The sequence below is a fragment of the Lepus europaeus genome, chromosome 10 (assembly GCF_033115175.1).
Source record: "Lepus europaeus isolate LE1 chromosome 10, mLepTim1.pri, whole genome shotgun sequence".
In the NCBI taxonomy this organism is placed as follows: domain Eukaryota; kingdom Metazoa; phylum Chordata; class Mammalia; order Lagomorpha; family Leporidae; genus Lepus; species Lepus europaeus.
Window position 1 is genome coordinate 15,001,488 of NC_084836.1, and position 141,423 is coordinate 15,142,910.

Below are 141,423 nucleotides of genomic sequence, written 5' to 3' on the forward strand. Positions count from 1 at the left end.
GGCTTACACTGAGTATGTCATTGGCACACACACTTAAAAACAAAAAATCACCCATAGTGTTCCGGTTCAAATCCCAGCTCCGGCCCCTGTTTGCTTCACAGTCTCATCTCTTTCTTCATCTCCCGTAAAATCCTTCCCTTTGGCCAGCTTCACCCCCCAGAAGTCCAGAGATGCTTAGGTTAGAGATTCTGAAAACAATTAAGACACGCCAAAACAGGGTTAGGAAAACCCTGGTCTATTCCAAACGTCTTGTTTTACTCTGCTACCACAGGCATAGGCTGTGTTCATGGATTCTCATTACATGATTGGGGCCCAGGGCCTGAATCTGGGCCACCTAATGCCATGGTGACCAGGCCGAAGTGGATTTGTAGCCACGCTCTCCACCCACTCGCTTCCTCCTGCAGAGCGGGCTCTCCAGAGCCTCACCCACAGTGACGGTCTGCACAGCACCCGCTTTCCCTTGGCCTGGAATGCCTGGCCTTTCCTCTGCCTGGCTGAATTCACGCCCTTAAACTCGAGCAACCAGTCGTACAAAATTCTGCACCTGCTCCCCTTAGTCCAGGGGCCATTACTCAACTAATACCTTGGATCCCATTGAGGGGAAAAATGAATTAGCGATGTAGTAATAGACGTGCTTGTTTAGCGATGCATTAAGGAACGATATGCAACAGCAGATCTAATAACTACCTTGGTTTTGGTGGCATCATGCACACAAATGTTATTTCAGGGTTTCTGCCACAAACGAAATGTGATACGAGAATATCTGTGATAACAATTTGTGGCAAAGTCACGGGTACAGCTAATACCACTGTGGCCTGTTGTCTACATTCATAACAGAGCTGTATGCTTCATTTCAGTTAGTGAAAATTGAGATGCGATGTTTTTTTCTCGTCCAAGTTCAAGGAGCTGCTCGATTGGCTCTAGAGACTGCAGTTAATAACCCTGCTCTAGTCTGATTTAGATGTCTCTGACCTGGGACCGGGGAGCATTTTGTATCAGGACTCTCCCACTCTACTCTCTCAAAGATGCCCCGAGCCAGGGTATAACCTACCCTTCCTCCTAATATTTCCGGGAGGTGTGGGGGATGGGGAGACAGAGAGGAGGCGCTGGCGACCTTGGCCCCTGCTGCACTCTCCTGGATCCACCCTCCTCAGAGAGCAATCTGGTGTTTCCAGTGAGATCCCTGGAGGGCTGCTACTGGAGGAAGGGCCGGAAGCTTCTCACTTCCAAGGCAATTTCCACTTCCGGAGCATCCGTAAATTCTTAGAGGCCCAATGCCCGCTTTTCCTTCTACATGAGATGGGCAGTAGGGAGGCGAGAATACGTTTCAAAGGCCAGTGGGCTTATTCTTTTCTCTTGTTTTTGCTGTTATAAATATTTTATTATCTACCGTATCTGCTTAGCTGGGCCTCTTCCTTAGTCTGCAACTATAAGTACCAATATGTAACTAGCTCTTCTCTGGTTGACTGTAAGTTCCCTGAGGATAGATCCCAGGGCACACATCCAGTGCTCAATCGTTTTGGAAGCAAACTCTCCATGGAAAAACGATCGTTTGAGACCGGCATTGTGGCGCAGAGTTAAGCTGACATTTGCTTCACTGGCATCCCACATCAGAGTTCCTTGGCTTCTGATCCAGCTCCCTGCTAATGCACCTGGGAGGCAGTGGTAGAGGGCCCAATGGCTCGGGCCCCTTGCACTCATGCGGGAGATCAGGTTGGAGTTTCTGGCTCCTGGTTTTAGCCTGGCCCAGCCCGCAGCTGTTGTAGCCATTCTCTCCCCGAATCTTTCTCTCTCTCTGTCTCTCTGCCTTTCAAATACGTAAGCATATCTTAGCTCCACAAAGGCAATGCTTCGTGAAGGTGAAAATCTGAAGAATGAGAACCTGAAATTCTGAATTCTTGCTCAGTACCAAGTCTTTCATTCAAGTGGTTTTTATTCACCAAATAGGTCTTCTGACTTCTCCTGCTCTCCTCCTCAATCCGTGTCCTAATTAAGTGGTTTTGTTTTGTAACGTGGCACTGGACAATGACGGGAACCCCAGCCTCTTAAAGGAACACCTGGTACAGCGTTCTGTGGGTGAAAGGATTGATAGAGTCTTTGGAGGGACTGAGCATAGGGTCATTTAACAACCTCAGTGAGGGGACTATCAGTTTCTTTTTACCACTCATAGGTTCAAAGGTAAAAATAGGAAATACTCAGGCACGGGGGTGGGGGGTTGGATGGTGGGTGGGAGGGAGCCACCACGTGGCTCGGATTTATTTTGGCAACTCTTCTGATGCTCTGTTCTGTCCCAGGCAATGTTTTGGTTTCTTTCAGTACCACCTGCTTCATCTGGTGGTATGACTTGAGTTATAGATTTTGGTTTATTGAGCTCTCTAGGGAGTGGTGGCGGTAAACCAGATGTCCTAGCAGGTGACTGGTTTGTTCCTTGAGATATTTAAACATCTGGGAAGAAGGGGCCTACTTAAAAACATGAGGAAACTTTTACATTAAAAAAAAAATCTGGATCTCCAGCCTTTTGAAAAACCAGAAGGCCTGGTGATGGTGGGTCCACTGTGACGCTTGCCCGTGCCTGGCTGGTGTTGAGTGGAGTGTTTAGATGGGCCACAGTCCTCCCTCAGCTGTGGTCTCCTTTGCCCTCATGCGTACAACACTTCAGCCTTCCCCGGGTTCTTACCGTGAGACCAGCACTGTTCCCACGGCCCGCGAAGCTCCTGCGCACCACTCTGACCTCACAGTCCATGCTCAACACGGGCTGGGTGCTTTCGGGCTGCAGAACAGCCGGTGGGGGAGGCACTGCTGTAATCCTCACTTACGGGGGCAGGAAAGCACAGAGAAGCCCAGGGGCTTGTCCAAGGGCGCACAGCCAGCAGGGGCTGGGGCCAGGACTCAGCAGGCAGCCAGCCCGCCCCTCAGAGACACCGTCTTTAGCCACTCTATACCCTCTCTCTTCATTCCAGGGAGATGGTTCCCTCCCACCAGTTTTTTTTTTTTTTTTTTTAAGATTTATTTATTAATTTGAAAGGTAGAGTGACAGAAAGGCAGAGATGTTTCATCTGCTGATTCACTCCCCAAATGGCTGAAACAGCCAAGGATGGGCCGGGCTGAAACCCCAGGACCCGGGAACACCATCCAGGTTTCCACAGTGGGTGGCAGGGACTTGAGCACTTGGGCCATCTTTTCCCGCTTAGCAGGCATACTGGCAGGGAGCTGGGTCAGAGATGGCGTTGCTAGGACCGAACAGGCACTCTGGTATGGGATGCCAGCATTCCCAGGGCAGCTTAACCTGCTGCGCCACAGCACCTGCCCCTAAGCACGGTTCTGTATGGTCGCTGTTCCTGCCACCTGTCCTGCTTTCCTGCCCTGCCCCAACCTTCTTATTTATTTATTTGACAGGTAGAGTTATAGACAGTGAGAGAGAGAGAGAGAGAGAGAGAGAAAGGGCTTCCTTCCATTGGTTCACTCCCCAAATGGCTGCTACGGCCGGCGCTGCACCCATCCGAAGCCAGGAGCCAGGTGCTTCCTCCCAGTCTCCCATGCAGGTGCAGGGGCCCAAACACTTAGGTCATCCTCTACTGCCCTACTGGGCCACAGCAGAGAGGAGCAACCGGGACTAGAGCCTTTCACTCGCATTTCCTCCTTCACTTGTGGCTCAGGGAAGTCTGAGCTGCTGAGCTGATCGTGTGGGCTCTTGTCCGGCAGAGCGGCAGCCCCAGGGGAAGCGTCCGTGGTGCCGGCAGTGCTGTCTACCAGTGCTGGCCGCTGGCCACACTTGCTTGTGAGGCTCCGGGCTTGTGTGACTGAATGACAGAACTGTTGTCTTTGTTACATTTTAAGGACCTCAGAGCTGGATCCCAGTGGCCGCCATTCTGGGTGCTGCGGCTTTGGCTTGTTTGCCTCATCCTGGAGCCACCCTCTGGCTCCTGTTGGTTTGATCTGTGACCGTCTCAGCCATAGCCCATGAGCCACGTGAGGCAGAGGTGGCATCCATGGCTCCTCGCGGTACCCCTGACCCCTTTGTCCGAGCTGGGCACTTCCCAGATCCTCTCGTGTCCAGCAGAGACAAATGTGCTGGGGCGGGGCCGTCTGAGCTCCCACGGAAGGGGGTGAGGCGGCAGCAGCATGGACCTTGGAGCCGGAGCTATATCTCAACCCTGGCTCCCAAACTTACAAGCCCTGTGAGCCTCAGTTTCTTCGCCAGGAAAATGGGCCATTATATTGTGAGGAATAAAGGACTAATGGGTGGTACTGGTACAAAGAGCTGAGGTTTCTTGTGGTCTGACCACATTGCCTAACATTCTTTGATTCAATCCTCAGGGTAAGTGGGGACCTGAGGGGACACAGGGACACAGGGACACAGAGGGTGGCACAGTGGGGGAGTCCAGTTTGAACCCAAGTCCCCCTTCCCCAGCCCTTGCTCTTCATCTTGGTGCAGGGTCTGTCTCATGGCAGAAATCCCGTGATGTCAGCCAGTGCCCTGTGTCTTTGCTCCCATCTCCACCCACTAGCTCTTCTCTGAGTCCAAGGCCAGTGTGGCGCCCCCTGTTGATGTGAGCTTGCTGTGAGCCCCTTGTAGGGGCGACTCTGAGCAGCCAGGGCCGGCCTTTGTGGGGCCCCAGGGGACTTAGGCCAGCAGAGCAGGATGCCCCCTCACAATAGCCGCAGAGGCCCTGAGGCTGGGGACAGGCAGCATCCCAGGTGTCCCTGAATGGGCTGGTGCCCTGGCCAATCTCTCCTGTGACCCTGCCACTGACCTTGACCTTGCACAGCTCAATCGGTCACTGAGAGCTACATCCAGCTGGGCGGGGTCGGCCTGGCTGCCCTAGGTAGGGCAACTTCTATTGACACTCTCTGCAGAGTCCTTAAGGGCCTCAGACTCTGAGGCTGGGAAAAGGGGAGAAGCCGAGGGAGGGGGCGAAGTGAGGGGAGGGAGAGAGCTTTGCGGGTTAAAGGTCATTCAGCTGTGCAGTTGGGGCATTTGTGGATTTGCAGCGGCTTGGGTAGCGCTTTGCAACAAGGCTGATGCTAACCATCCTGGTAAATAGCATCTCTCAGGCGTTTGGGGTGTGCCGGGCACTGTTGCAATCACGGGACCCTCCAAAGCAGGGTCTACGCTTTACCCTCTGTTGGCAGCTGAGGGGACTGAGGAAGAGAGAGCACAAGAACCTGCCAAGGTCGCACAGCGCCTAGCAGAACTGGGGTCCCGATCCACACAGCTGAACCCTAGTCCCTGTGAAACAGTGACCTCAGCTCATGGGATCCACTTAGTGCCCACTGGGAACCCCAAGACCAGCTCTCTGGTGTACCCCGCTCATTTCCATGGCGGCACATACGAACACTGGTGAGAAGGAGTCTTGAGGGTTTGCTCCAGGAGGTCTTGGTGATTGGAGAGGGGACGGGGTCAGAGCGTGGTCCCCAGCTCCTACTCCAGCGGCAGTGAGGAGATCTCAGGACATGGGTCTGCTAAGGCCTCCAGAGCGTGCCCTCCTGGGACCCCAGGGAAGAGACCCCAGGGAAGCACTGTCAGAAGATCCTCCGTGGTGCTCTGTGCTCTGCGAGAGAAGGGTGGGCGAGGGGAGTTGGACCATGCCCTGGAGAGACTCCCGGATGCATATTTGCTGACTATGGTGTAGCTTCTATGTCAGCGTCATCACGGAGTCTTTGTCAAATGTGTTTTTGTTTTATTGTGTTTCTTTAATTTTTATTCATTTGAGACACAGGGGGAGAGAGAGAAGTGCAGAAGGATTGTGTGTGTGTGTGAGTGTGTGTGTGTGTGAGAGAGAGAGAGCGAGAGAGAGAGAGAGAGAGAGAGAGGGAGAGAATATCTTTCCTCTCTGGTTCAGTCTTCCGATGCCAGATTCATCCAGGAATGGGCCAGGCTAACGCCCAGAGCCAGGGTCTCCGTCCAGATCTCCCAAGTGAGTCGTCCCCTGCTGCCTCCCAGGACGTGCTGACTCCAGGAAGCTGGAATCAGAAGCAGCAACCAAGACTCAAACCCAGGCACTCAGATATGGGATATGGGCACTGCAAGTGGCATTGGAACCACTGCGCCAAACGCCCACCTCTGGTCAAATGTGTAATTGACCCAGTGCTGGCTGCAGTTCAGTTCTGAAAGGAGGGGGCGGACGTCAGATCTGATCAGGAGGGAGAATGACATGGTCCCGCAGAGCTGGTCACCCCGGGTACGGTCTCTGCCGCCGTCCTGCCTGTGTGACGTCCCACTGCTCCTCTGAGGTCTCTTCATGAGGGCCTCACATACGCCCACGTGTGAGCCCAGGCCAGGCTGGTGATTATCCAAGATGGGGGTCATCTCGACAAGAGGTGTTAGTACTTTCAACACAGCTAACAACGGTTCCCAGTGTGTCTGAGGGCATGTGGAGTTTTGGGGAATTAATGAGTACTACTGGACAAAAGTTTCCGTGGTCAGATAAGTTTGGAGGGCACTTGGTTAAGCACAGGGACCCAGACTTCTTTGTGCAGTGCTTCTCAGCACCTTTTGGTTCTGGGTTCTTATCCTGCCCAATCCACCTCCAGTCCTATTTCTTCAGGTTACCAGTTTTGGTGTTTTTAGAGAGAACACGTTACTTTTCTATTTATGTTCTTGGGAACTTGTTCCCCTTTATGCTCTCTATGTCTCACATTGCATGTTAGCTAGGAAGGAATTCCTGTGGTGGAATGAGAAGGCCATGCCAACATGGCCGCTGGCAACAGAAACTGCCTGGCAACAGGCTGTGATTGGATGGCTTCAGAAACCACATGACAATGGAGCCTGCCTGGCAACAGGCTGTGATTGGATGGCTTCGGAAACTGCCTGGCAACAGGCTGTGATTGGTTAGGGCAGAGACTACCCCTTGACCAGATTGGCTGCCTTGGTTATTTAAGCTGCTATATCAACTGAAATAAATGAGTCTGCGGGCTGCTCGCCTCTGGCCTGCTTTCACCCGGCTCCCGGGGTCTGTGTGGTGACTCCGCGCCTCTTGACCCCACCATGTTCCCCTTCTCAGAACGAATCCACCTCAACAAATTCCAAGCTAAAGCAATGACACATGTGTCACCCTAGGAGTCCTGGGGCCAGACAACCCACATACGTGGGGCTGGTGCTTATTTTGTGTTGGTTACTTTATTAACTGTTTCCATAAAAACCATGTCTAATTTTGTCACCCCCCATTTTATAGACTGAGAAACTAAGGGCCCAAGAGCCAAGGCAATCTGAAGTAGCTTCTGACCCCACTGGACTTAAATCCAGACTGTAGCCTGGCTTCGAAGGCCACATGCCTGGGGTGCTGGGTGGAGCCTGGAAAGTAGCCAAATGGAGTAAAGTAGAGACTAGAGTAGGTCTTTGGCTCATGAATGCAGGAGGACCCCGGGGCGGGGGTGGGGGGGAGATGAGTCCTTGGGCCATGTGCTTTCCTCTGGCCAGAGAGCTGGGCCCCGAGTCACTGATGCACGTGAAACAGGGTCAAGTTTTCTCAAGGTTGGCTAGCCAGCACGACAGCCTGCACATAGGTTAGGGGATGGAAAACGGGGGTAACTGAACAAGACTGGCTATGTGTGTCTCCTCTGGCTAACCCCCGAATCTTCCATGTGTGCACTTTGGATCAATTGTGATTTTCCTGCCCTGGGTCTGTCTGTCTTTTTTCCTGATTTCTGAAAAAAAAAAAAAAAAAAATGGCTTTGAAGCCAGTTTCTACAAAATGACTTCTTCATTTTAACACAGGACTGTTTTAATGACTTAATATGAATTACTATTATTCGCAATGATCCCTTGAATATTGGAAATAAAAGCTTGCCTTTGATTCCACTTCAGGCTAATGGTTTTTTTTTTTTTTAAAGATTTATTTATTTACTTGAAAGGATGAGTTACAGAGAGGCAGAGGCAGAGCGAGAGAGAACGAGAGTGAGCGAGATTCTCCATCTGCTGGTTCACTCCCCAAATGGTCGCTGATCTGAAGCCAGGAGTCAGGAGCTTCTTCCAGGTCTCCCATGCGGGTGCAGGGGCCCAAGCGCTTGAGCCATTTTCTACTGCTTCCCAGACCATAGCAGAGAGCTGTTTTCAACTTGAAGATAAAGTTATCTTTTCTCTTCATTCTCAATTCACTTCCCCCTGCTTCCTGCCGCACCTTCCTACCACAGGCACTCATCTGCTTTGTACACTTGACAATGTTGTTTTGAACAACAAAGTGAAAAAAGGAAAATAATTTTATTTCTCTAAACCCAATTTCTGTTCTGTTAGACACCAGAATGAGAGGCCGGAAATGTCAGTAAGGGACAAGGGTCTTTCAGAAGGCACCACTAGGAAGAGTGTGGCCCGCAGACCTAGGAGGTGGGGTTGTAAGTCCGGTGGGATCACGCACGGTGAGTGCCGCCGGAGAAACGGCAGCTCGCTGGCTTCTGCATCTTCGGGTACCACACCCTTGGGGTTAGCCAACTGCTGACCGCCTGTCGCACTGTGCCATTTTACACAAGGGGCTTGGGCATCAGGGAGTTTGCTATCCAGGGGGCTCCTGGAGCCAATCTCGTGAGGATGCCGAGGTATGACTGCATTTTCAAACCTTACTACATCATGGGCACCTTATTATTTTAAAATAGATTTATTTACTTATTTATTTGAAGCAGAGTGACAGAGAGAGAGAGAGAGAGAGAGAGAGAGAGGTTTTCCATCTGCTGCTTCACTCCCCAAATGCCCGCAGCAGCAGGGGCAGACCAGGCTGAACCCTGGATCCTGGCATTCCATTTGGGTCCCCCGCATGGGTGGCAGGGGCCCAAGAACTTAGGCCAACACGTGCTGTCTTCCCAGGCTCATTGACAGGGAGGTGGATCAGATGTGGAGCAGCCGGGACTTGAACCTGTGTTCCAGGATCAGACACGGGCAGCTCAACCCGCCGTGCCACAGCAGTGGATCTCACAGGCACTTTAAGTTCAGAACCTCATCCAATCTTTCCAGAAGCCGGTGTGGAAAGTATTTCACCCCCATTTCACAGATGAGGAAACTGGAACTTGGAGAGGGGAGGTGGCGCTCAAGATGCAGCCAATATCAAGCCCAGCTGGATTTGAACCTAGGTCTGTTGGACTCCAGTGCTTGAGAGGAGAGAGAGAGAGAGAGAGAGAGAAAGAGAGAGAGAGGCATGGCTGAGGGAGACACACTATGAATGGACTCAGGCATGCTGGCCAAAGTTCTTGTTCTCATTAAACAGGACTTCTCTTTGGTACTGTTTTGTTTCACTCACTCATAATTTTTCTGAAAATTTCTCTCCTTAGGGCAACATTTTCCATCGCAAAAGGTGGTTTGTTTTGGAAAAGTTTGAGTAAAAACAGCTCCATAGTTCTTGATTTCCAGAGAATGGAAAAATACATGCTCTTCAGTTGTAGTCCTAATAGCTCACTTCAGCAACAACACACAGTCACTCGTAAATCACTTCTTCTTTGTTAGTCACCCCTAGTGCCATCTGAGAGCGTTTCCAAAGAATAATGGGCCCGGGGCCAGCGCCATAACTCACTTGGCTAATCCTCTGCCTGAGGCGCCGGCATCCCATAAGGGCGCCGGGTTCTAGTCCCGGTTGCTCCTCTTCCAGGCCAGCTCTCTGCTGTGGCCCGGGAGTGCAGTGGAGGATGGCCTAAGTGCTTGGGCCCTGCACCTGTGTGGGAGACCAGGAGGAAGCACCTGGCTCCTGGCTTTGGATTGGCGCAGAGTGCCGGCTGTTGCAGCCATTTGGGGGGTGAACCAACGGAAGGAAGACCTTTCTCTCTGTCTCTCTTACTGTCTAACTCTGTCAAATAAATTAAAAAATAAAATAAAATAACGGGCCTGCAAGGGAAGCAAGTGACGAATGTCTGAATGGACATGTTTTCCATGTGCAATCTGCTTTAGAAATGTGCTTGCCACTTCTTAACCAGGTGCTTTGGGGTGGGGGGGCATCTGTGTGGACACACTCCCATCTACATGCTCTTCAATTTCTAAATCTTGAAGGCCTTCAAGGACACACAAAGTCATGGGCATGGCTGATGGCCGGCATCTGCACAGTACTTTGCAGTTTAGAAAGCCTGTGAACACTTACTATTTAGTCCAAGGACGGGGTGGGGACCTTACGGTTCCCATTTCCCTTAAGGAACAGGCAAGCAAGGTGCTCAGGGATCAGGTGACCACAGGAGGTCACCTGGCTGGTGAGTGGCAGAGCGGCCCCTCCAGCTGAGGTCTTCTGAATCCTGGATCCGCGCTCACGCCACAGGGAGGCAGACTGATTGGGGTTCAAATCCCGGCTCCGGAGCTGACCAGCCACGTGCCCTGTAGGAGGAGCAACGAGGATGCTCCTGTGAGAACAATCAGTGATCTTAGAAGAGAATTGAAAGAACAGGTGTCTGAGATGGGGCTTAGCCAGAAGGGGGATCAACGGGAGGGCCGTGGGGTGTCACATGAACACCAGGTGTGCCCTGCCACCCCCCACTCTCTCTCCTCTCTCATTCCTTCAGTCGTCCCCAGACCCCATGGCCTCTCTATCTCCTTCTCACTGTTTTCTTCCTTCCTTCTTCCCCCAGGAAGTGTAACAGGTGCCTCGGCTCTTACCAGCCATGTTGGTTCAGGGGCCACCAGGGAAGACCCAGCTTTCCGGAATCTCAGTCACAAATTTTAAAGATGAAATGCTATGGACCCAGAGTGGGACAGGGTTTTTGGAGACGGACCCATGTGACTGTAGGTCCAGTGGCCAACAAGCATTTAATAAGCCCGTAAGTACAAGGTGGTGTGCGAGCTGCTGTCGATCCACTGTTTGCAAGTCAGGCGCTGCGCCCGGCATCCGTGGTTTCATTTCATCCTTGCGGCAACCTTGGGGGGAAGCATTGGAGAAACCCCATTTTTATGTACGAGGCAGTGGAGGCTCAGAGATGAAACCATTTGTCCAAGACAAATGTAGCTAATAAGAGTCAAGACCTGAGCCCAGGTCTGACTTCAGAGCCAGCCCAGGCAGGAATGTTGAGACATCTACTGAGCACTCAGGGACACATGAAGGAACGAGTGACCCGGTTAGGATTATTGGCGCGACAGCACAGAGGAGCACAGGTCCTCCGTGGGCTCTCCTGCACACAGCCTGCTCTGATGGATGAAGGGTCTCTTGGGTCCTAGCTTCAAGCCTGTTTATCTCCTAGGCAAGCCCCAGTGCAAGTCACTGAGAGCCAGGCTCCCCCTCCCATAGACGCCTGGCCCTCCAAGGGCACATCTTGCCTGTTTGTTCCCCATCCCACAGGGCAATGAGGAAAAGAGGACTTCATCACAGTGGAACCTCTTTTCAGGCCGTTCCGCGAAGGGCAGCCTGGGAGGGTGAGGTGAGTGGCCCGTTCGCTGAGCGCCAGGTGGGCTAAAGGGGCCGTGAGGGCCGTGGGGTCAGTGCTGCCCTGTCCCTGGGCCCTTTAGGGAGCCCCGCTTGGGCTGTGGAGTCGGGAGAGAGTGATGTGGCTCCCCCCCGCCCCACCTCTCCCAGCCAGACTTTTCACTTGCTTAGGAGATGGGCGAAGGGTTTTAGATCCACGTGGACTGTAGGATGGGCCAGGACAGCTCAGGGAGCCCAGCACCCTGATGAAGACCGCGAGGGAATGAGTTCCCGGGGAACGATCACGCGTGGACTGGACGTGCGCCCTCTGGCGGGGTGTGTGCCCTCCCAGGGCAACCCTGTGTAGATCTCAGATGTGAGGGACCTGTTTGCCACTGGGTAGGAAATACAACCTTTACTTGGAATGAGATCCAGCTTATGCCTCTTCTCTGCCCCCTTTTAAAAAATTCCTATATACAGATTCAGGAACATAGTGATACTTCCCCCCCCCCCCCTTTCCTTCTCTCTCTCCTATCCCTACTCTTAATTTTTACAAAGACCTATTTTCAGTTTACTCTATGCTCATAAGATTAACCCTACAGTAAGTAAAGGGTTCAACCAACAGTGTGAAGAAAACACCGTGTCTCAACAGTAGAGACGAGGGCTGTGCACATCATCAGATCTAAATGTGTGTCTTCTCTGCCTGTGACCCATCGCGGGACCTTGGCCAAGGAGGAATCTGTCAAAACGACAGCCCCTCCCCTTCCTCCGTGAGGTGGAGCCGAGAATGGCTGCACCAAAGGGACTTTGTGAGGACAAAAGCAGGTCTCAGGCTCCACCCCTGCTTCTCTGGCCCTCAGGGTCTAGTTCCCGTGTTGCCGCCTCCAGGAAGCCCGCCCAGCTCTCAGGCAGAGGAAGGCTACGTTGCTTCTGTGTTCCCATAGTCTCCCCCCAACCCCTTCTCTTTCTTGGGGGCCTCCTGGGAGATTTCCTATGCAAAGTCTTTGGCTTTATGTCTGCTCCCCCCCCCCCCCCCCTTCACTGGAGCTCCCTGAGAGGTACCGACTTACTTTATTTTTTATTTTTTATTTTATTTTGACAGGCAGAGTGGACAGTGTGAGAGAGAGACAGAGAGAAAGTTCTTCCTTTTCCGTTGGTTCACCCCCCAATGGCCGCTGTGGCTGGCGCGCTGAGGCCGGCGCACCGCACCAATCCTAAGCCAGGAGCCAGGTGCTTCTCCTGGTCTCCCATGCAGGTGCAGGGCCCAAGGACTTGGGCCATCCTCCACTGCACTCCCGGGCCACAGCAGAGAGCTGAACTGACTTACTTTAGAGTGGAATTTGGACCTGGGCATTTGGCTGTGTAGAATAAAGACTGCATTGCCCGGTCGCCCTTGCTTGCCCATAGTACAGCCGTGTGACCAAGTTATCGTGTGAGCAGAAGCAATAAGAGAAACTTCCAGACCCTCAGCGCAAGGGGTCTGTCGGCTTCCCCGCCTCCCCCAACCAGATGGACTGCACACACATGGTATAATCGCCTTGGACCACACAGAGGGGGGCAGCTCCTCTGAATCCGATCGCTGACACCACGGAGATGAGGTTCCGGCTTGGCCGGCGGCTTAAGCAACAGGCGTGTATCATCTCCCAGTTCTGGAGGCTGGAAGTCCAAGGGGTGAGGGCTGGCTGGGAGCACTGCTCTGATCTTTACGTGTGTGCCTCAGTGGGCCCAGATTTCCCCTTCGGAAAAGGCCCCAGCTGTATTGGGCTAAGAGCCCACCTGCTCCCAACCTCATCGTCACCAGTTGCATCTCCAAGGACCGTATCTCCAGATGAGGTCGCATTCCGAGGCCCTGGGGTGAGGACTCCCACGTGTGAAGTGTCAGGGAGACCAGTTCAGTCCATCCAAGCCCCAGAGTAGAAGCTGCTGCAGCCAGAGGCCTTGCAGGTTGGAGGGACACATTCCCGCAGCGGCCACCTTGCAGCTCGCAGCCCTCGCTGAAAGCTGCTCCAGCTGAAGAGAGCCCTCTGGTTCAAGGTCACACCCCTTCCAGGGGCAGCCTGTACCCAGGGACCAGTCTCTCCCTGCTCCCTCACCTTCGCCCCTAGGACCCCCCAGGGACCACCACGGCTTCAGGGCTCCTGCGTGGGTGGCTGAGGCGTTGCTGGTGGCACCGCAGACCACGTCCTCCCTCTGCTCGGCCTGGCCCCGTGCTCTTTTCTGCAGGAGTTAATCCTGGGAGCTGTCATCCGTGAACATCTTTCCTGCAGGTCTCCATCCCAGCGTCTTCTTCCTGGGGAGCCCGAACTGCAGCACGTGCTGTTGAGAACCCAAAGCAGAGAAGGAGCCTGTGACCCTGATGCCATGGGGCTGCCATGCCAGCCCTGGGCTGCTGGCACTCACATTGCCACGAGAGAAGGCAGAAACTCCCCCTGTATTCGAGTCTGTGCTGTTTTCCCACCATCTCTGCAGTGAGCCTGGGCTATACGCACTTGTTCAAGGATGGCCCTGGAGGACCGTTCCCAGCAGGTGGCTACAATGGATGAACTGTAATGGCCATCTCGCCTGTATTTTCCAGGATTCCCAGATTCTGTGAACACAGCAGAGTGAGGCAGGGGTCCCCAAATGTGTGTGAGCATCACTAAAAATACTTCTTTTGTTTTCATTTTTTTTTTTCCCTCTCGAGACTTTTCTGGTCTTTATGGGAGGCCCAGATGGCTGTGGTGTGATGTGCGAGCTGTCTATAGGCAGGATTTGGAATGCGTTGGTGTGTGTGTGTGTGTGTGTACGGGGAAGGGACACACATGGAATTCTGATGAGGGGACTTAGTTCCAGCTCTGAATGTATCTCTCCCCACCTCTTTCATTTTTCCAAGCTTCAGTTCCGCTCATCTCTAAACCAGAACCAAGTTGTTGGAACGTCTCTCACTCTGCCTACGTCAGAGAGTTGAGCCCAGAAGAGGGGCTGTCAAAGGTCGGTGGTGCTGCCCAAATACACGCGGTGCCAGTGTCGTTATTGGGACTGACATTGAAAGGCTGTTTTGGTCTCAGGGTGTGGGAACTGCTGCCTGACAGGTGGTGCTCCCCAAACATTCCCAGGGGCCTTGCTCCCGGGGGGATTTGCCAGTGAATGCAGGCTTCTTTCAAAGTTTTGTTTTGTTTTGAAACCAGAGAGCCAGTGAGGAGCCTTGGTTAATCCTGGATGCAGGCTGAGCAGCTCAAGTGGCTGAGCGTGGGGCAGGCCTTTTATCTCGGCCTGACCCTACGGCTGACCTGGGAGAAGCTCTTTCAGTCCCTAGCACAGCTGGCCACGATGTGAGCTTCAGTTCCGAGAAGTGTCTGGACTGAGTTGACTATACCTTGCTTTAGCGTTTTTTTGAGGTGGGGGTGGGGTAGAGATGTATTTATTTGAAAGGCAGAGTAAGAGAGAGAGACAGTGAGACAGAGATAGAGAGAGAAATCTTCCGTCCCACTGGTTCATTCCCAATATGATGGCAACAGCTAGGTCTGGGCGAGGCTGAAGCCAGGAGCCAGAAACTCCATCCGGGTCTCCTGTGTGCGTGGCTGGGGTCTGAGTACCTGGATTATCTTCTGATGCCCCAGGCACGTTAGCAGGGAGCTGAGCAGGAAGCCGAGGGACTCAAGCTGGCACTCGCGGAATGCTGGCATCGCAAGCAGTGTCTTAACCTGTTGCACCACAATGCTGCCCCCCCCCCCCGACCTTTGTCACGGTAAACTTTCTTTGGGGGCCTGGTGGAGTGGTGAGAGGAGAGGGAGAAGAAGAGGGGATCATAGCATCTTGGGGTTGGAAGGATCCTGGAGCCCTATTACCCGACCTCTTCATATTGCTAATCATGACACAAGACACAGAGGGTTTCGTCTCTGGCCTACTGTCACACAGAAAATGAGATGACAGCTGGGAGCAGAACACAGGACTTCTAACCTGCAGGCTGGAGGGCTGTTTACAGACAGGCTGTTGGCTCCATCAGCCCTGGGGTCTCAGCAGAGCTGCGGACTGGGCTGGAGAAGTTAGGCCTGCAGTCACATCTCAGTAACTGGTTCCTGCTTCCTGTGCAGCCAGCTCCCGGACCCATGAGCTCCTCCTCCGGGCTGCAGCTCTGCAGTGACCTGCCCAGCGCCGGCCCTGGCTGAGCCTCCTTTGGCTCTGCTCTTGGACTCTGCCTCCTGATAGACGACTGCCCCGATCCCCACCTGAACTCTCTCCCTTAAAGCCCCTCTAGGGTTTCTATGCCTTTCCAGGATTCCTCCACTGAAAAGGTGGGTAGAAACCCCCCAGGGAGCAGCAACCCTTTCCCACCTGCCCTTCCTAAGGGTCTCAAAGTCTCAGAGCAGGTCCTGAAAAAGAATTAAGTTGAACACATTTGGGGGTGCAGTGGGGGTGGGGTGAGTCTGGAAACAAGGGTCTGGCTTCTCCCACCCAGCACTGAGGGCCTTGCCCTTGCCTGGCAGAGGGGGCATTTGCCCTTCTTGCCCCATGACCTTGACCTGACTCCTCTCCCTTTCTGGAAAGTCCAGGCTCAGAATTTGACCTACCTCTGGCTCCTCCCACAGTCATGGGGCAGGGGACTTGGCGGGGGCTTTGCACCTGCGAGCAGAGGTGCTGGGAGACCAGGGCCCAGGCAGAGGCTAGCTGCTCCCCTCTGGCCATTTCAGGGCCCCTCTTAGGCTTGAAGCCTCAATCAAGGTGGCCCTGGAGGAACAGAAGGGGGCTCAGTGGCCATGATGGCCGTGGACAGATTGGGGGAGGGGTCTTTGCAAGGACAGCTGAGGTCATCTGTTCATTGTGTGATTTTAGTGGAAAAGGGAAGAAGCACCTCCTGACCCCCTAAACTCACCCCCCTTCCCACCATCAGCTCTGCCTTCTCACCAATGGATTGACACTTCTATGAAAAAAGAAAAAATGTCTAAAAGCACTTTAAACACATGGATATTATTGAAAAGAAAGAAATCTAAATGCATAAAAACAATCACCTATAGTCTTGTTGCCCAGAAAGAAAACCACTAAGATTCTGGATTATGGCCTCTCCGTACTGAGCACACGTGCGTGCTTGAGGGTAGTGGGCTGGGGAAAACCAGCCCTCGTCTTGGCTGACTTTTGGCCCTCCTGAGAGAGCTGGCAGGGAAGATCCACATGAGGAGAGGGGGGCATTGCAGGGGTCTGGGCAGGATTAAGGAAGACGCAAGCAATGCTGGCCCCGAGGACTAGCGGGGGCGGGAGGACTTACCTCGCTAAGATGCAAGGAAAGTAGACAGACTGAACTTGGAGAGGTGTAGACATGGGGTGGGCGACAGGGCGGGATCTGTGACCATGGAAGGACACAGAAAACTCCAAGGATAGGGCACCACTCACTCTCGGATCCTCATGGGAGCTCCCCATTGGCTATACCCAGCTGAAAACCGGGAATCAAGAGAAGCCAGAAGATGCAGCCAACAGGGGTCACCCTCCAAAGCCAGAGAAGAACCCAGAATGCATCAGGGGCTGGGAGTAGTGAACTAAGAGATAACGTGTTGTTCACCTGCTGGGGAGGAAGGAGGAGCCCGGCAGACGAGTGACAAACGACAAACACAGAGCTGCTCCACAGGGAGTGAAAGTCAGGAGTACAGAGAAGTCTCTCCTCCTGCTCTCCCCAGCTGTCTCCCCCTTTCCCTTTGTATTATCAGTCAGTCAATCAATTGATGCATCTGTATATTCTGTCCTAGCCACCTAATATCTATCAATATGTTTCTCATCTGTCCATCTGTCTCACTCCTCTCCCCTATCATCTATCTATCTATCTATCTATCTATCATTTTTCTACCTACCTACCTACCTACCTATCTACCTACCTATCTATCTATCTCTGTCTTCCTATTAATCATCCATTTATCATCCATCTATTATGTTTGAGCACACTTCATAAAGTCCATGGGACTGGGATGGAAGATCAGTTTATTTTGATGCAAAACTTTTTGAAATCCAAGCATATGAGGGGTCTTCAAACAGTTCATGGAAAATGTGTGTGATGAAGAAACTGTAGCGATTTCAGAATGTTTTTGCACTACTATAAGCATCTTTAAATTCCATTTTCCCGCATACTTTTTGGAATATCCTCGTCTGTCTGTGTGTGAGCTCTTCTAGAAGAGAGTCAGAGGCAGGGTAGAACAGCAGCTAAGCACGGGCTCTGGAGGCAGCTGCGTGAGCAGTCTGTCTTTTACCTCTCTGAGACTCTGTTTCTGCCCCTTCCAGTGGGACCAGTGCTGGTTGGCGCTTGGTGTGCGTAGTAGGTAGCTAGGTCAACAATTCATTTGGGGGTGGGGGGAGGGCTGTTTGCCCTAGCGGTTAACATGTTCCTTGGGATGCCTACATCCCTTATTGGAGTGGGGGTTGGAGTTCTGGCTCTACTCTCAATTCCAATTTGCTGCTAATGCACCTCTGGGGAGGAAATGACATTGGTCAAGTAGTGGGGTCTCTGCCATCCATGTGAGCGACTCCAATGGAGTGCCTGCCTCCTGACTTTGCTGTGGCCCAGGCACAGGGCCACCTCTTGCAGGCCTTTGGGGGTTGGACCAGCAGATGGGAGATTTCTCCACTTCTCTGTCTCCTGTAAATAAATAAGTACATACATAAATAAATAATTAAAAAAATTTCTTTTTGTTAGGAACTATGAACAGTTGGGTAATACTCTTCCTGGTTAAAAATAAAAAGGAGCCAGTCACCGGTCCTGGAGTGGATCTGGGGGTCTGCCTGTCTCTCTTAGGGCCGCGGTGGGGGTGGTGACTTACTCCAGGTTTCCAGTCGGGGTGGCTCTTCAGAGGGTCTTTCAGGGGATTTTCTTTCCATGCCTTTGAAAGTGACAATCCCCCTGGGGAGGGAGTGGTTCTCACCGAGGTGCTAACAGTGGATCAGACCTGGACAGGAAGGAAGGAGGCATTCACTTAGCCCAGACCCAGAAAGGAGAGAAAGGGGGAGAGAAGGAAGAATGGGAAAGGGCAGCCAAAGGCTCCCAAGGGAATATTCCAGCACAAAGAGCAGTTGGCTGGGGGCCGGGTGTGCGCTGGGTTTCCCCACCCCCTCCAGGAGGGGCTCCAGTGCCAGAGCTGCCCTGTGGCCTGCTGGGTCAGCCAGGCCTGCCTCCCCTCCCCCTGCCCTTTCTTAGGTTTGTCCTGGGGCAGGTCACCGAAACAGCCTCAGTTTCCCTAGCTGGGAAGGGGGAACAATAACTTCCCATCTGCTGCTGGTGAGGGTAAATAAAGTGTCTATGGAGCTTGTTAGAGTGAAAACATGTGAAAAGCAAAATATCAAAGACCTTGAGATATCTCCTTAGATAAGTTTGTGGGACATTGACACCAAAAATAATTTCATTTTAGTGCAAAAATTTTGAAATATATGCATATGAGGGACCTTCAAAAAGTTCATGGAGCCTACATATTATAAAAAACTATGCATGACTTTCAAATTTTTTCAACAAAACAAACAAGCTTATCTTTTACTTGTATTTTCCACTTTTTTTCTTTTTAATGTTTGTTTATTTTTCATTTACTTGAAAGAGAGAGATTGATTTTCCATTCTTTAGCTCCCTTGCCAAATGCCCTCAACAGCCAGGGCTGGACCAAGCCACGGCCTAGAGCCAGGAACTAAAACAGCATCTCCCACAAAGATGGCACGGACCCAGATACTCGAGCCATCATCTGCTCCCTCCCAGTACACATTAGTGGGAAGCTGGATGGGAAGAGGAGGAGCCCAGACTGGAACCAGCACTCCAGTATGGAATGCAGGCGACCCTGGTGGGGACTGAACCCACTGTAGCACCAGGCGTAACCCTTTTCAGGAACTTTTTGAAGTCCCTTCAGACAAATGGCCGGTAAGGGCATGGAAAGGTGTCCAACAATCATTCCTCATTGGAGAAATGAAAATCAGAACCATAATGTGATATCACTTCACACTCCTGAAGATAGCTCTTGTTAAAAAAGCAGAAACTAGGTGTAGACATTGTGGCGCAGCAGTTCAAGCCACCTCGTGGGATGCTCACATCCCATATGGCAGCCCTGACTACCCTGGCTTCCAATCTGTCTTCCCGCTAACGCGCTCCTGCGAGACAGCAGGTAATGGCTCGAGTGGGGGAAGATCTGGACCGAGTATCAGCCTCTTGGCTTCAGCACTGGCTGTTGTGAGCATCAGGGGAGCGATTCAGTGGATGAAAGATCTCTCTCTCTCTCTCCCGTTCAAATACAAATAAATAAGTAAACAAACTTTTTAAAAAGCAGAAAATAATGTGTTGGCAAAGATGTGGATCCACTTGGACCTTGTGCACGTTTGGTAGGAACGTGAAATGCTACAGCCGTGCTGGTTCCTCCCAAAGAGAAACACAGCATCACTGTGTAATGCAGCAATCTCACCTCTCAGGGTCTACTCAAAATAAATAAGAGCAGGAACTCAAAGAGATAATTGCACAGGCATGTTCCTAGCGGCGTTATTCGCGGTAACCACAAGGTGGAAGCAACCCCAGTGTCTGGGATGAACACGTGGAATAAGCAGAATTCGGTGCAGCTGTACAATGAGCGTATTATTATTCAGCCTTAAAGAGGAAGGGGATTTGGATGCACACTGTAACATGGGTCAGCCTTGAAGACATCATGTGAAGTGAAATAAGCAAAAGGACAAGCACTCATCCCCCGTGATTCCACTGGTACGAGGCCCTGTGTAGTCAGATTCGTAGAGACGGGAAGTAGCGTGGTGGTTGCCCAAGGCTGGGACGGGGAGCCAGGGAGATTTTGTGTGAAGGGGACTTAGACTTTGGGTTGGGGAACATGAAAGGGTTGTGGAGAAGGGTGGTGGGGATGGTTGCACCACACTGTGAATGTACTGGCTGCCACCGGCTGCACACTTCAAAAGGAGTCAGGACGCCAGATTTTATGTTATGTCTACTCTACCACAAAAAAGTAAGAGCAAACAGAAACAGAACAAAACCAAAGAAGTCGTAGGCACAGCATTATTATAAACATCAAGTACTATTATCTCTCTGAAAATGAATTCTGTTTATTAACAGTCATTCCTTCCCTAAGCCCAGCACAGTGCCAGGCTCCCACTACGTAAAAGCTTAAGACAAAACCAAGCCAAACTACTCACTGAAGACGCAAAGGCTCATGGTAGTCACAAGTGTCTTGTCTTCTTCCTTCTGTGTCCCCCTACAGGTTCCTGTGTGTCTTGTCACTGCACTGTTTGATTTTCTGCTCCTCCCACTGTGCAAGGTCCCTAGAATTTTTCTCAATGAGTGAATGGCTAACTGAATAAATGAATACATGGATGTATAAACGGACGTAGGGGCTTTTCCCCAGACAAGTCTTGTTGGTATCCTCCTACTTATACCGCAAGCAACGTGCTTGGAGCCTTTGACTCGAGTTGCATACACACAGCAGGTGATGGGGAAGCTAATGAAACAGACAGCTTTTCTGTCCGGGAGGATCAGAAGCCACGTTAAGTTTGTTGAGACACAGCCCATTGGGTGAGAGTCAGAAGCTTAGAGTGGGGGAGCTGGGACTTGCGGGGCTGGTGGGGGAAGAGCAAGGTTTGTATCCCTTTCCGAAAATGCTGAATCCCCAGCCTCACCCCAGACAAACGTGCTCTCCAAGACCTGTGTCCCTTCCAAAGCAACCAGCTTCGTTCTCTTCGAGTTACATAAGAGGCTTTCCTGGCAGTGTGTTCTTCACTGAACATTCCTTTGAACTGTTCTAATTCTGGGACACACAATAGCCGCTTCCTGGTAGAGCAAGATTGCTCTCAGGGGTTGAGAGCTGCTGAGCTAAAGCCCTTGGAGGCTGGCACGAGAGACCTGTTGGCCTGCTCGGCTTATCTTCAGCATCTGGAGCCGGCCATGCTTCCCTCACATCTTGCAGACCATGTGAATAGTCTTTGGACTGAAGGCAAACGGGAAGAGGCGGAACTGGAGTCTTGGGTTTAACTGACAGGGGTCGCATGTGGGCTGGCTGCTGCCTCACTTCGTTTTAAAGAGAGCTTGTCATGGTCACTACATCTCTCATTACCATTCTTGGGCAAAAGCAGGCTGGCAGTTGTATTAGTTAATTTCTCTAGTGAAATAAATGACTCTCAAACTTTAGTGGCTGAACACATCAGCCATTTATTTAGCTCACGGGACTATGTATGAAATGGCTACTTTTCTTCTCTGGACCAGGCGGGACTTATATGTGCTGGGCTCACGCAACTGCAGGCAGGTGCAGAGGACCCATTCTAGGTTGGCTGTCCATTTCTGTGGCCATCAGGTCAAGGTCATGGAAGACAAACTTAATTATTTGTGGGTGAAATAGGAGGTCAAGAGCATTGCTGTCATCTGGTGGTTACCCAGGAATTTGTGATGGAATATCTTAGAACAGAAGTGCACTAGTTAAATGGAGACCACCAACACAGTGGTTTCAGTGAGATGTTGATTCTTCAAGTAGCAGTCCAGTTATTAGAAGTGTAGGGCTGAGTGGGCGAAGCCACAACATCAGTACTGACACTGGTCTCTTATCTTGATGTTCGCCATCCCTGGAATTTTACCCTCATTCCTGGGTTTCACTGTGGTTCACCATTGGATTCATCTTCTTGGTAGGAAGACAGAGAAAAAGCGAGAGGGAGTATCACTCTCCTTAAGGGCATGACTCAAAAGTTGCTCAGGTCTTTTTTGCTGAGATCCTATTGGCCAGCACTTAATGGCGTGGTCAGTTGGGCTGCAAGGCAGGCTGGGAAGTGTGGGCTTTATTCTGGGTGGCCATGTCCCCAGTTAAAAATCAGGAGTTCTATGACCACAGGAGGAGAGAAGGATACCAGTGGGGGACAACGTCACCCCAGCTACAGGGTAATATTTTTTGCAAGCTGCTTTGGGGACCAAAGCTGTGGCACGTGAGAAGCTGTTGCTAGTCACAGACTGGGTCTTAGGGGGCACGGTCAGAAGCCCTGGTGTGATTTGATGTTGGTCTGATGGTGGTGGAAAGAGGCTTCCCTGGGGAGGCAGGCAGACCGCCTTGTGTGCCTGGCGTGAGAAATCTGACCTTTGTGGGCTTCGGTTTCTTCAAAGATAAAATGATTCCACCCATAGTGGCAAGGTTACGAGGGTTGAAACAGTGCATGCCAAGTGCTCATGACAAATCTGGCAGAGAGGTGCCGTCCAGCGTGTTGATATTATTTATGGCCCCACTGTGGGATTAATTACCGGGTTTCCTAGGTCAGACTTGAATGTTCACTTCAAACAGAAATCAGAATTCTGGGAATCTCTCTTGGCTCCCTCCCCAGTGAATATCCCACTTCTCCACCACCTCCTAGGTAGAGCCCGCATTTGCCAATACCCCGTCTGCTGAGCAGCTGAGGACAACAAGGTGACCAAGTTCTGGTTTATGGGGTGTGCTGGGAGGTGTCTTTGCCTCTTATACAAAGAGAGAGAAAGACACCTAAATGGAGTTACCTTTTCCCCGTGGCTGGTACTCAACCCTACTCTTCCTACTTCTTTTAAAACCAGTGGCATGCGAATGTGATGTCTGGAACTATGGCAGCCATCCATGCCCAAGAGTTGTAATAACCTAAGGGATTAAAAAAGGCATGAGAGGAATCAAAAGAGCCTGTGTCCTTGATGTCTTTGTTGAGCTGCTGAGCCAACTCAGAAACTATTCACCCCCAGGCTTCTTGTCATATGAGGTAATAACATGTCTTCATTGTTTAAGGTACTTTTACTTGGTTGTTTCTTTCCTTGTCACTAAAAGCATTCTCATATACCTGTAAATCCTGTGAGAGGAAGGTGTACTATCCCTAAGGCTATTCCAGAAAATGTGCCACACACTGAACAGGCTTTTTCCCAAAGGGCCCAGCAAGTGCACACCCTCTTATGATGACAGCTCTGAAGGGGTCACTCTTCCTTTTGGATGTATGCGTGCAGGGCTATTTATTTTTTAAAAATATCATTCTCTTTCCTTTATGACCAATCTTCTGGGCATCAAGTCAACCAAACGCAGTATTCCCTTAGTGTGGCTTGTGTCGGGGACAGTTAATAGCACCAGTGAAGTACCAGAGAGAGAACCAGACTTGTCTTTTATTAATTAATTTTATTTTTTTAAGATTTATTTATTCATTTGAAAGGGAGAAAGGGAAATGGAAAGAGAGAGAGATCTTTCATCTGCTGCTTCAATCGCCAAATGGCCACAGTGGCCAGAGCTGGGCCAGGCTGCAGCCAGGAGCCCAGAGCTGTTTCTGGCTTCCTCACATGGGTGCAGAGGCCCAAACAATTGCTCTGTCTTCTGCTGCTGTCCCAGGCACATTAACAGGGAGCTGGATTGGAAGTGGAGCAGCTGGGACTTGAACTGATGCTCATATGGAATACCTATGTTGTAGGAGACAGTTTTACCCATTACGCTGGCTCCCAGACTTGTCTTCCAAGAACTCATTGTCAGGGTGAGGGTGGGGAGAACAAGGAGACAGATAATTCCAAGAACATATGGGAAGAGAAATGACATCTGAAAGTGCCAAGGAGAGGAATCCAGACAAAGGGCAGGGCATGACATGGAGCAAATGAAACCAGGAAGAATGTTTATTGAACACCTAATTTGGCATGAGTGGAGTTATGAATATATGACTTAATTTTTCAGTTCTGGGACCAATAGGGGGTATTTCAAAAAATGTGATGGAAAAATGAATTCAAAAATAAGTTTATTCTGGTGGAAAAACATGAAATCATATATATGAGTGGTCTTCAAAAAATTCATAGAAAATAAGTATTAGGAAAAAACTATGGTTTCAATTTTTTTTTTTACACTGAAATTATCGTATCTTTTAATTATATTTTCTCATGGAATAAAAAAGCATTTGAAATCTTTTTAACTGACTGATGTGGATTGTGCAGATGGATGGGGTACCATGTAATATCTCTCAACACCGTGTGATGTGCAGGTGGGTGAAACATGCCCATGTCCTCCAACATTTTGTGAAGTCCCCTCTATTAGCACATGAGGGCTGCCAGAAAAGACCCCACAACTTATCAGTATCAACATATTGTGCACCTCCATCGAGACAAAGAGGTGAGTGGGGAAGCAGAGGCAGCATGGGTACCAATCAGCATACCCAGCATTGGCATATTAGGGTTTGCTTATTTGCATGTAGCCAATCAAAGCAAGAGAGTGAACGGCATCACCCCAGGGAAACCAATCACAGGAAAGGAATTCTGCCCGACAGAGCCCAAGAACCCTAATGGCAGATGGTTAGAGGGCAAGGGCTATATACTGAGTCCTCCTTCTCTTTCCCCTACTTTCTTAAGTAACCCTTAAAGTTCTGTGATCGGAGGCTCGGGTCACACCCTAATAAGAGCTCATCTGTTGGCTTCAACCCTTGGTGGAGGCAAGAGAGAGCACTCATTGCTACAGGTGTGCCATTCCTGCAGGTGCCTTCCTGGACAGTAAGGCATCGATAAAGCCCATTCTCCCAGAGGGATACTCATCTGTGTGTGTCTTAACAGGACGGGTTCGCCTAAGTAGTTTATATAGTTTTTTATTGGATGATCCTTCCAGTGTTAAATAATCCTAATTGTGTGTGTGTGTGTGTGTGTGTGGTCTGAGAAGCCTTCCTCTGCTGGCTTGCTACTTTGAGACACCAGTGCAGCCTCAGGACCTTGTAGTTTTCACAGTGTGCTCAACAACAAGGGCTCTGAAGATACTTTTGCTAAAGTAACAAGGATGCACTTTGTGAACCCCATGGCTGTCTCTGCAGCTCTACTGACCCTAGAGTTCCCTCCAGAGGCCAGTGCCACCATGAAGTTGGACTCTACAAATCCAGGAGCACAGCCTCAGTGGACAGGGTCACCCCTAGCCAGCGGCTGCTCCATGCTGCTTATTTGCAAAGGTAATAGAAGGTCTCCTTGCACCTGCAGCACCTGAGGTTTTATAATTAGAGTTTTATTCCTTTGGCTAAAGCAAAACAGGGAAACTCTCTGAGTCTTAAAAAGTGCATTCTTGGCTGGTGCCGTGGCTCACTAGGCTAATGCTCCGCCTGCGGCGCTGGTATCCCAGATTCTAGTCCTGATTGGGGCACCGGATTCTGTCCCAGTGCTCCTCTTCCAGTCCAGCTCTCTGCTGTGGCCCAGGAAGGCAGTGGAGGATGGCCCTTCCTGCACCCGCATAGGAGACCAGGAGGAGGCACCTGGCTCCTGGCTTTGGATTGGCGCAGCACGCTGGTCGTAGCGGCCATTTGGGGGGGGTGAACCAACGGAAGGAAGACTTTTCTCTCTGTCTCTCTCTCTCTCTGTCTAACTCTGCCTGTCAAAAAAAAAAAAGTGCATTCCTAGTTGGGGAGTGAAACTTTACAAAACTGATTCTCCTGACAACCCCGCCAGATGGGTTTGCTGATTACAACTGTTTACTCGATGAAGAAGCAGGCCCAAACAGAAGCCAGAACTTAAGCCCTTGGCTTGGGTTCCCGATACCTATGCACAAAGTAGCCTCTTGGGGCTCCCGTTGCTCGGCTATAAATTGGACACGAGGATGCAATGGCAAGGACTTTATACGGTAGGACAGAATGACGCACGCTGCTCTTACTTAGTAGTTCATTCATTCATTCATTCATTCACTGCCAGGTAGCAAGTGCTTCTTTCCAGACCTGATCTGAGGAGCAAAGAGCTACTAAGATAATTAAAGAGACACGGCCATGCCATCAATTAAAAAATCACAGTACTATGCTTACATTAAGCCAGCCGTCAGGTTTTGTTGGGTTCACACTTCGTAGATGCAGAAACCGAGGCCTAGGGAGTTCAGCAATTTGCCCAAGGTCACACAGGAGGAAATGGAGGGGGCTGGGGTCTGACTCAGGTTCGACCGAGGCTGGAGCTTTCCTTCTCAGTCTCACACGGCCTCTTCTACGCTGGAATCCGTCTGTGCAGGGTTGCCACGGGGCCACACAAGCCTGTGGCAGGTAGGCCAGTGACCCAAGAACTCGGGTGAGAGCCACTGCGACATTCAGGTGAAAGTATGAGGCTACTTCCGGAAGTTCATGGGAAAATGGGATGAGAAGCTAAGTTTATTGATGCCAACGATTTTTTGGAATCCATGTCTTTTGGAATCATGCCTGATTTTTTTTATCGTATGCATTTTTCCCATGAGCTATTTGAATGATCCAGACTTTCTGGATCATGGTTAAATCATGGTTGGACTGGGCTGGACAGGGGTGGACTGAGAGGGCTGCTCACCTGCTCCTACCTCAGCAGCACTTCTGAGCCCTGATTCATGAACTACCCAGGGTGCCTCTGTTAATTTCCCTAAATGCCCGCCCTGCATAAGGAAGACATCCAGAATCCTATCAGTTGCCCTTTTAAGAAAACACGGAGGCAGCTACTCATTTATTTACTTCCTCATTTGTTTATTTATTTATGAGGCAAAGGGGGTGAGAGGAGAGTGCTCCTATCCTCTGGTTCACTCCCCAAATGCCTGCAGCAGCCAGAAACTCAATCTGGGTCTCCCACGTGGGTGTCAGGGATACAGGCGCTTGAGGCATCGCCTCCTTCCTCCCAGGATCTGCATTAGCTAGAGGCTAGAGTCAGGAGTGGAGCAACTGAACCCAGCTACTGTGAAATGGGATGTGTGAGCCTTGACTTGATCCTACGCCCCAGGCCAAATGCCCGTCCCCTTCATATATATATTTATATTTATTAGGCAGGACACAAGACACACACACACAAACACGTGCACACACACACAATGTGGGTTTTTAAAAAAGATTAATTTATTTGAAAGTCATACATAGAGGAGTGGCAGAGAGAGAGAGAGAGAGAGAGAGAGAGAAAGAGAGAGGTCTTCCATCTGCTGGTTCACTCTCCAGTTGGCCCCAATGGCTGGAGCTGTGCCGATCCAAAGCCAGAAGCCAGGAGCTTCTTCCGGGTCACCCATGTGGCTGCAGGGGCCCAAAAGCTTGGGCCATCTTGTACTGCTTTCCCAGGCCATAGCAGGGAGCTAGATTGGAAGTGGAGCAGCCGGGACTAGAACTGGCTCCCATATGGGATGCCTCAGGCCAGGGTGTTAATCCGCTGTGCCACAGCGCTGGCCACACACAATGTGATTCTTCGAAAAGAGCAAGAAATGACGCTGAAGCCGGGCTGGGTTTCTGTCCTGCCTTCTTTCTGGCTCACTGAATTCTAACCCAGAGGCAGAAGGCTCACTGCATTGTTTCGTTTTAGAAGTGACATGGACACTTTGAGATTCAATGATTGTTTACAGCCCTTGTCTCCACTGTTGAGGGACAGTTTATTTTTTCTTCATACTATTCATTGAATTATTTACTTCGTGTAGGGTTAATCTTATGAGTATAAAGTAAACTGAAAGTGGATCATTGTAAGAATTAAGAGAGGGAATAAGAGAGGAAGGAGGAGGAGGGTGGGGTGAGAGGCATCCCTGTTTCTCAATCTGTATATATGAAATACATGAAAAAAAAAAAAAAGACAGGCTGTGATGTCACCACAAAAAAGATAACTATATGAGGTCATAGATTTTTAAAAAAGACTTATTTATTTATTTGAAAGTCAGAATTACACAGAGAGAGGAGAGGCAGACAGAGAGGTCCTCCATCCACTGGTTCACTCCCCAATTGGCCACAATGGCCAGAGCTGCACCGATCCAAGGCCAGGAGCCAGGAGTCCCCTCTGGCTCCTCCCAAGCAGGTGGGGGGGGGCCCAAGGACTTGCACTATCTTCTGCTGCTTTCCCAGGCCATAGCAGAGAACTGAATTGGAAGTGGAGCAGCCGGGTCTTGAACCGGTGCCCATATGGGATGCTGGCACAGCAGGCGGCAGCTTTACCTGCTATGCCACAGTGCCGGCCCCTATTAACTAGATTTAATACTTCCACAATGTATATAGACATCAAAACATCATGCTCTACGTGGTAAATACATATGATTTTATCTGTCAGCTTAAAAATAAAATTAAAACAAACTGATTTTTCAGAGATAATATTTACTATGCTCATAAATATATTTTCTATTTGTTGACTTTGTTTCTTGCTCCTCAGTTGATGGGTAAATAAACTATGGTTTACTTATCAGTAGGAGTGATTTGATAATAAAGAGGCATTGAATTCTGGAGGGAAAAGAAGGCAGCTGGAGACCCTGAAAAGCAACATCCACTTTAACAAGTGGCTTCAGAAACATGTCCTGGTTTTCTCATTTCTTCAATGATCCTATGATGGGGGCATCATCACCTCCCTCGTATAGATGGACAAACCAGGGCCCGGGAGACCGTGTGATAGGTGGGCAGTGTTGGCAGACTGAGACTGTAACCTTATAACAGCAGACACGTGTCACCTTTTATAGCTGACAAGGATTTGAGTTACCTGTCTAACCTCTCAACCCGTTCGCCCAACAAACCTGGTAGGGCACACCTACTCTTTAGCTATTTTGCACTGTGGCTGGCGATTGAACTAGAATTCTTCTGCTTGCTTTTTGGAGAATTTTCTAGTGGGCAGAGACTCGGCCACTTGGTGGTGCTGTGGGAAGATGTTTCTCCTAAGAACTTGCGTTTGAAAGGTGCAAACACCATAGACCGCGCTTGGAGGGAGAGAGGGGTCCATGTGTGTGTGTGTGTGTGTGTCCATGTGTGTGTGTGTGTGTGCAAGCTTGCAGCATCTGGCCACATCCTGCTAACTTTGGGCAGGTGGGACTCTGAGTTCAGAGATTTTAGGAATCCAAGGGGCGTGCCTGTCTTGGGGACAGGGAAACACAGAGTGAGTGAGGTTCTCAGTTAATCCCCAGTCCTGCGGGTTTCCCCGGTGCCCCAGCTGTCCTGGAAGAAATCGGTGGCTCTTCCCATCACGTGTAACACGCAGCTTCTTTCAGGAGTCGTTAGCTGTCCAGCCCAGTGGCTTTCCTCCTTCTGTGCGCTGACTTGTGGTGCCTTCTGCGGTCTTTTGCGAGATGTGACAGCCTGTGCACGCTGCCGCCCTGAGTCCTGTCTGCTCACGTGCAGGCGGGGAGACCTCACCTTTGGTCTCTCAGCCTCTTAGCACACAGGGAAAATAGACGGATCTGGTGCCAAGCAAAATATCCCCGTGAGGACTGAAAGAGCTCACCCCTGGGGCAACACTTTGTAAAGTGCAAAGCACGGTGCGGGTGGGAGGGACTGGGAGCTCCCTGAGAGCTGAGGGGAGTCTCTACATTAGCTTTTATCCCTCCCCCACGCAATTGCATCGTCACAGGTGCTGAACTCGCATGTGTCCAGTGAACGAACGGCCAGGTGGACGCAGAGCGTCACGAGTGGGTGGGCACACTGGAAATGTGGCCGTTGACCTAAGGACTTCAGGGGTTGAGGCTGGGCCAGGGAATTGGAGAAGCATCTGGGACACGCACCTCCTCTGCCAGAAGCGGCCAGTAGACGTCTCACTGGCTGGCCATGCGGGCAGCCTGGCTGCACTTGGCCTGAGCGGGCGGACCAAGGGCTTCTGCCGTGACAGGCTGGTGACCTGCCTGGAACGCCCTCCCTCCCGTGCCTGCTCTTGGAGCCCAAGTCCCTGGTGACAGTAAACAGAACGTACTCCAGGCCTGATACTAATCTGCCTTGGATCTTGGCAGGGTGGGGCTGGGGGACCTGTCTCCCATGGTTAAGAAAATACAAATAAAAACAGCACAGGTAAATATAGGCAATCATGGAGGAAACCCAGGTCTCGAGCCTATTTTCCTTGGCGTAGCATTTTTTTTTTGTGGGGGGGGGGGAGGGCAGTTTGGGATTGAGTTACTTGGGACATTGTAATTGCTTGACGTAGTTACTATAAAGTTGGTGGAATAAATCTAATGATAAAGTTAGTATTTGAGTAGCAGGCATAGCTGGTGCTGTTTAGCTGTGCTTTCCATAGGCCGCACAGGTATGATGCTAAGTTCTGCATAGGTGCTGCCTTCATTCATCCTCCAAGGTAAGTATCAACCCTGTAGGATTATATCATCCCGACCCTAATGGTAGGTAATACTACTACACCTATTTTACAGATGACAAAATTGAGGTTTACTCACTTCCTGAGACTCGAGAGCTAGCAGGTGGGAGAGCTACAACTCAAACCATTCGTCTATCCATTCATTCACTCCACACTCACTCACTGAGCACCTACTTCTGTTTCTTTTTACTTGTTTTGAATGTGGCTGCTGGAAAAGTTGGAAATGTATGAGGGAGGGGCCAGCGCTGTAGTGCAGTGGGTTAATGCCCTGGCCTGAAGCACCGGCATCCCATGTGGGCGCCGGTTTGAGACCCGGCTGCTCCACTTCCTGTCCAGTTCTCTGCTATGGCCTGGGATAGCAGTGGAAGATGGCCCAAGTCCTTGGGCCCCTGCACCCGTGTGGGAGCTCCGGAAGAAGCTCCTGGCTCCTGGCTTCAGATTGGTGCAGCTCCAGCTGTTGCGGCCAACTGGGGAGTGAACCAGCGGATGGAAGACCTCTCTCTCTCTCTCTCTCTCTCTCTCTCTCTGCCTCTCCTCTCTCTGTGTAACTCTGACTTTCAAATAAATAAATAAATCTTTAAAAAAATTGCATGAGGGCAGCACTTCCAAAACTTCACAGAAAGGTAAAATTAAAAGACATGTTGATTTTGGTGCAGAAACGCTAAAATCCCTGCGTAGATTTTCCGTCACATGCAATTTCCATGAACTTTTGGAAGAGTGCGTGTCCTTGTGGCTCATATCGTCTTTCTGTCGGACACAGCTGCTTCAGACCTGGCCATCCTGTGCTCAAGGGCAGCTGGGAGGAGCCGGGTGAGCCACTGAGTCATTGCAATGCCATGAGGTAAGTGCTGTCATCGACCTGGGAACGGAGTGCCCTGGGGACGGAGAACTGAACCTTCAGTTCTGCCCAGCGCAGGGTCAGAGGAGAGGTAAATGTCCTGAGATGAGCACCCTAGATGAGTAGGAGTTGGCTGTCTGAGGACAGCAGAGGGGGCATCCCAAACAATGGGCACAGCAGGTGCACAGGCTCAGAGGCATGGAGCAGTGCGAAGGGCACCTGGAATGCGAGGTGCATCGGGGAGGGTGTGGCTATGAGTCAAGGGCGTCCTATGGGGTGTGACCATGCAGGAAAAGGGAAGGCAGCACTACCAAGCCAGAAGAAGGAGCACGGGTGGTGCCAGCTTCCATGCCCCGTGTTTGCTCCTGCAGAGGTCAGCTCGTTGACTCCAGGCCTGTTTGTTGAGTTTCTGCTGTGTGCTAGGCATTGTCTCGGGACCACAAGGCAGGGAACGAGACAGAGGGAAGCCACTGCTGACAGGCAGCGCCCAATATCCAGGCCAAGGAGGAATGAGAACAAATGGGTCAGAGAGGTGGAGTGACTGGGATGAAGTCACACAGCTGGGAACCAGTAAGACCAGGATTCTAATGAGTCCCTGTGGAACGAATGCCAGCACTCTGCCTGCTTTGCCTGGACCTTGTCCTGAAGGCCACGGTGGATCAGCAGAGTTTTGGAGGAGGCAGCCCAGTGGCAGATGGGTGTTTCAGGGAGAACTACGGTGGTCACACGGAGGAGGAAAAGCCCTGTGATAGTGACTCAGAGTGGTCAGACTCGTGCTTTGCAGTTCTCGGCATCCGTCATGGCCACCTCCTCGGCCGCCCTGTGGCCCCCCTGCCTCCCCATGTCTGTTTTCAATACCGTGGCTAGAGGGAGTGGGTCCAAACCTGAGTCTGACTATGTCACTGCCTTAAGCAAATTTGGCCAATAGTTTTGTGCCTGGCCCGAGATGAAATTCACACCTCCAGCATCACTCCATGACGTCCTGCACGGTTTGGTCCTCCCTTAACTCTCTGGACTCAACTCCTAGTACCCTGCCTTCTTCACTCCACCCACAGGGGCTTTCTGCCCGCGGGCCTTTGCATAGTCCCCCTGGATATCCTGAGTGTCCCACTGGTATGTACCCTCCCTTGCTTCCTTGGGGCCCGTGCTCACATGTCACGTGACCAGAAAGTCCTCCACTGGTCACCCTCTCCATTCTCACTCCCTGGCCCCTCCCACTATCTGCCATGTCACACACTTTCCTGTCCAGGGCTCACTGTCAGTCAACGTAATGAAGTCAGGAACTATATTTCCTTTATTTTTTTCTTATTTGTATCCCTAACACCTAGCGTCATGAGTGTCATGAGTCAGCACTTAGTTAATACCACTGAGTGCATGAGCCTATTCAGGGAGCACCCTGCAAGGAAAAGCTCTGTAGTCCAAGCTGATGCTCCCAGAACCCTCCGCGGGACCTCAATGGAACCCTGCGAGACTCCCGCACACCCTGCCTGCGACACAGCCACTGTCTCCACCTGCTGGCACCCACCCCTTCCCGGGTGGCGCACCGCGTCTTCTGCTCTACAGTCCTGCCAGTGCCTTCCCCGTCGACAGGAATTCATCTCGTTTCAGTTTCTTTTTTTGCTACTGGAACCTTCCACCGAGTCTCTGCTCTGTGATTCTCGCAGGAAGAAGCTATCTCATTTTCCAGCATGAAGTTAGAACAGAGAAAACAAAGCCAGAGGGACTGCTGCCAACCGCCACGTGCCCCAGGCCCTTCACCTGTGCGTGAGGAGCGAGGAGGGGAAGATTCTCCTGCAGGAGGCAGGCAGGTCAGTGCCGGGGCCACCGCCTGTTCCGCTCACTGTCCCCACGCTGCAGTGGACGCTCTGCCCTCTCGGTCTGCAGACAGGAGAGATTGAAAGCAAAACCTCACCCTGGGTTGTTTTGATGGTGTCCCCGGCATGGATTCTATTTGTGCCTTGTTTCCTGATGTCACCTATCAATGCCCGTGAAAAGACCTTGCCTTACATTCTTTTATACACAAAACGTGGGAGGATGGATCCGACCGCTCACCTCCTGCTGTTTGCAGTGCTGTTTTGTTTTGTACTAACTCACTCAGTCCTCACCAAAAATCTTCTATGATAGGTTAAAAAACATTGAATGAAAAAATTTTGTTTGAAACAGGGGTGGGGTGGGGTGGTTCATCTCCCATTCAGTGGTTTTCTCCTCAAATGTCTGCAACAGCTGGGACTGTGCCAGTCTGAAGCCAGAAGGATGAAATTGAATCCAGGTCCCCAACATGGGTGGCACAGGCCACGCACTAGTGCTGCCTCCCGAGATGGACATTAACAGGAAGCTGGAATGGAGGTAGCTGGGGCTCAAACCCTGGCCCTTTGATATCGGATACAACATTCCACACAGGGTCTTAATGGCTGTGCCAAACACCCGCCCTTAACATTCTCATTTGAAAAATGAGAAACCAAAAACAAACAGGAAGTTGCCCAAGATCACACAGCTAGAAAGTGGTAGAGCCAGGACTTGCACTTGGCAGGTCTGGGTTGCCGAGTCCATGTTCCAAGTCCCCATTGCCTATGATTTTGCTGTTCCCACCAGAAGTCATGTTGAAGTCAAACCCCATTGGAGAGCTAATTAGAAGGGGGGGGCACCTGCAATGTTGGTATCCCATATGGGCGCTGGTTCGAGTCCCGGCTGCTCCACTTCCAATCCAGCTCTCTGCTGTGGCCTGGGAAAGCAGTAGAAGATGGCCCAAATCCTTGGGCCCTTGTACCTACATAGGAGACCTGGAAGAAGCTCCTGGCTCCTGGCTTCGGATCAGCTCAACTCCAGCTGTTGCAGCCATCTGGGGAATGAATCAGCGGATGGAAGACCCCCCCCCCCCCCCGGTCTCTGCCGCTCTGTAACTGCCTTTCAAATAAATAAATAAATAAATAAATCTTTTTTTTTTTTTTAAAGGAAGTGGGATGGGGTGGGGAGCTTTATGAGGTGGTGCCCTCTTGAGGCTCTGCTCTTGATGGGTGGACCTGTGATGGGTGGACCTGTGATGGGTGGGCCTGTGATGGGTGGACCTATGATGGGTGGGCCTGTGATGGGTTATGGATGCTGGGGCTGTCTCCACAGTGTCTTTCTCTTGTGTGCATCCCTCTTCTCTCACGACTGAGTCTCTTGTCACCGGATGCCCTCTGCCGTGTCACAGTGCAGCAAGACAGCCCTCGGCAGGGGCTGAGCGTGGGGCCAGGCTTTGGGACATCCCAGCCCCCAAACCTCTGAGGAGCAAATTTCTTTACAAATTACCTAGATATAGCACCAGAAAACTGAGTTAAGACATCATGTTTACAGTCTAGCTTTCAGGCTCATGTGTCAATTTGAGTTATTTAGCCCACATTCAAACAGCTTGGGTCTAGCCAGCAGGTGAGGTGGCTGGGGTCAGCTGAATGCCCTCCCTGGTGCCTGCTACTCCGAGACTGGATGGAAGCTGCCCGAAGGTAGCCGAGCCTGGCCTGACTTGCCCTAGCACATCCCCAGCCCCAGATACATGAAATGCGTCAACTTGGGTTTCTTAACTATTGAATATTTACTCCTCAATGTATGTAGGTGTAGAGACCCAGGCTTCCTTAGCGTCTCGCTTCACCATCCCCTGGGGTCTTAGAGGCCTGCTTCCAGCTTGGCAAAGTGGGACGGGCACACCTACTTTTTAAACTCCCTGGCCAGCAAGCACCGAGCATCACTCGCGCTTCTGTTCCTTTACAGCGATTTGGTTGCCAGGGCTGGGAAACGCGTCCCAGGCTGAGTAGCTGCCCAGCAGTTCCCCATGATGGACGAAGGAGCATTGAGTTTTTGGTGGGCGGTGAGACTTCTGCCTCACTGCAGGGTAAGTATGCTTTTCGGGTGCTGTTTAGTAAAACTTGTCCGTTAGGCAGCATTCAAATCAGAATTGTCACCATCTTAGGTAAAACCTCGTTTAGACGAATGGGAAAACAGTGTCGACCAAAGTGTGCCCATGAACGGATGTCATTACTAGAGGTCCAAGCCGGTGAGAGTTTAGGGAGCTGGCTTCAAGCCCGGACGTGGGCAACTGCTGCTTGATCACAGGCAACTTCTTTAACCTCTTAGAGACTCCGTTTTCTTGGCAGTGGAATGGGGATTCTAACACCCACCAAGCAGTTTTACGAAGGTTCGATGGAATATATACACAAAATAGAGGACCAGCGAGAGGGTGGTAAAGAGTGCTACCTGTCATTTATGGATCGGTACATAAATATATATAATATCTACTAAATAAAATAAATATAAACATATAAATGTTCTATATATAGTAGATATGCGACTACTGATATTACTGTTTTCTGAACAAGATTTCTCGTGACCCAGAATGGATCTTCTTCCTGTTGAATTGCGTCAACAATACAAAGTGTAATACAGGACAACCATCGAGGAATGTGTGAGATGTAGGCCAGTGAGGTGTCAAGGTTCCGAGTGCGCATGTTACAACACCTGTCCTGTGTCAGCACGAAACCAGAAAGCAGCCTCTAATCAGGCAGTACGATCGAACTGCTTTCTATCCCTGCCCAGAATTCTAGTGGGAGACACGAAGAGGACGGGTGGGAAGGGTGCTCCTAAAAGCCATGATGTGTTGCGTGTGTGTCTCTTAATCCTCACCTGACCTGTGAACCACGCCGTTATCACTGCCAATGCCACGTGTACGGTCACCATCACCCCCTCCCAGGTGAGAGGACAGAGGCACTGTGGGGGAAAATAATGGCCCAGGATGGCTACAGCAGGGTGGCCCCGTGGATGTGGCCAGTCTGACTCCAGAGCTCAGGCGGTTACTGCAGGAGCCTGGCTGTGGTTGGAGGAGGTGCTTCATGTACGTGAACCCGCCCTTGTGCACGGTGCACGCTAGCACTGTGCCGCGTGGAGCCCTTTACAAATGCTGTAGGGATTCCGCGTGCAGCCGAACTCTCAGCGCATGCCAGGGACCTCCCTCCAGCACCGGTGCCTTCCTGCCTCTGGTTCAATGACAGGCAGCACGGCAGAGAGCAGGAGCTCAGGGAGGCACACGTAGGGTTGCAGTCCTGCTGCAGCTGTTTGTGCTGGGTAACCTGAGGTGAATTACCTAACCTTTCTGATCCGATGTCCTCAGCCCACGGCAGGTGCTGTTCATTCAACAGATAGGGGTGAAATCCGTAACACTGTCAGCCAGCATGACCCAGGCCGTGCTGCTCTAACACCCAGCACCCCACATCTCACCGGGTTAACCCAACAGCACCTTCATAGTCACCCAGTGCGGGCTGGCTGCGGCTCTCCTAGAATCTCTGCACGGGGCCCGGGCTTGGGGAGGTTCCAACTCTGTCCCCATGATTGCTAAGGCATGGATAAAGAAGCCCTGGGGATCTGCTCGCTTATCCCTTGAGGTTCCCACTTGGAAGCAACCCGACCATCCCAGTCTCGCGCCACTGGCCTCAGCAAGTGGGAATGGTCAGAAGGTTCCCATCCAGCTCAGGGGAGGGAAAGAACCAAAAAAACTATTGGGTGAGTTTTCACGGCCACTGTGGACACAATCACAGATCCTCCAATCAGAACTTTCCAAAGAGGAAAAACGGAGCCTTGGGAGGTAAACAGTTCAAGGCACTGGGAAGCCAGGACTCCATGGCGGGCCGCTCGCTCTCTTAAACCTGCAGGTAGACTGATGGGGGCTGGGAGACCCCGCCAGTGTGGTGGACCCGACAGGTGTGAACAAATGCACCCTTTGTGTGTGCCACGGCTCCTGGGGCGGCAGGATTATCAAGCATGGGTGCAAGGTACATCAAAGAGTTCCTGGAAAAGCAAATGCAACATGTGTGTTTATTGCTGAAATCCATGCTTGCCAGGAGAGGAACTGAACCCGAGAACAAGAGTGTAGCCCAGCCAGGTACAGCAAGGACGGGACCACTGCAGCAGGGGCGGGGCGCAGAGGCCTCGGGGGAGTCCAGGTGAGGCGCCAGACAGAAGGGAGGGCGACAAGGAGTGCCCGCGGCAAGGATGGAACCAGGCAGCGGCAGGCAGGGAGGCAGGGGTCGCGTGCCGGGTGCAGAAGCCAAGAGCGGCCAGGGCCGGTCCCAACACACCGCACCCGGCCTCCGCGGCCCAGCACCTCGCACCACTTCCAACTGCCCCACGGCCATGTCCTCGGGCTTCCTTCTTCTTCCTCGCCTGCTGAGGAGGTCGGGGGCAGCGTCCCGCGTGTGGCACCCTTCCCGGCTGACCCGCACCTGTGGGCCCCAGTGGCCGCTCCCAGCTCCAGGACCCGGCCTGCCTCCCCAGGTTAAGAGAGGTGCAATGAAGCCAGGAGGCCTGCAGGGCGCGGCGGCCGGGGGTCCCTGGTGTGCCCACCTCGGACGGCGGTCTCCGCGGGCAGACCCGGCGCGGTCCCGGGCGCGGTGGGAAGGCCGGCGGGCCCCGGGCTCGGCCTCCGAGGCCCTCTCCCGGGCTGTCGCGGCCCGGCGCGGCGGCCGGGGCGCGCAGGAGCTGGTGCGCTGCCGCGGGAGCGCGGCCGTGACTCCGGACCCCGCCCTGGCGCCCCTCCCCGGGCCCCGCCGCCACACCGACCGGAAAACGAACGGGCCCCGGCGGCCCCCGCAAGCCGCCGCCGCCGCCCGGGCGCGAGCAGGAACGGAGGCCGAGCGGCCCGAGCCGGAGGCGGCGCCGGGCACCGCGGCGCCCGGGCGGAGAGCCCCTCCCCCGCCCGGCGAGGACAAAGCCCCGGAGCCGGCCCGCGCCGCACAAAGGGCGAGCGGCGACACGCACCCCAGCCCCCTCCCGGCTCGGGTGGCCCCGGCGGCGGAGGCGGCGGCGGGGGAAGCCCCACGGCCGCGCCGCCCCCCCGCGCCCCTCCCCCGGGGCCGCTTGCGCGCCGCTCCGCCCCCGGCCGTCTGCGCGGCCTGCCGGGGAGGGGCTGGGGGCGCGGCGCCCCACTTAACACTCCCCCTCCGGCGCGCGGAGCCACCCCGCTCCCTCCTCCCGCCGCCGCCGCCGCCACCTCGCCCGACGCTCCGCAGCTCGCCGCGGCCGGGGGGCGGTGCGCGGACCGTGCGCGCCCGGGGCGCCAGTGACCGAGCCGCAGCCCGGGCGGCATCGGGCCGCCTCGCCCATGCTGCGGGGGCGACCTTAAGCGCACCCCGGCTTCCCTCGCCTGGGACCCCGGCACCCTTCCTCCTCCTCCTCCTCTCCCCCCGATCGCTGTGCCCGGTTCTGCCCGCGCCAGCCCGGCTCGCCTTCCCCGTCTGGACATGGACGCGGCCGCTGCGCCCGCGGCGAGGGACGGCCCGGACTGGAGGCCGGGGGCTCCGGGCTCTCCCCCGGAGGCGGGGGCGGCGGCGGCCGCGGCCCCCGAGCCCAGGAAGCCGCACGGCGTGAAGCGACATCACCATAAACACAACTTGAAGCACCGCTATGAGCTGCAGGAGACCCTGGGCAAAGGCACCTACGGCAAAGTCAAGCGGGCCACCGAGAGGTTTTCGGGCCGAGTGGTGAGTGAGGGGCGTCCCGGGGTGGGGAGAGGGGGCGCCGGCGCGCCGTGCGGGGCGGGGGTCCGTGAGCGCCGGGACCGAGCGGGAACCCCTCCGCCCCAAGCACCCGGTGCGTGTCTCCCCCAAACACTTGTTACATCCTGTCTGCACATATTTGGGGGGCTTTTAATCCTCTTTGATCCCGGCAGCCTAGCGCTGTGTAGGATTTGCAGGTTATGTTGCAACTTTAGGACTCTGGGGGTCTCCCTGGAGGGCCCGCGTGCGCGCCGTGCCCGGGAATGTCCCCTCAGTCCCCTGTCCCTGCGTTGTCCCCCGTCACCCCCACAGAGCCCCTCTCTGCATCGTCTCGAAACTCCCGGCTCGCATCGCCCTGACGCTGCTGTCCCTGGAAGGGAGGGCGGACTTCTGCCCTCCCCCCCCATCACCTTTTTTTTTTTTTAAGAGAAGGGTAGGGAGCAAAAATAAACCCAGCCACTGCATGCCTGAGAATTGTGACAGTTGGCATCGTGGCTTCTGGAACTGCCCAGGGCATGGTGTCCAGGCAGGCGCTGCTCGGGGCACCGGGGGAGCGGTTCAGACACAGACGCTGCAGGGCTGAGATGCGGCAGAGAGTCAGCTGCCATGCACGGCAGGTCCTGGCTGCGCCGCTACCAGATTGTCGGAGGGGTCTTGCCCAGCTGCCCCAGAGACAGCTGAGACCCTGCTGGGGTCCCAGCTCCCGTGGCACAGGCGCCCCCTTGCATCTCCCCAGCCCGGGGGGTCCTGTTCTGCAGAGGAGGGCCTTGCGATGGCACCCTGCTAGTGGCTGGGGAGTTGGACTGTTGCAGACCGATTGTGTGTGGTGTGTGGCAGAAAATTCACATGGTTCTTTGGTTGGAAGCAGATCAGATGTATTTTCATCGATTTCGGGCCAACGTCAGAAACGAATTGTGGGAATCCCCATAGGCACTTCTGGGGGGGGGATGTTTGGGGGCCCGGGGTTGCTCATAAACTTGACAAATGACCGCAGGGGCTGGGGGGTGGGGGAGCAGAGTGAGCTGTCACATAAAGGGTTGGTGTTGACGTTTTTTTCCCTTGTGCATTTGTGCAGGGGTCAGTTCTGTGGGCAGAGTGGGCACCAGTCAGCTAAGTTGAGCCCCCAGATGCTTGGATACCTGGATAACCTCATTTCTCAGATTTGGGGCTGATACAGCTTTAGCCTATAACTTTTAGAAAAGAAGCCTGTTATGGATTAGTCGGAGATTCGGGGTGGTGTATTTGTTTTTGAAGGCTGCCTCCGGAAGGGTTGGCTAATTCTTTAGCGAGCAAGTAGCTGAGAATTCACGCTGGGCAGGTGTGGCCGCTGCAGATGGAGTGTTCCGAGGAGGAGAAGGGCTGTAAGAATGCGCTCTGGGGTCCGTAGAAGGGGCCCAGGACTTCATTCATGCTCCTCTGGCTGAGTGTTGAAGACGCAGAAACCAAGCTTAGCTCCCTCCTCGCGCCTGTTGTCTTAGTAGCTGTTGAAGAATCGCGCTGGGAAGTTGGAAAGCACAATAATGAAAAGCAGACGGGGCTCGCGCTGCAGGTTGAGGATGTGAATGTGAGGCGGGAGGGGTGGAGCAGTAAGGGTGTGTCTGGGGTCTGTGGAAGGGACCCTGCCGCCTACATGCTGTGTGTAGGAGTGGGCCCTCCTCTTTTGGTAGACGCCTTTCTGAGCTGCTTTGGCGTTTGCTGGCAGTGGTTCGCCTAGCTCCCTGATTCAAACCAGGTTAAAAATGAAAGGGACTTGCATTAGTGGGCAGGAGCCTGCCTTTATCTGCAGAAAACTGTGAACATTCCATCAGGATTTCACCAGATGACCACTAGGGGGCGCCCGGAGAACGGTGGAGGCGCCACCTCTCCGCTGCGAAGCTTTCAATCTGCTCTGTTATTGTCCACCCCTAGTTCAGTTTCCCATTGTGCTATGAATTTCAGCTAAATCTCTTGTTTTACTCAAAAATTATGTAGAGATTTCGAAGCTGGCAGCAGATCCAGGCCCAGATACTGGCAATCCCCAAAACTGCTTCGTTTCTTCAGGGAGCTGTTTTCTATTTGGTAGTTCTGCTGGCCTGATCCCCTAGTGAAATCCTTGCATCGAACAGATGGGAAGACTGAGGTTTGGCCCTGGGTCCTCCCCCTGCTGAGCGCAGTGCTCACAGATGGCATAAGAACGTAAGGAACTGTCAGGTGGCAAATGCCCCGTGCTTGGCTGAACAGAAGAAAAACCACACAAAAACAACCCAAAAAGTGGTCAGCAGATTGCTCTTGCCCGTGCAGTGCCTGGTGACTCGGAAGCTGTCCAGAGCAGCAGGGATAGTCATCGACAGGATGGAGTTGGCGTTGTCTTCTGCTTTCCGTGATGCGCTGAGCATCCACACGGTTGCTTTTAAGGCACAGTGGAGAGAATCAGCCTTTCTGACCCAGGGGTGGCATGGGTGAGCGATGCTGGGTGTTTGCATCTGTACCTGCGCCTTTCACCACATCTCTCATGGAGAGGGGCGGTTCTCACCTGCTTTGTCAGTGGCCGAAGTTGGGTGCTGGGTGTTAGGCTGCGGAGATGCAATCTAGCATTCCTGTTGCAAGCGGGGCCCCGGCTCAGAAGAAAGTCTATAAAGAAACGACAATATCACGGCTTAGAATTGCCTCCTGAATCAAACAGAAACACAGCACAGCATCATCTTCAGCGCTCGGTGAAAGGCATCGAGGAGGCCAGCTGCCGAGTCCGCTGGCTCAGCTGCTCCAGGCCCCTGCGTGGTGCTGCCGAGTCTGGAGCCTGGGGTCGGCTGCCCTGGGCCCCTGCGTGGTCCAGGCATCTCCTGCCTATGGCCTTGCAGGCTCCTTGAGCGCGTGCACAGGACAAGGCCCCCGAGTGACCGGGAGCAGAGAGTACCATGCCCAGCAGTGATGCTGTGTGGCAGCAAAGCTAAGCGCCTGGCTTCCATTCAAACCCTCCACCTGTCCCTCACCAGCCTTTTGACTTCGTGCCTGCCGTGGAACTTCCTGACCTGGAAAATGGGCTTCTCACAGTACCAACTTTTGGGGCTGGAATAAAGCAGGCTGTATAGAATCTCAAAAGGGACAGTAGCTGGTTGATTCTTCCTTTTTTTTTTTTTTTCCCCTCTCATCTCATTTAGAATTGCCTTTCGATTTGAAGAGTCCCAGAGAGGCAGATGCACTGGGCTAATAGCCTCCCGTCAGGCAGAGAGAGGGCGGGAAGTCATCAAGTTTTTAGGGCCATTAAATGAACATGCTAGGTTAATTAGGGAGCTGTGCGAAGGAAGGTGAGACCATCACCCAGGTTCAGATAGGATCTGAATGCGTTTCTGGAGTCTTGAACTGGGGCCTCGCTGATTGCACAACTTCTGTTTTGATCCAGTTTTGGGCAGGGCTGTTGGGTGAGCTTCTGGGTTATAACACGGCCTGCGTTTTCTCTCAGCCAGACTCCCCAGACCTTGGGGCCACCCAAAGCCTTGGCAGCACACCCCCAATCCCAAACACTCAATTTCTGGGAGAGAGATGTATTGAAATCACCTCCATGGCGGAGGCCAAGTTCAGCGTTGTGTACCAGGCTATTCCTTGTTAGCAGAATAGGGTGTGGTGGGGGCTCTGGGAAGGTCTCTGGGAAGGGCCTGGGGTGGCGGGGACAGGATGGGTAGGCAGAGTGTGGGCCCTGGCCTGCCACGGCGGCCGGCTCCAGCCACAGGAGCGGGAGTGACGGGACATCACTTAGGAAGCCAAGCGATTCGACCAAGTATGGGTGTTTTTAGCATGGGCCCAGAGTCACTCGTAGCTTCTGGGGGGGAATACTGCACCTGAGGGGGGCCGACCAGCAGGCTGATGCCTAGCCGGAGGGTGTGGGTTGTACGTGGCGGTGGCTCAGGTGCTGTGTTGCAGCTGAGATGCAAGTCCGGTTTCAGAGTGCGAAGGACCTTGGCAAACATGTAGCCCAAGCTTCTCATCCCCGACTTGGGAGAAGCAAGACCAGAAGTGCCAAGTGACCTTTCTGCGGTTGCACAGGTCCGTGACCGAGCTGGGTCTCAGCAGCCTGCTTCTGGGGTTGCTCTTTTTCCCATCGCTCATTTAATGAGTCTCTCCCGGAACAAGAGGTAGAGCGCACTTTGAAGGAGCGTAGAATTGAGGGATGCAATGCGCTTCCAAACATCGGACCCCTCATTCTGCTCATTTCCACCAAGATTTATTACTGTCTGCCATACACTGCTCACCAGGTTCAGTGGGGAGACAGAGAGGGGGCCACAAGCTCAGAGCCTGGTGGGAGAGACAGAGTAGGAGGCCAGCAGGCCGGGAGTAACCCTCCCGTTGGTGATTTGGTTGTCTCGAGGTTTTGGAGCTGGGATACGGTTGGTTGAAGCTTTGTTCTTTAAACCGAGTTCGATTCTGGGCGGGACCCCTCCTCCCTGGATTGTCGCGGCCGCCATGATTGTTACCAGCTGCTATGCTTAGGAGCCTGGGCTGTGTCATGCTGCCCTAGAGCTTCAGGCCTTTCCCCCTGTGTACTGTGCTTCCTGGGTAGACCCATTTTACAGATGGGAAAAGTGACCCCCAGGGAGGTTGAGTATCGTGCTGAGGGTCTGACGGCTGCGTGGTGTCAGACATGTGTGTCCCTTCGCAAACTGGCGACTGCTGGAGAAATGGAGGTGCTTCCTGGTGTTGCGTGGCTGGTGGGCTCTGGACTTGGATGAGGTCCTTTGCTGGTGGGATCAGAAGGGCAGTAGGAGAGCTGGTTCTCTTCCCAGCGTGGTTTCTTGTTCAGGAGGGGATGCAGAGAGGGGACCGTGCCCATCTGTGGGATGGGGGGACGGGTGCACTCCTCCAGCTCGTGGTGAGTGCTGGTGAAAGGTCCCCTGATCTGGGTTTCAGATTGAAATGGGGCGGCTGGCGCTGCAGCACGGTAGGCTAAGCCTCCGCCTGTGGCACCGGCGTCCCTTATGGGTGCCAGCTCAAGTCCCAGCTGTTCCTCTTCCAAGCCGGTTCCCTGTTAATGGCCTGGGAAAGCAGTGGAAGATGGCCCAAGTGCTTGGGCCCCTGCACCTGTGTGGGACACCTGGCGGATGCTCCTGGCTCCTGCCTTCGGAACAGCTCAGCTCTGGCTGTTGCAGCCATTTGGGGAGTGAACCAGCAGATAGAAAACCTCTCTGTCTGTAACTCTGCCTCTCAAATAAATAAATAAATCTTAAAAAAAAAAAAAAAAGAAGTGCAGGACATTGTAGGCAGGACACAGATTCCAGGGCATTCATTCATGTGTGTCTGGGAAAGGTGGGCAGCCCGTGAGAGGCAAGATTGGTCCGGTAGGAAGGGAACAGTGGTAACCGATGATGGTAACTTCGGCAGGGGTGAGGATTTGGCCCAGAGGTTAGGGTGTGGCTTAGGACACCTGCATCCCACATTGGTGTCCTGGGTTCAAGTCCCGCCTCCACTCCTAGTTGCAGTTTCCTGCTGGCGGCAGTAGGTGGCTCACGTACCTGGGTCCCTGCCACCGTGCAGGCCACCTGGATTGAGTTCCCAGTTCCTGGCTTTGGTGTGGCTCAGCCCTGGCCATGGTGGGCACTTGGGGAGTGATTCCGTGGATGGGAGCTCGTCTGTCTATGTCTCTGCCCCTGAACCAGAATCCAATGATAATATAAACTGCAGGTAGTTCTGTGTGGGAATCTGGGGTGTTCCATGTTACGCTCAGTGCCTTCCAGGCTTTCTCTCTCCTTGGCTTCCCAGAGTGCTGGTGGCACGTCAGGTGCCTACAACTGATTCAGTCCTCCTGACGGTCCTGGTATCAACCCGCCTTCCAGACGAGGAAACTGAGTCCCAGAGAGGCGATGCCTCTTCTCCAAGGTCACAGGCGGCCGTAGAGCCAGGGTTTGGATCTGGGCATGTGGGTGCAGAGACCTTGACCTTGACCGCCCCGCTCGAGGTGGGCCGAGCTGGGTTCTGATTGCAGCGGGGCTCCAGGGGCTTTGGAAGGACTTTGGTGTGCTGGCCCCAAGCGAGGAGGTTTTCGCAAGAGTTGAGGTTTGTGAAGATAAGGATCGGGACCGCGTCGGGGGAGAGAGACATGTCTGCTTCTGGTGAGCTGTCTGCCTGTCGGATCCCGAGTGTGTTCCATGGGGTCAGGTCAGGGTGCTAGCCTCCTGGACCCAGACCGCCTCACACCCTGGAATCCCTGGGGGTTCAGCAGGGGTGAGCAGGCTCACTGCTCTCTCTGCAGATGGAAACTCACCTGAAACACACAGGGATGATCGCACTTCCTCCTGGGAAGCAGCAGCAGGAGGCAAGGAAGGGGTTGAGTCAGGGTATCTTGGCAGCGTGCCCCGTCGAACCATCTGGACTCCATCCCATGTTGCTAACAACCGTCAGCGTCTTACAGAGGGCCAGGCACACAGTAGGTCCTCCACACAGGCTAGTGGGCTGGAATGGAAGTGAAAGCATTGAGCAAGAGTCCATCTTGGGAGGTGTAGCGACTGTAGGTTATCGTCCCTGACCCCAAGGAACTCTGGGTCGGCTGGAAATGACCGCAGCTGAGAATGCAAAGGCAGGCAGGGCCTTCCCCGCGCGGACTCCTGTTCCGTTCGCTCCCGCGTTCCTCGGGGGAGCGACGTCTCTCCAGGCCTTGCGGGGTCCTGGCCGTGGCTTCCTGTCCTCAGCGGCTCCGGAGTCAGACAGCAGAAGTCCCATTTGTCTTTCCCACATGAAAGCCTCGGCGCATCTGTGAGTTATGATTTGTGAAGTCTCTGCTTTAAAGCCGAATGCATTTATCATCGAGCTGGCCCAGCCGACCCTGCGGAGTGCAGGAATGAGACGCTCCCAGGCCCCGGCGCGGGCGGGGCTGCGCCAGATGACCCACCCGTGAGCGGAGGCTGGCCACGTCGATCACATTCCCTGGAAACAGCCCAGGAGCAGCCAGCTGTGGGCTCCACGGCCGGGCTCTCCGGTGAGCTCTTAACTGTGTGTTCACACCAGGGCCGGGCAGTCCCAGGCCCAGGTCTCCCAGGAGAAATGCAAGCATGTCCACATGGAAACTCGGACACACATGTTCATAGCAGCAGTATTGCTAAGGGGCCCAAGGTGGAAACCCCTCTTCCCTCCCCACCCCAAATGTCCATCAGCCCGTGAATGGGTACCTACAATGCGGTGCGTCAGTTTTACGTGTAGCATCTTATTTACAGCCTATTGCATAATTTCACTGATAGGATATTTATGGAATACTATTCAGCAGTAAAAGGAAACGAAATTAGGGCCAACGGTGTGGTGTAGCGGGTAAAGCCGTCGCCTGCAGTGCCGGCCTCCTATATGGGCACTGATTTGAGTTCCGGCTTCTCCACCTCCGATCTAGTGCTCTGCTATGGCCTGGGAAAGCAGTAGAAGATGGCCCTAGTCCTTGGGCCCCTGCACCCACGTGGGAGACCCAGAAGAAGCTCGTGGTTCCTGACTTTGGATGAGCACAGCTCCGGCCATTGTAGCCATCTGGGAAGTGAACCAGCGGATGGAAAACACCTCTCTCTCTCTCTCGCTCTCGCTCTCTCTCTTTGCCTCTGCCTCTCTGTAACTCTGCCTTTCAGATTAGTACATGAATCTTTTTTTTAAAGAAATGAATTACTGAATACATGCTACAGTGTGGATAAACCTTGAAAACTGTATGCAGAGTGAAAGAAGCCACTCATGAAATCCCATAGCCCAGGGGACTTCATTTCTCTGAAACCTCCAGACTGGGGAACCTGGAGGGCCGGGGAGTAGACCGGGGGTGGTGGTGGGTGAGAGGTAGGGTTGGGAGTACCAGCAGGGTTGGTGCAAAGGGTGCATGGGGTTTCTTTCTGGTGTGAGGAAGGTGTTCTGAAATAGAGGGTGATGATAGGGGCACAATGCGAGATGCTGCAGGCCCCTGGACCGTGCACCTCCTGGGGGTGACTCCTATGCCATGTGAGTTGGAGCTGCCATTCATGAGGTGTAGGGTTTGGGGTGGGGAATGGGGACAGAGTAGAGGTCCTTTCCTGCCCCCCAGGCCCCAGGATGCTGGGCCGCAGTTGCACAGGACTCTCATGCTCATTGTGTGGCAGCAGCAGGAGGCAGCACCCCACGTGCTGTGGGCAGCATTGGGCCCTGGAACAGGCCTCCTTCCGTCCCACCCATGCCAGCTGGGCCCATCAGTAACACTGAACCTGTGTTTGCCCATCAGGGCCTGTAACGATTCTGACTTCACGTGTTGGGAGGATTCAGTGAGATGATGGAGCCAAGCCTTTCACCCCATGCCTGGCACTTAGTAGGTACAGTAAATGCAGCAGGGTCATTGCTAGTCCAAAAGGCTGTTTTGCCTGAATTATGCAAAGATATTTCTAGGTGGATGTATTTCGAAAAGCTCCCGTCCTGGTCTGAGGCAGGCTACCCCCAGACTAGTGTCTCCGTGAGAACAGAGAGGACTAGGGACCATTCACGCGCCCCTCGGTCGGGTGCCCGGTACATGGACAGCCTGTGGCTCCCTGTTTGGCACACCTGGGGTAGCTTTCTTCCTTCTTCTTAGCTTCCACTCATTTCTGCACTGGCTGAAGATTCACTGTAAGAAAGACGCAGTATACCTAGGGGCTCAGCCCGCCTTCTCTCCCTCCCAGTCTGACAGTGAACCAGAGCCATTTAATGATGCCTGCCAACGTGCCCAACACTGTGGGCCGTTCCAGAGGACAGTGACAAGCGCTGCTATTGTGACGCCTAGAATTCTGCCAGGGCTCCGGGATGAATACATCCGGGGTCGGCTGAGAGCCGAGCCATAAGCTGAGTAGTAGATACAGCGTTGAGGAAGAAACCGTGGCTGTAGCATCAGACAGACCCGGGTTCAGATTCCGCCCGGCCGCTCAGTCGTGCCAACAATCCTGGGCAGGTTGCACGTGTCCTCAGAGCGTTTTTTTCTCATCTGGAAAATGCACCTGCTAGAATCCTGCCGAGTGGGCTTGCCATCCAGAACAGCATTTGGCGCTTCCAGCACGGGGCCTGGTGCGCTGCAGGCTCTGGAAAACCAGAGCTCGGGTCGTGGTTTAGAGGAGGAGGCGTGATGTGGGGGACTGGGTCCCCTTACCTGGGCTCAGGGCCCTTCGTGCGTGAGCAAGCGTGCAGCCCCCTGGTGAAGTCTGCGGGCCCCATCAGAGCACCTGTGTTCGTTCCTGGCCCTGGCTCTGGCTCCCAGCTCTCTGCTCATGCACACCCTAGGAGGCAGTAGGCGATGGCTCAAGTCGCTGAGGCCCTGCCACCCACGTGGTCTGACTTCCCAGCTCTTGACCTTGGTCTAACACAGCCTTGGTCATCGTGGGCACTTGGGGGGTGAAACATCCTGTGGGAGCTCCCTATCTGTCTGTCTGCCTCTCAAACAATTAAAAAAAAAATCCTCCCAAGGGCTGCCCAGAGGCTGAAGTCTGAATTTGCCTCCTGCATCTCCTAATGCTCTCCCCTCCTTATTTCTCTGGCCCAGCCCCGAGCCCCTTTCCTGCTGAGCAGGTGAACAGGGTGGCAGCCTCTCTCTGTCCTCCCCCATGAGACAGGAGGCAGGGGAGCCATCTGCCTGACTCATCACTGTCACCCGGCCCATAGCCCGGTGCTCAGGCACAGAGTGGGTGCCCAGCAAGAATGGGTGAGTGAGTGATCAAGAGACAACTACAGGAAGTGCGTACCAGCAGCCCTGAGAAGGGAGAACTCTGTGAAGGTGGTGGTGGTGGGGCAGCGGGGACAGCCCCCTGGGGCCCCATCTCTGTCCTCCACGAGGTCACCCCCTTCTCTGTGCCGTGTGCACAGCCGCAGAGGGCCCGGCACTGCCAGATGCCTCTCCCCAGCAGCTCTGCACCGCGGCTGGAGAGGGAGGAGGATGTTCGAAACCATCTCCAGCCCGAGCTCTGCAGCCTCCTCGCTGCTCCTACACTTGCCCGTCTTCCTCCGGAGATTCCAGCTCCCGCTCTGAGACACCCCAGCCAGCGGCTCTGCAGAGAGCAGGAGCTTTCCATGCAAAGATGCACCTGCCGGGTTTGCAAAGCGTTCCTCCCGGGCTGTCAAGCAGGGACTTTAAGAACTGTGCAGCAGCCGGCGGTGGACCACACTGGCATCCCAGCTTCCGTGGGATCAAGGAAGCAAGTGGATGATCCCATCAATGATTTGCAAAGGAGCCCCTGGACCCAGAATGCCTAGGGGCAGGAGCCCACCGCGAGTCTCCTGGGTAAGCTTGAGATGGTCGGCGGTGACCCAGGTTCTTCACGTGTGAAATGGAAGTGGCTGTGAGGGTAAGCTACTCATGAGTGAGGTTCTTATGGCCGGCGCTGTGGTGTAGCAGGTAAAGCCGCCTGCGGTGCCAGCATCCCAGTTGGATGCCAGTTCGAGTCCCGGCTGCTCCACTTGCAGTCCAGCTCCTGGCTAACGCTCCTGGGAAAGCAGCAGAAGATGGCCCAAGTGCTTGGGCCCCTGCACCCACGTGGGCGAACCAGAAGAAGCTCCAGGCTCTTGGCTTCAGAAGGGCCCAGCTCTGGCCATTGGCGGCCATTTAGAGAGTAGACCAGCTGATGGAAGACCTTTATGTCTCTCCTTTTCTCTCTGTAACTCTGCCTTTCAAATAAATAAATCTTTAAAGGAAAAAAAAAGTGTGTGGTCCACCGTGAATGGCAGCTGAATGTTCTCGCCAGGGGTCCTCCTGGGAAGGGCAAGGTCGGGTCTCGAAGCTTGTGCCTCCAGCAGCCTGGACACAGTGGGTGGCCGGCAGTAGGTGCCCTTGTGTTGACACCTTGGTGTCACCAGGAAAGAGAGAGGCTGAGAGGAAAGGTCCCAGAGCTTGTTGGGATGAGAGAGCATCCTAGGGTTTTCTGTGTGGAATTGGTGAAATGCAGCAGGCTTCATTTCTGCTTCCTGGTTTGTCGCAGGAGAAGGACTGCTTTCTGGGGAGCAGGGGATGCATCCTCAGCTCTCAGAACTGCTTTCCAAGTGCCAGGAGAGTGTCCCCTGTCGCCTGTCCACCCACACCGAGCGGCCTCTGGAAGCCGCCCCTGCTGACTGGTCCATGAGATGCAGATACGCTGCCTTTTGGCTCAGGGCAGCCCTGGCTTCTTAAGCACATCAAGCGGGTGTGTGAGATGGAAACTGCTCACGAGTCTGCGAGATGGGATGGTGACAGGCCTCGGTCCCCGCCCCATTCCTCCCCAGCGCTGCAGCTCCTCATACGGACTCAGGGAGGGAGGAGGTGCTGAGAAGAGGGGGAGCCAGTCCCCGGTAAGTGTGGGCTGCAGTGGTTGGAGATTCCCAGGGAGCTTCACCCATTCCTTATATCTTGGGGCTCCAGGGGGCTCTGAGTGTGGTCCCCATGAGGCTGGAGGCCACCCTCACGTGTGCATCTCCCCGTGGCTACATTGATTCTCCCCATGGCTTGAACACTGATAGGGGCAGGGAGCACTCGGCCCTCAGGGAGAGCCCAGTACTTTGAACCCAGTGACAGCTGGGTCTGAGGCCATACTCCAGGGGTGATTAAAAGACCTGGGAGAGACCTCTGCAGGGCAGGGATGTTTCTGGGCATCTCAGGTTAAGAGAGGACTTGATTCTTGTGTTTACTGCTCTCTCATTCGTAAAGGTGGTCACACGGAGGCTGGTGGTGTGGTGCAGCCAATTAAGCCACTGCCTGTGACACCAGCATCCCAATATCAGAGCGCCAGTTCGAGTCCTGGCTGCTCCACTTCTGAGCCAGCTCCCTGCTAGTTTGCCTGGGAAGACAGCAGCAGACAGTCCAAGTACTTGGGTCCCTACCACCCACATGGGAGACTGGCTGGAGTTCCAGGCTCCTGGCTTCATCCTGGCCCAGCCCTGGCCATTGCAGCCGTTTGGGAAGTGGTGACCAGAATCAACCCACATCTGTCTGAGCTCTTAACCGCTTCTCACGAAGGTGTACAGATGGCTCTGTCATTGTTTCTTGCGGCAGATGCTCCTTGTGCCTTTCCTTTGGGCTCCTTCTGTGTATCAGGCACTGTGCTAGGCACTGGGCAGGGGAGGGGGAGGGAGACAGGGGAGAAGATGCAGCCGCTGGTCCAGAGTACACAGGACACCTCTTGACACTGTGATGTGTGTCTGACCCTCCGTCTTTGCAGACCACGTATATTCTTAGCCTGTTTAAGAAGGCTGTTTCCAGGGTATATGCGTTTATTTATTTACTTATTCATTTGTTTTAATCTTTCAGAATTTTGTCACTTTGCATCAAATATATCCGTCATGTAGCCTTAGCTTTCTTGACCTCCGTTCAGAGAGATAGGCCAGCGAGACGTTGAGAGGCTTCCCGTGGTCCTCGGCGCAGCGTAATCACCTCACGTGGTTCTTAGTAGACTCGAGAGGGAGGGTCTTCAGCCTGAAGAGCCTCACAGTGCAGTTCCGTAGCGAGCTCAGGGCCCAGGGCTGGCACGCGTTTGGATGGGAAGACCGGGCAGCAGCACGCGCACTCCAGGAAGAGCCCCGTGCTGCGTCATTCCCGTGGCTCGTGTAGTCTGTTCCCCAGGCAGAAGCAAATGCAGTGCTCCGAGGAGCATGTGGGCATGCAGGCAGCTGTATGCAGCTGTATGCCATCCAGTAGCAGGGCCGCTTCCTGAGCGTGGGCTGCCCACTGCCCCCACTGCCCCTCGGGCTTTCTCTTCCAGCCTTCGCCTTTCTAGTCTTAGAACATTCATTTTGCCAGCGAGGAAGCAGAGGCCTGGTCCCGAGGAGCTCTCTGGGGCTGGGCTGCCTGACTTCAGGTTCATGGTTGTGACCCATGGGCTTCGTGGCGTCTCCTATGGTCAGAACCATAGACGCTCCCGCAGCTCCCTGCTTTGCTGCTTCCCCGACTCGCAGGCTGACCGGCACCTGTTGAACCCAGGCTCAGAGTCGCCAGGAGCTGCCTTCAAGCTTGCGAAGACAGCAATTGGAGGAGCTTAGTTCCATGGTCCCAGTCATTCTCTGTCTAACTGGTTTATGTCCTGCCCTGGCACACAGTAGGAATGCAATACCTGGGAGTGTTGTCAGGAGACTTGGGTGCAGGTCCCATGGTTGCCACAATGTAAGCTGTGTGTTCTTTTTTTTTTTTTTTTTTTTTTGACAGGCAGAGTGGATAGTGAGAGAGAGAGACAGATAGAAAGGTCTTCCTTTTTGCCGTTGGTTCACCCTCCAATGGCCGCCGCGGCCGGCGCATCTCGCTGATCCAAAGCCAGGAGCCAGGTGCTTCTCCTGGTCTCCCATGGGGTGCAGGACCCAACCACTTAGGCCATCCTCCACTGCACTCCCGGGCCACAGCAGAGAGCTGGCCTGGAAGAGGGGCAACCGGGACAGAATCTGGCGCCCCAACCGGGACTAGAACCCGGTGTGCCGGCGCCGCAAGGTGGAGGATTAGCCTGTTAAGCCATGGCACCGGCCAGCTGTGTGTTCTTTGGGCAAGATATGTCCCTTCTGTGGCTTCAGCTAAGTTATGTGTAAGGTCAGAGCTCTGGACAGACTTAGCATTCATTATTTACTCAACAAACGCAGATACTCTTTGCATACAGGGGATTTTATCCGATGAATCCACTGTAAATGGAAAATGGGAGCCAGGAGTCATTGAACACTCCCTCACCCACCCAGCAGTGTGGCTGGGCCACACAGCCCTCTGTAGCACCTCCAGTGTTCCCCAGAGGGCCATGGGGCTGCCCGGGAGCTGTGCCCATTGCTGTTGCCCAACATCGCCCGAGGGCACGGGGCTGCGTCGCCCTAGAATTCAAAGTCGGGTTTGTGTCGCATGTGCATGGTTTCCGCACTGCCGTGAAGTTGAGAAGTTGATGAAGTGGGGCCCCTCGGTGTGTATGAGGGCCTGCCCTGCCGCCTTCACCGCCCAGCCGTGGAGAGGCAGCGATGATGAGGAAGACACTCCTGCTCCCTTACGGCGTACGTTCCAGCCCCTTCCAGAAGCTCCAGCTGCCGTCTCCATGTCTTGTCCCCGAGCCGCTTCAGAGCGGCGGTGGCCGACCCCTCCTCCGTCTTCTTCCCCTGGAAGGCAGACCCCACCAGGACACGGGGTTCATTTGCTGATGCATCCCAAGAGCCTAGGACTGTGCCTGGCACACGCAGGCCTCCCGGTGAGCGGCACTCATGCACCATTGCTTGCAGCTCGTCTCCTGCCCAAGCCGATGCAGGACCTGAAAGTGCTGGGCCGAAGCCTGAGAAGAATGTTAAAGGGCAAAGGTCTCCTTTTTCAGGAAGAGGACTTTTTTCCCGAAGGCAAGAAGCGGCCGAGGTTGGAAGGGTTGTGAGTCCTCCTAGCTGAGGATTAGGCATGCAGCAGGATCCCTCGCTTTCTCGTCTGGGGATGCTTTTTTTGCAAACCGCAGAGAAAACAAAACAAAAACAATAACTGCTTCCCAACCCTCCCCTCCCCCCTTGCTTCCAGCAAGGAAAAAAAAAAAAAACACTTGCTGCTTAAAACAGCTCATGAAGGAAAAAATCCTAACAAATATTTTGCATTTCTCTGGTGGCGGCACAGTCTGAATTCCTTTCAGCCCCACAATGAGTTCTAATTTTATGAAATGTTTGGATTAGCCACCAATTTTCCGGTGGAATTTAGGAGGCTTGTGCTCGTACTTTCCGCTTGAAACAGAGCCGTCTCGTAGAATCCGTGCAGTGTCCCTGGGCCCAGTGGGACGTTCCAGCCAAGGACAGAGTGGCCACGCACAGAGTGATGGGGGAAGAAGGCCATCTTCCCGACAGCTGTGGCCAAGCCTTGCAGACAGACCGTGCCGTGTTCTCTGGGCCCCGGCTGGGCTGCATACCACTTCCAGCTGATCGCGGGCACAGTGCCTTGCACCTGACCGTGTTCTTTCACTTCTCAGAGCCAGAGAACATGAGGGAGTCTGGCAGTTGGCTGAGAGGCATTTGATGGCACTTGGTGCTCTCTATGCCACCACCTCCTCATAGCACAGATGGCCTTGGATCATAATTCCCAGTTCATCTCTCTCTCTCTCTGCCTCTTGACCTGCACAGTCTAGAGCATGGGCCCGTGTGGCCAGTGGCTACCCTTGGGCAGCACAGAACCCATCGTTTGCATCCTTGTAGAAAGTTCTGTTGGGCAGAACTAGCGCAACTATTCCTGCCATGCTCTGCCCCTTATGTTTGATCAGCTCCGTGGCACTTGTTGCTACCTGCGAGTGTTTCCACGCAACCTCGTCCATTGTGTTGTGGTTCTCTCCAGTGGCTAGAATGGTGCCTGGTGTGTGTGAGTGCACCGTCAAGATTTTTAAAATGAATGGGTGGGAGCTGGTGCTGTGGCGTAGCGGGTAAAGCTGCCGCCTGCAGTGCCGGCATCCCATATGGACGCCGGTTCGAGTCCCAGCTGCTCCACTTTCAATCCGGCTCTCTGCTGTGGCCTGGGAATGCAGTAGAAGATGGCCCAAGTCCCTGGACCCCTGCACCCTCGTGGGAGACCAGGAAGAAGCTCCTGGCTCCTGGCTTAGGATCAGCGCAGCTCCGGCTGTTGTGGCCATTTAGGAAGTAATCCAGCAGATGGAAGACGTCTCTCTCTTTCTGTACCTCTGTGTCTCTGTAACTCTGCCTTTCAAATAAATAAATACATTTAAAAAAACAAAACATGTCTGGGCAGAACATGAGGCTGTTCTGCCATGGGGCCCAGGCAACAGTATTTTTAAGCAGATGCCCATCTTCCCACCTAGTCCTTATGGTGCATGGCTGGGGGTGAGCGTCCCTGGCTGGGACATGCAGATGGCAGCCCTTGGGTTCTGCGCTCCTGAAGGTGGCCCCGTCCATGCCTGGCCAAGCTGGGGCCTAGCGCCCACGAAGGTGAGCCTCCCCCTACTTTGTCCCCATCATACTTCCTCCATGGAGGGCTGCTGTGCCCAGAGCCACCCACTGGGCCTGGCCCAGGACCTTTTGCTCTGTTGCATCATGGGCTGCCCGTAAATCGGCAGCCGGCTTGTTTTCCTTTTAGGCCCCAGTTGTAGTGACCTTTGTCTGTCTGTTTATTTTGGGGAAATCGATTCCCTGGGGGGCTACCAAAGTACGTTTGGAGGGACTTCTTCCAGTGGGGTGACCTGAGCTGGTCTCTCGGTGGCTTCCTGTCTCCCAGCCCCCTCTCACTCTGCCCTGTGACACTGTCCTCCCAAACCTCGCATTCTTGAAGGCCTCGCTGCCGTGTTCTGACTTAGCCATGTCTCTTCCCGGTTTCCGGTTTTGGAACCTGTGTGGTGCTGTGTGCTGGGCACGCTGTAGGGCATTTTCTGTAGGATGTGTCTGTACAGTTTGCCTTTCCTTGACAGTGACGAGAGTAAACCGAAGTCTGAAATTGGGCTCTTCATCCTCAGAGGGCAGGCAATTAGCATCACACCGCCATTTGGAGGGCGAGATGGGGCCTGGCCCGTAGAGGCCGCCATATTGGAGGTGGTTGACTTGGCTGGAATGGAGTGGAAGCAGCAGTTCCCCGGTTTTCAACCTGGCATGAGTCTCAGGCAAGGGGTTGAAGAATACAGGTGAACCGGATGTGTTTTGGTTAAGTGGAAACACTCATAACTTTAATATACAGCTCTATGTGTATCTTCCCAGAGAATTGAGGCTCGCCCATTTGAGAGCCAGGCTCACTGAAAATGGTTGGTACTTCTTAAAGAAATGTCCCAGTGGCTGCACACTTTCTTGCCCTCTTAGAGCACCTTGAAGGTAGTTGAAGCTTTCCTTGATGTCTTTGGGTAACTTCTCCCAAGTGGTCCTCGGAACAAGGTTTTGACTCCTCACGGCTGTTCTGCAGTTTGCCCGTCTTCTCCTTTGTCCATTTGTGATTCCTTCCTGTGGCCTTTGAGACAGATAAAAAAAGTCGTTTCCCTGTGGCAAAAATAGCGTGCGCTCAATATCTGATAACCCACAAGACACAGAGAAGGTCCAGTCAGTCGACTCGTCGCGTGTGCTGGTTCCGTCAGAGGCTGGTTCTCGCAGCTTTCCGGTTCTGTTTCGCTGGCTTCCATGTGGCTCTGCTGGGAGGAGGCTCATTAGAGCTGCATTAGTAGGAAAATTAAGCGTGGCCACGTGCAGGGGCTTGGGGCAAGCAGTCGGTGGCGTTTCTTTGGATGGTTTTCCAAGGGCTGCTTTTCCTTCCTCACGCGCTCTTCAGAGCTGCATGGGCCCTGAGCGTGGACTTGGTGAGTTCTGTTTTCCTGTGTTGACAGATGAGCTGCCTTGTGGGGGCAATGGGACTGGTCAGGGTCACCCAGATAGTATGTGGCTGAGCTCAGCCTCTTGACTCAAGGTCAAATGCATTTCCTCTGTCGCTCCCTCTTACCTGTGTTTTACATTACGGGTTAAGGGATAAGTGGTTTTGGAATAAAGGAGCTATTGTTGCCTTTGGGTAACTGAAACCAGGAAAAACCTCCCCTTACCTCAGCTATCTCGGTTGCTCAAGTGACAGAGATTTCAGCCTCTTTCTTGAGGGAGTCAGAAGCAGAGTTAGCCCCGCTCTGAGCCTGCCAGGCCCAGTCTCTCCGTTGGAACATCAGGCTTCGATTAGTCCCGAGATGGATTCCGAAACACACTTGAAAGCCACTCGCGTTATTATCTGTGCATAGCTTACATTTTATGACCTGCTTAAAGATGCAGGGAGCATAATTCTTGGGAAGGGCTGTCTTACGTACTTGTTCGTCTCTTCTGCAGATGCGATGTTTGCACTGGAGCCAGTCTGGCTTCAGATGTCAGCTCCGGGATGTTTGAGCTGAGCTGTATGAGTCCATTAGACAATGTAAGAGTTTTTCAAAGGGAGAAGAGTTGTGTCTCAAACCAAATGTTTTATATGCAGAACATCTGGGGAGTATTGGTATTTGTGTGTACCGGACATCAGAAAGCAGTGTGCGGGGTGGGGCGGGGCGGGGTGGGGGAGGGGATCCGTGGGGATGCTTCTGGCCCATGGTTGCTGGGTTTGACAGCTTGGTTGTCAGAGAATGGTGCTTGTGAAGTGTTGCTATGAGGGCGATGCTCGAGCCAGGAAGGAGTGTCCCTGTTCCGCCGCACACACCATTTGTTCTGATGAGCGCCCATTGGAACAGGGGGAGTGTCTGGGCTTGTTTTCTCCAAGGCTTCAACTCCAGGGAGAGGAAACCTCACCATGCCAGGCTAGGAGTGTTTCTTCTCTGTTGTCACTTGGTCCCATGGATGTGACAAAATGCAGAGACAGGTGTGGCCTGGCAGAAGCAGCCCCGGCCACAGAGTCCAAGTCCTGGGTGGACACTTGGTTATCATCTCTGTCACCCGTGGGAATGTGGGGAGTTCCTCTTCTCGGTTTCAGTTTTCCTCTCTTGCCAAATAAGTAGCCTGTCTCCTGGCAGGGCGCGGGGTGAGGACGGGGTGTAAAACACAGTGGGATCGCATATGGAGGAGGAGGGTCATTGCTTCCAGGGCCGTGTGGGCTTGTGCACTGGAGTGGAATCTGGGTAGAGAACTCGTAGATCCTGGATTGGGTTGGTGGTGGTGGCTGGGTGGGTAAGAAAGGGGTAATTCTTACAAAGATTAAGACAGGATATTCAGCCCGTTTGATTCAGCTCAGCTGAGCAACATGGATGGAAAGTTCATATTAATAGTGCCAGATTCTCTCCTCGACGTTGAGAATGTGGGCAGGAGCAAGGCGGTTCTGCTTCTGTCCTGGAGCCCCTACCTGCTACGCCTGGGATGGTGACCACGAGTGTCTGTCCCTGTGTATTGACTGGGATTAGGTAGCAGGGACAGAGGCTGGTAAATATTTTGTCTGATGTCAACAATGCTTGGCCGAGAACGTGGCCAGACTTCTTGCACTTTTGTGCAAAGCATGGCAAAATGATTCTTACTGGATCACCCCCCCCCTCCAAAACCCGGAGAGAAATCTCACAGTAATTCAGTGTGGTGACACTGTAGCATGGGAGGGAGTCAGAGAGATGACAGCCGACGGGGCCCTGAGCACAGCCTTTCAACGTACTAGCACTGCTCACACGAAACCATCGTAGTCCCGTTTGGTGGCGGGATGGCCAAGTATAAGACACAGGGTGTGGGGAAGGGGCATGGAGACACTGCTTGGCTCTTTTGGGAGTGGGAACGTGAGTAACTGAGCCAGGTGAGACTCAGTTCTGGTGTGAGCTGATTCGTACTTGGGAACGTCTCTGAGACACAGGTGGAAATGGGGGGCGAGGCATGGGAGGCCTGCCCGGGAGACCCCACCTCTGCACACACGCAGTGGTTTGCAGGGTCCTAGAACCTTAGGAAGAGCATCTTCCTGGCTTGCTCCAGAGTTATGGGCCCCCATTGGCGTGGGGGAGGGTGAAGTATAGTCTGCTGGGAACTGTGCCTGATGGGCGAGGACTAGAACCCAGCGAGGTCAGGATGTCCCTTCCAGCAGGAGGTGGTAGGTGCTGGCAGGGAGGGGCCCTGTGTCCTCTGCTCTTTCCAGTTGGCCTGTAGGTGACTTGAAGGGCGGGTCCAGGTCATGGCCTTCAGATTGGATTGATGCCTTATCCAGAGCAGATTCTCCCAAGATTGCTGGCTGGGGCACTGACTCATTACCACATCACTGTAGGGCGAGCCTCCCAGACGCTGCTGCCTAGCTCTGCCTTTACCCAGCAGCACTGGCTGGCCCCTCCGAGAGCCGCAGGAGACACTAGTGGATGTGCTTTTGAAGAGAGAAGTGGTTTAAATCGAAAGTTTAGATCAGGGGGCTGGTGCTGTGGTGTAGCAGGTAAAGCCGCCACCTGCAGGACCGGCATCCCTTATGGGTGCCAGTTCAAGTCCCAGCTGCTCCACTTCTAGTACAGCTCTCTGCTATGGCCTGGGAAAGCAGTAGAAGATGGCCCAAGTCCCTGGGCCCCTGCACCCATGTGGGAGACCCGGAGGAAGCTCCTGGCTCCTGGCTTCGGATCGGCGCAGCTCTTGCTATTGTAGCCAGCTGGGGAGAGAACCAGTGGATGGAGGATCTCTCTCTCTTTCTCTCTCTGCCTCTCCTTTTCTCTCTGTGTAACTCTTTCAAATAAATGAATAAATAAACCTTTAAAAAAAGTTTAGATAAAAAGAAGTGGTTTTAATAAAAAGATTTATTTTATTTACTTGAAAGACAGAGTTACACAGTGCGTGGTGGGGAGTGGGGGTCGGGGGAGATGCTCCATCAGCTGGCCCACTCCTCAGACGACAGCCAACGGCCAGAGCTGGGCTGATCTGAAGCCAGGAGCCAGGAGCATCTTCCGAGTCTCCCATGTGGGTGCAGAGGCCCAAGCACTTGGGCCATCTTCTGCTGCTTTCCCAGGTGCATTAGCAGGGAGCTGGATCAGAAGTGGAGCAGCTGGGACTGGAGCCGGCGCCTATATGGGATGCTGGCATGCAGATGGTGTTTAATCCGTTACGCCGTCAACGCTGGCCCTGTGGTATCAAGTTTCACTGAGGAAAAGACTGTGGCTGGGGACACAGCAGTGTGGCCTGGGAGGGCCTTCCGGTGCAGAGTCTGACCAGTTCCTGCTCAGCATACACCTGCTGTGTGCCGGGTGCTGGGGCTCGCCTCTTTGTCAGCGTGGACAGGGGTCTGGAGTAGTGTCTTCGGGTTGGGTGAGACCCAGCTCTCCTGTTTATTAGTTGTGGGCCCTCGGGCACAGTTCTTAGCCTCCCTCACACTCCATTTATGTTCATTGAGAAAGCAGAAATCATCATGTTTTTGCAAGAATTTAATAAAAGTGAAAGAGAGGTTGGGAGGCTTTAATAGAATGGAACCCAGGGCCTGGCGCAGAGTAAAGGTTTTATAACTGGCAATTATGATAGTTGCTGTGATCCAGGATTCTGAGTCATCCCCGCTTCTCTGGAGTGGGCACTGCTATTATCTCCACTTTTATTTTTTTAAGAAAAAAACTTACTGATTTATTTGAAAGGTAGAGTTAGAGAGAGAGAGAAAGAGAGAGAGAGAGAGATGGATCTTCCATCCAGTGGTTCACTCCCCAAATGGCCACAACAGCCGGGGCTGGACCAGGCCAAAGCCAGGAGCCAGGAGCTTCTTCTGGGTCTACCATGTGATTGCAGAGGCCCAAGGACTTGGACCATCTTCCACTGCTTTCTGAGATCATTAGCAGGGAGCTGGGTCAGAAGCGGAGCAGCCAGGACTGGAACCAACACCCACTGTGCCACAGTGCCACCTCCCTATTATCTCCATTTGAAAAGGGAGTTGGGGCTCAGTGATTTGGGGACAGAAGAGATTTAACACTTGAGACACCAGCAAGCAACAGAAGACCAAAGGGCAGCAGGTGGCTGGCGCTTACACTGAGCGGAGATGTTCCATTGTGGCGTTATGATCTGTAGCCGTCCCTTTTAACACCCAGGTCTGTTTGAGTAACAGGGTGTTTTTGGTGTGTGTGTATCCCATACATACAGCAGTCACCTACAGAGTCCTTGAGATGTCTATGTAATTCCAGAAGGTCATAGAAAAATGGACTTCAAAGCTAAGTTTAATTTGAGGCGAAAAAGAAAAAAAAATGGAAATCCATGCTTCGTTTTGTATAATATTGAACTTTTGGAAGACCCCCTCATATGTGTGGACTTCAGACTTTTTTTTTTTTTTTTGTAACAAAATAAACTTGGCTCCAAATTCCATTTTTCATGAACTTTTGGAAGCACCTGCTGACTGTTGTGATCCAATCGGAAATGGCCTCTATGGGTGGAGCTTGCAAGCCTAGGTGTGTGTTGAGGGGTTGGATCGTTGCCGGGGCTGGGCTGTGTCTGCAGTGGAGGAGTTGTCAGCTGATGGGCTGTGCAGGGCTCAGGGCGGAGACGACAACAGACACAGAGGTCCCGAGGCATGAGCACCTCTCCGACTTGGGCCACTCCTTGGGTCCCTGGGATGACCACAGACCCCTGCCCCGTCTCCTCAGGGACAGGAGTGCTGAGCACCGGGTGAGGCTCACGCACCTGACTGGGGGCTGGAGATGCCCGCTGGGCCTGAGCACACTCTTGCGGGGTCAGGCTGTGTGTAGCTGGAGGTGCGGCTGCGCTAAGCATCCCTGGCCGATTTGTGGAGGGCTCGTGGGGGAGCTGACCGGCATCCAGAGGGACTCCGAGATGGGCTGGGACCAGCCTCTTAACCCTCTGAGTACTGGGCTACGAGAGTGTCCCTGGGAGGGAGAAAAATGTTGTCAGCAGATGATGCACGTGGCCTCCGTGGTCCCCCAGGTGCTCAGGCCGTGGGGGACCAACTGCAGCTGCCTCCATTGTCCCCAGCTGGGTAGCCTTTGCTCGCTCTAGCCACTATAAATCAGATTTCTGAATAAAAAGGAATTCTGTCAAGATAAAAATAACTTCTGACGAATCTTCCCTTTCACCTCCCTATAAAATCATCCATGGCTAAAATATGAAACACAAAACCACGCCCCTTTGGTGCCTGTGATATTTTACTGTCTCTGGGAATGAAAAACCCATAGTTTCTTTGTTCCGCTCGGCTGTACCAGCCAGACACCGTGGACAGATTTCCTTTACCTTTGAAACTCATTTCACCTCTCGGGTCTTTTGTGTCCCTTGCTCATTGTTTCCGGGGTCAGTGATTCAGTGGCAGCCTGAAGTTAATATTTAAAAGCAATATTTGCTGTGAATTAAGAAATAATGGGATAAAACCCTCTCGAGTCTGCCTATTCATGTGCCATAGGAAACCAGGCTTTAGGAACTGGAACAAGATGTGGACTGGAGTGGACCGAACACAGTGTCACCAGCATCGCTCCGTGAGTGGCATCTCCATAGTCCATGCCAGACTATGAAACATCGCAATTTGTCACTGCGCTCAGGAGTGTCTGTCCCTCCCTGTCTCAGCTTGTTAATAATGCATCAGATCTGGGGACTGTGCCTTGGCCGGGGCCTGCCCCGCGTATAAACTGTTTGCCTTTTTGTGGCAGCGTGGGTCCGGCTGCCGGCTGTGGCTCAGCATTGGGGGAGGGCTGCTTGCTCAGAGTGGTGATTCCTTCTGGAGTGGCCGCGAGACTCCGGTTACATTCCGGAGCTGTGAACCTCCCTGCGACTCCATCTCCTCATCTGTCAAATGGGAGGTTGGCATAGATCATTCTAAAGTCCTCACACTAAGGCCAGTGGCGCTTATGATGGCTTCTTCCATGGTTCCTGTTGGTCTTCCCCCGCCCCCATCGCACGTTGCACACAGTCTGGTGCGGTCCCCACACCAGCCTACAAGGAGATATCAAAAAACCTCGTGGAAAATGGAATGAAAATTTTTTTGGTGCAAAAAATTTTTGACAACCGTCAATAATATGCGTGTTCTGTGACCTTTGTGACGTTCCTGTGTAATTCCGTCCTGATGTGCAGTGGGGGAAACTGAGCCCGTGGCTCGAGGACCTGGGGACTTCTCTCTGCTGGAGGTGCCTCGACCCTGTTGCCGGGAGTGATGACAAGGCCCAGGTGCTGCCGCAGGGTCTCCGAGCAGTTCTGGCGGGGGCGCTGCTGGGGCTGGAGGCTGATGGGCTTCCCTAAGCTGTGCTACCGACAGTGTCCCGCTGAGCCGGCGCCACCCCGGGGAGGCTGTCCAGCTAAGCGGCACCCTCGGCCTCTGGTGCATCCCCTTCCCTTCCTTATCCAGTTGCAACCTGGAGGAAAAGCAAAGGGTTGGGAGTTGGGATTGGTGTTGCAATTGACTTTTTGGAAGCATGCAAGTCTAAAAATAAACAGCCTGCTTAGCAGTTGCGGTCCCGGCCCACCAGCCTTGCATTGTCAGTCTTTTTGTGAATGTGACGCTGCCTGCGTTAGAGGCTTTTTCCTAGCCCCGGGTGTGCAAAGTTAGCATCAGCAGGCAGCTTCCCTGGGCTGGCGCCAGGGACATCCCAGTTGGGAGCACGCTCTCTGTTTTGCTAGGGGACATTATGTGGGGTCCCCAAGCCTCGTCAGGGAGGCCTTGTTGATGACCCCCCCGTATGTGGACGGGCACTTCATCCATTTCATCAGTCATCTAGTGTGTCATGTGACCCTGTCAGGTGTAAGTTACAGCATCCTGGGGGCCATTGGGGCCACCTTGACCCTGCTTTAACATGGCCATTCTCAAGCCTCACATCGCCCAGGAAGTGGTAGAAACTGCTGGTGCCGGGCCTCCCCCGACACCCCCAGCTCACTGGGTCGAGGGCCATCGAGGGCTCTGCAACATGGTTTCCCCCGACCCGAGGATCTGATGCAGGAGATCTGCTACCCCCGCTTCTACCTTGACAACTCGCTTAGAGGATTTAATGGTCCTTTTCGGGCTGCCTTGTGGCTTGGTTTTGGCGTGGCCACTCGGCTCTGAGTTCCCGCTGGCCCTCTTTTTGCTGCTCCTTTGATTCCTGCCCGGCCAGCCACGGTCACGGTCTTGTGATTACAAACCCCAGTGCCCTATAGGGAGTGCAGATCTGCCCCAAGATGTCTGTCATTAGTTCCACTTCTGTTGCCGCATTGCCACTGTGATCAAGACCTTCCCAGCTCATCCTTGCAGTGGGCTGGGTGTCAGAGAGTGAGGAACGACCGTCCCAGCCCTCCCTGAAGCCCTCCCGAGCAGGCCCTGGCCTAGTCCAAGGCAGATCTGCTCTGCTGTTGAGATTCTGGAAACAGACCTCAATTTTCATGGCAGCAGAAAAATTGGTATCATCTGAGGAGTCCTTGTCTCTTATGGGGGCCTTTGGGAAGTGGAGGACTGGGAACTGCATTACCCCAGGATTATATTTCTTGAACCCCTTACCAGGCTCAACGGTTGCTGGTGGCGAGTGGCGGATGCCATGCTTGGCCAAAAAGCTTGTCCTTGTACCTGCCACGTTCCCTGGCATCAGGCGCCTCTCTCAGCCTGTTGACACAACTCTTGGCTCCCAGCGTGCTTCTGTCTGAAAAAAAACATCCATGTGGGAACATGAATCTACAGGCCAGGGAGGAAAGGAAGAGGAGCCCACAGGTCCCGGGGCGGAGCTGGCATGGATTCCTGCGGGGCCTGTTGCATCGTGCAGCTTGCTGTAGCGCTGTCCTGACTTGGCCAGGCTCCTGCACCAACAGCTGGGGGTCATCTCATTCATTAGGGGCTTTGCTTGCAAGGTGGTCGTCAACGTCAGCTAGGGCCTCTCTGACGCGAGTTGATTGATGGTCTCGAGGTGGCCCACGTGGAGCCACGCTATGCCCCAGACTCTGTCCCAGAGCAGTTGCAGGAAAACCCCGTGTGCTGGCCTCCGGCTTGACATAGCTGCTTGCTCCCTGCGGGCCCCTGCTAAGAAAGACTCTGCTGCCCCTCCTCCCTCCCAGTTACCTCTGCCTCAGTGCCCTGTGGCTCCCGTGGAATGTGGTCGTGGCCAGGGTGAGATCACACCCTGCGAATGGCACGGAAGTTGCCAGCTCCTCGTGCTGCTGGGATTAGAAGGCAAGCCTGTTCTCACTGAGGGATGCTAATGCCGTGTTTATGAGCGTGTTTCTCCCCTGCTGCTCTGTCCCCAGCCCTGCCTTCCGGGACCTCACGAGGAACCTGGACACCTTCATCTGCTTGGAGGTGGTCCATCTCTCCAGCCGTCAGAGACCCTTGGGGATCTTTCCAGAGATCCTGCCACTTGGAATATTTGGTCCTAGTTTCCAGGATTGGCTTGCATGGTGGCGAATGGCTCAAGTTCTAGCTCTCAGTGTTTTTCCTCTGTAGAATGGGGTTGCAGTTAAGGTTGAAGGGAGTCAGGTCTGCTGGTCCATGGCTAACACTACCAATACTGCTGTTGGTTTTTAAAAAATGCCGATGTGTCAGGGGCAAAGACAAAGCCCAGACTTAGCTGCTCAAGGTCTGGTCCCCAGATCAGCATCGGTGGTGTCACCTGGAGGCTTGCTAGAGAAGCGAGGTCCTGCCCCAGGCGTGTGGATTCAGAATCTGCATGTCTACAAGGTGCCGGGTGAGTCCTATTCTAGAGTCCAGCCTACAGCTGGCCTGTGTCCCTGAGTGAGCGCCCAGGGGAGGTGGCTGGGGAGCCAGGGGGCTGTGACTGTCCCGGTTAGAGCCTCAGGTACACACGGCCCGCCACCGCTCCCCTCCACTCCCCGCCGCAGGGCCTACCACTCATGATATAGCTGCTTGGAGTTTGGCTCTAACCTGCTGTTGCCACCTACACAGGTGGGGACAGGAAGGATGTCCGTGTAGGTGGTCAGGAGGAGAGGGGCCTGTGACGTGACTCGTGGTGGGCCCGTTATCCCTGAAGGGTGGCCTGGGACCTTGTGGCACTCACACAGTCCTTGTTTATGGTCACCGCCTACAGTGGACAGCGACTGTATACCCGGGGCTTTGTTAACTTTCAAGGGTATGTCAGAAAGTTCATGGAAAATGGAATTAAAAGTTAGAGTTTATTTTGGTATCAAACTTTAAAAAAAAAATAACATGTGGAAAATGGGTATTATGAAAAAACTATGCATGGAGTTCAAAACTGTGTTGGTACCAAAATAAACTTGAAGGTGCTTCATATTTCCACTCATAACAACCGCCAAGAGGTAGGACTCGCTAAGTCCATTGTAAAGACGGAGACACAGTGACTTGTGAGGTCTGGGCTAGCCTGGGTCGCCACCCAGCTGGGGAACCTGGGCGTGTCCCCGACACGCAGTGGCCCCTGTGGAGGCAGGCTGCAGAACAGGTGGTTTTTGGTGACTGCCCCCCCCCCCAAAAAAAAACAACCAAAAAAACCTCCCCCATAACTGGCAACCACAGAGAGGAGGCCAGGCCTCTGAGATTTAGCAAGACGTGGGAATTGGCTGGGCTGAGCGTGCCTCTTAAACAGGCAGGCACCACAGCGCAGGATTCGCAGGTCGGCGGCCAAGCCCGCTGCCCAGTAAGTTTTAAACATTAAACTGTAGGGTGGCCTTATTGAAAAGCAGACGGTTTTATAAGGCACACAGTGCCGTCTAGACTTGGGAACATTATGAAAGTGGCTGAGCGCCGTGTCGGGCTCAGACACCTGAGTCCTGCGTGTTCCGATGTGCACAGGAAGGAATTCCGGGGATTGGGGGGCGGGGGGGCAGGAGGCTGTGTGACTCAGACATGTGGTCATCTTCCTGCTGGGCTCTGTCCTTAGCTCTGCTTTTGCTGCTCGCTGTGTGGATTGAGAGAATCTGGGCAGGAGGCATCCTCTGTAATGCCGGGCATGTCTGTGCCTTCTTTGGTAGCCCCTGGCCATAAGGGTAATTATATAATAATTGGGGTAATTTCAGTTTATTGCTTAAGCTCCCCCTCTTCCCCCCTCCCCTCCTGTCCTCTTTTAAGGTTGGGGCAGAGTCTTGTGTGGCCCCAGCATTGGGCCTGGGACATGGTAGGCAAGTCAGGATTCATAAAAAGACTGAATTTTCAACATTTTAGCACGCTCTGTTCTGTTGAATGGGCAGTGCTAAGGAGATGGGGGGAGAGGCTGGTCTGGGGGTTGCTTTTCTGGGTCCCAGTCTTGCATCCCGCCGCCTGCCCTTGGACGTGGTCGTGGTGGTAGGCCCGGCTGTCAGAGCATCAAGATGTTTCCGAAGCGATTAGGACTTACAGACCCGGGGTGGATATTCCTTTAGGCTTTGTGTACTTTGAGAACAAACGTGATCTTCCATCTCAAGACCCCCACTTGCTGTGCCTTAGGGGAGCCAGAGGGGGCTCAAGTTTGTCTCCAAGGAAGAAAGGCGGAGCAAGGTTCTACCCATGGGATGCTCTGGGTTCCAAATGGCTGACAGTTACTGAACAGCTACCCTGGCCCAGGTGTAACCTTCCCAGAGACCCACAAGGCAGCTCCTATGATTTCTCTCCTCGCAAAATGTGGAGACTGGTGCACAGGTGTGACGGAACCTGTCCAAGGCTCACACAGCTGGAGAATAGCTTTAGCCAGGCCTCAAAGCCAGGCTCCCAACCACTGTGCAATGCTGCCTCTCTGTGCACGGGCTCAGTTTATCTCGGGAAGCACACGGTCATACAGGAGCTACCTTTGCAAAGCTCCATGATTTCTTAGCAGCCTTTCATTATGTGACAACAGCCCTGAGCTCACTGCATCCTGCACACGCAGGCTGAATGTGCAGTAGATGCTTCGAGAAGAAAGATCATCGCAGCTACTGCAGAAGATGAGATGGGAAGGGGGTAGGAGGGGAGTGGCTGGGTCTGTCTTAGGAGGTGTGAGGAAGTGGAAGTGCTGATGGAGAGAAAGGTGCAAAGAGCCAGGGTGTGTAACACACTTAGTGTGGGACTGCAATGAAGGGCTTGGTGGATGCTGCCTGTTAGGGTTACCCTGGTGGATATTTTCTTGACCATGACCTCGGAGCAGGGCTGTCATCCCTCCGGCCTTGACAGCGGCTTAGTTCTGCAGGAGGTCTGGTGTTGTCTCCTCACGAGCTGAGCTGTCTTTCACACTGTCAGGGGCACACGCGGTGTAGGAAGTGGGCAGTTTTTGTGGAGGGCCAGCTGCCGAGGTTGTCCTCCTGGATGGAGCCCTGCGAGGTCGCCGGCACCCAGTGGGGTTTCATTAGGATCTGGGCACTTTCCCTTCTCAGCCTGGGCTGCCAGCGTGCCCTGGCAGGTGTCCCTGGGACCCTCCATCTCTCGCAGAGGAACCGGCTGCTTTTCTCCCCTGCCCACCCAGAGAATGTCACCACCCCAACGGTGAAAAGATTTTATTCTTACTGCAGTCTGACAATGGGGCCTTCCTGAGGCCAAGTTGAGCTTGCTGCATAATCAGAGGGGAGGCTTCCACCCTTGGCCCGTCTTGAGTTTATGGAGGAATGCAGGAGTGGGTCCAACAGCCACCCACATCCTCCCCGGCCTGTGTGTGTTCGCTGTCTGCTTCCGCCAAGAAGCAGCTCCCGGGACTGCAGGCTTTCCGCAGACGACAGACAGCCTCCCGCTCAGATCTGTCACGTTTGACGTCAGCCGAGAGCAGCGGCTCTCCGTGTGCAACCCGCACGGCGCTGTCGGGAGGTCCTGGGGCAGCTCTGAGCCTGGCAGCGGGCTGCTCGCAAAGGGGCCGTGAAGCTGCAAGGATCAGGCGACTCCTGCCTTGTCTGCGTGCCCGCCCACGGTCTGAGGAAGGGCGGGGCCTGCCGGAGGGCCTGTGTGTTCCACATCCACTGCTCTCTCCATTCCTGAATTATGCACGGAGCTAGGATGTCCAAGAGACCTGAAATCCTCTTAAAATCATCCTTTCTTGGCAGGGTTTCTTAACTTGGTGGTCTCTCTCTTCCCGACCCAATTCCACTCCCACTTCTGTGGTCTGGTTCCTGTCACCTGCAAGGGCACTTCAGAAAGTTTGTGGAAAAATGAAATTAAAAAGTTAGCTGCTTTGGGTGCAAAATTTTTGAAGTTCATGCATATGAGGGTGTCTTCAAAACGGTCACAGAAAATGGACATTATAAAAAAAATATAGATACATCTCAGATTTTCCTGTACACAAATAAACTTACCATTCAGTTCCATTTCCCACAAAGTGTTTGTAGTCCCCTTGTGTTTCAGATGCTTTTGTCTGCCAGCTCAATGGAGAGCTGGCACAGTTAGGAGTTGTGGATGCTGTCTGGTGAGACTCCATTCCGGCTGCGGTTGACCAGTTGACCGTGTGATGGTCAAGGTGTGGCCATGGGCTGCTGATAGGAAGGGTATGTTTCTCTCCAGATAGCCTTGTGCCTTTATAATCCAAGGGATGGATTTAGCTGCCTTTCATCTAGAAAAGCGTGATACAGGTGAGAGTTGAGGTCACAAGAGGACCAGGCAGGGAGGGGACAAAGCAGGTTGTCTGAGCAAAAACCCCTGCCCCAAGGGGTTTTTGCCCCCCTTAGAGCCAAGGTGGATTAAATTAGCAACCAACTTGTTTATGAGCAAAGACGACTCCATGGGCCAACATATTTTTCCTTATTGGATTCCTGTTGTCGCTTGATGCCTTGATTTATGTGTGTCTTTGGAATCATGGCTCTGTGTGCTGGCCCCGGCAATTCTCTACGGTTCGGATCCACAGACAGCAGTTGGCATGGAGTTTTGGAATGTATGGGGGCCGGGCGGGGGGACTGGCTGTGTCACTGCCTCGTTTGACCCTGGTTGCCTCTGGAAGAGCCTTCTTCTTGTCACATCGCGCGCCATCGAAGTGGAGGTGTGCAGGAGGGATCCGGCTGCCGAGCAGTTGTGTAAAGGCGTTGAGGGCTGGGGTCTTCAAGCGCGAGGTTGGAGGCAGCGCTGGCGTTGGCACTGGCCACATGGGCGCGTCGATCGGAGAGTCAGGGCTGCACCGATCGGAGAGTCAGGGCTGCACCGTGGGGCCGAGAAGTGCAAACTCCACCTGACCTCGTTGAATCATCAACACCCTGAAAACCAAGCTCCCCTTTTGTCTTTCCTCAAAGGATCCGATTCTTAGAATCTGGCCGTGTTAAGCAGCCTGTGTCTTATTGACAACAAATAAACAAACAAGCAAAAACAAAACCAAACCGAAGGCCAGGCTGCTAAACCCTGATGTTTTCTGTTGCTAGGAGCAGGGTGTTTCTGCTGTAAATGAAAGACATGACAGGGGGCATTTCGAAGCTTTGTTTTGGTTCTGGTGGGTCCTGCCAACAAGTAACATCTGTATTTGTTTTCCCGCACTCCCCCAATGGCTGATTTGCATCTGTTTAGCTCTCTGAGTAACATTTCATTTCCTGACTTTATAGGTGGCTATAAAATCCATTCGTAAGGACAAAATTAAGGATGACCAAGACATGGTTCACATCAGACGAGAGATTGAGATCATGTCATCCCTCAACCATCCTCATATCATCAGTATTTATGAAGGTCAGTGATTTCTTGTTTTTTTCCCACCTCCGTATCAGTTACCATTTCTCATACCATGGAGCTTGCCAAGACTTTTAGGTAATTGCCCTTCTGAGCGGGAGCCAAGTATTTTTCCTCATGATGCAAAAATAGCTGGGTGTTATCTCCTATTTGGTTACCTTGAACGCGACCAGACACACGTAGCGCAGCTCATTTCGGTTATAAAACATCTCTGGTGGGTGTCTTATTCCGTCTCCCCAGTTCCTTGGTGGTTGCTAAGCGACCCACCTGATTGAAAGCCAGTCCGTGCGACAGCCCCGGTTTCTGAAGAATGGCAGTTTCCCTGGGTGACCCCGGAACAGCGGATCTGTTATAAAGTCATTCCCCACCACTGATGGTTTCGATGCTGGTGTGAATTGCTCAAAGTCAGGCTCTTAGAGTTCGCTCAGAGCAGGTGCAGGAAGCACCAGAAAGGAGTTCCGTGTAGCTGGTGCTTTGCAAGGGGAGTCCAAGCTGGAGTTGGTTAAGTGGCAGTGTTGAGAAACGCTTATAAAAATGCTCGAGCTCCCATTCAGCTCTACAGTCCTTCCTGGCAAGAAGTGGAAAGTATGACCACTCCCATCCCCGGCCTATAATTTTTTTTTTAACTATCTTGTAAAGAAATTATACAAGCAATATGTGTTTATTACAGAAATGAGTGAAATACAAAAGTTAAAATTAAAAAATAATTTCTGTTCTGTTTATCCCAGTGTGGTAAATAGCTCTCCATCCATATCTGTTTTTAATCTATTTCTTTATATCTATATGTGATTTGTAGCCAAAGTTGGATTATACTATTTAAACAGGTTTTTTTTTTTTTGCTTTTTTTTTTTCATTTGTTGTATCATACCTCTCTTCCAATGTCAATAAATAAGCCTTGTGAAAACATTGTAAAAGATGATAGTATTTCATTTGTAGACCTACCATAGTTTGTTGAATCTAGTCTTTTGCCCAACACTTAAGTGTTCCAAATTTCTTGTCATTATAAACAGAGCTTCTGGGACCTTCCTTGGGCATCATTTTGATGTCCATTTTGATTACTTTCTTATGAAAAATTCCTAGTTTTGCACTTACTGACTCAAAGTGTTTCCCCAGAATTCTTTTTTTTTTTTTCCTTTTCTGTATATAATGGAGTGAGAAAGATAAATCTACTTTTTATTTCTGGTCTGACCATAAGAAGTTATTAGATAGGGTTAAAAGGAGGTCAGATGGGGACCCTACCACTTTTCTGATATTTTCAGTTTCCTTTCTTTTGGTTCCCTGGTCTATTTTGCCATTCTCCACTCCCCCTTCTATTTTTGCTTTTTATCTAGGAGTAAATATTGATAACCTCTTAGCTTTTGTCCTGACCTTTCTAAAGCTCATTTTTGGAGCCCTTGGGGGATAGGATTTTTCAGGGAGATGTTTGATTCATTCTATCATGTATTCATTCCACAGACGTTTCTTGCATTGACTTCTCAAAGAGCAGTCCCTCTGCCAGTAGCACCAGCATCCCTTGAGAGTATTAGAAATGTGGATTCTTGGGCCTCACCCAGGGCTTGCAGACTGGATGACTTGGGGGGTGGGGTGGGGGGGTGGAGCCCAGTAATTTGTAGTTGAGCAAGTTTGAGAACCATTGGTCTCCCGAGTTGTCTGTTTCCTGTTGGATACTCTGCTCATTGAGGCTAGAGGTTTACAGATGAATATGATACAGATCCCAAACTCGAGGCCGGGTGTGGAAAAGGCATTAAGTAGACATGTAAGCCGCACATTTGGGAACCATGGAGGCCTGGGGTTGGAGGTTTCCATGGAGATTTATGGCAGCCAGCCTGGACCCTGAAGGAGACATTTTAGGGAAGAATTGGCCAAAGTAGAATTGCAGGCCGGTTAAGCAAATCTGACTATGCCTGGTGCCTGGGAGAATGTCTAGATGTCCAAAGTGAGTAGAGATACCAATGCAGGAGAGTTTTTGCTCCATGTGACCTGGTTACCACAGCAGCCTACCCAGCATGGACCAGAGCGGATCCCATGCTTGGTGAGACATGGCTATGCGTGGGGACGTCAGGGAGGCAGAGTGGAGAAATCTGACTCCTTGGTCAGCACCAGGCCCTTTTTGGCCTTGGAAACCCAGCAAGACAAATGGAAAATCGAAGAAGGTCCGAGATGAACCTTAGTGGAAGAATATTCCAGTGACCAGGGTCAAGTGGGTGTCCAATGGAAGTTCAAATAATTGCCCTCAAGGCCTTGGGAAGGCTCTTGGGCCTCCATTCATGCAATCCTTAGAGTGGGTGTCAGGGAGTCAGGCAAGAGTTTGGGTTCTCACATTGAACCGTCTTGGGTGTGGTCTCAAATTCTCCACCATGGCCTGGACAAGAGACCCTGGGCAAGATGGTGAGCCTTAACAACTGCACCTGTGAAATGGGATGGCGTTCTACCGCTCTCACAGCATTGCTGATAGGATTCAATGACACGGTGCCTGTACCTGGTGAGCTCAACAATGACAACAGTTGGGAGCATCCTCTATTCATCGCTTGTGGTCCTTGAACTCAGGTCCATGGACGAGGACATTTCCAGGGGATCTGTGACTCCCGGGGTAGTCTGACCACACAGTCCAATCAAGAGGCTATGAGCCACAGGCAGAGATTTACGTTAAAACAACGTAAAATCTAGTTCTTGAGTCACGCTAAGTAAATAGCAAACACTGGAGACACAGAGCATGTTCATGGCTGGGGAAGGCACTAGGACGATGTGGGGATATGATATTTTAGGTGTTCTGTGCACGGGGCATTTTTTTTTTTTTCCTTGAGAGGGGGAGCAAAGCTTTCATCAGACTCTCAGAGGGGGTCTCGGCCCCAGCAGGTGGAAGCAGATTCACTGCCCTCAAGGGTTCTGTGACCTGCAGAGCACCTTCCAGACCAAAGCTGCTCTTTCTGTAGAGAAAACTCCCAGGGACTTAAACGTGGTCTTTTTGTGTGTGTGTGCTTTTAATTTCTTAGAGATCTCCAGTTTCTGTTCTGTTCCCTTTCCCGTCTCCCACGCAAGTTCTGTTCCTCCCACAGCCACTAAATAACTGTGGAGGAGGGCAGCTCCCCACCCCTCCCAGGGGACCAGGAGTGCACGACTTAACCTCTCCCTGGGACCCACAGTTCCCAGGTCCCGTGACCTGATTGCATTGCTGCCCAGGACCCCCAGACCCAGCTCGGCGAGTGGGGTTCGAAATCCCGACGCCGCCTGTAGAGCCCTTCACAGGGGACGATGCTCTTCCACACGCAGCCTCCTTGGTCCCCACAGCAGATGGAAGCGGGCAAGCCTGGGGTTCCCATTTTGTGGTTCTAGAAACTGAGGCTCCTGGAGGTTGACGACTTGCTGGGTGGGTTTGTTTGCTGGAGCTGCTGTGACCTAGTACCGGAGCCTAGCAGCTGAAGCATCGGGAATTTATTTCCTCCTAATTCCAGAGGATGTAAGTCTGGGAGATCAAGGTGATGGCCAAGGAGGGTGCCGGCCTTTTTTCCTTGGCTTGTCAATGTCTGTCTTCTACATTTCCATGTGCAAATTTCATAAAGAAAATGATCATATTGGATTAGGGCTCATGCTGATAGCTTCCTTCAAACTTGATTACCGCTGTAACACATGGGACCACCCTCTAAGGTGCCAGGGGAAAGGGCTTCAGCTTGCATTGTTGGGGGTCTGCAGTCTTGCTCCTTGTGCTGGGAGCCATTGCCCGCGGTGGCTCTGACACACAGATCCCCCATCCGCACTTCTTTCCCCCCTACTGCCGTGCCACAGCCCTGTGTTCCTGATCTCCTGTCTTGTTTTGCCAACTCTGCAGCCCATCTCAGCCTGGGCCCTTTCTATCTTGACCTTGCTGTCCCTGCCCAGTGCGGGGCGTAGCAGTGACCGGGAGGTGGGGCCCGAGTCTGTGAGTTCATTGGCTGGTCTCCCCGCCACTCACAGAAGAGGTGGGGCGTTTCTCCCTGGGTGCTGATTGGTGACAGATTGAGCAGCAGCCTTCGCTGAGTGAAGACACGCATTCATTTGTGTAGTGAGAAATCGGTGCCTCCGTGCCTAAGTGGCTGTTTGGATATCGGCCAAGTGACTAGAAGCGATTAAAGAACTTTAGAACTTCTTCTTCAGCAAGGATCTTTGTGGCTTAAAAAAAGCCACATCGGCAGCCACAGCACCAGCAACATGACAAAGCAAAAATGTGCTCACGGACTTCGGATCCCCATGAGGGGAAGGTACCGTGTAGGACTGCACTAACTGCGGATGCTGGAATACTGGTTCCATTGAAAAAGCACTGATTAAGTGCCTACTGTGTGCCAGGCTCTCTTCTAGGCACTGGGAATATGAGGACCAGGAAACCGAGCTCTTGTCTCTCTTGGTTTTGAGAGTCAAGGAGATGAGACACAGAGCCAACAAAACGGTGGTCAGGGAGGGACCTCCACGGATTTTTGAGCTCACTGAGTTCTGGGTACGTGGTTTTAAAGAAAACTGTTTATTTGAGAGTTAGAAAGAGAAAATGGACATGCTGCTATCTGCTGGTCCACTCGCTAAAGGCCCACAATGTCGGGAGCAAAGCCAGGAAGCCGTCACTCAGTGCAGTCTTCCACATGGGTGGCACGGACCCAACCCCTGGGGCTGGCAGCACCGCCTCCCAGGGTCTGCGTCAGCAGGAAGCTAGGATCGGGAGCCAGAGCCAGTGCTTGAGCTGCCTCTGGGGGTGCAGTGGAGTCAGGACTCAAACCCAAGCACATGAATGTGGGCTGTGGGCATCTCAAGTGGCATCTTCACCACGGTGCCAAACATCCACTCCTTAATTGCGTTTTTTCGGTGCACTTTGTGACTACCCTTGTGTGACCTCATTTACTCCTTGTGTATGTATATGAAATATGAACTGTTAGCATCATCCCTATCTTACGGCAGGGAAGTTCAGCGTAGAGGCAAAGCCGGTTCCACGGTTTCACCGACTGACAGGTGGCGGCTCTGAGAGTTGCACCCGGGCAGTGATACCTGGAGCCCCTGCTCCGATGACTAACATTCTCCATCTACAGAAAAGAGAGAGGGATTCTGGACCCTGTGATACAGAGAATGCCAGGCTGCCATAGAGGTGGCTGTCTTACAGGTCCGACACTTTAACTGCAGGCCTTGTAGGTGTTTTAACAAACATCTCTGCTAGCATCTCGGGAAGAGCGCTGGGACCCCAATGCGGTCAACTCCGACTGCAGAACACCATGGAAATCCAAGTTATGTATGTAGAATTCCCGATCCCCGCAGGCGCATCGAAGTTGTCACTTCATTGCGTCAGCTCCGCTCTTCAGCAAATCTCAGTTCTCCTGTGTCTTTCTTGAGCCAGACCCTGGGGTTAAGTCCTCTGGTGACCCGTGGGTGAAGGGGATTAGCCCTCAAATTTGTCAGCTCTGCAAACACAAACCGTAACCAGCTTGCAATGCCAAGTCAATCAAAGAGGGTGCACAGAGACTTCCTAAGGTGTGAGGCCAGGGGTAACCTAATCAAGAGAAGAGAAAGAAGTCCCTGGCATCAGAGCTGGACCCCTGTTTCCAGTCAAAGGCCTTCCACTCGCTCATCGGGGAGGTAACTGACAAGATGGGGAAAACAGCTGAAAAGGAAGTGGCCGCCCTTTCAACTTGGTTGCCTAGGATGGAAGAGAGAAAACTGCTTTTTGCTTGAGGCTCTGATTTCAAACATCAAAGGCACCTTGTCTCACCCGTGGTTCCCCTTTGAAAGCCTGGGGGATCTGTGAAAGCCCAGTGATGGGACATCCGTGCTGCACAGCCCTCCAGGGAGCCTGGGCTTCCCATCTGCTGCAATCCTGGCTGGGACAGCACAAGGGTGGGGGTGTGGGGGCCGGGTTCTGCCTGTGCCTTCCTTGTCAGGGTTCCTGGAAACCCTTCTTCCTGGCCCTGTGCATTGTGACATTCAGGACAGTCCAGCCCCTCTCATCACTTCTGCTGCCGTAGGTAAGGGTGAGCCCAGCCTTCTGGGGCAGAGGGGGAAGCCCATGGAGCCGCTGTGAGCCGTGATCTCTTGCCTTTTGGAAGAGTTTCTCAAACTTAGACCCAACAGGATGAAACAAACGCGCCTCCCCTGATAAGCGTATGGATTTCATGCCCTGCCCTGTGAGTTTGGAACCTGTTTGCCCACGAGAAGACGGAAGGGAACCTGTGTTCTCAACTTCTTTCTGGATTCCTACCCTGATGTGTCTGCTCTCGGTTAGAGGCCCCTCCCACGTCACTGTTTCAAATTGCCCGGTGCCTCCTGAGGCTTCCGTAGCCCTGCTATGGAATGGGCTGTCACTCATGCCTGCTGGTGAAAACCACTGCTCTGAAAACCCGGGGGAGCAAAGGAGACATCAAAAGCCGGTGTATTCTGGAAAAGCCGTGGCCCATCCTGGGTACTGGTAGCGGGACCTCCCAGCTTGTGGCCTGGGCCAAGGGGCTTGTGCTGGATGGTTCCTCGGAATTCAGAAGAGGTCTGGGGCTCAGTGAGTGTTGCTGCTCCGGCCCCAGTCCTGGGAAAATACCCCACCTTGAGAAGGGCTGGCCCCTGTTGCCCAGTGAGGGGTTTGAAAGAGGGGCTCAGGACCAGCAGCAGCGACACTCTCGGGACCCTACAGGCACCTCCCGATCAGAAGCTCTGGGAGTGAGGTCCGCCCTCCCACAGACTCCCATCCACTCTCAACGTTTGAGAGCCACGCAGCCCGGGAACCTCCCTCTAGAAGGGTGGAAGCCGGAGCCGGAGCGATTCTTTGGGACACCTGCAGTGGACGTGGTTCTTTCTCGTCTCAGGCTCAGTGGTGCAAATCCAGGGTTCTCAGGCAGGAAGACGTTAGAAGCAGGTCCTGCCTTAAGCAGTTTTGAAGGCTTGGAGAGTGGCTGAATTGAACTAATAAGGTCCTTGGTCTCACCCATTCATTCATTCATTTTCTCGCTTAGTCATTTATGATTTTACAAAGATATATTGAGCCCTTATGTTCCAGGTACTGTTCTAGAAGAGTGCATGTCTAATTTGCGGTCCAGCTAGGTTTGGATGGGATCAAGCTTTCTGAGGCCCAGTTTCCTTAGGTATAAAATGGGGCAGACAGCTAGCTGCTACAGATGAGGGTGTAGGATTCGACGAGCTCATAGATAAAATTGCTAGGCACCGTTCCGGTGACGTGCTCAATAAATGGTATCGATTATTGCTGATGTGATATTTAGGGGTCAGTGAGCTGCCCTTCCTGGCGGGAACAGAGACTTCCATTGGGAGGTGGTGGAGGAGGAGGTTGACGCCCAGTTGCCCGGATGAGGGACTCTGAACGTGGGATGCACGTTGGGATATCCTGAGGCCTGGGCTTCAGCACCAAAGGCTTCCAACTGAATTATGCAGGCCGAGAAACGGGGTCCTCACCTGCCTCCTGGAGGGGCTGAGCCCCGCCCTGGAGACCTGTCATCGGTGCATTCCAGAGGAGCATGTGTGCCCGGCAGCCGTCACCCAGGAGCCCTGAGGGACACTTGTGAGCTTGGTTTACTGCCGCGGCCACTTGGTGGCTGCCTTCCTAGGGCACGCAGAACTTGGCGACGTGGTGCCCTGCGAGGCAGCAGGTTGCGGGGTGTTTTCACGTGCCCCCTTTGCTGCCAGATTCACCAGTAGCACCTGAAAGACACCCTGTGAGGGGCGCAGCACCAGGCATGTGACCCAGCTCTGCAGCTCTGAGTCCGTGCAGCCACGCTTCCAGTGGGTCTCCTACTAAATCAGCCGTTTGACCTTCGCGGGGATTACTTGCATTGTTTTCATTTGATTACAGCCAAGCCATTTTTCTAGAGGCTGGAGATTAGAAATAAAACAACTAAAAACCAACGCTACTCCCTGGCTGTCCTGCCTCACCCTACTGGGCTTCCTGGAATTCAGTATTTTCTAGTGCCTTAAATAATAACACTTGTACTTGCAACTATTTTTTTTTTTTTTAAAAAGAACCTTGTTGCTGTTTAGTATAGGGTCTTTTAAATTGGACTGGGATGGCTCCCCTGATTTGCTTAGGCGGTGAACAGTGTGGTTTTAGGAAGGGTTCAGGCAAGACAATGGCCGTACCCACCAGGAGGGATTTGTGTGCTGAAAACCTGGTTGGGTCAGATGAGCTCTGACTTGCAAATGGCACATTCCAGGATTTTTCAATTTAGGACACTGTGCTTCCCTCTCCCACCTGTGATTTATTAATTTTTTTTTATTATTTTGTTTGTTTGAGAGCCAGAGAGAGAGAGAGAGAAGAGAGAAAGTGCTCCCATTCTCTGGTTTACTCCGCAATTGCCTACCACAGCCAGGTCTAGGCCAGGCTGAAGCCAGTTGGTGGGAACTCAGTCCAGGTGCCCGGTGTGAGTAGCAGGGATCCCAAGTATTTGAGCCGTCACCTGCTGCTTCCCGGTGTGCACCTTAGGAGGAAGCGGAGCTGGGCCCTGAAACCAAGCTCTAGGATAGAGGATGTAGGGGCCCCAGGTGATGGGATAACTGCCAGGCCACGCCCCCACCTGCCCAGTGAGCTCACCGGGTAGGGACGGCTTTGAGGTCGCCACACACACTTTGAACAGAGCCAGGGAGGACAACAGACCCTCGTTGAGACAGCCAGGCTTGCCTTCCCTTTGGCCTTGGGGGTGGGTCTTGTGATGCCTTTGAACGTCGGTTGGCTGCCCGGGACGTGCTGTTAGCCCCTTCCGTCACGCGCAGGTATACCTCGAGGGCACAAGTGCAGTGCACGTGTCAGGGCTGCCTGTACATCTCCACAGCCCTGGCTTTTGCTCCAGGCTTGCCCACATGCATTCTCCTTCCCCAAGCGCAGCCTCGCTGCCTGACGTAACAGCACACACGGTGCTGTGTGCTATGACACAGGCACAGGACACAGGCAGGGGCTGAGCTCTCTTGGATGAAGACCCCGAAGCACAGAAGGGCTGGCTCGCTTGCCAGGCTCACCTGCTTGGCTCCCAAGTAGCAGAGGCCGGATCTGCCCCGTGTTGCCCGATGAGGCAGACTGGAATTCAAGACTGACGAGATATGGTGTGCTAACCACAGCCCCGGCTTTCCCACCCTGGGGAGCTGGTAAGGGCGACGGGGGCCCCCGTGGCAAAGGCTCTGCCTGGAGTGGTTGTGGGAGCTTCTGACTGATGGCCAGGGCTCTCAGATTCAGAGCTGTGAATGTGCACGTGACCCAAAGGCTGAGCCGGAGCACCAGGGGGCGTGGTCAGGGAGGCTGCAGGGCCCGTCATGAGGATACGGTGGTAGGTGATGGAGTCCGTTTCCCCCTGAGGCCTCTGCTTGGTTTCCATGGAGCTGCCTGGAGAAGGGTGGAGTCTGATGTGTGGTCCAGCTCAGTGCCTTCGAGTCCCTTTTCCCATGCAACTCTTCTCTCTGTCCCGGCCCTGTCCTCCGCCTTCCTAGGGTCCCGGAACAGCACTAGTAAGCTTGGCAGGAACAGGTGGTTCTCGGCAAGCCTTTGGCGTCCCCCCTTCCACGGGTAGCTTCTGCTCCTCCTTACCAGTTCTTCTGCCCTCCGTGCTGGCAGTGGGTGGCCTGGTTGGCTGTGGTTCCCCTTGGCAATGCCAGTCAACATTCAGAAAGAGTTTGGTTTGAGGAAAGACAATGCGTGAACTAAAAAGCCTCTCTTTGTCCAAGCCAGGAAACACACTGACTCACCTCTGACCAGGTCCCTGGCAGTGTGGGAGCTGCCCATCCAATTAGCTCTGCTCACCCTCACTGCCCTGGGCCTTCCTGCTCAAGAGATCAGAGGGCCACTGGGTGAAGCCACAGCCACAAGCCCACATGGGATCTGAAGGTTCGTTTCAGGGAGGAAGTTTGTGAAGACTGGATCTTGAGTCGACGCAGCCAGCTCAGTGGGGTGCAGACGGTTTTCTGGGAAGACGCTTCCATATTGGAAGGAGAATGAAGCCCCTTTCTGGGAGGGTCTTCCTGACCTCAATAAAAGAGCAGCCCCTGGGGAGTGGAACGCTCCTTCCGTCTGAGATCTGAGACAGTCACAAGCGTGCTTCTGCGTGGAAGGATTGGCAACATCCCGGAGCTAATTTAGGAGATGGAGTTGATCGAAGGCAGAGGCATGCAGAGTTCGGCCTGGTCCTCTCCTAAGCTTTTGGCCTTTTTGTTTAAAACCAACAAGTTAGTTTTCCTCCCTGAAGGTTACATGTAAGCTAGAGAGATATCCTCAATTTCCACTGCAGGACATCCTCTCTGTTCCAGAACCTTCTCTTCCCGGAGCATCCTGTAAACTGATCCCTCCACTCTTCCCCTCTCATCCCACTTTCCTCCTGAATGGTCTGGTGTATTTGGCTCCAGGATGGCCAGGGGCTGCTTAAAATCCCAAGATCTCCTCACTCATCAGTGTTTCTCCCAGGCCGGAGTGCTGTTTTTATAACACACATTTTCTCGAGTTAGACAAGTTGTGTTATGAACCTCGAGGGCAGCAGGAGGGAGCTGTTAGGAGTTGGGTAATTAGGGTGGTTGTGAAAGCCAGACGATCAGAAGGCAGAGCTGGATCGTCAAACCGAACATCTGATGAAATGCAGGATTAATTTGGAGAAGGAGCTGTTGCCACAGCAACCAATCCCACTCTCCCTTGAAATGGAAAAATAAACAGAAAACAAGAAGCACAATCCGAGTTGGTGTCTGGGAGGAAGGAAAGCTCTTCTGTGGACTTTGGGTGGTGGTGGAGCCAGGCCACTTGGGGTTGGCTGAGGTCCATGCCTGTTTTCTCCAGGATCCTTTTCAGGCCCAATCAGGCTCACCTCACGGGTCTTTCTGCCCTACCCCCTAGGCACTCCCAGTGTATGTGACATAGCTTGGCTCTTGGATTAGTTTACACACACTCACTAGGTGTCTCTAGCACCTCCTTAAGGGCCAAGACCTGGCTTTCACCTGCATCTTAACTCACTCTAATGCGTAGCAAAGTGCTTCAGAGAGGCTTGTCAAAGCACGGTTTCAGAAGGAGACGTGGGGTTGGCGTTGGCATAGGAGGTTAACTTTAGCTTGTGACATTGACATCCGAGTCCTGGCTCTTCTGCTTCTGATCCAGCTTCCTGCTAGTGCACCTGGGAAGGCAGTGGAAGAGGGCCCCTGCCACCAAGGTGGGAGACCCGGATGGAGTTGTGAGTGGCCTGGCCCAACTCTGGCTTTACTGCCCTTTGGAGATTTGGAGAGTGAGCCAGCGGATGAAAGACCTTTCTTTCTCTGGCTTGCTGTCTCCCCCTGTCTGTCACTGTGTTTTTCAATGAACCCGAAGAAATCTTTAGTTAAAAAAATTGAGAGGAAAGGCAATGAGGTTTGCCCTATGTAGTGAAGGAGAACCTTTATTGAATAAAATGCAAGGAGAGTAAAGATGGTGGAGGAGGGTGGTGGAGAGTTGGGGCAGGAACCTAAGCTTTCATTTGCATAGATTTGGGCTCCAGTCCTTTCTGAATATCTACCCAACAGCAGTGCACACAGATGTGCCTCAAAAGACATGCACAGCGACATTGTTCTGAATGACTCCCTGATGAGAACAACCCAAGTGTCTACCAACGGTAGAGTGGATCAGTAAGCCACGATACAGTCACATGATGGAGAAGGCTACAGCATCAAGAGAGAACAGTCTTGGACTAGGTGGAGTGATGTGGTCTAGCCTCACAAACATTGCTGGGCTGATGAAGCCAGACGCAAAAGAATATATACGACCTGACTCCATTTTGTTTGAAACCCAAAGTTGGCAAAACTCATCTGTGACTTTGGCTTATGTTTGTCACATTCAGGATCTTGGCTTCTGTATGTCCTTGGGGAGATGGTAATGGGAAGAGGATACAAGGGGGTTTTGATTAAGGGGTTCAGGCAGTGTTGTTTCTTGATATGGGTGCTGGCTTGTTGGTTATGAAGTGGAAATACCATTGGTGAGGTTGAATATCCCGCCTCTCAACATCTTTTGCTCCAAAACACAAGACTTTTTTGAGTGACAGCACAGTGAAAAGTTACATAACACAAAACTCTGTTTCATGTGCTAAATCATTAAAAGTATCATAGAAAATTACCTTTAGGATGTGTTTATAAGGGTTCTATGAGGGGCCAGTGCTGTGGCGTAGCTGGTTAAAGCCCCTGTGTGCAGCGCCAGCATCCCATATGGGTGCTAGTTCGAGTCCTGGCTGCTCCACTTCTGATTGAGCACCCTGCTAAAGCACCTGGGAAAATAGCACAGGATGGCCCAAGTCCATGGGCTTCTGCATCCCGGCTGGGGACCCGGAGGAAGCCCCTGGTCCCTGGCTTTGGATTGGCTCAGCTCTGGCTGTTGCAGCCATTTTGGGAGTGAACCAGCAGATGGAAGACCTCTCTCTCTCTCTCACTCTCTCTCTCTCTCTATCTCTACCTCTCTCTTCAACTCTCTTTCAAATGAAAATAAATCTTTTTAAAAAAAGTTTATCTGAAATGTAAGTGAATTTCGTGTTTACACGTGGGTCCTATCCCGAAGCAATCTCACTACATATATGCAGTACAGGGGTTCTTCACCAAGTGTGTGGAAAATATGTATTGTGAAATAACTGCATGGATTTTTTGGCAACAAAACCAACTAATTTTTTTTTATCAAGATTTATTTATTTATTTGAAAAGGAGAAAGAGAGAGAGAGAGAGTCTTTCATCTGCTGGTTCACTCCCAAATGCCTGCAATAGCTGAAGGTAGGAGCCTGGAACTCCATGCAGCTCTCCCATGTGAGTGGCAGGGAGCCATGCGCTTGAGCCAGGCTGCACATTAGCAGGAGGCTGTATCAGACTCAAACCCAAGCACTCTGTTATGGGATGTGGGCACCTGCTGCACCCCCAACGCTCACCCCGTAAACGTATCCTAAAGTTCCATTTTTCTATAAACTCTTTGAAGTACTTTTGTATTTCAAAATCCCAAGTCGGAAACATTTCTGATCCCCAGCATTTCAGATCTAGGACAGTTAACCTGTGCTGGTTTCATAGGGTCGTTGTGAAGACTGAATGTTTTCACTCATGGCATACAGCAGTTCAGTAGATACTAACTCCGCAGTAGGGAAGGAGAGAGCTCTGGCTGACAGGTGTCCTGGGGTGCAGTGAGCCCTGGACTCACAGGGCCAGGATCCTGGCTGCTCATTCACATCTCTCCCATTGTTCTTGGCAATGTCTGCTCGCTGGGTGACTGCCCTGCAGTTGCTGCTGTGGGCATTCAAGGCCTCAGTGTTTTATCATAGCTCTCGTTTTTTTTTTTTTTTTCTTTTTTTCTCTTCCCCTCTTGATTCCCAGGCACCGGCCAGCTGTTGGCAGTGCTCCTGTTTCTACTCTGCTCTGTCCTCTTTCTCCTTCTACCTGGCCTGCCTTTCGTCCTTTAAAACCTGCTCAAGTCTTCTGTCAGTCCCCAGGGCCATCACACAGTAGGTGCTTTATCAGACTCTGTTGTTGCTATACTAAAGAGCAGGCTCTGCACCCCATGGACCTGGCCTCCCAGTGCTGTGGACTGGCTCTGGCTGAGCCAAGTTTCTATTTCAGGTTTTCATTTTCCGGGTAGGCCTGGCATGGCAAGGACCAGAGTTTTTCTTACCATCCTGGAGCCACTGGGCTTCTGGGTAAAACCGTCTGGCCAAGAGACAGAGGCTTTCATTTTTCAGAAAGGAAACCCTTCCCAACTGGTGGAAAATAAGCTTTTGCTTGGTGACTAATAACATAAACACAGACAAGATTTCTGGGCTTATAAATAACTGGTTGTAAAAGTGCCCAGGGGAGGCAGCCCGTTTTACCAGAAGAAAGGCCGGGGAACGTTCCTGTCACCTCTCGATAGTGACCTTAACTGTGGGCATGGAGCCGTGGGCCGAGGGTGCGGAAACCGGCCATTGCTCAGGACAAATTCCCAAGGCCTTGCTCTTATATGTTATAAGTCCTGGCTATACTGGAACAATACTAGACAGCGTGAGTCTGCAGCAGCCACAGCGTGTTTTACAGAGAGAGACTGGCCAGGAGCCCAGCAGGCTTCTGTCTCACCAGAGCTGCCGAAGAGGCAGGTGGAGTCACTGGGAGGGTAGCTGTTGTTCATCAAGCATGGGCCGAGGCCCCCGTGCTGCCGGCACTGACCCGCAAGCTCTCCCAGTCCCCTGCACCTGCCTCCCGCGGACAGTGGCATTTCAGGGTCTTCTTATATGAAGAGTAATAACAGTGGCTATGAGCTCAGAGTCAGCAGTCAGACAGCCGGGGCCCAGTCCCGGATCTGCCCTGTGCTCTCTGTAGCCATGGCAATCGCTGTGGTTATTGCTATAGCCAGGGCTCATCTATAAAATGAAGATACCCGTAGGATCAAACCCACAGGACACAATCCATGCAGAATACATAGCAGCATGATGCTTGCACGTAGCAGGCCTTCGCTATGTGTTGCTTTTGCTAAGGGCTCCAGGCACATCACCTGTAACACGGCAGAGCCTCCTTGTTGTATCACTGATGCGCTGGGCCTAGAACTCCTGCTTGCATTTAGCTACTCTAAGGTCATAGTCAGGACTTGGGCCATGTTAGTTCTCCAGACCTGGCTGCCCACCAGCACTGCCTGTGACAGTGAGGGGCCAGTCTTAACCCTCAGCTATCACTCATTCATCCAGTGTTCCCCAGAATGATTCCTGAGGCATTCTGGGTATCAGTAGGAATACTGAAGGGACCAAATCAGCCAGCAGAAGTCTAAGGAGACCAGGTTCTCCACGGGCCATGAGGTGGGAGCACTTCCCAAGCATTCTACCGGTGTCTGATCATGGAACCTGCTTTTCTCCAGGGTGTCTTGCAGGACTGGTGTTGCAGGGAGCATGCACGTGGAGTGAGTCCTCCGTTACCTCCTAAGGCAGTCAGCAGGGCCACCAGAGAGGATGGGGGCCGGGGTGGCCAGGGAGGTGGAGCCTAGGCGGATGGACTCGGGGTGTGTCTCTGAGAGAGAGCCAGCCGGACTATTGATGAAGCTGCCTAGGGAACTGTTTGGCCTATGGAACTGAATCACACTGAATTGCATTTATGTCTGCTTGATACCGAATCAGCCAGTTGCAGAGAGAAGAATGCCGGCGCTGAAGAGGCCCCGCGGTCTGCCAGGGGCAAGGGGCCCATGTCTCGTCGCCACTCAAGGCTCTGGTGTGGGGCTGCTTGTTTATTCTCCTGTCAAAGTACTTTCCCCGCTCCTGCCTCCTCCCTACTTTAAAATTAGAAAACCGGGCACATCACGCCCTCACTTTGGGAGCGTGAGCCATGCATCGCGAGGCAGCTTTTCCAGTTCCCAAAGCTGATTGTCAATGAAAAGCGTACAACAGGCCGAAGTGCTGGCGGGAGCCAGAGCCTCAGGGGCACACAGAGGCCAGCAGACGCGGGAGCAGCCAACTTTATCTGGCTGTTCTCTCCTCCTCCTCCTCCCTACCCTCCTTCGCCCCCCTCCACTTTATCAGCGAGGTTTGGCCGGACTTGAAGGAGCCAACAAGGAGCTGGAGGGGCCTGGGCTTCTAGCAGCCAGGAACAAGGCGTGGGAGGACAGCTCAACTCAGCTCAACTCAGTTGCTCAATGAATGTGGCTCGGTGGTAGGCCCTGGAGGCCCAATAATACAGACACCAGTAATAATAATTCCTAAGTGCTGGCTTTGCTCTAAGCTTTGAACATGGCCTCCCTGTGGTTCTGAACGTACTCATGTTATCTACATAGTTGACTAAAAGACAACAGAGAGGGCAAGACACTTCCTCCGAGTCACAGAGCCAATATGAGGCAGCTGTAGGAATCCTACTTGGGAATATCTGCTTCCCAAAATGACAGGTTTTTTTTCTTTAGTCCCCTCCTTCCACATAGAGGAAGTGGGTATGTAAACCGGCAGATAAATCCCCACAGTTTGAAAGTGCTGCAGAGGGCAAGTATTGATGAGCGAGAGGCCACGTGGAAGCCACAGCTGAGTACGGTTTTGCCTGATGAGTCGGAGCATGCCTGGCAGGTGAGACAGGTGGTGCTCAAGGCAGCCGGAGGAGCCTGCAGGTGGGGAGCAAGCCCCAGGTCTGCAGCAGGGGCGTCCTGGGAGGCTGATGAGATGGCGAGAGGCAGATAGGGGCCATTCAGGGAGCGCCCCGTGTTCCCGCGAAGGTTTGCCAAGCAAAGGATTTCCATACAGTTAGCATTGGCGTTGTTTTCGCTCAAAGGACATCTCGGGTGAAAGGCCCGAGTATGGAACAGGTAGCAGTGGAGAGGCTTTGGCTGCGGTGGTGCCAGGGGACCTAGAGCTCGTCCTGGTGGCCTCCCCTCCTCATGGTGTGGCTGCCGGGAGTCTGCCTGGAACCCTGACCATGAACCTCACTGTCAGAGTCCGGGAGCGAAGCACTTGCAAGCACTGTGGGCAGCCGTGTCTGTGGCCATGTGGAGGCTGAGTGAGGAGTGACTGGGGCTGGAGGCAAGGATCCCAGCTGGAGGGCGTCAGGGGACCCCAGCGAGACAACTGGCTGTGGACGGTTCCCTGTCGGCGCTGGGCACCAGAGGCGAGCTGATCCTAGCCAGCTCTTTGGGAGGGCTTCTCGTCTCGTGGTTCTGTTCTCGCTCGTTGGAGCCAACTGCCTGATGGCAGGCTGTGCTAGTTTCTTACCCCCCAGCGCCTCCGTTTTCTCATTTTACTAGTGGTAAAATTATAGCTATTCCCTTGCTAGTTTTTGGCAAGATTTAGTTAGTAGTAGCAGGCAGGTGCTCCAAACCTTCCGCGAGCCTGGTGCACAGTAGGTGCTGCGTAATTACTGTTTTATCCAGAATGCATTCGCAACGTTTGCGTTCACTTGTTTAATAAATATCTGCTGAGCCCCTGCCACATGCCCTGGGATTTCTGAGTGAACATCCAGGAGACGGAATGAATGACACCCAGAACGGATGTATAACAGGGCTGAGAAGGGCAGTGGGATCGTGCAGAGCTTGGGGGGCTGCCACCTTAGGAACTGCGAGTTTTATTTTGAGTGAGCTGAGAAGCCTGGGAAGTTAGGAGCAAAGAGATGACAAGATTGGGCTCCCACCTGGGCGTCCAGGTAACTCTTGGAGGTGGTTCAGGGACCTGGTCTCTGGTGGATGGTTGCTACATGGTCGTTGCGTCCTATTATCTGTGATCCTGTCTACAGGAGAGCCGTTCTGATGGGAAATGATCCTGGTGAAGGGAGCGGGGTCCCTTACGTTACAAAGGCGTGTCCTGGAACAAGAACAACAATGCTGCTGTCCACCTGGCCGGGAACCCACCCCAGTGCTCGCGCATCCAACGAGCCTCCCCGTGTCCCAGCCAGCGGGTGGCTGCTCGCTCCCCACTCCGTGACATCTCCACCTCTCACTCCCTCTCTAGTCCTAAGCAAGCCCGTTGGACGGACAGGGCATTTGTTTACGGCTGTTCCCTCCGCAGTGTTTGAGAACAAAGACAAGATTGTGATCATCATGGAGTACGCCAGCAAAGGGGAGCTGTACGATTATATCAGCGAGCGGCGACGCCTGAGCGACAGGGAGACCAGGCACTTCTTCCGGCAGATCGTCTCCGCGGTGCACTACTGTCACAAGGTAGGCACCTGCCTGCAGCTGTGGCCGCCGGGGCTCCTGTGGCTCCGGGCGACTCCTCTGTTCTGTTCCGAGAGTGGCACCTGTATGCTGTGGGATACACGGAGCACTGATAAACCATGGGGAGGGAAGTCACCGCTACTCACAATTCCAGAAGCCAGGGTCGGCCGCTGGTGACGTTCTTGCTTGTTTCCTTCTAGTCTTCTTCCTCCTCTTCATGTTTATTTTTTTAATTTAAACTTTTCAGTTTGAGTGGTTTTAGATTTACAGAAAAGTTTCAAAGGCAGTGAGTTGCCACGTGTGCACCTCACTCCGTTCCGCTTGTATCAACATCGTATACAACTGTGGCGCATCTGTCAGTCCTGGGATACCAGTATTCATAATCACTATCAACAGGACCCCGGGTTTTATTTGTGTGTTTTTAAACTTTTTTTTTTAAAAAAAGGATTTATTTATTTGAAAGGCAGAGTTATACACAGAGAAAGAGAGGCACAGAGAGAAAGGTCTTCCATCTGCTGGTTCACTCCTCAAAGGGCTGCAATGGCCAGAGCTGCACCAATCCAAAGCCAGGAGCCAGGAGTTTCCTCCGGGTCTTCCACACGGGTGCAGGGTCCAAGGATCTGGGCCATCTTCTACTGCTTTCCCAGGCCATAGCAGAGAGCTGGATTGGAAGTGGAGTATTGGCTGGCACCACGGCTCTGCCTACCTGCGGCTCTGGCACACCGGGTTCTAGTCCCAGTCGGGGCGCCGGATTCTGTCCCAGTTGCTCCTCTTCCAGTCCAGCTCTCTGCTGTGGCCCAGGAGTGTAGTGGAGGATGGCCCAAGCCCTTGGGCCCTGCACCCGCATGGGAGACCAGGAGAAGCACCTGGCTCCTGGCTTCGGATCAGCGTGATGCGCCGGCCGCAGCAGCCATTGGAGGGTGAACCAACGGCAAAAAGGAAGACCTTTCTCTCTGTCTCTCTCTTTCTCGCTGTCCACTCTGCCTGTTAAAAAAAAGGAAGTGGGGTATCCGGGACTCGCACCGGTGCCCATATGGGATGCTGGCACTGCAGGCGGCAGCTTTACCTGCTACACCACAGCACTGCCCCTCCCCCCAGGTTTTATTTGGATAGTTTTCCCACCAGGATGCAGTTAGGGTACTTGACTGCATTTAGTTTTATATAGTTTGTGTCTTGCTTTTTTCCTTTTGATACTTCAATCCAGATGGTTTCCTGTGCTCTATAAAAATTCTCCGTTATTGTTGATTGTTGCACGGTTAGGCTGTTTCTCATTTCCGATTGTTATAAATCATGATCGACATCCTTATACATGATAGTTTCCTCTCCTTTTAGCTTTCATATAAGGAGGTTGTCCAAGTGGAGTTACTGGCTGGAAGGTCTAGTGCTGATTTCTGTGCTCAGGGTACCCTGATTTCTGTGCTCAAGTGTCCTTCCCTAGTACACACGCCTTGCATTGCATCACACCTAATGGGACGTGCTTTGAACAGCCTCAGTGTAGCTGCCCTTGGTCTCCACAGGAGGCCAGGAAACAGGCCGTTCCCAGCCACGTCACAGCCGGTGTCGTGGTGGTCATCATTTCAGCCAGGATTTCCATTGCATTCCGACTTGTGCCCAGAACTGCCACACCTTACCTGTCCCGGTCGCTCCCTTGGAGGGCGATAAGACATGAATCCAACATGCCATCCAAAACAGAGTCGTCTTCAGGACAGATCATTGCGCTGTGAGGCCTTCTGGCTTGTTAACTGTTCTGTTCAACTCCGAGTGCCACAGCGGGTCATCAGAAAATGGTTCTTCCAACCCAGAACCCTGCACCTCTGTGAGCATTCTCTGACTGTTCTTTGCTTTCACAAAAGGCATTCATGGTGCAGGTAGCACAGTGTTTTGTATTTAATCACCGGATGCTACCATGAAGCCCCACAGACTGTATTTTCATTCTCTGAAGGGTGTGAACACTTGCAATCTGCTTGAATGGACCTCGAAGAGCCCTAGTCCATCGTGTTATAAAACCGGCCATCTGGGGCGGGCGCTGTGGCACAGCAGGTTAAACTGCTGCTTGCGACACCGGTATCCCATAGCGGAGTGCAGGTTCCAGTCCTGCTGCTCCACTTCCTGGACACCTGCCTGCTCATGCGCCTGGGAGGGCAGCAGAGCAGGATGACCCCAGTGTTTTGGCCCCGGCCACCCATGTGGGAGACCCGGCTGGAGTTCCTAGCTCCTGGCTTTGGCCCGGTGTAGCTGTTGCTGTTTGAGGCCATTTAGGGAGTGACTTCCTCTGTCTGTTGCTCTGCCTTTAAAATAAGTAAATTTTAAGAAACAAACACAAATGCAGCAGTGTGAACCACACTGCTCCAAGACAGAATTGAACAAAGTCGGGTACTTGTATCCCCTGTCTTCCCTCCAGGAGACTTGATTTTGTGTGTTTCTGAATTCAAAACAGCTCCCTGGAGGCCTGGATTAGAAAAAGCATGTTAGAAAGACATGTTTTCATTTCTGTCTTTCCACTCAGTGCTTTGGGAGGTATTAGGAACTGTCAGAAAGGAAAATAAACAAGAAAGGACCAGTTGTAAACACGTAGATTTGGAGCTAAAGGAATCTTGAATGAAAGACCCAGAATTGCTAGCCGGTGGGTTTGTTCCAAAGAGGAGCTTTGACTGCAGATGTCCTTTGTGCCGAATGATGTCCCAAGCCCACTCCTTCTGTTCATCTTCTCAGCCCCAAACGGCCACGTCTTTCAGTCCTGCCGCCCTTCTCATGCCCGCCTGACCCTGGAAGATAATTGGGTCTTAACCATGAATGGAGCGGGCCAGTTGTTACCGCCGCGCAGACTGACAGCCTGTGTGGGTAGGGACTCCTTTGCACATGTCAGCTGGCTGCCTGCTTGTCACTGAAGTCGAGCCTCCTGGCCGAACGCAGAGGTCACACAGTGTGGCAGCCACCTGCTCTGGTGGGGCCAGTGGCCATTGTCTCATTGGTCTACTCCCACAAGTCACCTTCGACCCAGCCTTGGGTCCTCCTGAGCCGGAGAGAGGGACTGTCCCAAGTCCTGCCTCCGGGCCCCTTCTGAAACACCGCAGATCCGGATCAGTGTCAGTTACCTGGGTCAGACTAAGATCCCGCCAAGCCACTTGCCAACTTGCTAGATGGGGGCGGGCAGACAGGCAGATAGACAGGCGGGGCCCGGGATCCCCTCACTGTGCATCGGCTGGGAGATGCACGTGTGCCCTGGGAATCCTGTCCTAGACAGACACTGTTTGCTGCTGCTGTAGAGGTTAGATTGCTTTCACACAGTGGAACCACATTCCGACACAGTGTCCCCCTGCTGTTTCACAGGCTCTGGGGGAGAATGGATTCCAGTCATTTTTCCCTTAACCACACAGCAAGTGACTAATGCTCTCCTGTCCCGGCTGGTCGGCTGGTCGCTGGCCACCGCGGGAGGGGAGGGAGGGATGCGTGACAGCGAGCTAGCGAGCCCGAGCTGCAGCCCTGAAGGATGGGCCTGCAGACCACCAGGCTGGCGCGCCCACCCCTTCCTTGCGTAAGCCGCCTGCACCTTCCTCCTTCTCTCCTGTGCCCTCACGGCAGCCGCTCCCATCCGTCTCCCTCTTTGTCTTCTCGTTTCAGAACGGGGTGGTCCACCGGGACTTGAAGCTGGAAAACATACTGCTGGATGACAACTGCAACATTAAGGTAAAGCTCTGGCCTCGCTGAGGGATGCGCAGGGCCTGGGCATCACAGCCAGATGGGGGCTGTGCTGGCTGCAAGGCGCAGCCAGACCTAAGGCCTGGAAGGCGGGTGCGGGGAGTCCCCCAGCTCGGGCGCTGGGTTCCGTTCAGATGATTAAATCCAACAAGCATTTATGAACGTCCTGCTGCATACCAGCCGTTGTTCATCCTGCTGAGATGTCTGGGCAGTAGTCTATGCCTGTAGACAGCTTATGGTCTGAACCACCACCACAAAAATACTTCTAGCACCCAATGCACTTCCTATGTATTTCGCATCACACGCTTGCCTGCTATTGCTAAATTTAGTCTTCACCCTCACCCTACTGTCTTCACATCATTTCCCAGGTAGGGAAACTGAGGCAAAGAAAAGTAACTTGCTGAGGGTCACACAATGGTGGGTAGTGGAGTTGGGAACTGAACCCCTGTCTCTCTGACCAACGAGCCCAAGTTCAAGTCACTGTACGTCATTTTGTGGCAGGGCCTCTCGAGTATTTTTGATCTGAAACCCATCTGCTGGCTGCTTTCCTCCTGCCCCTGGAGCCAGCCGTGGGACAGTGCGGATGGTGCGCACTGCCGGGGAGCAGCAAGCCCTGTGGTTTCCTTTAAGGGAGAGTATTATTGCTGGCTGCTGCCGGCACTGGAGAACTCTCTCCTGGCCAACAGGGTTCAAGTGCCTCCTGGGGAGCATTTCCAATGTCCTTTTGATCACGTCTGCAAAATAAGCAAATTCGGTTTCAAAATAAACGGAGCTCCCTGCGTGGGTTTCATTATGACACGGCCTTAGCACTCCCAGTGCCAGCAGGAGCCCTCCAATTGGCCGTTCGTGACGTTAGTGGCTTGTTCCCAGCCCCTGGACAAAGCATGGGAACAGTCTTGCGTCTTCTTCCTTTCCTGGTTCTTGCTGCTATCCGTTGAGGGGTGAGACTGTTCCCTTGCATGGCGGGGAGAGCCATTTGGGTTCTGTTTGCAGGGTGTGGCAGCAAGCTGTAGTCACAGTCGTCCTTGGAGGGGACCCTGGAAGCTGTGTGCTGGTGACCTCTTGTTCAGGCAGGCTGGTTGACCTTACCCGCGTATTTCTGTGTAGTCTATAGGGTAAGGAGGAAGTAGCTGGTCGAAGCAGCTCCCCCTGGAACAGGAAGTGAAATCTCAGGGTCTCCATCTCTGGTAGGGTGGCTGGGTTGCAGGAGCAGGAGCGCGGGCTGGAGGTAGAAAATTCTGGGCCATGTGATTCGGTATCTGCTTGGCATTGGGCAAACCAGTTCACCGTGATGCCTGCGCTGTCCAGTACCCACAGACTGGCTTTGAGGACTAAATGAAATGCTGTCTGTGCTTAGCTTTATAAACTGCTAAACACCGTGTGCAGATAAGGGAAAGTTAAGAGCAGTAGGTTTGAAACTGGATAGCCTGGGTGTGAATCGCGACTCTGCTGCGTACCAGCCGCAGGGTTGGCGACAAAGGATTCCCATCCAACCCTTGGTTTCCTTGTCTGTGAAGTAGGGACGCCGGTTCCTGTCTCTGGGGCAATTGTGTATTGTTCTTTTTATTTATTTAATGTTTCAATGAGTGTTAGCCAAGTAGTTACTGTGTACAGAGCTCAATGCCCAGCCCTGGGATATCAGTAATAAATGTGAAGCTTCTAGACAATTCTATGGTCACAGCAACCAGGAACCTTGCTTGAGTGGCTGGCCACGGGAGAGGGCATTGAACCTGAAGTGAGCTGCTCTGAAGGTGCCAGGTCCTGGCCTTCTAAGGGTTTGTGTCATTGACCTTGGTGACTTTCTCTCTGGATTCTTCCTGCCACCTGCCCCTGGAGCCCTCAGAAGGAAAGGAAGTCTTTACAAGGCCTGGAATGTGAGCCTCTTGCCTGGGGATTGGATTCCGTGGTCTAGTGTGACCTCTGGGTCCCATGATGTAGTCCCAGAAGTGATAAGGCACATAGCTTCCTAGCAAGTCATAGAATTCCCCAACCAGGGGAAGAATGGTTGCAATTCTGAAAGCAATTGTGCAGGGGAACAATGAGGCAGGAGCCTAGAAGAATGGCTCCTTTGCATAAGCAACAGGATCACAGTGCTGTGCCCAGCAGCTCCCTGGGCCAAGTCCCTCTAGGTAGGATTCCTGTGCATCGGATAGGGAAGTAACAATTCTTTAGAACATTCTAAAATGAAAGCCTCAGTTGTATCTTTCTCCTTGTCTTTTCCTTAAGAATTTCTGTCCCTGGCATTTCCCAGGGTGGCATACACACACACCAAACAGAAACCGGGTCTCATGAAGACTCTTGAATGGGGGCCGATGTTGTGGCCCAGTGGGTTAGGCCTCCACCGGCAATGCCAGCATCCCACGTTGGAGTGCTGGTTGGAGTCCTGGCTGCTCCGCTTCTCATCTGGCTCCCTGCTAATATGCCTGGAAAAACAACAGAAGATGGCTCCAAATTTGGGCCCCTGCAACCCACATGGGAGACCCAGATGGAGTTCCAGGCTCCTGGCTTCAGGCTCCAGCCTGGCCCAGCCCTGGCTGTTGTAGCCATGTAGAAAGTGAATTACTGGTGGAAAATCAGTCTCTCTCTCTCTCTCCCTCCCACTCTTTCAAATAAATAAAATGCATCTTTAGGAAAACTCTTAAATTCTTTCTCTCGTTGTTCATGGACTCCTACTAAGATCTGAGAATCCTAGAGCTTGAAAGAACCTAAAGGGTCGTTTTCCAACCCCACTTTTTCCAGATTATGAAAGTCTTAGGTGACATGCCCCCGATCCCGGAGCAGCCCCGGTGTTAGTGTCGCTGTTTCCCCTGTGTGGAGCGTGGTGCTTGGCACACAGTAGGTACCTACAGGGATGCTTGATTTTGGAGGGAAGGAGTGACCGGCAGGATCAGAACTCACATGTCTGAGTGTCATCTCACACCCACTTGCAAGGTCTTAAACAATGTGTCTCAGCTGGCGTGGATTTGCCTCCCGGCTGTGTGTTCTCAGCTCTTCCTGACTTAGCATTTTGCAGAAACATATTTAGCAAGGGCACTTGCTGACAAAGCCGGCCAGACACATGGCCGCAAGCTGGCCTCTAAACTCCAGAGTGCCCGAGACCCTGGGGACCACGGACGCAGCTCAGCTCCCAACTCAGAAGCGGTACCGTCTTTTCTTGGCGCCCTCTCTGGTGCCTCGCTGAATCCAAGTGCGTCTTCCGTGCTGTCAGGGGCAGAGGACATCAGCCGAGGAAGCCTATCAAAATGCTACTGGTTTAAATGTGTCACGTGTCACTGCTGTTTTGGTGTAAGCCATGTAGCCTATTCCTCTCCCTTTCCCTGCCTGATGTGGATTGGCAAAGAACACATCTGGCATTTTGGAAATTGGCCCCTGCGAGAGGGTGTGGCTTCTAAAAATATTCACACAGTCGGTCGGCAGCAAGAATGAGAGCGATGTGCTGCTTTGGGTTGCATTCCGAACGCTGCGGAAACCGGCCTACTAAAATAGCACCCAGCACAGCATTAATTTGCAATTAATAAAAACGGGCCAGATTCACAGCCCGCTCTCTGGGAGAATGGAATGTGGCTGATTCCCATAGAAGGCTCCTGTCCGAATGCCGTGCCCCGAGAAGAGGGCTAGCCTCCGGGGTCAGCCGACCTCCCCTAAGAGGGCTGGGAATCCGGTGCCCAGTGCTCAGAGCACAGGGACAGAGGGAGATGGCCTGCTGTCCCTGGCCCCTGATGACAATGGAAATGCCACTGCTGCAGATAAGGAGAGAAGCTTTGAATGGCCAGGGCCAAGATGAGATCGAAACCTCTGGGGCTTAACAAGCAGGCCAGACAGCTTGGGCTCATGGGGTCTCTAGGGTTTGATCCTAAGTCTGTGAGAACCCTGCATTCATTAATTTATGCATCAACCAATTCATTTATTTGTTCAGTTAACCCTTTGTGTGTGTATCCATGCATATAAGGGTCCTCAGCAACTTAGGAAAATGTACACTAACTATGTAAAAACTATGCATGGAGAGCAAACTTTTTTTGCACCAAAGTAGACTTTCAATTCCATTCCCCACACGCTTTTTGGAATCTCGGCGTTACCACCATGTGTGCCTGCACTCACTTAGCTCTTCCCGTACTTACCAAAGTAATAGCTATTCGATGACAAATAGTTGCCAAGTTGCTGCTTGGCCCTGTGCTGGGTGCTGGAGATTTGGTCGTGGATCTCGGGACGAGGAATCCAGCAGTTGTTCAGCCAGCAGTAGTAAGAGGAAAGTGACGAAGTTAGGCACCTGCTCCGATGGACTAAGAATTCCAGTTGGGGATACAAGTGATCAACACTTAAATGCAGAACAGATTTGTCCCTTGCGGATCCTCAGGGGATGGCCAGGTCGCAGATAGAGCAGGGTGGTCAGGGAGCCGCTTGGAGAGGCCTTGAATCCCTCCTCTCAGCCAGGTTTTCTTGGGATTCCTGACCTAGGCACGTGCCATCCCCTTTGTCTGCAGGGCTCTCCCCACTCCTCTTCTGCCTGAAAGCCTCCTCTTCTAGGATGGCTTCCTCGATTCTTGGTCCCTTGGCTGGGCCAGTGGCCTGTGTCATGTGTCATGGAGTGGCTGAATAGGAAGTGGTGGATGGACCCATGAGCCCTCATGGAGGAGGTGGTGACTGAACTGGGTTTTGAAGGGCGAGTAGGAGTTCAGCAGAAAGGAGTGTGACAGTGATCTTTCAAGGTGGGGAAGGAACAGCCAGCACAGGAACCGGGCAAGGACCTGGAAGAGAAAAGGAACATTTAGTGAGCCTGCTGGGATTCAGACCCTCCATGGGCCTTATTTCTCTTGGAGGGGGGAGGAGTCTAATTACTCCTTCACAGATCTGCCCGAATTTGCCCTCTATCCAAGAGCGTATGACACGAGGGCCCTGTTCGGGTCCCTGTTGTAGTCAGGGTCACCTTATCGCCAGGTGGCTTTGCAACAGCTGTCCCCGGGAGACTCTCCAAGTGCTGGTGATTGGAGGCCAGGCTGCCCGAGCCGCGTGCGCCACGAGCTGGTACCGGCTGCTCACTGCTTCCCCTGAGAGAAGGTGCCCATCCTGCTGCCAGTGGGCTCGCTCTCTCTCACTCTCTTGCTCTCTCTCTCTCTCGGGGCTGGGGCGGCGGGGAGCTGAGATCTCCGAGATGAAAGCTGGCCCCCTGGTTTTGCTCCCCGGGCTGCTTGCTGTCCCGGGTGGAGCCGCCACCCCACACAGTTGCTATCCTTGGGAAGCGCTGTGCTGAAAGCCCCTTGCCTCGCTCACCCGGCTTCGTGGAGAGCTTTCCAGCCCGGGGCAGCTCCTCACCGGCCCCTCAGCCAAGCCGCTTGACCACCCTGGCCTCGGTTTCCCCATCTACAAAATGGGGAAGACGAGGGGACCCTCCCCGGAGGGTGGTCATGAGCACGGACTGCCTCCGTGTCTGGAGCCCTCACGGAGCAGTGCCGCTACTGCTGCTGTTGTTAAATCTGACTTTGAGGCCGGCGCCGCGGCTCACTAGGCTAATCCTCTGCCTTGCGGCGCCGGCACACCAGGTTCTAGTCCCGGTCGGGGCACTGATCCTGTCCCGGTTGCCCCTCTTCCAGGCCAGCTCTATGCTGTGGCCAGAGAGTGCAGTGGAGGATGGCCCAAGTGCTTGGGCCCTGCACCCCATGGGAGACCAGGAGAAGCACCTGGCTCCTGCCATCGGATCAGCGCGGTGCGCTGGCCGCAGCGCGCCTACCACGGCGGTCATTGGAGGGTGAACCAACGGCAAAAGGAAGACCTTTCTCTCTCTCTGTTTCTCACTGTCCACTCTGCCTGTCAAAAAAAAAAAAAAAAAAAAAATCTGACTTCGATGGCCACAGCACCGCGTGGGCGGTGCTTTTGCGAGTCTCTTTCCCAAAGCTCAGGTGAAGGAAAGAACACCTCGCGTTGATTGAAGCCCTACTGTGTGCAAGGCCTGGCGTCAGCGCTTCTCAGGTTGGTTGCTTCATTTGGCTTCAGACTAGCCTCTCTGGGTGGCTTACGTTATCACCACCAACCCCTTCTTATAAACGAAGAAACACAGGATGGGAATGGCTAATGGGCACATGCACCCCCCCCCCAACTTGTTAAAATGCAGATTCCCATTCTCTAGAGGCCTGGGGCGGGGCCTGAGCCTCCCTGTCTCTGAGACCATTCCCAGTGATGCTCCTGCCAGGGGTCCGTGCACCAGACTTGAGGAGGGAGGTGGGGGAGGGAGAACACGATGCCTTGGGCTAGACGGATGCTGGTAGAGCTGAGGCTGGGATGTGAACTGAAGCGCTGAAGCCCCAAGTCCCGTACTTGACATTCAGTGCACCTGCTGGATATATCACAAGTGAGTGATAATCGTAGCCCTTACCTCCTTGTTAGGCAGTGTTCAGTGTCCTTTTTTTTTTTAATGTTTATGTATCTATTTTGAAGGTCAGAGTGACAAAGAGAGAGGGAGAGGCAGAGAGAGCGGATCTTCCATCTGCTGGTTCTTTCCCCAAACAGCTGCCACAGCCAGGGCTGGGCCAGGCAGAAGCAGAAGCTTCTTCCAGGTCTTCCACAGGGGTGGCAGGGGCCCAAGCATGTGGGTCATCTTCCACTGGTTTCCGCAGACCATTAGCAGGGAGCTGGATTGGAAGTGCAGCAGCTGGGATGTGAACCAACACCTGTGTGGGATGCTGATGTTATAGGCGGCTCCGTCACAACCCTAGCCCCAGCGTTTAGTGCCTTTGGTTCTAAGTTTGCTTTGCCTCGTAGGCAGCTGTCAAGGTAAGCAATCCATCAGTGTTGGCAGGATGGCTGTAACTGACCGGAGCTGGCCAGACCCAGCACTGTTCCCGGGGCTTTCCAGGACTATTTGCCAGTCCTCTCCACACCTTACCAGCTGGGTTCTTTGAGTCCCATTTTGCAGATGGGGAAATCGAATGAGTTGCCAAGTCCCACCGACCATCTGGTTAGCCACGAGGTCAAGGTTAGCCCCGGGCTGTCTTGGCTCCAGGTGCTCCACATTCCTCTGAGACACTGCCAGGGACTGTCGGATTATTACCATCAGCCATCATTAACTATTAATTAATATTAATTATTAGCAGCCTTTGCTAGGGGTTCCTATTAGCAAGCTGGCAATTCCTTTTACATCAGGTGAGCTCATTATTCCTAGTGTTCTGAAGTGTTAACCCTCTGTTTTCTGGTGCTAAAATAGAGCAAACGTAAGCCCGCCACGCGTAGGTCTACACTCTGGTTGCATGGAGTACGTTCACGTTGTGGTGCAGCCATCACCACCACACAACCCCAGAACATTCCATCTCCCCGAGCTGAAGCTCTGCACCTGATTGATGACGGCCCAACCCCCCCCCCCCCCCCCCCGGTCCCTGCAGCCACCATTGTGCTTCTCTGTCACCGTGGCTCTGGCCACTCCAGGGCCCCGTGTAAGGGGCGTTGTGTGCTTCCATGTCTGGGGTGTTTCCCGGAGCGTCCCCGCGGTAGGGAGCCGGGTCCGTGCGGCGCGCGCATCCTCACCTCCTCGTGCGCTTTTCCACCTCTGACTCTCATCCAGCAAGCGCACCACTAGGAATCCTCGAGATCAGTGAAACTCCACCCATGAGGGCCTCGAGCCTCGACTGCCTGCTTTCCTTTTCACTCAGCGCTGAACTGGACAGCACAGTGCCGGGATGGGGGTGGTGGTTCTGAGCCAGCGTGGGGCAGGGAAGTAACCCAGCAAGAGCAGAAGTGCCAGCCAGGTCCCTTGTCCAGTGCCGCCCGGGGCACGGGCGGGGGCGGCAGAGCCTGCTGTGTCCTTGCTGCAGGGTCACCTCGGTGCCCGCTGATGTCTGTGACGGAGGACTCACACAGCTTGCGAAGCCCTGCGGGTCTCTGGGCTGCGGCTCCTCTGCCGCTTTGTTTTCAGAGCCAGGGGCGGGACTCGCATCCCCGACTGCGCCCTTAGGTCACAGCAGCCCTGGGAGATGTGACTGTTTTGTTTTATTTATTTTTTTAAAATTTATTTTATTTATTTATTTATTTTTATTTTTTTGACAGGCAGAGTGGACAGTGAGAGAGAGAGACAGAGAGAAAGGTCTTCCTTTGCCATTGGTTCACCCTCCAATGGCCGCCGCGGCTGGCGCGCTGCGGCCGGTACACTGCACTGATCCGATGGCAGGAGCCAGGTGCTTCTCCTGGTCTCCCATACGGGTGCAGGGCCCAAGCACTTGGGCCATCCTCCACTGCCTTCCCGGGCCATAGCAGAGAGCTGGCCTGGAAGAGGGGCAACCGGGACAGAATCCGGCGCCCCGACCGGGATTAGAACCCGGTGTGCCAGCGCTGCAAGGTGGAGGATTAGCCTAGTGAGCCGCAGCGCCGGCCCCTGTTTTGTTTTATGATGCTGAAACTCAGTATTTCCCAAATTTCACCTTCTCCTTCCCTCTCCTTGTGGCTTTAGCCTTTCCCTAGAATCCTCTCTGCTGTTTTACTTAATATTTTTATTTTCTTCAAAAGCGATATTGATTTACAAAAGAAGCCCTAGGTAATGACCGCGGGTGGAAAGGCAGCGTCGCTGGAACCCGGGTAGCGTGGTGAGGTTCTGGATGGCTGCTGACGGCTGCTGAAGGCTGGGGCGCTCAGCACCCCCCGCTCTGTGGTCAGCGCTGACCTCCTCCTTGACTTCACCCAAAGAATGGGAGGAATCGAGTAGGCAGCGAGTTCCCCCTTGGTGATGCAGTTTATTCATTCCATCACCATTCTACGTCTAAAACTTCTCCATCGAATCAGCAGGTGTTGGGAGAGGCTGGGTTTTAAATATCATGGAGTTAATTAGCCGTGTGGAGTTAAAGGTGGGAAGCAGGTATTTGTGCCGTCACTGTGGTCAGCTTGCTACATACTTGGAATCATTCAGTCTTTGCCAGGACACTGTGGGGGTAGAGAGTCTTTCTACCCCCCATTTTACAGATGGGTAAGTCAAGGCTTCTGCCAAGTTTCACAACTCATGGCTGTTTCTTATGAGTGGTTAATTTGAGCTCCGTAGCATCACATCTTAGCGCTCAAAGTTTGAGAATTCGTGTGTGTGTGTGTGTGTGTGTGTTGATTAATACTGCTTTTCTGTCGAGGTGCCAAGAACACTGGCTGATCTCAATTTCTGTTCGTCTTATGTCAGTGGCAATGACAGCTTTCCTGGGAGGGCCTGATAAACATCAGTCTCTGAGGATGGGAGTGGCTGTGGCATAAACACAGTGCTCTGGCACAGCCACAGAGCGAGCCAGGACAGCCAGGCGTGAGTGTGTGCGTGTGCAGCAGGTGCCACACACACACGGGGGGCTGGCAGCTCATCTGGTGGCCCAGATGTTGCAGAGGCTGCGGGGCGGGAGGTGTTCCTGCCTGTGTCAGCTCTGTGCTGGCGGCCAGCAGGAGGAAAGCCCAGCCTGGGCTTCGTCTGTCGCAGGCCTGCAGCCGGCCCGTTCCTTTTCTGATTGATACGACACACTTCATAAAGCTTCCAGCACTTCCTGCTAGCGAGTCGGGGGCCTTGATAAGAACATGGAATTCAGGCAATGAGATGCCACCCGAGCCCCGAGAATGTTGTACGCCAGCTGCTGTCAGTGACACTGCGTTCACTCAGGGACAACTCACGTTAGGGGCTGCGTTCAAAACAGGACCCCCGTGGGGTTCATCCGGGCAGCTCCCTGGGCACGGGACTCGCCCAGACGATTTATAAGCCTCACGTCAAAGTCAGCTTGGGGAGTAGCAGAAACCCACACGTGCAAGGCTGGCCTAGACTGGCGTGAAGTAGGCAGATTCCCCAGGGGCAGTGTGGCCCAGTGGTTTGAAGCTTGCAAGATGGAGGGCTTATACTGCTTCTTTTTCTTTCAAAAACAAAAAGATTTATTTTTAAACTTTACTTGAATGTCAGAGTTGAGAGAGAGATTGAGATCTTCCATCTGCTGGTTCACTCCCTAGATGTTTGCAATGACTGAGGCTGGGCCAGGGGCTAAAGCCAGGAGCTGCATCTGAGCCTCCAATGTGGGTGGCAGAGCCCCAAACACATGGGCCATCATCTGCTGCTTTTCCTAGGCCGTTAGCAGGGAGCTGGCTGGGAAGTGGAGCAGCCAGGTCAAGAACTGATGCCCATATGGGATGCTGGCATTAGCAGATGGCACTGTACCTGCTGCCCACAGCCCCAGCCCCCTTGCATTGCTTGTTACCAGTTTTGTCTCCATATCTGAATAACCTCAACTCCCTAAACCTCAGCTTTGTCATCTGTTCCATGGGGTTTTAAAAAATAGTTGTAGCAAAACATCCATAACATTAAGTTCACCATTTTAGCCATTTTTAGGTGTACAGCTCAGTGGCACGAGTGCAGTTTTGGGTAGAACTCTCAGGGAATATACATAAGTGTTTAGAACCATGCCTTACAGTTGGGGGTTGTTCAATAAGTGGCATCCAAGTTTGTGATTAATGGTCCGCATTGTCTGTTCACTCTGGTGCTTTCACAATATAATGTCTGCTTTATGACAGGTGTTTCCTTGGGTAGGGACAGATGTTAAGCAGTGGGTGGTAACAAGCCTGTAGGGAAGATGTGGCACCTGTCAGTCCCTCAGCATCCTGCAGGGAAGGCACACGTATGTACTATGACACTTGGAGAGGTTCGTGAAAAAAAAAAAAAGAAAGAAAGAAAAATGGAGCATTGCAAGGACTTTTTGAAGACCCTTTGTTTGTGTACATGCTCATATATGTGTAGAAGTGGTGCCGCAGAGGGAGATAATGAAAACACTTTAAGAAACCAAAGAGGAGAGTGATTCCAGGACAGGCGCAGTACACAAAGGTTAGGTGCAGCATTGGCTTGAATCCTGAAGGTGACGAAGCACTTCTGCTTTCCTGGTCTCATTGGACTTCATTACCCTCCCCTACTTTTGATGCTCGTAATAATCCATTAAATTAGAGCAGAGTAGAACGCAGGTTCCCCTTTTCTGGGGAGTAAACAGAGTTGCTAAACGACCTGCTTGACGACACGCAGGTGGCTGGGGGCAGAGTCTGGGCTGAAATATGATGCTCAAAACTCAGGGCTTGGCGTTCGTTTGATTTCCGGTAACAAGACAGCACAATTACAGTTCTGGTGAGAGTGTGGGTGGAAAGGTGGTGGTGCCAGTGTGCAGGCCAGGCTGTGCCCTCATGTGATCAGTCTTCACCATGGAGGTGGTGTGTCCCACAGGGGGCAGGTTTGGAAATGAATCGTTATAAAGTGCTTCTCACTTATGCCCATTTTTGCTTTCTGTGGCTCAGGCGTCCATGATCAGCTGTGGTCCAAACATCGTAAATGGAAATGTTCAGAAATAAACAACTTCTAAGTTTTAAATCATGTGCCATTCTGAGTCACTTTTGATGTCTCAGGTCAGGCAGCTCCACCCTGTCCAGGCCGGGGCTCCCTGCTTCGTGCATAGTGTCCGCGCAGTATGCACTACCCACCCGTCAGTCACTTAGAAGCTGTCTCAGACATCAGATCCACTGTCACCAGGTCACAGTGCTTGTGTGCAAGTGACCTTCATTTTTCTCAATAAAGGCACCAAAGAGCAAGAGCGGTGGTGCTGGCAATTTTATTACTGTATGTGATATTTAATTTTGAATTATTATTAATTTCTTAGTGTGTCTAAATTGAGTTAGAGCAGAATCTACTTCAAGAGTAACTTTTAAAAAGTCTTATTTATTTATTTGAAAGAGTGACAGAAAGGGAGAGGTAGATAGATAGATATCTTCCATCAGCTGACTCATTCTCCCACTGCCTGCAACAGCTGGGGCTGGGCCAGGACACAGCCAGCAGCCAGGAGCTCCATCCAGGTCTCCCACATGGGTGGCAGGGAGCCAAGTACTTGGGTCATCTTCTGCTGCCTTCCCAGGTGCATTAGCAGGGAGCTGACTTGGATGTGGAGGTATGACTGGATCCCAGGCACTCCCGTCTGGGATGTGGGAATCACAAATGGCAGCTTAACCCACTGTGCCACCGTGCCTTCCCCGTAGAGCGCTTTTCAGTAAGTAGTTGAGCGTGCACTCTGTAGATGTGGTAGAACTTTGGCTGGGTGCTAGGGACTGTGGCTGGGAAGCAGTGGCCCAGTTGTGTTGAGCAATCTTCTGCAGACTCAGGACTAGAGAGAGTGGCGATGCAGCCAGCAGGCCCACCCGGGTGCCCCTCATCCACTCGGTGTGCTGTGAGTCGAGCCGGTGCACATACGGTCTGGGATGCTAACACATCTCTTTGCATCTTGCTTCTCTCTGTAGATTGCAGACTTTGGGCTTTCCAACCTGTACCAGAAGGACAAGTTCTTGCAGACGTTCTGTGGGAGCCCACTCTACGCATCCCCTGAAATTGTCAATGGGAGGCCTTACCGAGGACCAGAGGTGAGCAGCGTAGAGGGAGAGCATGGCGGGGTGGGGAAAAGACGTAGGGATGGCCAGAGGTGGACCAGGGAAATTCTTACCAATTAAAACCCCCAGAGAGCAAGCACAGAGAAATTTCCCTCATATGAGTAAAAGCCAGAGTATGAACACCTGGGAGAAAATTTGGAAAATCCAGAAAGGCTGAAAGGAGAAAATGGAGTTGCCAACACAGTAACCTTCTGCGAGAAGACAGGCACTTCATTTATTTGTGACTTTTCTTTTAGGCTCTTTTCAAAGTAGAGCTCTAGGTTCAGAAACAATTGAAATCTCAAAAAATAATTGAGGTCAAATTACTAAAACTCATGTCCATACGTTTGTGACATTTTCCAAATTCATTACTGGTAAAGACATGGTATTTAATAATCACATTGTGTTTCATTGTATGAATATGCTGTAATTTATTTCATAATGTCTCCAAACTTTGGACACTCAGTTTTCCCTTGTTATATTAAAAAGAGAGAGAGATAGAAATGAGACAAAGAGGGAAACAGAAAACTCTCATTCTGCAGTGAATACCTTTTTCATATGTATTTTTGACAACCTGTGTATTTTACCAAGGGATTATCTTAATTGCATCTTGGAATTCCTAAGAAATGTTTTTCTCTGCATTCCCTGCTTTCAGGGCCACTGCAGGATATGTGTATGTGAAACTGTTATTTTGAAAATGGGTGAGTTGTGAGTGATGACTCTCTTGGAAAAAATAAAAAGGTTTTCTTGAGAGAGAGAGAGGGAGAGATTGATTCATCCACTCAGTATCCTTTAAATAGCAGCTGCTTAATGTGCTGAAATGTTTTCTTCCAAATATTTATCTGTTTGCAAGTGTTTGGGGGCAGGAGACTCTACCAATTACCGGAAAGCAAAAGTCTTTGAAAGGCAAGAACGCTAGGGAGGAGCATCGCATTCAGTGTGGCCAACTGTAGAAGCTCCAGGCTGCACGTTTGTCATGGATAGTGAACGCTGCTTTGATCTTTGATGATCTGTTTCCAAGGTTACAAGCTGGCTGCCTAGACGTGGCCAGCGAACATCCTTTATTTGGCCATGTGAGTCTTCATTAAAAAAAAATAAGAAAAGGAACCATCATTTGGTAATTGGGAAATTTCACAGGAAAGTCTGGTTTCTGACTTCTTTTCCAAAACTGAACTCCCTGGCTCTGCTGGGCCTGCATTCCTACATGGCAGCCATCAGCCAAGGAATGGTGGCCTGCACTCTGTAGCGTGTTCCCATCCCCAGCACTCCCGGTTGTACCCCAGACTGACTTGCTTTCCTGTTTGTTGTCCGCCTGGCTCTTACAGGATTTGAGTTTGCAAGCCCTGCTCCGTGTGAAGGAGGTGCAGGAAGGGAGTATGAGATTAGGGGCAGAGAGCGCTGCCTCCCAGTCCACCTGCCTCTCAGAGACAGTTGGTTTCCTTGTGCCTCAGTGTTGTCATCTGTCAAATGGGGCTGAAAAGGATCCCGGCTCTCCCTGTTGCACAAAGCGTCAAAAAGGACCATCTGTTGGAGAAGGGTCTTAAATTGGGGCTGCTGGCGTCTGTTCAAAATGGAAAGGCCAGGCCCCAGCAGGCCCCAGCCGCATTGCTCTCCGGTTGTCAGGCTGGGATGGCAATCTGTCTGCTGGGTGCTAAGTTCAGTTCCTGGGGGCGTGGGAGGCGGCTGCGCAGGGGCTGTGGAGGAAGGCCTTGGAAGTCATCCCGGAAATCTCTGTATGTCCTGCCTCTCTGCTGCAGGTGGACAGCTGGGCACTGGGCGTTTTGCTCTACACACTCGTGTATGGAACCATGCCCTTCGATGGTTTTGATCACAAGAACCTCATCCGGCAGATCAGCAGCGGCGAGTACCGGGAGCCCACGCAGCCCTCAGGTGCGTACCTGGCAGGGGGTGGGTTGGGGGATCCAGGGGCGTGGTCGGGTTACTTGCCCTCGCTCATACACTTCCGGTTTTTGTTTTAATGTGTTTGGAAGGAGTCTCTTGCTTTCCCCCTTCCTCTTTCTAGAAAAGTCAGCCTTGGCACATCTGGCTGGTTAGGCTGTTTACCTATACCTTCCCTAGTGAAATGGGCAGAGCAGATGTTCCAGAAGGCAGGCGAGGTGTCCTGTTTGCTTGCTGTGTGAACTTGGCCAAGTCAGTTGACCTCTTCGGATTCAGTTTCTCCCCTATAAATTAGTATTTTGGAAAAGGTGTGATGTGAAACCCCTTCCAGCCGGTGGAGACCTAAAAGCAGCTCTCCTTTGACTGTGAGTGCTGGGAGGGTGGCGGCTGCTCTGTCGTGGTCACGTTCCGCCCGAGGATGGCTCATGGCATCGTCCACTGTCGCTGTGGAACAACCCTGGGGTGGACCTCAGTGCTCTGCCACAGGGGCTGTCTCTTTGAGGGGCCTCCTGTGGCCTCTCTCTCCAGGGTGGAGCCTGGGCTTCTTCCGTGGCCGCTCAGGCCTCCAATGAGAAAGGAGCAGCAGCCGGGCCTTCTCCACGTCTGTGCCTGGGAAGGCAGGCGCTGTCCCGCCTCTGATGCCTGTGCACAGAGAGAGTGTGTCGGTGGCCGCGCTTCATGTACACGCATGTTGCGTGTGTGCATCTGTGTGCACGCACACAGTTGATTCTCACTAGGGACTCTAGTTATGGTCTATCAAGTTGTTGCAAACACTGAATTACTGAGCACGGGACCGTGTTTCTTAAAGATTTATTTATTTATTTGAAAAGCAGAATGACAGAAAGGAGAGAGAGAGAGAGAGATCTATCTTCCATTAACTGGTTCACTCCCTAAATGGCCACAGCAGCAGGCACTGAACCAGACCTAAGCCAGGAAGCCCAGACTCCATCCAGGTCTCCGATGTGGGTGCAGGGGCTCAAGCTCTTGGGCCATCCTCTGCTGCTTTCCCAGCAGAACTGCAAAAGCCTTAGCTTACGTACATTTCTGTGTAAGGACACCTCTGTTAATGCATAGCGTAGCTTCATTAATATCCAACTCCGTGGCCAGCAGCACGGCAGCTCGGGCCTGAACGGAGCCTAACCAGCACCCCGTCTCCTATGTCAGGCACAGCCCTGGCACTGCAGCACTAGGCTGGGGGGACTGTTTTACACAGAGCCGTCACTAACAAACAGAAAGCACACAATTACAAAACACAGGACACAGGCTTGAGAGGAGGACGTGTGTTTCCAAACGAGGGCCCAGGGCTTTGCTCGACCTCAGTGGCCGACACTGGCGGGGTCGGGGGACCTGTGCCAGCATCAGCGCGACTGCCCGAGCTGCCAGTGTCGATGCTGGGCTCACCCACAGGTGTCAGCACGCAGGCGTGTTTGTGAAGGTAGGATTCGCATACACTGGGGTCGACGGGTGTGTACGTCCGTATACCGATATGCACATCTCTCTCTCCATGTTTTTCAATGAATTAAGCTGCTCTTGTTGAGAGAGTTCAGGGGGACCTCTGTGCTGGCCTTATTTGCTTTACCAGCTAACTGGTGGCAACACAGTTCCTGGCACATGGTAGGGGGTGAATGAGTGTTCATCCTGTTGTTTTTCAGGGGCGCAGGTTACCCCAGACTCCACGTCCAGGCCTCTACCAATGACCTAATGACGAGGGAAGGTGACACTTTCCAGGACAGGACCTCAACTGTGGAAACACAGTTTGATTTTTTTAAAAAAGATATTTATTTATTTATTTGAAAGGCAGACTTAGACACTTAGACACTTAGACACACACACACACAGATCTTCCATCTGCTGGTTCACTCACCAAATGACCACAATAGCAGAGGCTGGGCCAGGCTAGGAGCCTAGAACTCCATCCAGGTCTCCAATGTGGGTGGCAGGGACCCAAGCGCTTAGGTCATCATCTGCTGCTTTCCCAGGCCCATCCGCAGGGAGCTGGATCAGAACTGGAGCAGCTGGGACTTGAACCAGCACTCCTATGGGATGCCAGAGTTGCAGGCCATGGCTTAACTGGCTACACCACAATGCTGGCCCCCAAACAGTTTGATCTTAAAAGTCAGTTCATCAGCTGTGTGGCTGCCATGGCCTGCACTGCATCTGGGGGCTTTTCCCTAATTCTCTGGCAGCAGAAAATTGCAAGTGCCATTTTTTTTGGAAAGGCTGTGAGTGGGTAGCAGATACAGGTCAGCTTGGTAGGGCTGTGGCTTATATCAGACAGGGAAATGAGGTGAGTTCACTGGGTGTGGGTCTCAGTACCTGTGGGTGAGGCCAGCTTTGGGGACAGTTGTTGGAACTGCCCGGGTGTGCCAGCTGAGTGCCTCTGAACCCCCCTCCGTCCTGTGTCACTGCTGACATGGTTTCCTAGTGACCCCAAGCACTGCCAGGGTGTGCAAGCCGGCCTCTGGGGGAACAAAGCCAGCCTAGGTGAGCCACACCTATTTTCCCTTTTGGTAAAATGCTGTCCACCCAAAGAAGGGCGGGGCCCTGCTCAAGGTCCGGTCCGTGTTCTTTCTGATGACCTGGCTGGGTCTCGCTGGGGAGCTCAGCAGTTCCAGAAATTTCTCTGCCCAAGTGGAAGAATGTGCCAGGGTTCTGAGTCTTGGTTAGGCTTTGGCTTGCTAGAGCGAGTGTGTCTGTGTAGCCACTCCCGGAGGGTCACCCCTGCCACCAAGCCGCGAGCTCACGTGCACCGGCGGATTCTCTTGTCCCCTTTCTTGTAGATGCTCGAGGACTCATCCGGTGGATGCTGATGGTGAACCCCGATCGCCGGGCCACCATCGAGGACATCGCCAACCACTGGTGGGTGAACTGGGGCTACAAGAGCAGCGTGTGCGACTGTGACGCCCTGCACGACTCGGAGTCCCCGCTGCTGGCGCGCATCATCGACTGGCACCACCGCTCCTCCGGGCTGCAGGCCGAGGCCGAAGCCAAAATGAAGAGCCTGGCCAAGCCCGGGGCCTCGGAAGTCACGCTGGAGCGGCAGCGGTCGCTGAAGAAGTCCAAGAAAGAGAACGACTTCGCCCCGTCGGGCCAGGACGTGGTGCCCGAAAGCCCATCCAAGCTGAGTTCTAAGAGGCCCAAGGGGATCCTGAAGAAGCGAAGCAACAGCGAGCACCGCTCGCACAGCACGGGCTTCATCGAGGGCGTCGTGGCGCCCGCCTTGCCCACGACGTTCAAGATGGAGCAGGACGTGTGCCGGACCGCAGTGCCTCTCCCGGCCTCCCCGGAGGCTGATATGCCGGGCGCACTCAGCCCCAAGCAGTCGGCCACGATGCCCAAGAAAGGCATCTTGAAAAAGACACAGCAGAGGGAATCGGGTTACTACTCATCGCCAGAGCGCAGCGAGTCCTCCGAGCTGCTGGACAGGAGCGATGTGCTGGGTGGTGGTCTCACGTCCTCCCCCAGCCCCCCGGACCCAGCCCGGGGCCCCTCGCTCAGCCTCTCCTGCCGGCGGAAGGGCATCTTGAAACACAGCAGCAAGTACTCACCGGGCACCGTGGACCTGGCCCTCGGGAGCCCCGAGACGCCCACACTGGAATCCTTGGCCGAGCCCGGGGTGCCTGCCGAGGGCCTGTCCCGGAGCTACAGCCGCCCTTCCAGCGTCATCAGTGACGACAGTGTCCTGTCCAGCGACTCCTTGGACTTGCCAGAGCTGCAGGAGAACCGGCCGGCCCGCCAGCGCATCCGCAGCTGCGTCTCCGCCGAGAACTTCCTCCAGATCCCCGACTTCGAGGGGCTCCACAACCGGCCACGCCCCCAGTACCTGAAGCGCTACCGGAACCGGCTGGCGGACAGCAGCTTCTCCCTCCTCACAGACATGGACGACGTGACTCAGGTGTACAAAAAGGCGCTGGAGATCTGTGGCAAGCTCAACTAGGCCTCCAGGACACAGGGGCCGGGCTGCGGGGGTGCGGGGAGGTGGGGGGAGCGCGGCTGCCTCTCTGCAAGACCGAGAAAGCACCGGGGCCATCTCGCTCGGCCTCGTGTGCAGCCTTGAGCCAGCACCTAAAAGGTGGAAGCCGCCGTCTGCCAACTCTGCCAATTTCCGGTTGGGATTTGGGTCCCGGTTGGCATTTGCTGTGTGGCACCTCCTGGAGGACGGGCTGTCTAGGGAAGGCGCTGGCATTGGCCAGCATGTAATGGGGGGGGGGGGAGGCGCATATGGAGGAGGGGGAGGTCCTTTCCCTAGAAGTCATCCGCACACTTCCGGAGTAGGGACCAGAAAGATGGGGGCCACCTGCTTGGGGTGTGGCCACAGAGCTTGCTCCTTTTCTCCTTACACTAGCAAGCTTGGTCTGGGTGCCTGGGGTTGGCAAGTATCTTGAATCGATCCATTGGTCGTGTCTGTCGGGTGTGCTGGTTTGCGTAGTCCAGGCCTGTTGGGGAAGTGCTGTCATTGACTAGTAATGGCTGCCGTGGGAATGGGAAGGGGGGCAGTAGCACATGGGTCATGTAGGCACGTCATCCTCAACTTGGCCAAGTCCTGGGCACTAGCTCCAGGCATGCTGTGGGGTCTGTATTAAGTTTTTCACATCACTGGTGTGGCCTTTGTTAGTTTGCTGTTGTACCTTGAATAGAAGACGGGGCCCTGGTCAGAGAGAGAATGCTCTGAAGTCTGCTAATGGCAGCCCATGGTGATTTTTCAGCTTCTTGCTGTCCACCATCTTCTCCTCCTGCCTTGCTCTGTAGTAGACACTCCGGAACGTGGACAGAGAAAAAGATGGTGGTGTCAGAGGCCAACCCTCTCATGATAGAGATGCGTGGGAGTTGCTACACACCAGCAAGGGGCCACTTGTCACCCTGCTTTCTTGTTAACTGGAATGCTGCCTTTTGGGCTCCCACCTGTGACTTGGATGTGACACTGTCCCTAGACTCCAGCGGACTTCCTGGCTCAGCCACTGGCCTTGGTCACCAGTAGTCACGGGTTTCCCTGTCCGCTTGAGTGTAGACCCTTTCAGAGATAGATGAGTTTGCTTTTAGCGAGTTAGCGTGTAGGTGGGATGTTCGGATGAGGAAAGATGGGCAGAAGGTGCTTTTCCCTCCAAATCCCAGTGTTGTATGTCATGACTTTGAACTTTGACATGAACTCCTGGGCTTTGGGGAAAAAGAAGGTTCCATTCATTTGAATGAATATGGTGTGAAAAGAATGGTTGGGAGGAAGCATGTAAGAGAGGGGAAGTGTTCCCATAGATATCATCCAAATGGTTTTAGAAGAAGCAGAAAATAAGTAGGACAGAACTCTTACCTTAAAAAATAATTTCTCAAAACTAGGTATATAATTCCTGAACATCCAGATTCCAGGTGGAAAGATGCCTCTCCTACCATGGGACATCTCAGGAAGACTGGTTTGGAGCTGATGGTCTTTGGGGAACAGCCTCAGAGTCTGTTGGCCAAGGCAAATTGAAATCCTTGATTCAAGATGGCCAACCACTGGTAGCCACTTGGGACCTGTCTGGGGCTATCTTTGGGAAACACAACCAAGAGTAGTGCACAGGAAGATGGGGGAAAGTCATTTACAGCACTCAGAGCGTCTGTTAGGGTGGGATTGCTCTTGCCTTGAGGAGAGCCCTCCGTTTCTCCTCTTGCCCCAGCTCTGGTGGTGTGGTGTGCACTTCGCCAGCTTGAAGGGTGTATTGCGGGGAGTGCTCGCCTTCCTTCCACTCGATTCCACTGCCTTCCTGAATCCCAGTGGAGGTGAGAAAAGAAAAAAAAGTCTGTAGCCAACAAATCATGTTTGGGGGGTGTGAGTGTCCGGAGGGCAGCCTGCGACCTCCAAGCGCCCTACCCCTCGCCTCCCCTGCCACACTGCCCGCCCCTTGTGCACAGCAGCTGGCCCGGCTGGTAGCTCTCCATGAGACTCCGGTCTCGCACCTGCCTGTTGGTTGCTGTGTTTCTTCCTTTTGCCAAGTGATTGAGTCTGCTTGATATTTTCCATCCCTCTAAGTAAAAAGGACACATAGAAGGGGAAATCCTGCTTCCTTCTTCCTCCCCAAAACTCCAGTGTGTTCTCTTTCATCAGTTAACTCAGGCAGTGGTGGGGCCAAGAACCTCCGCCACTCAGAAGCAGACTCTGAGCTGTGTCCTGCCTGGTCAGGTGGCAGCTGGCAGGTGGCAGGTGGCGTACGAGGGTTTAAGGTTTTCCCCCAGCCCCGCCCCCTTCTGCCGTTAGTCTGCTGACATCCTCTGAGTCTGGGTGTGCTGTTGACTGGCCTTTCCAGGAACACTTGGCAAAGAGGAAAGATCCCCGGAGAACAGCTCCCCTGCTTCCTACGTCCCTACCAGCCAATCCCCAGCCAAAGAAGTTACGCTCGGTTCACTTCCGTGGGATCACCAGGGAGAGGCCGTCTTGGAGGGCTGTCGTCGGCACTCCCCGTCTTTTCTTTGCCTCCGTGGGCTTCTCAGCGTCTCAGTTTACACATCTACCAAAGGGGTAGACTTAAACTTCTTTTTACAGGTAAATTTCAAGGCACGATCGATCAGTTTTCAGGAAGTGCTCCAAGACCCCAGGCGAAATGCAAATGCTACATACAGTCTGAACGCCCAGCCCTGTTGGCGGTGCTGCTGGGTGGTGGACAGGGGAGCACTTGGCAGGGTTCAGTTCAGGCAAGTTTTGCCCAAGCCTGCTGTCTTGAGTACAAATGTGAATGATCAGCTGACTGCTTGTTGCCAAACTGGAAATGTTCTGTAGGGATTTACTGGCATGGTATCATTCCTAGAAGAAAAAAAAAAAAAAAAAAAAACAGAGAGAAACTTGACTGCACATTTTTTTTTTTTTTAAATCCATGTTGTGACTTTTATTTAATTTCTATTTTTTTGGTAATAAAAAGTTGACTTTTTTATTTGAATTTGTCTTTTTTTATTTATTGGTCTGAAAGGCATTTCAAAGGTATTATAATAATATATTGGTGTAATTTAATTGGTGCAACATGCTTTATGGTTCCAGTCAAAATTGGTTTTCACTCATTTGATTGGTTTGAGCCCAGAACAGCCTACAGGGAAAAAAAAACAAAGACAAAAAACTGGATAACCACCCAAAGTGTTTGTATTTTCATTGGTAACTGATTTTTTGCTTCGTTTCATTCTTTTTTTGTTTGTTTCTGTTTTTACTTTTAAATTAAATAAAATTCCAATGAATTCAACTACACTGGGACCTTGCTTCTTTCTTTGGTGGTCTGTCTTGGTCCAGTAAGTTCCAGGATGGGTGTAACGAATAGAAAGTTCCCCAGGCGAGCTTTTGCACGCAAGGGGAATTCGCTCCAAGTCCTCAGGAGAGGAAGTGCAGCTCGCAGTGTAGCCGGAGCCAAGGTCTGAAGATGGAGGAGCCCAGAGAAGTGGGTGCCCTCTGCTCTCTCGACACCCCAGCTTTCCTGCTCACCTTTGCCACCTGGCTGTACCCTCATTGATGTGTGTCCCACCTTGGCTTGCCCCAGTGCTTCCAAGGGTACAGGTTCTCAGTTCGGGCTTCCAGAAGAGTCTTGATCGGGTTCCTTTAATAGAATTGGAGATGGCATCAAAGACCAATACTCAACCACACTTTCTCCCCACTCTTCAGCTTCCTCTGTCTGCCTCCCCCTTAGGTGCTCTCTCCCGTCCCAAGGGCAGACAAATTTCTATCTGGTTGGTCAGAGTCAAGATCAATGGGCCACTGTTTCCTGCTGGGGAAGTTCCCTGCTCCACCTATGAGCTAATGGCATCTGAGTCCCATTTTGCCATTGTTTCTTGTGCAAACAGAGAAAGCTCTTGGGAAGAGAGATGAAGGGCAGGGTGAGGCTGAGGGGTTCCTGGATGCTGGCTGTAATGCCACATGGCATCAGACTCTGTGCTAGAGTGTCGTGCTGTGCATCCCCAAAGGTAGTTGTGGAATCCCTGCAAGACCAGTGTCAATTTCCAAAGAAAATACAACTTGCATCCCTCTCTGATCCACTGGACGGGTATCTGATATAGCATCATCACACTTAGCAAATGAACTGCAGGATACCCAGTTAAACATGAGCTCCAGATAAACAACAGATGATATTTTCACCTATGTACATCCCAAGCAATATTCGAATCATGCTTATACTAAGAAAAAAAACCCTCATGATGTGAAATTTGAATTAACTTGGTATCCTGTGTGTCTACCTGGCAACCTGATACTGGCTAAGGTGACAAGGGAATTGGGGATTGGATGCTTGCAATGGTGGCCTGCCCAGTGAGACATGGTGATGCTCATCACACTGCATTGAGGAAAGAATTCCAATCTGGTTTGGACCTCGTGACTGCTGTTGTGTCGCGTTGCTACACCTCTGTGGGTGTCAGTTTTCTCATCAGTCTAATGGGTACATTGGTATGTTACCCATTTCCAACATGGCTGTGAAGAGGAATGGGAAACTTTCTATGAAGTTACCTTGAGTGTAAAACTTGATGAATGGAGAACCACAGTTCGTTCTTTCCAGGGCAGTGTCCAGTGACTTTTACAATAGAACATTAAAAGGCACTCTGGCCTAAAGGCTCTTAGTTCTTGCTGCAGTCCCCACAGCACTAGTAAATGGGCGGTCACTTGGAGAGGAAGGGACCAGGAGGAAGTTTGCTTTCAAGTGAAACCCTCTGGAAAAACATAACCCTGCATGTGGTCTACCGTTGGTGGGGTTCATGGGCAGTGCTCATTTTAAGGACAGAAATAGAAGAGACATTTATTGAGTTTCTATGAGCGGTCTCTTAAGAGTTTATGGAAATGCAGATTATGAAAAAGCTATGCATGGATTTACGATTTAATTCCATTCTTCGTGAACTTGAATGCCCTCCTAAGGGAGGTTCACGGCATCCTTGTCCCTTGGCCACTGGCAGAACCCCACCCAGGCCACGTTAAGTAATGAGATGAATTTACTGCCTCAGACACTGAGGAGTGCCAGGGGGCTGTGTCCAGCTGGGTCTCGGGGTCTGAGAGCGGACGTGGGCCTCCTTTCCGCTCCCTTGCCCTGGATGTGTGTGGCCTTCGTTCTTAGGCGAGCTTCGCCTGGCAGCAAGAAAGTTCCTGGGAATCGTGGGCTCATGAGGTCCTTTCAGTGTGTGACCCTGGAGTCAGGGATGGCTTCATGCATATGCTACAAGGAAGGGTTGTGTTCGGCTTTCCTTGGTTCATTTGTCTCCTCCAGGGGAGACGTGCTGTGATTGGCCAGCCTGGTTCTTGGGTCCTCCCTATCAATCCTTGAATGACAGCTCTTATGGAATCACTCAGAGCCCCAACTTGTGTTAGCTGCACCTTTGGGTCTGTTTGCGCATCTACAAAATAATACTGAATAATCCCTAATATGTAAGGTTATTGTGAAGATTAAATAAAAGAGTACCTAGCAGTGCCTGGTGCATAGAGAGTTTATCATTCGTACTGATGGTCTCAGTGAAGACATCAGTATTACTACCACGGCGAGGAGATGCGTTTGTATTTTAGCTATAAAATCAGCTATCACAGCAGAAAATTCAGCCGCCACAGGAGCTTTAGTAGCCCAAAAATGTAGGCTTCTAAAGTTAAGGTGGGGTTCATGGTCATTGCAGTCTGTTGGGAGAAATGGACCATTGAGAAGTAAGAAAATAAAACTTCCCCACATCATCAGTAGTCGTAAGCGCTGTGCAAGAGGTCGGGAAGATGCAGAGGTAGAGAATTAAAAGAGGAGGTAGCTCCCGTAGAAAGAGTACTCAAGGAAGGTGTCCCTGAAGAGGGGACCTTTGGGCAGAGACCTGAATATGAACAACTAGTCATACCAAAAGTGAGCATTCCAGGTGGAGGGAATGGCATGTGCAAAGGCCCTGGGATCTTCCAGAACATTCCAGGGAACGTGCCCATGTTCTCACGTGGACTGGCTGCAATTATAATTACAAATGCCGGCTTCCTTCCACAGGCAGCCACCAGAGGAGACACATGCTGTGCTGGACAGTGTTCAGTGAGAATGTGTCCACTGCCAATGCATTGAGATTTATGGAGAGAGTGTTTTTAACCCACAGAATCATGCAAATGTTGGGTCGTGGAAGTGAGATGGCAGCAATGCCCCCTGAAGGCTGGAAGGAGCAGACTAAGGACTGCGTGTGTGTGTGTGTGTGTGGCTGTGTGGCTGTCAGGGGCCCACCCCAGGCTAGCACAACTCCCCGATTCCAGTAGAAAATGGGGTGAGAAGTTAGCAGTCATGTCTGCTTTTAAATTGTGTGTTCTTTGCCCTCTGCTGAGAATTTCTGCTGCCCATCTCTGCGTGATGTGGAATACCCACCGTATCTTCACTTCCTGGGCTAGTTGGTTTGTGAATTCGTGCGGCCCACTATGTGTGCGGCAGGAGCAAAGCCTGAAGCCTCAGTTGCTCAATACACAGTTACTTCTCACCCTCGCTGAGTCCAGTGTGGATTGGGCAGGCCTTCTTCCATGTTGCCTCCAAGCGGGCACTGGAGGTTTCAGCTTCTCTTACCCTGTGATTCTCCCATCTCCGGGCTCGTTCTTTCTAGCGGCACAAATGAGGGAGAGGGCTTGAGTCAGGACTTTCTAAAAATCAGAGCTGGGGGCCAGCAGGGTGGCACAGCGGGTTAAGCTGCCACTTGGTGATGCTGGAATCCCATGCAGGTGCCGGTTCAAGTCCTGGCTGCTCCACTTCTGGTCCAGCTCCCTGCTAATGTGCCCAGGGAAAGCAAAAGATGGGAGACTTGGAAGGAGCTTCTGGCTCCTGGCTTCAGCCTGGCCCAGCCCGGGCTGTCGTGTCATTTGGAGGGAATGAACCAGCAGATGGAAGATCTCTCTCTCTCTCTCCTTCTCTCTCTCTCTCTGTTGCTCTTTCAGATAAATAAAATACATATTTTTTAAAAAAGTGAAAAATAAAATGGGATCAGTTGAATGCTGAGCCATGTTATTTTTGCTTCCCATGGGAGAAAGAATTCTTGTTAACAGTAACCGAGCACCTACCTAGCAACAGCTGTGCTGCTGGTGCCCCACATCCCTCTTCTCTTTCAATGTCGCTCATGCTGCCTTCGCCCTGTTTTTATAGATGAGGAGGCCAGTTTGGAAAAGCTCAGAAAACTGCCCAAGAAGTCACCCAGCTGTTAAATGTGGAGCTGGATTCAGGTCCCGGACTGACTGAGGGACTGCCTTGCCCAAGCTCTGATTTGCTCTGTTGGGCATCCTGGATGAGCCCTCTGTAACACACCCTCCTTTTTTAAAAAAATTTCTTACAGGCAGGCACTCACTAGGCTAATCCTCTGCCTGCGGTGCCAGCACCCCAGGTTCTAGTCCCTGTTGGGGCACTGGATTCTGCCCCGATTGCTCCTCTTCCAGTCCAGCTCTCTGCTGTGGCCCAGGAGGGCAGTGGAGGATGGCCCAAGTGCTTGGGCCCGGCACCCGCATGGGAGACCAGGAGGAAGCACCTGGCTCCTGGCTTTGGATCGGCACAGCCTGCTGGCCGTAGCGGCCATTAAGGGGGTGAACCAACGGAAAGGAAGACCTTTCTCTCTGTCTCTCTGACTGTCTAACTCTGCCTGTCAAAAAAAATTTTTCTTACAAGTACTTGGGCCATCATCTGCTGCCTTCCCAGGTGCACCAGTAGGAAGGGAGATCTGAAGCAGAGCAGCTGGGCCTCAAATGAGAGCTCTGATACAGGATGCTGGGGCTGTAGGTGGCAGCAGGTTAACCCAATGCTCCACAATGCTGGCCCCTAGCCCTTTTTTTCCAAAAAGATTTATTTATTTGATTGATTGAAAGAGTTAGAGAGAGATCTTCCATCAGCTGTTTCCCTCCCCAAATGGCTGCGATGACTGGGCTGGGCCAGGCCAAAGCCAGAAGTTTCTTGCAGTTTCCCACATGTGTTCAAATGCTTTTCCAGGTGCATTAGCAGGGGCTGGATCTGAAGTGGAACAGCTGAGACTCGAACTGGTGCCCCTATGGGATGCTGGTGCTGCAGGATGTGACTTTTACCCACTGCACCACAGCCCCTGGCCCCCTAGCCTTCTATAACTCAGCCTCCTTGATCGTAAGCCCCAGCTCGTCACCATTTCTTGGAAACAGCATTTTCCTACAGGAGCTGAACAGATATCTTCATAAAACGCTGGCTCAAGTCGTTATGTTCTCTAAATGAACATGATGAGGAAAGCAATCATCTTTCTACCTCTCAGTCTCCCACTGGTGTTAATTCTAGAGGCTCCAGTCCCAGCAGATGGAGTTAATAGAATTAATCAGGTTTCGTAACTACTAGTGAGTGGAGTGGGCTGGGGGAGTGAATACGGTGAGCACCTGCCTCAGCAGATATCTCCCGCCCATGACCGTGACTGCACGTCTCCCAGGAGGGTCCTGTGTGCTCTTCCCTATGCTACGGTTTCCCAGGAAACCCTGCTTCTAGAGAGCAACGTGCCTACAGCCAAGAGAAGACACAGAATGCCAGGCAGGGCCACATCGACTGCCTGGGGGGCAGGCAGCAAACGGCCACTTCCTTCCACAACAGAGAAACCGGGGCCTCACCAGGCTTCCAAGCCCCAGAGGAAGGCAGTGGGACAGGCGTGGGCCGCGGACTGGACTTCCTAAGGTACAGTCTTCACTGTCGGGTCAAGCTGATGGGTGGGGAGTACTCCTTTTGGAGGTGGCTGGAGAACAGTCCCCCCCCCCCCCCCCCGTGCAAAATAGCCCAAGAAAGTTCTGCAAATGGGAGTGTGTGAATCATGAAGCAAAAAACATCTGATTCAGCAGTGCCGAGGGCGTTCTAGAAGCTTCAGCCGGCAGGCTTTGGGGCTCAGACAAAAGCCATGTGTGCTGAGCAGACGGCCAGATGCAGCCCTCCAAGCCAGCCCTGCAGGTCAGCTCCAAAGAGGCTGTGGTTGTGGGTTCCATCCGTAGGAAGCGCAGATGGTCCTGGAAGCAGGCCCTGCTGAGCCAAGCTTCTGAAAGCGGGCGTAGCTGGGGACCACGGGGCTGAAGCTGAGGGACGTGGGTGCTGGGGAAGAGGTGCTTCGGCTTGGAGGGCAACAACTCCTGATCACATAAGGAGGTCGCTGTGGGCTCCAGAGTGCTGATGTCACATCGCCTGTGTGGCTACGCTGGGACTAGTGAGAGAACCCCGTGTTGGGAAGAGGATCGAGGGACAGGTTGAAATAGGCCAGGCATCCTTCGCTGCTCCAGGGAAGTTGCCGCACATCAGTGCTTTGACGAGCGTCTGGCCTGAGGTCCCCTGTCCTTGATCCCTCCATTCTGGCTGAGTCACTCAGGATCCTGCCGCCCCGCCCGAGGCCAAGCACAGGGCTTGCAGTCAAAGCTGAGGGCTCATTGCTTTGATCCTTGTTCTGTCTCTCCCGTGGAACCATCTCTGCTCAGTCACTCTTTTTAAAAGATTGATTGATTTGAAAGGCAGAGTAATAGGGAGAGAGAGAGAGAGAGAGATCTTCCATCCGCTGGTTCACTCTCCAGATGGGCGCAACAGCCGGGGCTGGGCCAGGCTGAAGCCAGGAGCCTGGAATTCCACCTGGATGTCCCACGTGGGTGACAGGAACTCAGGTACTTGGGCTGTCACCTGCTGCTTCCAGGTGCATTAATAAGACGTTGAAGCAGAAGTGAGGGGTGGCCACTTGAAGCAGGCAGTCTGATATGTGATGTAGGCACCCCAGGCCCCAGCTTCACCTGCTATGCCTGGACACCGGCCCTGACTTCTGCCTTGATTTCCCTGGCTTGACCTTTGCTTAACCTTTGCTTGTAGTTCCACTCCCATTTCTCGAATGGGACCACTTTGTGCTTTGCCTAGCATGGTCCTTGAATCAGCCTATAGCCTGCACCTGCACTGGTCAACCTTGTCTGACCCAGCACCAAACAAGGGATGGGGAATCACCTTGTGAATCCAAAAGAAGTCAAGGGTGTCAGTGCAACAGGGATGCCTGTGCCCACTTGGGGGTCAGGAGCCCTCGGGTCTGGGGGTTGCCACCTAGATCCAGTAGTTTGCCTTTCCTGGACTCCATTCTCCTCTTCCACAAGGGGAGAGGCTGGATTGGCACAGCTCTTTTCAACCTGTTTTCTTGATCATCTTAAAGGGTAACCACTCAGGTCAAGGACAGCTGGTAGGATTTAGAAAACTCACCCACCCGCCGCTGCTGTGGTTAACCCACTGCTTGTGACGTGATGCAGGCATCCCATTTCAGAAGACTGGTTCAAGTCCCAGCTGCTCTGCTTCCGGTCTGGCTCCCTGCTGACGTGCCTGGGACAGCCACGGAACATGACCCCAGTGCTTGGGCCCCTGCCACTCACGTGGAAGGCCCAGATGGAGTTCCAGGTTCTGACTTTGGCCTGGATCAGCCCTGGCTGTTGAGGCTTTTTGGGGGAATTAAACTCTATCTCTGTCTCTCTCTGTAACTCTGCCTTTTAAACAAACAAATCTGAAAAAGAAGAAAATCTTCTTATGTGTCAACCTAAACTGTTTCATTTTATCTGTGTTCTCTTGAAAAATCTTGGTTCAAAGAGTGAAATTCACGACCGGCAAGCATTGGGCACTGGTGTGCTGGTAAATGCTTTACAGCTGGCTCTGCGGGGTGAGCAGCGAGGTGGTGGGTGGCGGAGTGAGGCAGGAGGGGATACACTGATATGCAGCCTTTCTCAGTTTCTGTGATGTAAGTACTCCCATGGCCGATGTCAAGATAGTAATGTGGTATCAACCCATTAGGAACGTTCCTGGGGAATTAAAAATTCAATCTGCAAGCCATCATGAGCCTTGTCCTGCACCCTGCTGGTCTTTGATGTTACCCTAGATGGGCATGAGCGCCCCAAGGCAATGGGTTACCGCTGCATGGACGTAGTGGATCTGTAGCGGCTTATTTTTACACCACTGGTCTTCCCTGCTTTTAGGATAAGGAGCCCTCTTTCCTTTTATAGCAAATGCTATTTGTCCCATTTTATTAATTGATTCATTGAATAAACATTTGCTGCATACATTGTTGTAGATACAAGGAATTCAACAAGTAAATATATAGAGATGGTCTTGACCTCATGGAGCTAACTTCTAGTGGTAGGTGGGAGGAGACAGATGATAAACAGAATAAAAACATCAGTTGATGACAAGTGCAATGAAAAATAAAGCAGGATATGTGTGGTGGAGGACTTTGAGTTTTCTGTTTCTTTGGGAGTTAATTTTGATAATTTATGTCTTTCAGGGAATTAAGTTATCTAAATTTTTGGCATAAAATTGTTCATAATATCCTACTATTTTAATTTTTGTAAGATTTCTAGCAACGAGACTTTTAAAAAGACTTATTTTACTTGAAAAGCAGAGTTGCAGAGAGGTAGAGGCAGATGCAGAGAGAGATCAATCTTTTGTTGCAGGTTTACTCCCCAAATGGCCACAATGGCTGGAGGTGGGCCAGTCTGGAGTCGGGAGCCAGGAGATTCTTGCAAGTCTTCCATGTGGGTGCAGGGGCCCAAGGACTTGGGCTGTCTTCCACTGCTCTCCCAGGTACATTAGCAGGGAGCTGGATCAGAAGTGGAGCAGCCGGGATTTGAATTGGTGCCCATATAGGATGCCAGCACTGCAGGCAGCAGTTTAACCCCCTACACCACGGTGCTGGCCCAAAAACTCTGATTCTCAATGTTGTTCCTTTGTCTTTTTCATTCTGTTCCTCCGTCACTCTACACCTCTGTTTGCTCAGTCTGTTTTCTGTTGTACTTGACACTGGGTGTTGGTAAAGAAGTCTGTTTAGGGTCATAGCTCTAGAGACTGGGTAGTCCAAGATCAGGCGAATGCGTTTGTGAGGGCCTTGAACCTCTTCACAACGTGGTAAAAGCCAGAAGAGCAAGTAGGCGGCGGGCACTCTGTGCCGTGGTCACGATGCCACTTGGAACAACTGTATCCCACAGGAGAGGACCTGGGCTTGAACCCAGCTCTTTCCACTTCTAGCTCCCTGCTAATGCACACCCTGGGAAGCTGCAGATGATGGGGTCAAGTGCTTGGGTCCTCGTTACCCATATAGAAGACTCAGGTGGAGTTCCAGGCTGGCCCAGACCTGAAGGCTGAGTGCGTTTGGGGAGTGAACCAGAGGATGAAATATCTCTGTCTCTGTGTCTTTGACTTTCGAATAAAATGAAAAAAATAAATTTTCAAAAAGAAGGGCAATTTAGTGGAAGAAACAACACTAGGAGTAACTGCTTTATAGCAACCTGTTCTCATAACTAACCCAGTTCATGGCTTTGCACTAATTCCTCTGGACAATCTTTTCACCTCCCAGTACTACCCCAATCAAATTTTAACATGAACTTCAGAGGGGACAAACCATATTCAAATTGTAGATCTTCTTCCCAGGATTTTTATAAGTTTCCTTTTTTTTCCTCTAACAAGTTTTGGATTCATCAGTTTAAGATTTCTAATTTTATTTTATTGGTATGTGTACTTGATTACTTTCTCCCTTCCCCTTACTTTGGGTTCAATTTTCTTTATTCTAGCTTTTTAGAAACTTAGCTCATTACTTTTGGTTCTTTTTTTCAAATATAAGCATTGAAAACCACATATTTTTGTGTAATAACTGCCAAAGATGCATCCCACTAACTTTGATATGTTGTGTTTTCATTTTCATTTGGTTCGGAATATTTTCTGGTTTCTTTGAGTTCTTTTTCTTGAATTATTTAGAATTGTGTGTTCAAATTGCAAACTATTTGTTTTTTTCTCCCCAGATAACTTTCTGTTACTGATTTCTGTGTTATACTGTGTTTAATTTCAAACGTTTTAACTTCATTGAAACTGGTTTTATGCCCAGTATCTGGTCTAACTTGGTGAACGTTCCATAGACAGTTGAAAACATGTGTATTTAGATATTTGTTGCAGTGGTTGTTCTATTAGAAGTAAATTTGTGGTGTAGCGGGTTAAGCTGCTGCTTCCAACACCAGTGTCCCATAGCGGAGTACCAGTTCGAGTCCCAGCTGCTCTACTTTCATTCCAGGTTTCTGCTAATGCGCTCGGAAAGACCACAGAATATGGCTCAAGTTCTTGGGCCCCTGCCACTCACGTGGGAGACCACGATAGAATTCCTGGCTCCTGGCTTCACCCTGGCCCAGCCCTTGATGTTGTAGCTATTTGGGGAGTGAACCAGCAGACTGAAAATCTTACTCCCTCTTGTCTCCCTCTCTCCCTGTTGCTCTACATATCAAATAATCAATACTTCTTAGAAGAAAATCAATTAAGTCGAGATGGCTGATAGTGTTGTACAAATCTTTTCTATCCTTCATGAATTCTGGTCTGCTGCTTCCGTCAATTACAAAGAAAAAAATATGGACGCATCTATGTATTGTCGAAGTTCTCTCTTTGTCACTTGTTCTGGTTTCTTCATGTATTTGAAACTCAGTATTAGGTGCATATGTTTATGAACATCATGTCTGCTCATGAATTGAGGGCTTTAACATGACAAAGTGTCCCCATTTCCCCTGGGAATGCTACTTTTAGTGACCGTTGATAATAACATGGCCATTCTAGTACTTGCATCGGTGGTCCACGGTTATGGCCTTTCTGTTCTTTCCCATGTATCCAATCAGCATTTTAAATAAACATTCTTTAAAATTTATTTATTTGAAAGGCAAAGTTACAGAGAGGAGAGACAAAGAAATCTTCCATCTGCTGGTTCACTCCCCAAATGACTCCAAGGGCAGGGGCTGAGCCAGGCTGAAGCCAGGAGCCAGGAGCTTCACCTGGTCTCCCATGTGGGTAGCAGGGGCCCATGCACTTGGGCCATCTTTTGCTGCTTTTCCAAGTGTATTAGCAGGGAGCTAAATAGGAAGTGGTACAGCTAGAAATTGAGCTGGCACCCATATGAGATGCTGGTGGTAGCTTAACCTGCTACACACGGTACACATGGTGCAGTGTTTTTATATTTAAAGTGGACTTCAAATAACAGAACGTATGAAGTTTGAAAAAAATAGGTTTATTTTGGTACAAAATGTTTTTGAATTTCAAATCTTGGGGGGGTGCAAAAAGATGTTCTAAAGTCTTTGATTATTCATTCTTCATTAAGGTTTATTGATATTTCTATTTTTCCTTTTACGAATCAGGTTTTCTGGTCATGTCTACTAACTTTTTTTTTTAATTGGATGTTGGACATTGTGCTTTTCTTACTGGATCTTTGTTGGTTTTTGTTATATCCCTTTAAAGTGTTGGGCTTTCTACTGATAGATAAGATACCTGGACTTCCACTTGATTATTTTGCACTCAATTTTGACATTGTAAAATAGGTTATTTAGGCCAGCACCGAGGTTCAGTAGGCTAATCCTCTGCCTGCGGCGCCGGCACACCGGGTTCTAGTCCCTGTTGGGGCGCCAGATTCTGTCCTGGTTGCTCCTCTTCCAGGCCAGCTCTCTGCTGTGGCCCGGGAGTGCAGTGGAGGATGGCCCAAATGCTTGGGCCCTGCACCTGCATGGGAGACCAGGAGGAAGCACCTGGCTCCTGGCTTCGAATCGGCACAGCGCACCGGCTGTAGCAGCCATTTGTGGGGTGAGCCAACAGAAAAGGAAGACTTTTCTCTCTGTCTCTCTTTCTCTCTCACTGTCCACTCTGCCTGTCAAAAAAAAAATAGGTTATTTATCCTCTTAACCTAAGGGCTGATCTAGCCCCTTATTAAGGCACAAACCTTGTTAGGCATTAACTGAAGTCCCAGTGCCTTCAGCAGTGTGTCTCCAGTCTGGTGGAAGCTTGAGCATCTCCAGCCCTGGGGCAGTTCTGAGAATTTTCTGTCTTCCAGCTCCTGAGTAATTTTTCTTTGCTCTGTTATTTTCCTTTGCATAGCCTCCTGGAGTTTTCCTCTATCGATGTGCAGATTAGTGTTTAGCTAAAGACTCAGAGACCCCCGTGAGGGTCTGTAGAGCTCTTTCTTCATAGAGGTCCCTTCTTCTCCAGTCCCCTGTGCTCCCAAGTCTAGCTGCCCTGGCCTCTCTGATTTTGGTCACTTGCTCTGTTTGGGCCACATGGTGATTCTGTCCAGAAGTGGCCCCCAGGTTAAGCTGGGACAATTCTTGGGCTTACCTTGTTCATTCTTTTCTAGTAGGGGTCGTGGTCCTTTATTGCCTCTAATGTCTGACAACAGTTGTTTAATATATTTTGTTCTGTTATTAGTCTTTTTTTTTTTTTTTTTTTAGATGAGCCAGGAAAGGTCTCATAGGAATGTGTTTCACAGAAATACTTATTGGCAGAACAAAGCCTAAAACCTGGATCCTACAGACTTCAACGCCTCTGCCCGCCACCATTCTCCCCACCCTCCCCGTTTTTTAAAGTCACATTCTATAGATAGAGAAGGCAGGTAAGAGTCCAGCTAGTGAAAGGCAAATTGAGTATTCTGCTTGCTGGCAATTCTGGTAAAAAAGATGAGTCAGGGATTTTGCTGTTGCAGTTGGCTACTTCTTAGAGCTGGCCGGCCAAAGCTGCCTTTCATTTATTTTCTTCCTAGTGAGTGATTGGGAAAAGTATGGGGCAGCTCTTGATTTATTTGTTTACTTATTCATTATTCTGTCATTATTGGTGCATTTGAGATTATTTATGGAACACCTATTTCCAGGCACTGGACTTTGCCGTTTCGCTCTGGGCACTAGGCTTTTCTTTGGTTGGTTCTTCTGTTTCTGGAACAACCACTAGGTTCCAGGCACTATGTTTTTGTTGTTTTCTTCTTCCTCCTCTCTTTGCTCCTTACTCCAGGCCTTCTAGGTAATCGTGTGGAAAAGGCTCAGATGACGACATCACAGGGCTGTCTCCCTGGCCAACGGTGGTTAGGAGAGCAGTTAGGGTCTCCTTCCTTGTTAACAAAAGTGCCAGCACCCCCAGGAGGAATTGCACATTAAGCCAGAGTTGGCTAAAACTTGGCCAGCATTAGTGTTTCGGGAGAGATGTGGTGTTAACTGAGAATAGGAATGGAGAGTAACATAGGTCCCTTGGGAAATGAGATAGGCTGAGCCCAGAGCTCTCACTGGGAAGGTGACAAGGATGGACCCTGACATTTTGCCAAGTTGCTTCAGGAGATGTCTCTTGCCTTCTTTTGTCTCAGTGTCATAACAACAGCAATGGCATCTTGCAGGCTACCCCACTTGCATTTCCCTTGGAAGCCCCATCGCAAAGCCTTTGAGGGCAAATGCTGATACTGCTGATGGAATGGAGACTGGGAGAAAAGGAAAATCAGGGGCTAAAGTCACACAGCTGCTAAGTGTGTGGTGTGAATTTGAATTCAGGCGCTCTAACCGCTGAGTGTCTGCTTCTACTTCTCCTGTGTCATCCAAGCACAGAAAGTTGCTTGCTATGAGCAAATAACCTCTGTCTTCACTTTCTGTGCCCTCCGCGAAGCGTTTTGCATGGACAACCCCTTCCCAGAGCACCACTCATCTGTCCAAGGTCCTTGGAGCTCTTTGCATGTTGACCATATGTTTGTGGCCACCCTTGGGTACACCTGCCTCGCTTCTGTGGCCGGTTGACTGGAATGGAAGTGAGCTGGGGCAGCCACTGCCTGGAAGATGAAGACATGACCATTGAAAGGACCTCTCTCAAAGCAGCACACTGCTTCTGGGAAACCAGATGGGAAAGAAAGGGCTTTTGAGGAGAAACAGGCATTAGGCGCTGGTCTAGCAGCAGGTTCCCTGCTTCTGCATGGCGAAGTTAAAAGGCTATGCCAAAGGCGGCACAGCAGGCCTTCAGGGAAGGCTGGGTGGGTAACGAAATAAACACATTGCCTGCTTCTGCGTGATTTATACTTCCAAGGCTGCACTACAGAGTAATTCAATAAAGTTGAAATGGCAGGAATGTCTGGCAGATTTTTTTTTTTTTAACATGAGACTTGGCTCATTACGGTGGTGCAGCTTCAGTATCTGGATGAGGGTGATTACAAAGGAGCATCCGAAACAATCTTCCTTTTTTTTTTTTTTTTTTCCTCTTTCGGCCTCTACCACTTGGCCTGGCCTCCTCTACCTCCACTGTAGCCATGCCAATATAATAGGCTATTTCTGGAAGCCTTCCTGAGGCGTATGATCTGAGAATGATGGAGTCCCTGCTTGCCAGTCGTGGGCTTCACAGCCAGGACGTGTTGGCCTCAGTTTGTGGCTTGTCTTCTCTGATGGAATAAGAGGTGTTCTCTCTCTTCCCCGAGGGATACCAGGCTTGGTCCTCACGGTCATTTTCCTGTTAGAAACCCAGATACTACTTGAAACCTCTCCGTGTGTGTGTGTGTGTGTGTGTGTATGAGAGAGCGAGCGAGGGAGCGAGAGCATGTACACAACTAGAGGGAAGCAGAGGGTATCTCTCATCTACTGGTTCACTTCCCAAATGCCTGTTAACAGATGGGGCTACGCCAGACGGAAGCCAGGAGCCTGGAACTCAGTCCAGGTCTCCCACATGAGTGGCAGGAACCCAACTACTTGAGTCGTTACCTGGTACCTCACAGGGTAGGCATTTGTAGGAAGCTGGAATTGGGAACAGAGGTGGGACCCAAGCCTTGGCACTCTGATGTGGGATGTGGGCATACCAAGAAGCATCTTAGTGGTTATTCCAAATATCTGCCCAGGATTCTTGATATGGTTTGTACGCATGACATGGGATAAAAAGACAAAGGGAACTCTTCGCATTTTTATAAAAGACTTATTTGAAAGAGTTACAAAGAGAAGGTAAGATAGAAACAGTGATTCTCCATCTGCTGGTTCACTCCCCAGATGGCTACAATGGCCAGGGCTGGGCCAGGGCTGTAACTAGGAGCTTCCTCTGGGTCTCCATGTGAGTACAGGGGTCCAGGGAATTGGGCCATTTTTCACTGCTTTCCCAGGTGTACCAGCAGGGAGCTAGAATGGAAATTGAGCAGCCAGGTGCTGAACCGTTGTCCATATGGGATGCCAGCACCCATATGCCAAAGGAAACTTGGTAGTAATCGATAAACTTGGCCTCTGCTTTCACACTGTTTATGGTCCAAGGGGACGTCATTTCAATGGCCATGTCAATTTTAAGCAGTAGAAACAAATCTGGTTCTTTTAAACAGATACAAATGATTAAAGGCTACTTAGAAAACACAGGGCGGGTGCTGTGACTCAATAGGCTAATCCTCCGCCTTGCGGCGCCGGCACACGGGGTTCTAGTCCCAGTCAGGGTGCCAGATTCTGTCCCGGTTGCCCCTCTTCTAGGCCAGCTCTCTGCTATGGCCCGGGAAGGCAGTGGAGGATGGCCCAAGTGCTTGGGCCCTGCACCCCATGGGAGACCAGGAGAAGCACCTGGCTCCTGGCTTCAGATCAGCGTGGTGCGCTGGCCGCAACGTGCCAGCCGTGGCGGCCATTGGAGGGTGAACCAATGGCAAAGGAAGACCTTTCTCTCTGTCTCTCTCTCTCACTGTCCACTCTGCCTGTCAAAAACAAACAAAAAAAAGAAAACACAGGACCTGTGGGAGGACCAGACTTTGAGTGTGCAGAGACAAAATTCTATTGCGGAGCTGGTCAGAGGGCGACCCCACTGCTGATGCAAGTAGTAGCAGACATTGTCTCATGTACCTGCCAACATCTTGTAGGGTGATGATGAGGACAGAACACCAATGATACCATACATTTGTCATAGCTGCCACTGAAAATTCAAAGTCACTGCCACCACCCGTCCCAGAATACAGTCTGTGGGAATCTGCATGGGTCTACTGAATTGAAGGGGTCTCGGTCATATAACCATGTCCAAGTGGCGTTCTGACTTCCACAGTGACTTCTACCTCCTACTAAGAGTGGGGACTTCCTCAACATAGGAGGGATTCAAAGGTGTTAAGCAGCCAGATAGGATGACACGTGGCTACAGTGCTGACCACATTAGGGAAAGTCATGTTTGCACCTACGGCTCCAAGGTCAAGACCCATGGAGCAGCCGGCGCCACGGCTCACTAGACTAATCCTCCACCTTGCGGCGCCGGCACACCGGGTTCTAGTCCCGGTCGGGGCGCCGGATTCTATCCCAGTTGCCCCTCTTCCAGGCCAGCTCTCTGCTGTGGCCAGGGAGTGCGGTGGAGGATGGCCCAAGTCCTTGGGCCCTGCACCCCATGGGAGACCAGGAGAAGCACCTGGCTCCTGCCTTCAGATCAGTGCAATGCGCCGGCCACGGTGGCCATTGGAGGGTGAACCAACGGCAAAGGAAGACCTTTCTCTCTGTCTCTCTCTCTCACTGTCCACTCTGCCTGTCCAAAAAAAAAAAAAAAAGGCACCCATGGAGCATGCTGCACCGGGAGCCCCAGGCTGGATGGGCTTGTAGAGGAGGCATGTGAGCTATGATCTGCTCCGTGAGGACAAACAACTAATGCTACCCCTCTTTTGCATGCAAGTTGCTTTTCAGTGGAAGAATAATAATAATAAACAGAAAATCAGCACTAGTTTGTAGTTGATAGAGTAATGAATAATCTCATTTTTCAGAGAGACTAATATATTCTTCCCCATACAAGGCCCAGGGGAGGAAACTGGGGTTCTTTGGGCAGATGTGAGTGAGACAGTGGCTCCAGATGCTCTTGGGTGAGCTTCCCCCATGCCCTTTACCTGGTCTCAGGGGCCAGATAATTAGACTGGTATATAGGGGAGAGGAGTAAAGACAAGGACAGGATGTATTCCTTTTACCAATATTCCTTCCTTCCAGGTAGAGAAGAAATTCCTTGTAAGAGCAGCAGAAATCGGCACTCTTTTTTTTTTTTTTAAAGATTTATTTATTTAAGAGATACAGAGGTCTTCCATCTGCTGGTTCACTTACCAAATGGCCATAATAGCCAGAACTAGGCTGACCTGAAGCCAGGAGCTTCCTCTGGGTCTCCCAGATGGGTGCAAGGGCCCAAGCACTTGGATCACCTTCCACTGCTTTCCCAGGCTATTAGCAGAGAGCTAGATTGGAAGTGGAGTTGCCAGGACTAAACCTGTGCCCATATGGGATGCTGGCACCATAGGTGGAGGCTTAATCTATGCCACAGCATCGGCCCCAGCACTCTTACTTTCATCATTAACTGAGATCTTAACTTTGTATTGGACGGGGTAGCAAGTGCTTTACACAACCGATCTCATTAAATTTTTGTGGCAATCCGATGAAATAATGTAATAAGAACCAGTATGTATTTAGAGCTTATTCAACGCCAAAAAATGTTCTAAGCCCTCGACACATATCCAGTTGTTCTTTCCTTACCAGTTTTCTTCAAGGTGCTGACATGAAGCAGGATAATTTGAGATTTTAATAAAAGGACTGACTGCAAAAGTGTATGGTGGCGGGGGTAGGGGTGGGGAGGGGGAGGGGGTTGGGCAGCCGCAGGGGATCTGCAGTACCCAGGGCACATGATCTATGTGCGAATATTCCAAAATCTGCAAGTATCTGAAATATGAAACACTGCTGTCCCCGGGCATTTCGGGTAAGGCTAGATGAGGAAACCAGGCTCAGCAAGATCTCGTAGACAGTGGGCCCCAAATCATCTCAGTACAAGGTGGCCGAGACTGGTGGCCACTCGGGCAACTCCCCCTGACCCCAAAGCTTCTGCTGACTGTGGTCACTCAGGTCCCGGGGCCTTTGGCTGCACTTGCTTGCTCATGAAAACAGACCCAGAGGCCGGTGCGCTGGACTGGACGACGGACACTGACAGCAGTTGGGCTGCTTGGTGCCAGCCACTGTGCTAGCCTTTTTATTCACAATAGACCACCTGTGATAGATGCTACTGATTCCCTTCTATATGTCAATCATCAGAGCCTCAGAGAGGTTAAGTGACTGGCCGCAGGCCACACAGCTGGCTAAGATACCTACCTAGGTCTACTGGATTCCAGGGCCCCTGGCCTTTCTTTCCAGTGGGTGCCAGGGAAGGGGAACAGGAGAGAGAGACGGGGAAGAAGCCGTGGTGGGGGCGCTTAGGGATGGCAGGCGAGAACGGAGGAAAATCGAGGAGGCAGCGCCTTTCTCGGGGCTGGAAAGCATACGGCGCGTGGGCAGGAAGCCCAGAGTGCCATCTGGAGTTCTGCGGCCCAGCCGCCTTCGCTTCTGCAAACTTTGGAGAGCAGGCCTGGGCCGCGTGGCCGGCTCACAGGGAGGCGGAACAGCCCCGCGCTTCGGAGGCAGGCGCTGGCGCGGGCGGGATGCAACAGATGGGAGTTCACCGTCACATGTTCCAGCAGGCTCGGCCAGCCAGGGCCGTCTGCCCCCCCAGCAGTGCCGTCTGAGCCGCTGCTGCTCTCCCTGCCTCCCCTGGCTGCACTCTCCTCCCTCTTTCTCCCCTTTGTTAATTTTAGTTTTGGTTTTCTCAAGTTTCTTCGGCCTCCCTGCTGGGCGTGGGGACGCATCTCCACTGTGATGGGCGTCTCAAGTTCAATGTGTTCAAGGAGAAATCACTTTCTTCACCCAGCAAATCCGCGTCTCCTCCTTGGTGTCCCCTCTTGCTTACAGACACCGGATGCTGAGGCTGGCCAGCTGGGGAGAGGCTGCCTTGCTTTCCGCCTCCTGTCTCCCCCCACCCCAAATCCCCCACTCCCCGAGCCCAGCTGGTGCCTGATTTCCTTCCCTTGCCTGGTTCCCACCCTCATTCATTCCCGCCACAGATGGGAGCTCACTTTCCAAAGGTTTTTAGGTAACGCCAACAGTCTAAGCAGGGGAAGACCACGGAGGCATTTGGACATGCTTTTGGGAAGAAGGGAATGGTGGGAGACCTTATAGCCATCCCCTCTCCCTCTTCACGATCCCAACCCCGGGGGCTGTGAATGTTACTTCCAGGCAAAAGGGACTTCACAGCTGTCATTCAGGTTCCTAATCAGTTGGCTCTAAGATAGGGAGATTCTTCTGGATGACCTGGGTGGGCTCCGTGACTGAATACAGGAGGAAGAGGGAGTCAGAGAGACTTGGGGGGATGTGGAGCCATGGCTCCATTGCTGGCTTGAACATAGATGGGCCATGGGGCAAGAAATGGTGACTCCATCCCACAGCTGCAAGGAAATGCATCCTGCCAACAACTTCACATGGATTTGATTGGCAGTGGGATCCACCCCAGAGCTTCTAGACAAAGATACCACTCTACCCATGCCTTGAGTTTGTCCTCATCCTACTGGCCCAGAGTTCTGAACTCCAGGACGGTGAGACAACACATGGGTGTGTCTTATAGTTCCCTAAATTGGAGATATTTTGTTGTGGCAGCTCTAGAAAACAAATACAAGCAGAAAACCCATCTAGAAGGACATTAGCACACTTCACCTGGGTGCAGCTGTCCAGGTACTGTGGCCAGTTCTGTTGACTTCTGTGCCAGGCAGGGTTGCAAGCAACAGAAAGGATCTTTGGGTAATCTAAGCAGAAAAGGAACTTATGGAAGAATATGGTAGAGCCCCCAGAATGTCCAAGAAGCCTGGATAATAAAGCTTGGGAAATAGTTGGGAATATAAAGGAAGCCCAGTGGCTGGAATTGAGCCAGAATCAGACCACACAGCTGGTTGGCTAGGTTGACCATGACTACCATGCTGGCACTGTGGCTGCTTGGTGGCCACAGCCAGGTCTGGCTTCTCGTCCCTGGCACTACTACTAGGAGCACTGTTCCCCTGGTCAGTGTCACCAAAACACATCCTCCCTTGTCCTTCTGTGGATGGTTACTTTCAGACTTGAAATCCTGAGCAAGTGAATCTAAGCACTTCCTCCGGCCACATCACAGGCCCAGAAGGTCCCAGTGCTGGGGAAACAACCCATGACAAATGACCCTACACCATCTCATTTAATCCACATAACAACCAAGCGGAGTGTACTCTTACCCCCATCTAAGGCACAGGGAAAGTGAGGCTCTGGGAGTTGAGGCAACTTTCCCAAGATCTTGAGCTTCTATTTCATGGAGCTGAAACTTGAACCCAAGCCATGTTAGCCTTGGGTGTTTGTTGTGGGCTCTCTCTGCCGTGGCTTTGGGGGGGGGGAGTTGGTGTCAAGGTTCAGATAGCTTTTTGGAAAGGAAGGGGCTGGTGGGTCTTGTTTGGTGCTTGGTTCAGAGGACTTGGGGAAGATGGCTTGAGTGGAAGCAACCAGCTCAACACGGTTCCAACCCTGCTGCGTGTGGGGCCAGGGCATGGCAGAACTTAATTTTTTCCCTCTTTGGTGAAGTGTGCCTTCTCATATCTGTTCCTAGTAGTCTCCTTGAGTTACTTTATAGCAGCAGGAAGCTTCAGAAAGTTTATGGAAAAGTTGAATCAAAAGGTGCTGTGATTTTTCTGGGGACTCCTGAAGACCCCTCGTGTTGTGTGGTGGCACCCATACTCTATCCACCTGACATTGGACCAGGTCTGCTGAGGCCCTGCTGTTAAAACTACTCCTGGAGAAGTGCTCTCTTCTCTCTCTTCCTGCCTGTTTGCTTCCCTGCTGAGCATTGCAAAGGAATGGGGAGGGAATCCCACTCTTTTGGATTCTGCTTGCATATGGTGGACCCAACCACAGTGGTCTGTGCCACTCAGGACCCCGGTGCCACTGAGCACCCCTGATAAAGCTCCCTGCTCCTGCCTTATCCTGTTAGCTCTGAGCCAGGCCACCACCAGCAAGAACAAAGGAGCCCTCATTTGGAGTTGATTTCTTGACTCAGGACTTCTGGAGCAGGTCCAGTCATGGGCCAGGAATTAAAAGAGGTTTGAGGCCGGCGCCGTGGCGTAACAGGCTAATCCTCCACCTTGCGGCACTGGCACACCGGGTTCTAGTCCCGGTTGGGGCGCCGGATTCTATCCCGGTTGCCCCTCTTCCAGGCCAGCTCTCTGCTATGGCCCGGGAAGGCAGTGGAGGATGGCCCAAGTGCTTGGGCCCTACACCCCATGGGAGACCAGGAGAAGAACCTGGCTCCTGGCTTCAGATCAGTACAATGCGCCGGCCGCAGCGGCCATTGGAGGGTGAACAAATGGCAAAAAGGAAGATCTTTCTCTCTGTCTCTCTCTCACTATCCACTCTGCCTGTCAAAAAAAAAAAAAGAGGTTTGAGTTACTAGGCTGATGTGAGGGCTGGGCTGACTGGTAACCTGGAAACCAGTCCAGCTCAGACCCTGTAGTGGGAAAATGACAATCCCAAAGTGCCTGAGGATGACCCACCCCCCCCCAAAAAAAAAAAAAAAACAAAACTGTGACTGGGTGACACTACCAAGCAATGGTTCATGGAGGCATTATTTATGATAAATATGCAACATGCACATGTGTTTTCAAAGCAGATATAATTATACACTCAAAGTTCCAATATAGAAAATAAATATCCAATATCCAAGTATACAATGGTTCTTGTACACACTTAGGGCTATGTAGAATACAGGAATTAAATGTGTGAATGGTTGTACACCTACCATGTGCCAGGCACCTGACACACATAATCTCACTTAATCTTCATGTCAATCTCTGAAGTGGGTATCTTGTGAATATTACAGATGGTAAAATGGAGACTAAGCGTAGAAACCATGGCAGGGACATTTACCCAAGTGGGAGCGTATGGTGGCGTGGATGATGACAACTACTGCTGTTATGAGTGAACATCCCTATTAGTAATGACTGACACCTAGAGGGCCAATGCTAACACTGTTGGGGTGTGGGTTGGAAATGGGGTCTTTTGTCCAAAACTCACTTCCTGTATCTTTCTTTTAGGATTTATTAATTTCTTTTGAAAGGCAGAGCTATAGAGAGCAGAGAGAGAGAGAGAGAGAGATCTTCCGTTCTGTCCACTAGTTCACTCCCAAATCGTCACAACAGCCAAAGCTGGGCCAGGTTGAAGCCAGGAGCCAAGAATCCCATCTAGGACTCCCCATATGAGTGCCAGGGGCCCAAGCACTTGGACCATCATCTGCTGCCTTCCCAGGCACATTAGCAGGAAGTTGCATCAGCAACAGAGCAGCTGAAAGTCTCACCAGCACTCCAATATTAGATGCTGGTGTGGCAAGGCACGGCTTAACCCACAGCACCACAATGCCAGCTCTTCACTTTCTGTATCTAGACCTACTCCGCCCTGGATATTTTGCTCAAATAACTCCTCTGATCCTAGCCACTGCCCTAAGAGATTGAGATGATTCTTCCTTTGACAATGGAAGAAATTCATGCCCAGAAAGAAACTAAACAAGCACTCAAGTTTGTATATAATCAGTGGGGGTTTGCACCCTGGCAGGTCGGCTTCAGGCCCTCCCTTCTTTATCCACTAAGCCATTCAGCCTCTTGCCCAACTGCTAGCTTGGTCACATTCCAAGGCTGCAAGATTGCCCAATTTTGCTCGTAAAAATATAGGATGTCCGATGAAATGTGGATTTCAGATAAACAACAGCTACACTTGGAGTACAGGTGTGCCCTGTGAGTTATGGCCGTGCCAATGCATGTGAAGAGTTAGACACCTGGCATGCAGCTGGTGCTCAAAAAGCCGAGTTTCAGAGTGGGTGTTTAGTCTAGAAGTTAGGATACTTGCATCTTGTCGCACTGGAGTCCTTGGGTTTGATTCCCATCTCTAGCTTCAGACTTAAGCAGACCATAGGAGGTGGTGGTGATGGCTCAGATAATTGAGTTCCTGCTACCCACATGGGAGACTGGTATTGCATTCCCAGATCACAGCTTTGGCCCCTGACCAGCACTGGCTGTTGTAGGCTTTCGGGGAATGAACCACTAGACAGGAGTGTTCTTTCAGTCTCTCTCTCTCTGCCTCTTTTTTTTTTTTTTCCTCTAGGACAGACTCTACTGGCTGCCTACCCAACTCCTCTTATCTGTTTCTCTTCCATAACAAATCCTGATTTCCACCTGGGCACAGCATTCAATTATGTTTCCCAACTTCCCTCATTGCTTCCTTCTAATGAGGTGGGACCAAGTGACTAAGCAACTTCAAATGAAATGTAATCACAGGGTTGTTTGTTGCTTCTGGAAAAGTCCCTTAAAAGGGAGGGGACAGACTATTTTTCCTTTCCTTTGGTCTTTCGCGTTTCCTCTTCATCTGGCCTGTAATGTAGATGGAATGGCTGGCATTCTGATGGCCATTTTGGACCGTGAGCTGACCTTGAGGCTAGAAATCGTAGGATGAGGTCAGCAGAGAAGGGAGATGAATGGAAACCTGTGTTCCTAATGACCATGGGTCCTCCATGCCTGCCCTGGGCTTCTGACTTCTAGATCTCTTTCCTGCATCAGAGACATAATCTGCTTATGAAGTTCCATCTGTGTCAGTAGCAGTCACAGGGAATCCAGAAGTGATACGCATCTATTCAGTAAGCATTTAATTAATGAGCACCTATGGTAAACCTATGGTTCTGGAAATCAATGCCATCAGGTAGATCTTCTCAAATTATTTATGTAAATAAGTATTAATGTAAGATAAATATTAATGTAAATTTTAGATCAGAGCTAGGAGAAGCCTCAGCAATGACTCAAGTCAATACCTTCATTTTGCTTATTTCACATCTGTACCGTTTTCCTACTCTTGTCCAGAGAATTTTTAAAGTCTTTCCTTTTAGCTCACAGCACATTGTCATCATTAGGTCTTGAAAAAACTCTCTTGTTTTATTTCCTCCCCTCTTTGCTGTCTGTCTCTCGTAGCTACTCTAATATGATATATATACATACACATCCTTACAAGTGGCTGTGACCTTGTGTTCATAACTTTTACAAATGGCAACCTGCTATAAATCTTTGCCTTTCATTATTTGCTCACTCGATGCTGTGTTTCTAAAATACAAATGTTATTACTAACAATAAAACTACTGAATGAAGTGCAAGATTTCTCTGAAAAATTCTCTTGTCCCTTTTGTAGTTTGCAGAATATTCCCAGTGAGGAGGAAGAGTTTAGTACTCGAAAGTTTCTTTTCAATGGTGGGGTTTCTTTTGTCCCCTCTTTTTGAATTGATGTTTTGGATATGTAAAACACGAAGTTTAATAGATGAAATGAAATAAACACATTCTGCTCAGAGATGTCAGCCTCTCCCCTGCCTCTCCATCCTGTTTCTGTCCACATTCCCCTAAGAGTCACTGTTGTCACTCGCTCACTCACATGGCTGCCCCAATAAGAAGTTCCTTGGAGCGTTGAATCTAGGAGTGCAATTCATTTTTATTGGCATAAATTCCTCATAGGAAGTCCTGCTTTATCTTTCTGACAGTTTTTTTAAAAGGAGGAAGGGGGACAAAAATATGTGTATTTCTCTTTCACACTATATGAAATACAGTACATATACACATAGGATTCTATGCCTTGGTTCCTTCCCTCTCTGCTCCCACTTAGCAATATATCCTGATGTTGCTCCAAATCAGTGTATGGAAATCTTTTTCTCTTTACTGGTGTGTAATATTCCATTATACCAACATACAGGAGTTTTCCCAACAGTTGCCCATTGTTGGAAATGTGGATGGCTTCCTCTCCTTTGCCACTGTGCGTAGCCCTGGACGTGGGTTACATTTGTGGAAGAGTATTTGCAGGGTGGATTCCCGGAAGTGGACTTGCACGTTGTTTTGTGTATTTCCAAGTTGCCCTCTGTAAGAGGGGTCTCATTTTCATTCTCTTAGCGAGCTACGGGGTACCTGTCATCCACAGTCCGGCCAACAGACTGGAGTTGAACTTTTATATTTTAGTACTCCAATGGGAGAGAAATCATATCCCAGGTTAGATCGAATCCAGATATTTTATTGTAAGTAAGAGCGTGTGTCTTCCAGCATCTCTGATTGCTAACTTGCTTTGCATGCTGGCCCTGCACTGTGGCTCTTGGATGCGGCTTTTCACTGCAGAGCAGCCTACGGACCACGTGCATTCTCTTTGCCTTCAACTTTGCTGTGTGTTCCAGCATCTCCCATTTCTATAAACCATTACCATAAACGACGAGGAGAGCATTTCTTTGGGGTGTATATCTGGAAGGACATGTGTGTCTCCTGGGAGCACTGTGGCTAACAGGTCACGCAGGATGTAGTGAATACAACTCCCAGGGCCAGAGTTCAGCAGGAAGATGGTTCGGCCTCTACGGGGAAGGCAGGGCCCATGGGAGATGATGACGTGAAGCAGCTGGGTGTTCTTGGCTTGGGGCCTGAGAGGCTGGAGTGAGTTGATAGAATGCTATCCGGTTCTTACTGTTTGTTACTGAACATGTACTTGTCGCTCAGTGCTGGCCATCCCTTGTGTCAAATTTGCAAAGGGCTTTCAAAATTGTTTTATGAGCTAAACAGGGGTGAACCTGCATCAGAAAATGAGATTGCTTGTGCTTTGTGGGTCTGGAATACTTTTCATTCTCAGATGCCTGACTTCATCTCTGCCACTGGTTATATAAATATCAGAGAACCAAATGTCAGGGTACCCTTTGACCCTCCCCCAGGGCTTGGAGGGAAGGGTTTAGATATGGGTCACAACATCTCAAAATCTTCCAAACAGGCTCTGAAGGCATTTTTCAGAAGAGGTTCTGGCCATGGCTTCTGATGTGTGTCATTGTTTAAACTCTGGGCATTGTCGCTGCTCACAGTATAGCATTTGTCATCCAACTGTGGCAGCCTTGGGCTGTGATAGTTTGATGTCAGGGAGTAGATCTACATCATCTTTTTAACACTGAACCCAGGACCTGGTGTATAATAAGTGCTTAAAAAGTTTCTTGAATGCAAACATGGAATAAACATAGGCAAATCGATACTTGGGACCTTCCTAGTGTAGGCACACATCATATATGGAGCAACCATCAAAAACCAGATCACCTATCAACAGCTCCTCCCTTTGTTCAGGGACCATGGCCTACGGGCCAGTCCCCTTTGTGTCTGCACCTGTCTCCCCATCTAACCAGACCAAGTGCAGTTAGAGGTGTTAACAATGGCAAACTTGCTGGTGCCGTCTTCCCGGATACCAAAAACCCAAGCCCAGTCTCTGAGATGATGATATTCTTCTGTGAGCTGGCTGTCGATCATTTTCTCGTAAAGCACTGTGCTGCAATGAAATTATAGGAATGTCAAAAGACACACTCATGTTTCAAAAAAAAAAAAAAATCAAAACATCTCTAAAAATGTGTTATGCAAGTAACACATGCTTCTCATAGAATAATGACTATAAACAAAAAGAAGAAAATAGAAATGACTTGTAATTCTACCATCTAGAACTAATCACTATTTTCTAGGATTTTTTTATATTTATAGATATATACTTATATATAATATGTATATTATATATGATATGTAGATATATAGTACACACACATATACAAGAATATACACATATACACACACAGATGGTCCCTGGCTTATAATGATTCAACTTAGAATTTTTCAACTTAACAGCAGTATGGAAGTGATTTCATATTCAGTAGAAGCCGTAGTTTAAATTTTGAATGTTGATCTCTTCTGGGGCTGGTGATAGGTGGCACGCTACTCTCCTGAGACGCTGGGCAGTGGCTGTGTCACCAGAGAGAAAGCCATGGGTTCTTGTCTTCCTGCAAGAAAAAGTTCAGGCGTGAGACAGAGAGTGAGGTAATAAGGTTTTATCGGGGAGAGGGCATCCCTCAGAATGGAAGGGACAGATAGATTGCCCAGTCGCTCAGGCGGGGGTAAAGCAAGGTTACATGGTTGGATGGAGAGACTACACCTGGGCAGGCCAGCCAGGCAGGCGGCTCAGCGGAGAGCAGAGAGAGCTGAACCCGCAGTCTTTGCTGGGACTCCTGGTTTTTAAGGGAGTCTCTTTACCCCTCCCCCTTCTCCTTTAGGATAAAAGGTTTTACTGAGAGTGAATTGGCAAATTCCTCCCCAGATTTGCTGGTACCGGGCAGAGCTGAGGGGCTTCCCTTAGGGTGCTGGGAAGGTTTTATTGCCCTGTGTTATCAGGTCAGGTGACTCATTTGGTCCTGAGGAGAGAGAATTCTCCTGGGAGCTTTCCTGGGGGAAGGGCTGGGACCACCTGGAGGGTTATCAGGGTCTGGGCAGGACTTTGAAGTGCAAAATGCGGGGCTTCTGGGGCTTCCAAAGCAGATGCTGGTTTCTTCAGCATCTGCTTCTCTCTCTCTCTCTCTCTCTCTCTCTCTCTCTCTCTCTCTCACACACACACACACACACACACACACACAGGCTAATTTTTAACTTCCTACCTAGCAGCTGTGGGTCACGGCTTCTGGTCAACCATGCAATCATGGCAGTGAAAGCCAAGATCCTACAGCGTGCTGTGTCAGCAGCCCTGGATACAGGTAGTCAATAAACTACGTGAGCCTGTAAAGTTGGCTTTGTGTAAGACGATTTTGTCCAGCTGAAGGCGAATGTCCTATAGGAGTTCTGAGCATGTTTAGGATAGGCAAGGCTAAGCTGTGGTGTTTGGTAGATTAGGTATAGAAAGTGCATTTTTAACTTGGGATTTCTCTTATTTTTGGTTAAGATTTATTTATTTGAAAGGCAGAGTTAGGAAGACATACACATATACACACACAGATAGAGCTTTTCTATCTGCTGGTTCACTCCTTAAATGGCTGTAAAGGCCAGGAGTAGGACAGCAGCCAGGAGCCAAGAGCTTCTTCTGGGTCTCCCACACGGGTGCAGGGGCCCAAACACTTGGGCTGCCCTTGCACTGCTTTCCTGGGTGCATTACCAGGGAACTGGATTGAAAGTGGAGCAGCTGGGACTCAAACTGGCACCCATATGGGATGCTGTTGTCATAGTGATATCAGAATTTGGGGTGCCATATGATATCACCTTATGCTTATTAATAAGTTACCAATATTAATAAGCCCATGTGGGTTCTGGCCCAATATTCAGAGAAGAATTCTGAATACAGGCATAAATGAACAAGGTAGCATGGTACATATTAAGCTTTTACTTAATGCGAAAGATGCATAGGAGAGTGAGGGCTTTAGCTCAGTCTAAGGAGAAGGGAAAATCTGGAAATTAGGGTGAGTTCATACCAAGCAGAAAGCAGGCCAAAAGCCACGTGCAACAAGCGTTTTGAGCAGCTATCCACCGCTAATCACGGGGCAGCGAAGCCGAAGCAGAGAGAGGAGCCCATATATTTTCCAAAGGGGAGTGGTTACATGGTCTAGTGGGCAGGTGGGTGCACAGGTATGGTCAAGCAGGGCATGATGTCACACAGGAGCATGGTGAAGGTGTGGTCTTTCAGCTCCCAAAGTTGAGCAGTTCTAACCCATATGCTTGTCTATCTCAATAGGTGGCAGCTTTACCCACTATACCACAATGCTGGCCACAGGATAGGAAGGCCATGGAAGCCGTGGGGTTCTTGTCTTCACGCAAAGAAGGATTCAGGTGTGAGACAGAGAGCGGAGTGATAAGGCTTTACTAGGTATAGGGCATCCATCAGAATGGAAGGGACAGAGAGCGAGCACCCAGTGGCTCTGATGGGGGGAGAGCGAGGTTACATGGTTGAGTGGAGAGAGTACACCTACGCAGGCTAGGGGAGTGGCTCAGCAGAGAGGCAGAGGGCTAAGTGCGCAGTCCAGTCCATTTGGATTCCCTAGGTTTTTAAGGGAGTCTGTTTACCCACCTCCCCCTCTCCTCCAGGACAAAGGATGAAGAGTACTGGCTGAAGGGTTTGTTGGGTGAAAATTAGCAAATTCCTCTCCAGATTTGCTGGTGCCCAGGCATAGTAGGGGGGCTTCCCTTAGGGTATCTGAGGTTTTATTGCCCCGTGTTATCAGGTAAGGTGACCCATTTGGTCCCGAGGAGAGAGAATTCTCCTGGGAGCTTTCCTTGGGGGAGGGGCTGGGACCACCTGGGAGGTTATCAGAGTCTGAGCAGGACTTTGAAGTGCAAGATGCTGGTCTTCAGGCCTGCCTTACACACACATAGGCTCGATTTCTGACTTCCTACCTAACAGACATAACCCTATTGCAAGTCAAGGATTGTCTTGCAGCCTATATACCTGTAAGTTGCTTTTACAAACACAATATCAAACTGTACTGTTAACTGAGAGGGGCTGACATTGTGGCACAGTGAACTAAGACACTGTGTTCAGTGCTGACACTGGCATGCTGGTTCAAGTCCCGGCTACTCTGCTTCTGATCCATCTCCATGCTAATATGCCTGGGAAGACAGTAGATGATGCCTGGCCCAGCCTAAGTTGTTACAGCCATTTGGGAGATGAACCAATAGATGGAAGATCTCTCCCTCCCTCTATCACTCTTTCAAATCCACCTAGCTTTAGAAATTAGAATAACATCTATAGAAAGCTTTCTATGTGTAGGCGTTATTCTAATGTCTTAATGTGTTGTAGCTTATTGAATCCTCATACAAAACCTACAAGGTAGACCGTATCTTCCCCAATTTAGAGATGTTGAAAGTGAGTCACAAAGAGGCTAAATAAGGAAGTGATGGAACCAGTGTATGAATCTAGGCAGTTGGACTCCAATTTTTTTTATGTAGAAATACACATAGATGGGAATATCTTGCCATGCTATATTTTTCTGTAACTCTGGTGGCAAGGTTTCTATTCTGCAATTAAATTGACCTAAGCTGGTAGTAATTTCAAATCAAATGTCAACTTAGAGAGAGGGAAGGAAGGAGAGAAAACCATGATGAGCTTCAAAATGCGCAGATGGGCTGAGATGGCCCTGTATCAGTTTGCCAGGACTGTTGTCACACAGTCCCGTGAACCCAAAACCCCACTTGCAGAAGTGTTTCAGCTCAGACCTGGAGCCTGGCAGTCCCCAGTCCG

At 51.9% G+C, this 141,423-nt stretch overlaps 1 protein-coding gene and 1 long non-coding RNA gene across 2 annotated transcripts; both read left to right on the forward strand.

The window, feature by feature from the left end:
- Positions 1-32,759: 32,759 nt before the first annotated feature.
- On the forward strand, positions 32,760-35,314 carry LOC133767559 (uncharacterized). The gene is made up of 3 exons (XR_009866891.1): positions 32,760-32,880; positions 34,820-34,940; positions 35,019-35,314. It is a non-coding gene; the product is annotated as an uncharacterized LOC133767559 (long non-coding RNA).
- Positions 35,315-38,166: 2,852 nt separating this feature from the next.
- Positions 38,167-112,046, forward strand: NUAK1 (NUAK family kinase 1). The gene is made up of 7 exons (XM_062202981.1): positions 38,167-38,577; positions 69,205-69,325; positions 86,725-86,876; positions 90,495-90,560; positions 102,828-102,947; positions 104,711-104,843; positions 107,633-112,046. Exons 1-7 carry the CDS (start codon positions 38,338-38,340, stop codon positions 108,787-108,789), a joined length of 1,989 nt encoding a protein of 662 aa, XP_062058965.1. The 5' UTR covers positions 38,167-38,337; the 3' UTR covers positions 108,790-112,046.
- Positions 112,047-141,423: the final 29,377 nt, after the last annotated feature.

Excerpts from the sequence above, each read along its gene's own strand:
- NUAK1 (XM_062202981.1), top strand. The coding sequence starts at position 38,338 with ATGGACGCGGCCGCTGCGCCCGCGGCGAGGGACGGCCCGGACTGGAGG. Across the intron at positions 38,578-69,204 it reads AGAGGTTTTCGGGCCGAGTG|GTGGCTATAAAATCCATTCG; the intron begins GTGAGTGAGGGG and ends CTGACTTTATAG. Across the intron at positions 104,844-107,632 it reads GGAGCCCACGCAGCCCTCAG|ATGCTCGAGGACTCATCCGG; the intron begins GTGCGTACCTGG and ends CCTTTCTTGTAG.